Raw genomic sequence first — 131,173 nt, 5'->3', positions numbered from 1 at the left:
CTGGGGATCAAACCTGGCACCTTCCTTCCTGCCCCCAGTGTACCCTCAACACATGAACTGCCCAACCGGAATCACTGGGGAGTGAACAGGAGCAGGAGCCCTGCCTGATCTCTAGTTCTGGGAACATTAAAGGCAATTTTAGGGGGTAAAGATGAGTTAAGTCAGTACAAAGTGGGGAATGAACCTTGGGCTTGTTGTCTGCGAGGCACAGAACAGACATGGGAAATCACCAAGACTGACCACTCCTACCTCTGTAACATCGCTGCTCTCCGCCCCTGCCTCAGCACATTTACTGCTCAAACCCTCATCCATGCCTTTGTTACCTCCAGTCTCGACTATTCCAATGCTCTCTTGGCCGGCTTCCCATTTTCCACCCACCATAAGCTTCAGCTCATCCAAAACTCTGCTGCCTGTATCCTAACTTGCACCCCCCGTTCTCCCATCACCCCTGTGCTCTCTGTCCTACATTGGCTCTTGGTCCAGCAACGCCTCGATTTAAAATTCTTATCCTTGTTTTCAATTCCTTCCATGGCCTCACCCCTCCCTATCTCTAGAACCTCCTCCAGCCCTACAACCCTCCGAGATCTCTGCGCTCCTCCAATTATTGCCTCTTGTACATCCCCGATTTAAATCACTCCACCATTGGCGGCCGTGCCTTCAGCCGCCTAGGCCCTAAGCTCTGGAATTCCCTCCCTAAACCTCTCCACCTCTCTCTCCTCCTTTAAGACGCTCCTTAAAACCTATCCCTTTGGCCAAGCTTTTGGTCACCTGTCCTAATATCTCCTTATGTGGCTCGGTGTCAAATTTTGTTTGAAAATTGCTCCTGTGAAGCTCCTTGGGACGTTTTACTACGTTAAAAGCGCTATATAAATGCAAGTTGTTGTTTGTTAATTGGGCTGATCTATTTTGTTACACATTCACATGAATAGATATGTCACGATGCGGGGAATGATGGGAAGGGGTATTTTGGGCCTCAGACGCTCACTTGCTGCCCTCGCGGTTTCCCAGAGTGATGTGAACACATTGTTTCCTGACACCATCGAATCTGTTCAAAGCTCACTTCAAGTAGTGTTAGTCAGGAAGCTATTTTGGATCTAGGTGGAATTTGAATTTTGAATCTTGTGAACAGCATAAATGGGTTCAAGAGACAAGTTGTGTTTCTAGAGCAGGAACGAATTGAAGGATATTGTGAGAGGGTGGGACATGGGACAATATCAATAAAATAACTATAGTGTGTTGGGACTCATGGTTTTCTGCTATTCCTGAAAGTTCTTATGTTCTAGAGGTGAAAGCACAACATTTTAACATTGAATCTTGTGCTTTTGTATAAGGAAACCTGCTGATGGGTTACTTGTAACTAAGTAATTTGGACTAATAAGGTGCCCTGTTTCTGGACGGGGGTGGGGGTGGGGGTGGGGGGTGGGAGAGGGGAGCAGACAGATGTTGCTAAATTCCATAAACCTTCAACACCACTTTCTACGTTGGGACTCCCGGGGCCAGGACCTGCCGTTTGCCGGAGATTGTGCAGAAAACATTGCTTCCCATGTTGCCTAAAAGCAAAACTCAGCCAAAAGTTATACATTTTTTCCCTTGGAGAATTCTCGGTCCATCAAACCCTAACCAAATATAACGGCACTGGGAGGACAGCAAAGGACTTGCTACCTACTGTTTAAAAGGTCAAAGGTGCCTAGGAGGCTTGCTGAAACTCCTGACTCCCTTTGTCAGATATTTTATTGAATTAGTCGGACGTTCGAGGTCCCTTTTTATGCTGTTAGATTCTTAATCCCTTGATACTCCTTTGCTTGAGTTAAAAAATCCAAAACAATAAATCCCGGCCCTCCGAGCTGCTTGTTTACAACATTGTTTCATCGAAATGTCTCAGGACACATTCCAATGGCATCCCTCTAGGTGTCTGCACATTGCATGCAGATACTCAATCAGCCCTCGATTGTTTTATTATAAGCTCTTGTGCTGCTTGACAGTTGCAGCTGTGTTGCTATCTATAGGCCCATTATTATTAGACTGCCTATCTGTCTGTTGGTCCTTCTCAGTGCAATGGAATCCGGCAAGGATGAAAAGGCCCAGTGACTTTAGCATCATTCAGGGTTAGTTAGAGATCTCGTCTGCTTTGCTATTTTCATTTCACAGGATTTTTTTAACACGTATTAATGGACAAGCAAAACTGTTTATTGTTTCCCTTTTTACATTGGAAAGTCCAAGGTCGATAGTGCAGGACACGACCAAAGTGGAAAAGAATTGGAGAAAAGACAATTTAAATCCAGAATTAGTGAGAGACACCAAACTTGTGTTTTCCGATTTTAAGGGGGACACTCTCATTTTTTAATATACGGACTCATCACTTCACTGCATATATTTCGTATCAAACAAGATAAATGACAACTGTAGGCTTCTGGTATCATTAGTAGCCCCCAAATCCCAGCAGACTCGGCCACATCTTGTGCTTTTACTCTGTGACAAAGTCTTCACCTTTATAAAACTCTCTGCAGGTTGGAAGTTGTGATTTTACCGGCTGCAGTTTATAGGAGGATTGGACTGAGGGAAGTGAGGCATTCTAGAGTTTCTGTGGTCCTGAAAAAGTTTGGAAGTTTGAGAGAGGCGTCCCGGAAAAGTCAGAACTTTCAACAGAGGGAAAAGATTGAAGCGGGGAAACCGAAAAATAAAAGTAAAGAAATATGTAATGGTATTTTGCGTGAGAAATACCAGGAATGGCCCTTATCCTGGACTGTTCCTTTAAGCTGTCAGCAAAGCCATAAAGCAAAGCCGAACAAGGTGATTAGCAATATCACAGTCAGTGTGACAGATAGTGACTCAGATCTGACTCCATCCACTTACTGCAATGTGACAGAGGGCAGGAACTCTCCATTAGTAGAGATATGGTGAAGGAGGCTCTCACTCTGCCACCAGATATTTATTCAGGGTTGTGGCGTGGGGATAAATGTGGATGAATGCTTTCTTTACATTTTCAGTTACTAACACTTGCTCATATGCAATCGCAAATCTGTAACATGTTAAAAGTCACTGCCTGGACAACAGTAATGTAATTTTAACTCAGTTTAATTTGTCTATGTCCCTTTGTAACTTCCTGCTCCCATCTGCACAACTTACTGTCCCTTCTAATTTAGTGTCATCTCCAAACTTGGATATACAATTCTATTCCTTCATCCAAGTTATTAACAAATACGGTGAAAAGCTGAGTCCCCAGGACAGATCCCTGGGTAACATGTCACATTCCACCAATCAGAGACCTAACTTTATTGTCACTCTCTGCCTCCCACTTCCCAGTCCATGCACTCTCATTTTTACCAATAATTTTTTATGTGGAAATGCCTTCTGGAAGGTCCATATAGACAACATCCATCGACACTCCCTTATCGACCTCATTAGTGATCTCTTCAAAAAAATTCAACTTGATTAATCAGATATAACTTATCTTTAACAAATCCATGATGGCGCTCTCAGATCACATGATTTGTTGTTTTTATTTTGTTTAAAATTTTATTTTGGACATTTAGAAATTTAGTCACTGAATAAATATGTTCTGAGCTCTTCATTTGGTTCAATTTTTTTATTGGTCAGTTCTTCTGACTGGTCATTCAGGATTGGTCATTGGTTTCTCATTGGCAATTTTCTAATCGCATTCCATGATTTTGATTTGTGTGTTTCTGATCCCCTGTTCTCATTTGTTGCTTTTGTTAATTGAATCAATCGACAAAGTGTGACAGGGAAAGTGTGACAGGGAATGCATTATATTTATATTATATTTATTATAAATTGATACATATTCATTTATATATATATATACACACACATAAGAACATAAGAAATAGGAGCAGGAGTAGGCCATTCGGCCCCTCGAGCCTGCTCCGCCATTCAATCAGATCATGGCTGATCTTCAACCTTAACTCCACTTTGTTGATGACATGATTTTGATGAGATTTTTCCTTCAGTTACCGGGAGCCAATGAGATTGCTAGAAATCACCAGTAATGTCTCTAATTCGGTCCCAGTGACACCACCAGCTCCAGGAATTTCCTTCACTCAGCAGCAGCTCGAGTCTCACAGCTCCCAACCTCACAGCCAGGATCACCTCGACCCACCTCAGACCCCGGCCTTTTGTTATAAGAACCCGTCTCCAACCTCACTTCACTTTGTGCCTCTCCGGCTCCCATTGCATTCCCTGGCCAAATGCTCTGCCCCTCTCCCATCCCACTGTTCCCCCCCCTCCCGGTGCCCCTCTCCCGGGTCCCCTCTCCCCTCTCCCCTCTCCCCGCGCCCCTCTTCCAGTTCCCCGTTCCCCTCTCCCTGTTCCCCTCTCCCTGCGTCCTTTCCCCAGTTCCCCTCTCCCTGTTCCCCTCTCCCTGCGCCCCTCCCCCAGTTCCCTGTTCCCCTCTCCCTGCGCCCCTCCCCCAGTTCCCTGTTCCCCTCTCCCTGCGCCCCTCCCCCAGTTCCCTGTTCCCCTCTCCCTGCGCCCCTTCTCAAGTTCCCTGTTCCCCTCTCCCTGTTCCCTGCGCCCCTCCCCCAGTTCCCTGTTCCCCTCTCCCTGCGCCCCTCCCCCAGTTCCCTGTTCCCCTCTCCCCGCGCCCCTCCCCCAGTTCCCTGTTCCCCTCTCCCTGCGCCCCTCCCCCAGTTCCCTGTTCCCCTCTCCCTGCGCCCCTCCCCCAGTTCCCTGTTCCCCTCTCCCTGCGCCCCTCCCCCAGTTCCGTTCCCCTCTCCCTGTTTCCCTCTCCCTGCGCCCCTCCCCCAGTTCCCTGTTCCCCTCTCCCTGTTCCCTGCGCCCCCTCCCCCAGTTCCCTGTTCCCCTCTCCCTGCGCCCCTCCCCCAGTTCCCTGTTCCCCTCTCCCTGCGCACCTTCCCAAGTTCCCTGTTCCCCTCTCCCTGTTCCCTGCGCCCCTCCCCCAGTTCCCTGTTCCCCTCTCCCCGCGCCCCTCCCCCAGTTCCCTGTTCCCCTCTCCCTGCGCCCCTCCCCCAGTTCCCTGTTCCCCTCTCCCTGCGCCCCTCCCCCAGTTCCGTTCCCCTCTCCCTGCGCCCCTCCCCCAGTTCCCTGTTCCCCTCTCCCCGCGCCCCTCCCCCAGTTCCCTGTTCCCCTCTCCCTGCGCCCCTCCCCCAGTTCCGTTCCCCTCTCCCTGCGCCCCTCCCCCAGTTCCGTTCCCCTCTCCCTGCGCCCCTCCCCCAGTTCCCTGTTCCCCTCTCCCTGCGCCCCTCCCCCAGTTCCCTGTTCCCCTCTCCCTGTTTCCTGCGCCCCTCCCCCAGTTCCCTGTTCCCCTCTCCCTGTTCCCTGCGCCCCTCCCCCAGTTCCCTGTTCCCCTCTCCCTGCGCCCCTCCCCCAGTTCCCTGTTCCCCTCTCCCTGCGCCCCTCCCCCAGTTCCCTGTTCCCCTCTCCCTGCGCACCTTCCCAAGTTCCCTGTTCCCCTCTCCCTGTTTCCCTCTCCCTGTTTCCCTCTCCCCGTGCACCTCTCCCAGTTCCCTGTTCCCCTCTCTCCGCACCCCACTCCCCAGGCCCCGTTCCCCCTCCCTGCGCCCCTCTCCCCACACCCTTCTCTCTGTGCCCCCTCCCCTCCCCTCTCACTGCTCCCCCTCCCCTCCCCTCTCACTGCTCCCCTGTCCCCGTGCCCCAGATTACTGTGGAGATCTACCAGTTTTTACTAATCATTCTTCAAAAGAAATGAACATAAGATGAACCTACAGATTGAAATAATTTAAAGAATATTTGAAGTATAATTGCAAATGTATTTGCCAGTTGAAAATGACCAAATGGAATCTTCCTCGGGGTTATCGAGGAACATGGAAAAAGGAGCAGGATCTGAAACACTGATGGTTTCCTGTTGGTTTTAAGTGGGCCGCCAGTGGTGTTGTAATCGGGGACCTCGGCTGCAGCATCTCGTGGTCTGATTGGGGTTCTCTCATTGTTTCGTGCACCAGTGTCTGTGCCTTGACCTCCAGGGAGAATTGGATCAGCCCCCAGGGGGGAATAGCTCGCTGCATCCCAGCGAGGAGTTACTGCTGTCAGGTGAGAACATCACACAACTGGGCAAAAGCTTTAATAAATTGGTGTCATTGTTCCTTCAGCAATGTGAAGATAGATCTGCACTGAGATCTCCCATATCTTTGAGCTTCTGTTCCCTCTGTGCCGAGTGGAACATGAGACAACCCATTGACCCATTATATGTGGACAGTCTGACTGACAACCCCGCACCAGGAGGACACGTAATGAGAAGGAGTAACAATTCCTCCAACACAAGAACCCCACTGGATATCAGCCCAGTATTCAGAGACCGGAACTCTGGTCTCCGCTCGAGGAACATAGGAACAGGAGGAGGCCATTCAGCCCCTCGTGCCTGCTCCGCCATTTGATAAGATCATGGCTGATCTGTGATCTAACTCCATATACCTGCCTTTGGCCCATATCCCTTAATACCTTTGGTTGCCAAAAAGCTATCTACCTCAGATCTATCTCTGGCACTGTCGCTCGAATTGATAAACTTCTGCTTCAGAGGCGGGAATTCTACCACTGAACCAAAGCTCACTCCATATCTTTACTGCATCCAGTCCGTGTTGAGGAATGTGTGGGCTGAGGAAAGAGTGAAGTTCGACAGAGGGGCCTCACTCTGAAATAACTCTCCACACTGAGGAGAATTCCGAGGGCAATCGCAGAACCAAACTTAAACCTGAAAGGGCGGCGGAAGCAGATTCAATAATAACTTTCAAAAGGGAATTGGAGAAATACTTGAAAAGGAAAAAAATTGCAGGGCTCTGGGGAAAGAGCAGGGGATTGGGACTAACTGGATTGCTCTTCTGAGGAGCTGGTACAGACACGATGGGCCGAACGGCTCCTCCTGTGAGGTTCGACGACGGGCCGGGTGGCCCCCCCCGGGAGGTTCGACGACGGGCCGAGCCCCCCCCCCCCCCCCGGGAGGTTCGACGATGGGCCGAGCCCCCCCCCCCCCCCCCGGGAGGTTCGACGACGGGCCGAGCCCCCCCCCCCCCCCCGGGAGGTTCGACGATGGGCCGAGCCCCCCCCCCCCCCGGGAGGTTTGACGACGGGCCGAGCCCCCCCCGGGAGGTTTGACGACGGGCCGAGCCCCCCCCCGGGAGGTTTGACGACGGGCCGAGCCCCCCCCCCCCCCCCCCCCGGGAGGTTTGACGACGGGCCGAGCCCCCCCCCCCGGGAGGTTCGACGATGGGCCGAGCCCCCCCCCCCCCCCCCCCCGGGAGGTTCGACGACGGGCCGAGCCCCCCCCCCCCCCCCCCCGGGAGGTTCGACGATTCCAGTTTGGGTTTAATGGGATTTCTGGAGTTGACGATTCGGCTATTTGGTTCCACCTGGTGTCGGCTTCGGTGAACTGCGAGCGCTGCTGAGCAGAATCAGCGACAAAAGGGGCAGCAGGTCAATCGGCTTCTGCAAACCGATAGGTTGAAGGTTTCCATGTGACCTTTTTTTCTGGTTCTGATGAAAGGTCAGGAGAGGGGCATGACCTTCATCGTCACTGGGTCAAAATCCTGGAACTCCCTTCCTAACAGCACTGTGGGCGAACCTTCACCACACGGACTGCAGCGGTTCAAGAAGGCGGCTCACCACCACCTTCTCAAGGTCAATTAGGGATGGGCAATAAATGCCGGCCTCGCCAGCGACGCCCACATCCCATGAACAAATTTTTAAAAAGCACTGCCAGGGGTCAGGTGATGTAGTTTGCCTGGAGCTGCAGACAGGCTGCCCCGGGGTATCAGTGGGTCAGGATCAGCGGCCCTGCTCAGCTTGATATTTCTCTGCTGATCCTCCTGATCCTCATTGCACGGGAGGGTAGGAAGGTCAAAGGGGACCCACTGGTACTTTATACCCAGTCAGCAACATTAACTGTCAAAAAAACTTTAAATATCCTTCAAAACACAAATATACTTTTAAATTACTTTAAGAGACTTTAAAAAAATCTTCAAAAACTTATACTTCAAAAAACCTGAAGGTAAAACTCTGGGTCACTCCTCGTCATAAGAAATAGGATCAGGAGTAGGCCATTCGGCCCCTCGAGCCTGCTCCACCATTCAATCCGATCATGGCTGATCTTTGACCTCAACTCCACTTTCCCACCCGATCCCCATATCCCTTGATTCCCCTGGAGTCCAAAAATCGATCGATCTCAGTCTCGAATAAGCTCAATGACTGACCATCCACAGCCCTCTGGGATAGAGAATTCCAAAGATTTACAACCTCCTCATCTCAGTCTTAAATGGCCGATCCCTTATCCTGAGACTATGACCCGTAGTTCTAGACTCTCCAGCCAGGGGAAACAGCCTCTCAGCATCTTGGTCACTGTGGGTCAATCTGGGCCACTCTGGATCCCTGTGGATCCCGATCAGTCACTCTGGATCCCTATCAGTCACTCTGGGTGATTCTGAGTCATTCTGGGTCACTCTGGGTCTCTGTGGATCACTCTGGGTCCCTGTGGGTCACTCTGGGTCCCTGTGGGTCACTCTGGGTCCATGTGGATCACTCTGGGTCCATGTGGGTCACTCTGGGTCCCTGTGGGTCACTCTGGGTCCATGTGGATCACTCTGGGTCCTTCTGGATCCCTATCAGTCACACTGGGTGATTCTGGGTCACTCTGGGTCCCTGTGGGTCACTCTGGGTCCCTGTGGATCACTCTGGGTCCCTGTGGATCACTCTGGGTCCCTGTGGATCACTCTGGGTCCCTGTGGGTCACTCTGGGTCCTTCTGGATCCCTATCAGTCACTCTGGGTGATTCTGGGTCACTGTGGGTCACTCTGGGTGATTCTGAGTCACTCTGGATCACTAGGTCCCTGTGGGTCACTCTCGATCCCTTGTGGTGCAGATTCTCTGGCCCCCGCGCCCCTTTTCCAGAAGCATTCTCTATCGCTGCTGGCCATTGGGTTGTATGGGAGGAAAATTGGGCCATGCAGCAAACCTGCCCACTCGCTCCCATTGGCAGGCGGTGAGGTGGAGATGACAGGAAGTACCACCTGAGATTGGGCACCGGGCTTCACCGTTCCATTTCCCTTCACAGAACATCCCGGGTACAACTGAAAATGGGGCTAGAACGGAGGGAAATTGAGCCCAATTACTCTCGGAGTAAAGAACGTCTGTCCGACTGTCATTTAAAACTTTGAACCTGTTCCTTTGATATTTGTCCCCAGTTCTATTTGCCTGAATCAACTTTATCAATTTACTTCAAACATCTCAGATTCTTTTCCATTAATCCAAATTCATCTCTAATATATTAAAAATCTTACACATCCTGTCTGACCACTTGGCTTCCTGTCGTCACATTTTTGTCATACGCTTTTGTGTCAACTTTTCCCGTTATGAATCCCTATCCCCGTCCCTCTGATTAGTGAACCTGGCTCCAGGGCTCACAGAATTCCCAAAATACTTTTAGAATTTTTTTTCAACCACTGTTTTTTCCTTCAGTAACTGAAATTTTTAATTGTCCAAAATAAGCGTTAAATCAAAATAGGAAAAATTACAATAACACAAATAAATTTATTAATTGAATTGCTTTTTATATTTTTAATGCCTTCAAGCCTCTCCCAACAGCCGGGACTTGGAGTTGATATTTTTGCCTAGTGTTATGCTGAGAGCTGGTATTAGATCGTGCAGCTTACCTAGTTTCACAGGATGCACTCAGTCAGCGACTGAGGAATATTTTTGTCCTTTGGTTTCCCGCAGTTTCTGATCAAAAAAGCCAAATTCCAAAAGCCTTACTGAGGAAAAATTCATACTGAGGCAGTGTGTGTGTGTCTGTGTGTGTCTGTGTGTGTGTGTCTGTGTCTGTGTGTGTGTGTGTGTGTCTGTGTGTGTGTGTCTGTGTGTGTGTCTGTGTGTGTGTGTGTGTGTGTGTGTCTGTGTGTGTGTCTGTGTGTGTGTGTGTCTGTGTCTGTGTGAGAATGAATGTGAGTATGTGTGAGTGAGTGTGAATGAGGATGTGTGAGCGTGAATGAGTGTGAGCGTGAATGAGTGAGGGTGTGTGTGTAAATGAGTGTGAGTGTGAATGAGTGAGTGTGTGTGAATGAGTGAGGGTGTGTGTGTAAATGAGTGTGAGTGTGAATGAGTGTGAGTGTGTGTGTGAATGAGTGAGGGTGTGTGTGTAAATGAGTGTGAGTGTGAATGAGTGTGAGTGTGTGTGTGAATGAGTGAGGGTGTGTGTGTAAATGAGTGTGAGCGTATAGTGTAAAATGGGCATCTGACCCAAAACTGCCCCGTTGCCCCTCGGAGGGGGGGGTTAGGTTGAGATTGGGGTTTCTATCCAATGATGTACTTTACACCCTATTCTATGACCCCTAACCTTAGCCATTAATGTGAGACCTTGTTAAAAACTTTGTGAAAAGTTAAGCATGTAACTTGCCAAGACTCTCCTCACTAGTTATATATTTGACAACCTTTATTGTTCTCAGAAGCCTTACATTCATCGCTGATCTTGGTTTTATTGCCATTTTTCACTTGTTTCTGTTTGTCTTTCTAATTCCCAGCTTCCTGTTTACCAGATTCCTTGCATGTACTTAAAGCATTCAGCCTATCCCTAATGCCACTCTCTGCATCTATTAATTAACCATTGGCCTCCATTGCCCCTTAACAGTTCTGATTAGGCCAGAATAAATTTAGTTTGCAGCTTACCCAAGGCTGCCTTAATTACTTCCAATTTCTACAGATTCTACGTGAGAAGGTGAAATGGAGTCAATGCTTTTACTGCAAGTGGCCCATTTGAGAAGTGGCTGTGATGTCCTTGATCAGACTGAGTGCCTGTGCAGCTTTGGTTGACGGTCATTCTTTATACACGGTGGTTGTAGCCTGGGCTCCGTTATTCTGCAGGAGCAGATGTCTTGGCCACTGTGGCAAAGAACAGATCAGGGGGGCAGAGCTCCCTTCACCCCTGCAGCACGAGGCACGGTGTTCTCCATGGTTCAGGCTCGACAGGCTGCTGGTGCCATCAGGGCACCGTGAACATATCGTCCTCACAGGTTTCGGTCTCTTAAAACTCAATCGTTGGCAATTGGCCTGGAACAGAAAACAAAGGCAGTCCCAATGATGGATGTGTGACCTCGCTGTGCTCAGATTGGCTGCTGCATTTCCAAACAGAAACAACAGTGACTACACCTCAAAAGTAATTTGTTGGTTGTGAAGCAATTTGGAATGTCCTGAAGATGTAGCAGGTGCTAAATAAATGTAAGTCTTTCTTTAGTACATGCGTGACACAGACACACACACACACATAGACACAGACACACATACATAGACACACAGACACACACACACACAGACACATAGACACACAGAGACACACACACAAACACAGACAGACACACATAGACACAGACACACACACACGCATAGACATACAGACACACACACACACATAGACACACACGCATAGACACAGACACACACGCATAGACAGACAGACACACAAACATACACAGACACACAGATACACAAACATACGTAGACACATACAGATAGACACACACACACACACATACACACCATCATTCAGACACAGACACACAGACAAAAATATACAGGCACACACACATACACAGACACACAGACAAATGGGTACGGTAGCATAGTGGTTATGTTACTGGACTAGTAATCCAGAGGCCTGGACTAAAAAAATCCAGAGTCACGAGTTCAAATCCCGCCATGGCAGTTGGCGAATTTAAATTCAATTAATTAAATAAAAATCTGGAATTAAAAATACTAGTATCAGTGATGATGCCCATGAAACTACCGGATTGACGTAAAAACCCATCTGGTTCAATAATGTCCTTTAGGGAAGGAAACCTGCCGCCCTTACCCGGTCTGGCCGATATGTGACTCCAGACCCACAGCAATGTGGTTGATTCTTAATCACCCTCTGAAATGGCCTAGCAAGCCACTCAGTTGTAAAATCTCGCTACGAAAAGTCATAATAAGAATAAAACCGGACGGACCACCCGGCATCGGACCACTAGGCACCGGACACGACAACGGCAAAACACCAAGCCCAGTCGACCCTGCAAGGTCCTCCTTACTAACATCTGGGGACTTGTGCCAAAATTGGGAGAGCTGTCCCACAGACTAGTCAAGCAACAGCCTGACATAGCCATACTCACAGAATCATATCTTTCAGCAAACTTCCATCACCATCCCTGGGTATGTCCTGTCCCACCGGCAGGACAGACCCACCAGAGGTGGTGGTACAGTGATATACAGTCAGGAGGGAGTGGCCCTGGGAGTCCTCAACATTGACTCTGGACCCCATGAAATCTCATGGCATCAGGGCAAACATGGGCAAGGAAACCTCCTGCTGATTACCACCTACCGTCCTCCCTCAGCTGATGAATCAGTCCTCCTCCATGTTGAGCACCACTTGGAGGAAGCACTGAGGGCAGCAAGGGCACAAAATGTACTCTGGGTGGGGGACTTCAATGTCCATCACCAAGAGTGGCTCGGTAGCACCACTACTGACCGAGCTGGCCGAGTCCTGAAGGACATAGCTGCCAGACTGGGCCTGCGGCAGGTGGTGAGCGAACCAACACGAGGGAAAAACCTACTTGACCTCGTCCTCACCAACCTACCTGTCGCAAATGCATCTGTCCATGACAGTATTGGTAGGAGTGACCACCGCACAGTCCTCGTGGAGATGAAGTCCCATCTTCGCACTGAGGACACCATCCAACGTGTTGTGTGGCACTACCACCGTGCTAAATGGGATAGATTCAGAACAGATCTAGCAGCTCAAAACTGGGCATCCATGAGGCGCTGTGGGCCATCAGCAGCAGCAGAATTGTATTCCAGCACAATCTGTAACCTCATGGCCCGGCATATTCCTCACTCTACCATTACCAACAAGCCAGGGGATCAACCCTGGTTCAATGAGGAGTATAGAAGAGCATGCCAGGAGCAGCACCAGGCGTACCTAAAAATGAGGTGCCAACCTGGTGAAGCGACAACTCAGGACTACATGCATGCTAAACAGTGGAAGCAACATACTATAGACAGAGCTAAGCGATTCCACAACCAACGGATCAGATCAAAGCTCTGCATGCAGTCCTGCCACATCCAGTCATGAATGGTGGTGGACAATTAAACAACTAACGGGAGGAGGAGGCTCTGCAAACATCCCCATCCTCAATGATGGCGGAGTCCAGCACGTGAGTGCAAAAGACAAGGCTGAAGCGTTTGCAACCATCTTCAGCCAGAAGTGCCGAGTGGATGATCCATCTCAGCCTCCTCCCGATATCCCCACCATCACGGAAGCCAGTCTTCGGCCAATTTGATTCACTCCACGTGATATCAAGAAGCGGCTGAATGCACTGGATACAGCAAAGGCTATGGGCCCCGACAACATCCCGGCTGTAGTGCTGAAGACTTGTGCTCCAGAACTAGCTGCGCCTCTAGCCTAGCTGTTCCAGTACAGCTACAACACTGGCATCTACCCGACAATGTGGAAAATTGCCCAGGTATGTCCTGTCCACAAAAAGCAGGACAAATCCAATCCGGCCAATTACCGCCCTATCAGTCTCCTCTCAATCATCAGCAAAGTGATGGAAGGTGTCGTCGACAGTGCTATCAAGCGGCACTTACCAATAACCTGCTCACCGATGCTCAGTTTGGGTTCCGCCAGGACCACTCGGCTCCAGACCTCATTACAGCCTTGGTCCAAACATGGACAAAAGAGCTGAATTCCAGAGGTGAGGTGAGAGTGACTGCCCTTGACATCAAGGCAGCATTTGACCGAGTGTGGCACCAAGGAGCCCTCGTAAAATTGAAGTCAATGGGAATCAGGGGGAAAACTCTCCAGTGGCTGGAGTCATACCTAGCACAAAGGAAGATGGTAGTGGTTGTTGGAGGCCAATCATCTCAGCCCCAGGGCATTGCTGCAGGAGTTCCTCAGGGCAGTGTCCTAGGCCCAACCATCTTCAGCTGCTTCATCAATGACCTTCCCTCCATCATAAGGTCAGAAATGGGGATGTTCGCTGATGACTGCACAGTGTTCAGTTCCATTCGCAACCCCTCAAATAATGAAGCAGTCCGAGCCCGCATGCAGCAAGACCTGGACAACATCCAGGCTTGGGCTCATAAGTGGCAAGTAACATTCGCGCCAGATAAGTGCCAGGCAATGACCATCTCCAACAAGAGAGAGTCTAACCACCTCCCCTTGACATTCAACGGCATTACCATCGCCGAAACCCCCACCATCAACATCCTGGGGGTCACCATTGACCAGAAACTTAACTGGACCAGCCATATAAATACTGTGGCTACAAGAGCAGGTCAGAGGCTGGGTATTCTGCGGCGAGTGACTCACCTCCTGACTCCCCAAAGCCTTTCCACCATCTACAAGGCACAAGTCAGGAGTGTGATGGAATACTCTCCACTTGCCTGGATGAGTGCAGCTCCAACAACACTCAAGAAGCTCGACACCATCCAAGATAAAGCAGCCCGCTTGATTGGCACCCCATCCACCACCCTAAACATTCACTCCCTTCACCACCGGCGCACTGTGGCTGCAGTGTGTACCATCCACAGGATGCACTGCAGCAACTCGCCAAGGCTTCTTCGACAGCACCTCCCAAACCCGCGACCTCTACCACCTAGAAGGACAAGAGCAGCAGGCACATGGGAACAACACCACCTGCACGTTCCCCTCCAAGTCACACACCATCCCGACTTGGAAATATATCGCCGTTCCTTCATTGTCGCTGGGTCAAAATCCTGGAACTCCCTTCCTAACAGCACTGTGGGAGAACCGTCACCACACGGACTGCAGCGGTTCAAGAAGGCGGCTCACCACCACCTTCTCGAGGGCAATTAGGGATGGACAATAAAAGCCGGCCTCGCCAGTGACGCCCACATCCCGTGAACGAATTTAAAAAAAACACAAATGAATATTCTGAATTTCTATACATTTTTGAAAAAAAAGTGAACTGGCATTGAAGGGTTTATCGTTTCCCTTTGTTTTTTTCCCAGGGTCCATTGCCCTCTTTGGGAAGGGGTTGTGGGGGAACGAGGCACGTACCCAGCTCTGTACTGTTCTGTTCTGTTCCCCCTCCTTATAGAGAGACCGTCTTCCACTTGCCTCATCATCAGAGCAGTGCAGCCCAGAGCTTGAACCCGGCTGAGTGGAAATCAAACCCAGATCTGAGGCTTCAGCCAGAGCTCCAGATCAGACACAGAACCAATAGGAACACCAATCAGAACGATTACAGGTTTCTCTTACCTTAGAGTGAAGCTTTCCATCTTTACATTTATCCCTGTAGAACTCGCACAAAGAATTGCCATCGTCATCCGAGAAGACCACAGTGTTTTGCTTTAAGTTGCAAGGACTCGGACATCGTTTATAAGACAGGCACGAAGTTCCAAGATTATCTACTTCACACACATAGATATCATCCATCTGTTTCATGCATCCATCTTCTCCGACCCTCTGGTCAGTACAGCTGTCACTGCAGGATCCTCTCATCCGACAGGGGAAAGTTGAACTGCTGCGCCAGGAGGTATCTTCCCTGGGGAAGGGGCCAGGAGGGTTTAACACACATTCATTCCCTTGCTTTTGGAATCTCTGAAGAAAACATTTATTTCTTAAATGTCTTTTCCCCGAGCATGGAGATTCCTTCATTCTGCATAGAGAAGCTGAATTAAGCCATGAAGTGTCTTCCCTGGGGAATGGAGCTTGGCCACAGAGTTTCACTCCACAGCATTTACATATTTTTGGCCCTTTGTGATGAAGACATGATTTCACAACTGTAGTCTTATTGGAAGCTCCTTTACCACATCGCCTCTCGATACACGTGCTGGGAACACATCCACGCTCTTGATCAATGTCACACCTCGTAGACCTCTGCAGATAACATTTCCCTCTTAATTTCCAGACATATTACCCAACAGAACACCAATAGGGATATTATGGGTTTCACTTACCTGACAGTGGGACTTGCTGACTTCCCTTTTAGTGTTTTTCATGCAGGAATTACACAAATCATCTTCATCTGAGGAGAATGCTCCAGAGCAAAGAGCAGATGTTTTATAAGACAGGCACGATGTTCCGATGTCATCTCTTTCACGGATGTAGATGTCATCTCCCTGCCTGTTATCTCGATATTTACTTTCTCCTCTCCTCTCGTTCTTACAGTTATTCTGCTCTTTATTGCTGCCTTTTGAAAAGCTCAAACCAAAGAAATTGCAGCCTCCTTTTATCTTGTGAGGAGACCTTGAGCAAGTGAAGATTTCACTAGGGGATTCAACAAGGGCGCCGGGCTTCATTCTAGAACTTTCTTGAGATTGTAGCTCTTGTTGGTGCAAACATGATTTTGCAACTGCATCATGATGGTGAACTCCACTGCACCCTCGATAATTACACAGAGGGAATGGTCTCGAAAGGGCTCCAGTATCTTGGTCATCGATATCATACATGGTGGACCTCTGCACATAGCATTTCTTTCTCAATTGCTTCCTGTCCATTTTACTCTTCCCTGAGACTGGAGTCTGAGCGTAGGGTGGGAAAGCATCCGGGAACAGTGCATGCCGTGGAATGCTGCCACATTTACAGCAGCTGTAACAATCTGAAGTGCAGTGTGTCACCCATTCGCAGTCATCCTTTTGATAAGGTGGACACTTTAACTCATGGTTTCTCTCACTTACTAGCTCAGCTGGACACACTGTCATGTTGCGGGGTTGATGGGGCTCTGCGCACTGCCATTGTTCATCGGGAGTTGACAAATGTAAATCGTCCCTTTGATCATTGGGGTACAAAGCTGCTTCTTCACAAAATGGTATGGCTTTACATACATAAACATATGGATCAGGCCTTTTATAAAAGACAGATGAAGAGGAGGTCATCTCATGATGCTTATCTTCTGAAATACAGAATTAACATGAGTTGAAAACAATTAGAATTGTAGAATCATCGAATGGTTACAGCACAGATAGAGGCCATTCAGCCCATCGAGCCCGTGCCGGCTCTTTGTATGAACAATCCAGTTAGGCCTATTCCCCCACTCTTTCCCCGTAGCCCTGCAGATTTTTTCCCTTTAATAATTTATCCAATTTCTTTTTGAAAACCACGCTTGAATCTGCTTCCACTGCCCTTTCAGGCAGCGCATTCCAGATCATAACTACTCGCTGCGGAAAGAAGTTTTTCCTCTTGTCGCCTTTGGTTCTTTTGCCAATCACCTTAAATCTGTTCCCTCTGGTTCTCGACCCTTCCGCCAATGGGAACAGTTCCTCTTTATTTACTTTATCTAAGCCAGTCATGATTTTAAACACTTCTATCAAATCTCCTCTCAACCTTCTCTGCTCTAAGGAGAACAACCCCAGCTTCTCCAGTCTCTCCACATAACTAAAGTCCCTCATCCATGCAATCATTCTAGTAAATCTTTTCTGCACCCTCTCTAAGGCCTTCACATCTTTCCTAAAGTGCGGTTCCCAGAATTGGACACAATACTCCAGTTGTGGCCGAATCAGTGTTTTATAAAGGTTCAACATAACTTCCTTGCTTTTGTACTCTATGCCTCTATTTATAAAGCCCAGGATCCCGTATACTTTTGTAACCACTTTCTCAACCTGACCTGCCACCTTCAAAGATTGTATCTGGATTTTAATTTGGTAAAGTGGATGCAGCTTTGCTGTGTGAACAGATGATCTATCGTAACTGAATGATGTAACCGAGTAACTTAACCGAGGTACGTAATCGAGCAACATAACCGGGCATAAACAGGGGGGGGGGGGGGGCGTAACCGAGCGACGTAACTGGGCGTAACGGGGGGGGGCGTAACCGGGCGACGTAACCGGGCGTAACGGGGGGGGGGGCGCGTAACCGGGCGACGTAACCGGGCGTAACGGGGGGGGCGTAACCGGGCGACGTAACTGGGCGTAACGGGGGGGGGCGTAACCGAGCGACGTAACTGGGCGTAACGGGGGGGGGCGCTTAACCGGGCGACGTAACCGGGCGTAACGGGGGGGGCGTAACCGGGCGACGTAACCGGGCGTAACGGGGGCGGGGGGGGAGGGGAAGAGAGGGGGGGCATAACCAAGTGACGTAACCGGGGTGGGGGGGGGAAGAGAGGGGGGGCGTAACCAAGTGACGTAACCGGGAGTAACCGGGGTGGGGGGGAGCGTAACCGAGTGACGTAACCAAGGGGCGTAATCGAAGGACATAACCCGGGGCGGGGGGGGCGTAACTGAGTAACGTACACTTTACTTTCCTTTGAAGATTCTTGCAAGACTAAGACTGCATTTGGCCAAAGGAGTAATCGCCATGGAGATTAGAGAATGAACCTTGTGTGAAGTGAGGTATAGAGACAAACAACAAATGATTCTGTGCATTAGGAATTCAAGTCATGATGCATGGGCTAATTATCTTTGCACAAGAGCAAACTTCAAACCTGATATGTTCAAGATTATAAAGGGAATTGACAAAGTTGATCTGACCAGATTGTTCAGTGTGAATGGGTCAATACAATGAAGCAAGGAAACAAAGTGTAAAAAGGCAAGTCAGGTGGAACTTTCACACAAAGGGTAATAGAATCGTGGAAAAAGTGATTTAACCTTGAACCTACCATATTTATCTTAAGGAGTAATGTCTTCGGGCTGAGTGTTGTTGACGTGCGGAATCGATTGGCAACTAATGTGAACAAATTCAACGGTAACACTAAAGAATTGGTTCGATCCCTGATCCAGCAGAATATTAGGAGGGCAGTGAAGAATTCTGGTTAGATTGTGTCCTGAAATCAGGCCCTGATAACAGGCCAACTTGGATAGACTTGCGGGCTTTTTCTCATTCTTGTCTTTATGCTCCTATTGACCAAGAAATAAGTCACCAAGTGATATCGGACTATTTCACTCTCAAGCACCACTCCTGCAGCACACGAGAATCCGAACCGTACTTCATACAATTGTGGAAAAGACAGAATTGTACTTTCCTGTAGGGTAAACTCCTCATGGGTGCCAAGTTCCGCACCCATGAGGACGGCCTCAACCGGGATCTTGGGTTCATGTCACGCTACACGTTACCCCACCAGCGAACAAATGTTATCTGTTTTTAATATAATGGGTCATTTGCTGGCTCTCTCTGCCTTCCGGATGTTTCTGCCTCTCTCTGTGTTTTTTTTCTCTGTTTTTTTTCCCTGTTTGTTTTTTTGTTGAATGTGTATTCGGGGGTTCTGCAGGTGACACCTCTCTGACTGAACACGGTGATTGCCTTGGCAACGGGCAGTTGCAGGGGCAGTCTGTAAACACCATGTATTGTTCAATATGTATAAATGCGTAGGCTTCAAGGAGATCTTGAAACATTTGCCTGAGGAAGGAGAAAATCTCCGAAAGCTTGTGAATTTAAAATAAAATTGCTGGACTATAACTTGGTGTTGTAAAATTGTTTACAATTATATTTTTCCCCATATTCTCCTCAGACCACAAAGGCTAATTACTGGCCTATCAGTCTCCTCCCTATTACCAATAACATGCTCACCAATAACATGCTCACCAATAACCTGCTCACCAATAACCTGCTCACCAATAACCTGCTCACAAATAACCTGCTCACCGATGCTCAGTTGGGGTTTCCCAGGACCACTCAACTCCAGATGCAGACATGGACACAAGAGTTAATACGAGGGGAGAGGTGAGAGTGACTATCCTCAACATTGAGGCAACATTGACCACAGGTGACACCAAGGCACCCACACAAAACTGAAGTCAAGGGGGTCAAAGGGGAAACCTTCCGGTGACTGGAGTCATACCTGATGCAAAGGAAGATGGTTGCAGTCGCTGGAGGTCAATCATCTCAGCCCCAGGGCATCGCTGCAGGAGTTCCTCAGAGAAGCATCCTTGACCCAACTATCTTCATCAATGACATTCCCTCCATCATAAGGTCAGGAGTGGGGCTGTTCACTGACGATCACAGTGCTCAGCTCCATTCGGAACTCCTCCGATAATGAAGCAGCCCATTCCTGCCTACAGCAGACCCTGGACAACATCGAGGCTTGGGCTGACAAGTGGCAGGTAACAGTCATGCCATACAAGTGCCAGGCAATGACCATCTCCAACAAGAAAAGGTTCAGTCATCATCCCTTGATCTTCAACGGCGTTACCATCATTGAATTCCCCCACCATCAACGTCCTAGGGGTCACCATTGACCAGAAACTTAACTGGACCAGCCACATAAATACCATGGCTACAAGAGCAGGTCAGAGGCTGGGTATTCTGCAGCGAGTGACTCACCTCCTGACTCCCCAAAGCCTTTCCACCATCTACAAGGCACAAGTCAGGAGTGTGACGGAATACTCTCCACTTGCCTGGATGAGTGCAGCTCCAACAACACTCAAGAAGCTCGACACCATCCAGGACAAAGCAGCCCGCTTGATTGGCACCCCATCCACCACCCTAAACATTCACTCCCTTCACCACCGGCACACTGTGGCTGCAGTGTGTACCATCCACAGGATGCACTACAGCAACTTGCCAAGGCTTCTTCGACAGCACCTCCCAAACCCGCGACCTCTACCACCTAGAAGGACAAGGGCAGCAGGCACATGGGAACAACACCACCTGCACGTTCCCCTCCAAGTCACGCACCATCCCGACTTGGAAATATATCGCCGTTCCTTCATCGTCGATGGGTCAAAACCCTGGAACTCCCTTCCTAACAGCACTGTGGGAGAACCATCACCACACGGACTGCAGCGGTTCAAGAAGGCGGCTCACCACCACCTTCTCAAGGGCAATTATGGATGGGCAATAAATGCCGGCCTCGCCAGCGACGCCCACATCCCGAGAACAGATATAAAAAACATCAACTGTCACCAAGCGTGCAGGAGGTGAGTGACATCCCACTCTCCCATTCAATGATTGGATGGTGTGTGAGAGTGGCCTCTCCTCTAATGCTCCCTCGATGTACAGAAATATGTGACTTCCTTGGTGCTTTCCAGTGGTACTGCTCAATTCAGGAATTGGCCAGTGCAAGGGGTAGGATCGACCAGTCACCGGATCACTGTGTGTGCGTTGATTTTTCTGCACTATTCCCTTACAATGCAGTAACTCCACGATCAAGTATCACAATTGATTACATGGCAGGAATTTCTAGGGCCTGATAACTTAGCAGGAGTGAAGTGGGAGGGCTACACATTTTCAGCCCATCTGTCCTTTCTTATAAAACAATGGCACGGTCTCGATGGGCTGAATGGCCTCCTTCCATGCTGTAACCTTTCTATAATTCTGTGATAATAGCTAAGCTCAAAATGGAGGCTGTTCTCTCTTCACTAAGTTTTGAAACAGAAAGCAGGAGACTGTTAGTTTGCAGGAAGGGACAAATGCCTTTTTCCCAGAATCATCAAAATACAGTTACTTGGCAGAGCTCTTGGTGAACTGAGTCGACAAGCTTCACATCACTAGAGAGCCAGTTGCAAAGTTCAGGTATCCGCTGCTAACCTGTACCATAGGATTGGCATTCTCAGTTACACACCTTGCTCTCAACGTTTCTGGCCCAGCCCCTTCCAGTCCAGTGCAGGCATCTGACAATATTCTGCCCACAGATGAATGAAATAACTTACTGATGAATCGGTCAAGATCAGCAGCGATTTCATCTCCATTTCTACTGACGAGCAAGAGGAGTGTGATGTGTACCATCTGCTCGTCACAGTCACTGCGTTGCTGCACTTCCCAGAGGAGCTGATGGTAATGGTGAGCTTTCTGCTCCTCCTCTGTGACTCACCTTCTGCTTCTTCCCCAGGCTCACTAACTACCTCCAAACATTCGTGAGATGGACAAGGGCTGCTGGCCCAGGCCAATAATCTCAGTAAAGTGACTAATTCCAGCTCTGTAACATCCTCAGACACAGTTTCTATCACCAGACACTGTCTGAATGCTGGAGGAGGGAGCAAGACATAAGGGGCCACATTTCCTGATCTCTAACCGTTTTGGGGTGGTTGGCAGAGTAAAATGGAACGTTGATACCTGTTACCTGGAGGGTCGAGTGGGCTCAGCTAACCCCTCCGCCTATTTGCCCCAACGTCTGCCCCAAAGTGCCGGAGTGAGCACCAGTGAAGTGTCCCAGGGTGATACAGCTTGGAGGAGGACATTTTGTTTGCTGTATCTGGAGCTTGGCCTCACTTTGCCTGTTTCCTTGGTCCGTTTGGTATTTTGAAGGCACATGGGTTTCCCAATGGGGACCCCTCTATTCCTACATGATGAAGAGGAGGAGGAGGAGGAGATGAAAGAAGCCAGATTGGAGGGTCTTAGAGTGAGACATCACAGAAGATGTTTGTTTCCTACACTGACATATTCACTCACCAGGGTCAACAGATCATGAAGCTCAGGAAGCACAAAGGACATCAGAAATCTGGAACTCTCTCCCCCAAAAAGGGGTCAATTGAAAATTTCAAAACTGAGATTGATAGATTTTTGTTAGGTAAGTTTATTACGGGATATGGAACCAAGACGGATAGATGGAATTAAGATACAGATCAGCCAAGATCTAACTGAATGGCAGAACAGGTTTGAGGAGCTGAATGGCCTCCTCCTGTTCCTATGTATTACTTAGACGTTTGGCCATTGCTATCTCCCCCACCCAAAAGCTATCGGGCTGAAGGGTTACAGCCCACTTCTACAACGTGCATTTATACACCGCCTTTGACATAGGAAAAGGCCCCACAGCACCTCACAGGAGCGATTATCAAACAAAAACTGACATCGAGCCAAAGAAGGAGATATTAGGACAGGTGACCAAACGCTTGGTCAAAGAGGTAGATTTTAAGGAACGTCTTAAAGGAGGAGAGAGAGGTAGAGAGGCGAAGAGGTTTAGAGAGGGAATTCCAGAGCTTTGACGGCTAAAGGCATGGCCGCCAATGGTGGAGCGAAGGGTGTGGGGGATGCACAAGAGTCCAGAATTGGAGGAACACAGAGATCTCAGCAGGTTGCAGGGCTGGAGGAGAATACAGAGATAGGGAGTGGCGAAGCGATGGAGGGATTTGAACATGATGAGAATTTTAAAATTGAGGCATTCCTGGACTGGGAGCGAATGTAGGTCAGCGAGCACGGGGGTGATGGGTGAACGGGACTTTGTGCAAATTAGGATTCGGGCAGCAGAGTTTTGGATGAACTCAAGTTTATGGAGGGTGGAAGGTTGGAGGCGGCCAGGAGAGCAGTGGAATGGTTGAGTCTAGAGGTAACAAAACCATGGATGAGGATTTCAGCAGCAGATGAACTGAGGCAGGGGTGGAGAAGGGCGATGTTATAATCATAGAATCATAGAAAGGTGACAGCACAGAAGGAGGCCATTCGGACCGTAATAAGACCATAAGAGACAGGAGCAGGAGTAGGCCATTCGGCCCCTCGAGCCTGCTCCGCCATTTAATGAGATCATGGCTGATCTGATTTTTACCTCAACTCCACTTTCCCGCCCTTTCCCCATATCCTTTGACTCCCTTGCTGATCAAAAATTTGTCTAACTCAGCCTTGAATGTATTCAATGACTCAGCCTCCACAGCTTTTTGGGGTAAAGAATTCCAAAGATTCACAACCCTCTGGGAGAAGAAATTCCTCCTCATTTCCGTCTTAAACGGGGCGACCCCTTATTCTGAGACTATGCCCCCTAGTTTTAGATTCCCCCATGAGGGGTAACATCCTCTCAGCATCTACCCTATCGAGTCCCCTCAGAATCTTATATGTTTCAATAAGATCTCCTCTCATTCTTCTAAACTCCAATGAGTATAGACCCAACCTGTTCAATCTTTCCTCATAAGACAACCCTTCCATACCCGGAATCAACCGAGTGAACCTTCTCTGAACTGCCTCCAATGCAAGTATGTCCTTCCTTAAATAAGGGCACCAGAACTGTACACAGTACTCCAGGTGTGGTCTCACCAGCACCCTGTACAGTTGTAGCATGACTTCCCTGCTTTTATACTCCATCCCCCTTGAAATAAAGGCCAATATTCCATTTGCCTTCAAGATTACCTGCTGCACCTGTATGTTGACTTTTTGTATTTCATGTACGAGGACACCCAGATCCCTCTGTACCGCAGCATTCTGTAGTATTTCTCCATTCAAATAATATTTCGCTTTTTTATTTTTCCTCCCCAAGTGGATGACTTCACATTTTCCCACATTATATTCCATCTGCCAAATTTTTGCCCATTCACTTAACCTGTCAATATCCCTTTGCAGACACTTTGTGTCCTCATCACAACTTGCTTTTCCACCTATCTTTGTATCATCAGCAAATTTGGCCACAAGACACTCTGTTCCTTCATCCAAGTCACTGATATATATTGTAAATAGTTGAGGCCCCAGCACTGAGCCCTGCGGCACCCCACTAGTTACAGATTGCCATTTTGAAAATGGCCCTTTTATCCCGACTCTTTGTTTTCTGTTAGTTAGCCAATCCTCTATCCATGCCAGTATATTACCCCCAACACCATGAGCTCTTATCTTGTGCAGTAACCTTTTATGTGGCACCTTATCGAATGCCTTTTGGAAATCCAAATATACTGCATCCATTGGTTCCCCTTTATCCACCCTGCCCGTTACTTCCTCAAAGAACTCTAATAAACTTGTCAGACACGATTTCACCATTGAGTCCATGCCAGCTCTATGCAAGAGCAATCCAGCTAATCCCACTCCCCCACCCTTTCCCCGTAGCCCTGCAATCTTTTTCCTTTCAAGTACTTACCCATTTCCCTTTTGAAGGCCATGATTGAATCTGCCTCCACCACCCCCTCAGGCAGTGCATTCCAGATCCTAACCACTCGCTGTGTAAAAAAGCTTTTCCTCATGTCACCTTTGGTTCTTTTGCCAATCACCTTAAATCTATGTCCTCTGGTTCTTGAACCTTCCGCCAATGGGAACAGTTTCTCTCTATCTACTCTGTCTAGACCCTTCATGATTTTGAATACCTCGATCAAATCTCCTCGCAACCGTCTCTGTTCCAAGGAGAACAATCCCAGCTTCTCCAGTCTATCCACGTAACTAAAGTCCCTCATCCCTGGAACCATTCCAGTAAATCTCTTCTGCACCCTCTCTAAGGCCTTCACATCTTACTGAAGTGCGGTGCCCAGAACTGGACACAATACTCCAGTTGTGGCCGAACCAGTGTTTTATAAAACTATCATGACTTCCATGCTTTTGTACTCTATTTATAAAGCCCAGGATCCCATATGCTTTTTTAACCGCTTTCTCAACTTGCCCTGCCACCTTCAACGATTTGTGCACATATACCCCCAGGTCTCTCTGTTCCTGTACCCCTTTTAGAGTTGTGCCCTCTTGTTTGTATTGCTTCTCCTCGTTCTTCCTACCTAAATGTATCACTTCGCCTTTTTCTGCGTTAAATTTCATCTGCCACATGTCCACCCATTCCACCAGCTTGTCTATATCCTCTTGAAGTCTATCACTATCCTCCTCACTGTTCACTACCCTTCCAAGTTTTGTATCATCTGCAAATTTTGAAATTGTGCCCTGTACACCCAAGTCCAAGTCATTAATATATATCAACAAAAGCAGTGGTCCTAGTACCGACCCCTGGGGAACACCACTGTACACTCCCTCCAGTCTGAAAAACAACCATTCACCACTACTCTCTGTTTCCTGTCCCTTAGCCATAGTTCTGTATCCATGTTGCTTCTGCCCCCTTTATTCCATGGGCCGCAATCTTGATGATAAGCCTACTGTGCGGCACTTTATCAAACGCCTTTGAAAGTCTGTCGACACTACATCAACTGCATTGCCCTCATCTACCCTCTCTTCTGCCTCATCAAAAAACTCTATCATGTTAGTAAAACACGATTTGCCTTTAACAAATCCGTGCTGGCTTTCCCTAATCAATCCACCCTCGTCCAAGTGACTGTTAATTCTGTCCCGGATTATCATTTCTAAAAGTTTCCCCACCACCGAGGTTAAACTGACTGGCCTATAGTTGCTGGGTTTATCCTTACACCCTTTTTTGAACAAGGGTGTAACATTTGCAATTCTCCAGTCCTCTGGCACCACCCCCCGTATCTAAGGATGTTTGGAAGATTATGGCCAGTACCTCTGCAATTTCCACCCTTACTTCCCTCAGCAACCTCGGATGCATCCCATCCGGACCGGGTGATTTATTTACTTTAAGTACAGCTAGCCTTTCAAGTACCTCCTCTTTTTCAATTTTTAGCCCATCCAGTATCTCAACTATATCTTCCTTTACTGAGACTGTGGCAGCATCTTCTTCCTTGGTAAAGACAGATGCAAAGTACTCATTTAGAACCTCAGCCATGCCCTCTGCCTCCATGAGTAGATCTACTTCGTGGTCCCTAATCGGCCCCACCCCTCCTCTTACTACCCGTTTACTGTTTACATGCCCATGGAAGACTTTTGGATTCCCTTTTATGTTGGCCGCCAGTCTATTCTCACACTCTCTCTTTGCCCCTCTTATTTCCTTTTTCACTTCCCCTCTGAGGAGGAAGTAGGCAGTGATGGAGAGGCTATGTGGTTGGAAGCTCAGCTCAGGGTCAAATAGGACGCCAAGGTTGCGAATAGCCTGGTTTAGCCGGAGGCAGTGGCCAGAGGGATGGAGGGGTGGAGTCCGTGGCAGGAACTGAAGACAATGGCTTCGGTCTTCCCAATATTTAACTGGAGCAAATTGCTGCTCATCCAATGGTGGACGTTGGACAAGCAGTGTGACAACAGAAACAGTGATGGGGTCGAGGGAGGTGTTGGTGAAAAGATGGCGCTGGGTATTATCAGTATACCTGTGGACACTGACTCCATGCGTTTACAGATGTCACCAAGGGGCAGCATTTAGATGAAGAAGAGGCAGGAGCCGTGGGTAGATCTCCACCTATTCATATTGTGGTTTATGCGCAATGAAAATCTAGCCTTTCTTTCAATCATCAAAAACTCAGATTCTACATTTCTTGAGCCTGACCAATAGTCACTACTGGGGATTCCTTTAATCCTTCATCTATTGACCTCCTTGGCCTCACTATCTTTTCTGATCTGAAATTCACCTCTCCCACTCCCCCAGTACTAAAGCTGCCTTTAATCTCTCTCTCAAGAACCTTCTTTTCTTTCTCTATCACTGTGGTCAAAGCTCTTGTCAACTTTTCTCCTTAGTTTCTTCTAAGCTACAAACACATTCTTCCTCCTCCATCAAGATTCATGGCAGTCTCCACTCATTCATTCTTTCCCATGATCACCCCCTCTCACCTGCCCCCTGCTTCACACCTGCCCCTCCTCACCCCCTCACCCCCTCACCTTGCTCCCCCTCATCTCCTCCTCATTGATCATCAGTGGGAAATGTTTAAAGAAACATTTAATGTGATATAGAACCAGTTTATACCCCTGAGGGGCAAGAACTCTACTTGCCAAAAAAAACAGCCATGGACAACTAAAGAGGTAAGGGACAGTATAAGACATAAGGAAAGGGCATACAAAAAGGCAAAAAATGGCACAGATCCTGGCGAATGGGAAAGATACAAAGATCAACAAAGGGTCACAAAACAGATAGTAAGAGCTACAAAAAGAGAGTATGAAAAGAAACTTGCAAGGGATATCAAAACCAATACGAAGAACTTTTATAGTTACATTAGGAAAAAGAGGGTGGTCAGGAGCAGTGTTGGCCCCTTAAAAACTGAAAGTGGGGATATTGTCATTGACAATGGGGAAGTGGCGGACATGTTGAATAATTACTTTGCGTCAATATTTACAGTAGAAAAAGAGGATAGCATGCCGGAAATCCCAAGAAAACTAATATTGAATCGGGGACAGGGACTCAATAAAATTAACCTAAGTAAAACAACAGTAATGAAGAAAATAATAGCACTAAAGAGTGACAAATCCCCAGGACCAGATGGTTTCCATCCCAGGGTTTTAAAGGAAGTAGGTGAGCACATTGCAGATGCCTTAACTATAATCTTTCAAAGTTCTCTAGAATCATAGAATCATAGAAGTTTACAACATGGAAACAGGCCCTTCGGCCCAACATGTCCATGTTGCCCAGTTTATACCACTAAGCTAGTCCCAATTGCCTGCACTTGGCCAATATCCCTCTATACCCATCTTACCCATGTAACTGTCCAAATGCTTTTTAAAAGACAAAATTGTACCCGCCTCTACTACTGCCTCTGGCAGCTCGTTCCAGACACTCACCACCCTTTGAGTGAAAAAATTGCCCCTCTGGACCCTTTTGTATCTCTCCCCTCTCACCTTAAATCTATGTCCCCTCGTTATAGACTCCCCTACCTTTGGGAAAAGATTTTGACTATCTACCTTATCTATGCCCCTCATTATTTTATAGACTTCTATAAGATCACCCCTTAACCTCCTACTCTCCAGGGAAAAAAGTCCCAGTCTGTCTAACCTCTCCCTATAAGTCAAACCATCAAGTCCCGGTAGCATCCTAGTAAATCTTTTCTGCACTCTTTCTAGTTTAATAATATCCTTTCTATAATAGGGTGACCAGAACTGTACACAATATTCCAAGTGTGGCCTTACTAATGTCTTGTACAACTTCAACAAGACATCCCAACTCCTGTATTCAATGTTCTGACCAATGAAACCAAGCATGCCGAATGCCTTCTTCACCACCCTATCCACCTGTGACTCCACTTTCAAGGAGCTATGAACCTGTACTCCTAGATCTCTTTGTTCTATAATTCTCCCCAATGCCCTACCATTAACGGAGTAGGTCCTGGCCCGATTCGATCTACCAAAATGCATCACCTCACATTTATCTAAATTAAACTCCATCTGCCATTCATCGGCCCACTGGCCCAATTTATCAAGATCCCGTTGCAATCCAAGATAACCTTCTTCACTGTCCACAATGCCACCAATCTTGGTGTCATTTACAAACTTACTAACCATGCCTCCTAAATTCTCATCCAAATCATTAATATAAATAACAAATAACAGCGGACCCAGCACCGATTCCTGAGGCACAGGCCTACAGTTTGAAAAACAACCCTCTACAACCACCCTCTGTCTTCAAGCCAATTTTGTATCCAATTGGCTACCTCACCTTGGATCCCGTGAGTTTTAACCTCATGTAACAACCTACCATGCGGTACCTTGTCAAAGGTTTTGCTGAAGTCCATGTAGACCACGTCTACTGCACAGCCCTCATCTATCTTCTTGGTTACCCCTTCAAAAAACTCAATCAAATTCGTGAGACATGATTTTCCTCTCACAAAACCATGCTGACTGTTCCTAATCAGTCCCTGCCTCTCCAAATGCCTGTAGATCTTGTCTCTCAGAATACCCTCTAACAACTTACCCACTACAGATGTCAGGCTCACCGGTCTGTAGTTCCCAGGCTTTTCCCTGCCGCCCTTCTTAAACAAAGGCACAACATTTGCTACCCTCCAATCTTCAGGCACCTCACCTGTAGCGGTGGATGATTCAAATATCTCTGCTAGGGGACCCGCAATTTCCTCCCTAACCTCCCATAACGTCCTGGGATACATTTCATCAGGTCCCGGAGATTTATCTACCTTGATGCGCGTTAAGACTTCCAGCACCTCCCTCTCTGTAATATGTACACTCCTCAAGACATCACTATTTATTTCCCCAAGTTCCCTAACATCCATGCCTTTCTCAACTGTAAATACCGATGTGAAATATTCATTCAAGATCTCACCCATCTCTTGTGGTTCCGCACATAGATGATCTTGTTGATCCTTAAGAGGCCCTACTCTCTCCCTAGTTACTCTTTTGCCCTTTATGTACTTGTAGAAGCTCTTTGGATTCTCCTTTGCCTTATCGGCCAAAGCAATCTCATGTCCCCTTTTTGCCCTCCTGATTTCTCTCTTAACTCTACTCCGGCAATCTCTATACTCTTCAAGGGATCCACTTGATCCCAGCTGCCTATGCATGTCATATGCCTCCTTCTTCTTTTTGACTAGGGCCTCAATCTCCCGAGTCATCCAAGGTTCCTTACTTCTACCAGCATTGCCCTTCACTTTATAAGGAATGTGCTTACCCTGAACCCTGGTTAACACACTTTTGAAAGCCTCCCACTTACCAGACGTCCCTTTGCCTGCCAACAGACTCTCCCAATCAACTTCTGAAAGTTCCTGTCTAATACCATCAAAATTGGCCTTTCCCCAATTTAGAATTTTAACTTTTGGGCCAGACCTATCATTCTCCATAGCTATCTTAAAACTAATGGAATTATGACCACTGGTCCCAAAGTGATCCCTCACTAACACTTCTGTCACCTGCCCTTCCTTATTTCCCAAGAGGAGGTCAAGTTTTGCCCCCTCTCTGGTTGGGCCATCCACATACTGAATGAGAAATTCCTCCTGAATACACTAGATTCAGGAACTGTCCCTCTGGATTGGAAAATTGCACATGTCACTCTGCTTTTTAAGAAAGGAGAGAGAGGGAAACCAGGGAATTATAGACCAGTTAGCCTAACATCTGTTGTGGGGAAAATGCTGGAGTCTAAAATTAAGGATAGGGTGACTGAACACCTCGAGAATTTTCAGTTAATCAGAGAGAGCCAGCATGGATTTGTGAAAGGTAGGTCGTGCCTGACAAACCTGATTGAATTTTTTGAAGAGGTGACTAAAGTAGTGGACAGGGGAATGTCAATGGATGTTATTTATATGGACTTCCAGAACGCATTTGATAAAGTCCCACATAAGAGACTGTTAGCTAAGATAGAAGCCCATGGAATCGAGGGAAAAGTATGGACTTGGTTAGGAAGTTGGCTGAGCGAAAGGCGACAGAGTGTAGGGATAATGGGTAGGTACTCACATTGGCAGGATGTGACTGGTGGAGTCCTGCAGGGATCTGTCTTGGGGCCTCAATTATTCACAATATTTATCAACGACTTAGATGAAGGCATAGAAAGTCTCATATCTAAGTTTGCCGATGACACAAAGATTGGTGGCATTGTAAGCAGTGTAGATGAAAACATAAAATTACAAAGTGATATTGATAGATTAGGTGAATGGGCAAAACTGTGGCAAATGGAATTCAATGTAGGCAAATGTGAGGTCATCCACTTTGGACCAAAAAAGGATAGAACAGGTTCTTTCTAAACGGTAAAAAGTTAAAAACAGTGGATGTCCAAAGGGACTTAGGGGTTCAGGTGCATAGATCATTGAAGTGTCATGAACAGGTACAGAAAATAATCAGTAAGGCTAATGGAATGCTGGCCTTTATATCTAGAGGACGAGTGTACAAGGGGGCAGAAGTTATGCTGCAGCTATACAAAACCCTGGTTAGACCGCACCTGGAGTACTGTGAGCAGTTCTGGGCACCGCACCTTCGGAAGGACATATTGGCCTTGGAGGGAGTGCAGCGTAGGTTTACTAGAATGATACCCGGACTTCAAGGGTTAAGTTACGAGGAGAGATTACACAAATTGGGGTTGTATTCTCTGGAGTTTCGAAGGTTAAGGGGTGATCTGATCGAAGTTCATAAGATATTAAGGGGAACAGATAGGGTGGATAGAGAGAAACTATTTCCGCTGGTTGGGGATTCTGGGAGTAGGGGGCACAGTCTAAAAATTAGAGCCAGACCTTTCAGGAGTGAGATTAGAAAACATTTCTACACACAAAGGGTGGTAGAAGTTTGGAACTCTCTTCCGCAAACGACAATTGATACTAGCTCAATTGCTAAATTTAAATCTGAGGTAGATAGCTTTTTGGCAACCAAAGGTATTAAGGGATATGGGCCAAAGGCAGGTATATGGAGTTAGATCACAGATCAGCCATGATCTTATCAAATGGCGGAGCAGGCACGAGGGGCTGAATGGCCTACTCCTGTTCCTATGTTCCTATCTGCCCCCCCCGACCTGCCACCCCACCTGCCCTCCTCACACCCCCATCTAACCCCCTCAACTGGCTACCCTTCACCTGCCCGCTCCACCTGGCCCCCCTCACCTGACTGCCCCCCTCACCTGGCCCCTCTCACCTGGCTACGCTCAACCCTCACCTGGCACCCGACCTGGCCCCCCTCACCTGGCTACCCCTCAATTGTTCCCCACACCTACTCCCCCCGCTACCCCTCAATTGTTCCCCACACCTACTCCCCCCTCACCTGCCCCGCTCACCTACTCCCCACACCTACTCCCCACACCTACTCCCACCTCAACTGCCCCCTCACACCTACTCCCCCCTCATCTGCCCCCCTCACCTTCTCCCCCCTCACCTGCCCCCCTCACCTACTCCCCCCTCACCTGCCCCCCTCACCTGCCCCCCTCACCTACTCCCACCTCACCTGCCCCCTCACACCTACTCCCCCCTCATCTGCCCCCCTCACCTTCTCCCCCCTCACCTGCCCCCCTCACCTACTCCTCACCTGCCCCCCCCCACACCTACTCCCCCCTCATCTGCCCCCCTCACCTACTCCCCCCTCACCTGCCCCCCACACCTACTCCCCCCTCACCTGCCCCCCTCACCTACTCACCCCTCACCTGCCCCCCACAGTTACTCCCCCCTCACCTACTCCCCCCTCACCTGCCCACCCACACCTGCCCCCCTCACTGCCCCCCTCACCTGCCCACCCACACCTGCCCACCCACACCTGCCCCCCTCACCTACTCCCCCCTCACCTGCCCCCCACACCTACTCCCCCCTCACCTGCCCCCCACACCTACTCCCCCCTCACCTGGCCCCCTCACCGACTCACCCCTCACCTGCCCCCCACAGTTACTCCCCCCTCACCTACTCCCCCCTCACCTGCCCACCCACACCTGCCCCCCTCACTGCCCCCCTCACCTGCCCACCCACACCTGCCCACCCACACCTGCCCCCCTCACCTACTCCCCCCTCACCTGCCCCCCACACCTACTCCCCCCTCACCTGCCCCCCACACCTACTCCCCCCTCAACTGGCCCCCTCACCTACTCCCTCCTCACCTGCCCCCTCACGTACTCCCCCCTCACCTGCCCCCCTCACGTACTCCCCCCTCACCTGCCCACCTCACCTACTCCCCCCTCACCTGCCCCCTCACCTGCCCACCTCACCTACTCCCCCCTCACCTGCCCTCCCTCACCTACTCCCCCCTCACCTGCCCCCTCACCTGCCCCCCCTCACGTACTCCCCCCTCACCTGCCCCCTCACCTGCCCCCCTCACGTACTCCCCCCTCACCTGCCCTCCCTCACCTACTCCCCCCTCACCTGCCCCCTCACCTGCCCCCCCTCACGTACTCCCCCCTCACCTGCCCCCCTCACCTACTCCCCCCACACCTACTCCCCCCTCCCTCCCTCACCTACTCCCCCCTCACCTGCCCCCTCACCTGCCCCCCTCACCTACTCCTCACCTGCCCCCCCACACCTACTCCCCCCTCATCTGCCCCCCTCACCTACTCCCCCCTCACCTGCCCCCCACACCTACTCCCCCCTCACCTGCCCCCCTCACCTACTCACCCCTCACCTGCCCCCCACAGTTACTCCCCCCTCACCTACTCCCCCCTCACCTGCCCACCCACACCTGCCCACCCACACCTGCCCCCCTCACCTACTCCCCCCTCACCTGCCCCCCACACCTACTACCCCCTCACCTGCCCCCCACACCTACTCCCCCCTCACCTGGCCCCCTCACCTACTCACCCCTCACCTGCCCCCCACACCTACTCCCCCCTCACCTGCCCCCCTCACGTACTCCCCACACCTACTCCCCACACCTACTCCCACCTCAACTGCCCCCTCACACCTACTCCCCCCTCATCTGCCCCCCTCACCTTCTCCCCCCTCACCTGCCCCCCTCACCTACTCCCCCCTCACCTGCCCCCCTCACCTGCCCCCCTCACCTACTCCCACCTCACCTGCCCCCTCACACGTACTCCCCCCTCATCTGCCCCCCTCACCTTCTCCCCCCTCACCTGCCCCCCTCACCTACTCCTCACCTGCCCCCCCCCACACCTACTCCCCCCTCATCTGCCCCCCTCACCTACTCCCCCCTCACCTGCCCCCCACACCTACTCCCCCCTCACCTGCCCCCCTCACCTACTCACCCCTCACCTGCCCCCCACAGTTACTCCCCCCTCACCTACTCCCCCCTCACCTGCCCACCCACACCTGCCCCCCTCACTGCCCCCCTCACCTGCCCACCCACACCTGCCCACCCACACCTGCCCCCCTCACCTACTCCCCCCTCACCTGCCCCCCACACCTACTCCCCCCTCACCTGCCCCCCACACCTACTCCCCCCTCACCTGGCCCCCTCACCGACTCACCCCTCACCTGCCCCCCACAGTTACTCCCCCCTCACCTACTCCCCCCTCACCTGCCCACCCACACCTGCCCCCCTCACTGCCCCCCTCACCTGCCCACCCACACCTGCCCACCCACACCTGCCCCCCTCACTTACTCCCCCCTCACCTGCCCCCCACACCTACTCCCCCCTCACCTGCCCCCCACACCTACTCCCCCCTCACCTGGCCCCCTCACCTACTCCCTCCTCACCTGGCCCCTCACGTACTCCCCCCTCACCTGCCCCCCTCACGTACTCCCCCCTCACCTGCCCACCTCACCTACTCCCCCCTCACCTGCCCCCTCACCTGCCCACCTCACCTACTCCCCCCTCACCTGCCCTCCCTCACCTACTCCCCCCTCACCTGCCCCCTCACCTGCCCCCCCTCACGTACTCCCCCCTCACCTGCCCCCTCACCTGCCCCCCTCACGTACTCCCCCCTCACCTGCCCTCCCTCACCTACTCCCCCCTCACCTGCCCCCTCACCTGCCCCCCCTCACGTACTCCCCCCTCACCTGCCCCCCTCACCTACTCCCCCCACACCTACTCCCCCCTCCCTCCCTCACCTACTCCCCCCTCACCTGCCCCCTCACCTGCCCCCCTCACCTACTCCTCACCTGCCCCCCCCACACCTACTCCCCCCTCATCTGCCCCCCTCACCTACTCCCCCCTCACCTGCCCCCCACACCTACTCCCCCCTCACCTGCCCCCCTCACCGACTCACCCCTCACCTGCCCCCCACAGTTACTCCCCCCTCACCTACTCCCCCCTCACCTGCCCACCCACACCTGCCCACCCACACCTGCCCCCCTCACCTACTCCCCCCTCACCTGCCCCCCACACCTACTCCCCCCTCACCTGCCCCCCACACCTACTCCCCCCTCACCTGGCCCCCTCACCTACTCACCCCTCACCTGCCCCCCACACCTACTCCCCCCTCACCTGCCCCCCTCACGTACTCCCCCCTCACCTGCCCCCCTCACGTACTCCCCCCTCACCTGCCCACCTCACCTACTCCCCCCTCACCTGCCCCCTCACCTGCCCACCTCACCTACTCCCCCCTCACCTGCCCCCCTCACGTACTCCCCCCTCACCTGCCCACCTCACCTACTCCCCCCTCACCTGCCCTCCCTCACCTACTCCCCCCTCACCTGCCCCCTCACCTGCCCCCCCTCACGTACTCCCCCCTCACCTGCCCCCTCACCTGCCCCCCTCACGTACTCCCCCCTCACCTGCCCTCCCTCACCTACTCCCCCCTCACCTGCCCCCTCACCTGCCCCCCCTCACGTACTCCCCCCTCACCTACTCCCCCCTCACCTACTCCCCCCTCCCTCCCTCACCTACTCCCCCCTCACCTGCCCCCTCACCTGCCCCCCTCACCTACTCCTCACCTGCCCCCCCCACACCTACTCCCCCCTCATCTGCCCCCCTCACCTACTCCCCCCTCACCTGCCCCCCACACCTACTCCCCCCTCACCTGCCCCCCTCACCTACTCACCCCTCACCTGCCCCCCACAGTTACTCCCCCCTCACCTACTCCCCCCTCACCTGCCCACCCACACCTGCCCCCCTCACCTACTCCCCCCTCACCTGCCCCCCACACCTACTCCCCCCTCACCTGCCCCCCACACCTACTCCCCCCTCACCTGCCCCCCTCACGTACTCCCCCCTCACCTGCCCCCCTCACGTACTCCCCCCTCACCTGCCCACCTCACCTACTCCCCCCTCACCTGCCCCCTCACCTGCCCACCTCACCTACTCCCCCCTCACCTGCCCCCCTCACGTACTCCCCCCTCACCTGCCCACCTCACCTACTCCCCCCTCACCTGCCCTCCCTCACCTACTCCCCCCTCACCTGCCCCCTCACCTGCCCCCCCTCACGTACTCCCCCCTCACCTGCCCCCTCACCTGCCCCCCTCACGTACTCCCCCCTCACCTGCCCTCCCTCACCTACTCCCCCCTCACCTGCCCCCTCACCTGCCCCCCCTCACGTACTCCCCCCTCACCTGCCCACCTCACCTACTCCCCCCTCACCTGCCCACCTCACCTACTCCCCCCTCACCTGCCCCCCTCACGTACTCCCCCCTCACCTGCCCCCCTCACGTACTCCCCCCTCACCTGCCCACCTCACCTACTCCCCCCTCACCTGCCCCCCTCACCTACTCCCCCCTCACCTGCCCTCCCTCACCTACTCCCCCCACACCTGCCCCCTCACCTGCCCCCCTCACGTACTCCCCCCTCACCTACTCCCCTCACCTGCCCCCCTCACCTGGCATGTTGAGCCACGGGCTGCCTCGCCCCGCTCGGTCCCCTCCGCCTCGCCGCCCGCGGACCTTTTCTCGGCGGTGAATCAAACCCGCGCCCGGTCACCTCACCGCACGTCACAAGGTCGCGGGACCTGAGCTCAAATAAACGGCAGGTCATCGGCCCGGGTAAAGGGGACGGAGTGAGTCCCAGACACTGAACCCCAAATAACTGAGTCCCAGACACTGAACCCCAAATAACTGAGTCCCAGACACTGAACCCCAAATAACTGAGTCCCAGACACTGAACCCCAAATAACTGAGTCCCAGACACTGAACCCCAAATAACTGAACCCCAGACACTGAAACACAAATAACTGAATCCCAAATAACTGAACCACAGACACTGAATCCCAAATAACTGACTCCCAGACACAGAACCCCAAATAAGTGAACCCCAAATAACTGAATCCCAGACACTGGACCCCAAATAAGTGAACCCCAAATAACTGAATCCCAGACACTGAACTCCAAATAACTGAACCCCAAATAACTGAATCCCAGACACTGAACTCCAAATAACTGAATCCCAGACACTGAACCCCAAATAACTGAATCCCAGAGACTGAACCCCCAAATAACTGAATCCCAGACACTGAACCCCAAATAACTGAATCCCAGAGACTGAACCCCAAATAACTGAAACCGAGAGACTGAACCCCAAATAACTGAAATTCAAACACTGAACACCAAATAACTCAATCCCAGACAATGAACCCCAAATAAGTGAACCCCAAATCACTGAATCCAACACACTGAACCCCAAATAACTGAATCCCAGACAATGAACCCCAAATAACTGAATCCCAGTCACTGAACCCCAAATAACTGAACCCCAGACACTGAATCTCAAATATCTGAATCCCAGAGACTGAACCCCAAATAACTGAATCCCAGAAACAGAATTCCAAATAACTGAACCCCAAATAACTGAACCCCAGACACTGAACCCTAAATAACTGAATCCCAGACACTGAACCCCAAATAACTGAATCCCAGACACTGAACCCCAAATAACTGAACCCCAAATAACTGAATCCCAGACACTGAACCTCAAATAATTGACTCCCAGTTACTGAATTCAAATAACTGACCCCCAGGACCAGGACAAGCCCCTCACCAGGGCTTCCTGGGTTTATTTCAGTGTTTGATGGATCTGGGCCCATGTAGATCTCAATTAAGTGTTGCTAGGGGTGAGGCGCGTCAGGAATCTTCAGTTGATACAACCCTGGTCCTCCACCTCCCAAACAACTTTGCAGCCAATTGATTTCTTCTGAAATGCAGCCACATTCGGCAGAGCAAGGTCCCACACAGAGCAAACGAATGCATGGAGCAGCAATCTCATGAATAATTGATAGAGATTGAATTGCTATGATTAGTCAAGAACGGCAGAATTGGATCACAAGCTCCAGGTTCAGATCTCCGTTGGTGTTGAATTAATTGTTAATCAGCAAAACAATATTTGAGATTCTGCATCTGGACCATGGAGGGGAGACATAGAATCATGGAAAGGTTACGGCATGGAAGGAGGCTATTCGGCCCATCGAGTCCGCACCCGCGCAATGCAAGAGCAATCCAGCTAGTCCCACTCCCCCACCCTTTCCCATAGCCCTGCAAATTTTATCTTTCAAGTACTTATCCAGTTCCCTTTTGAAGGCCATGATTGAATCTGCCTCCACCACCCCCTTGGGCAGTGCATTCCAGATCCTCACCACTCGCTGTGTAAAAAAGTTTTTCCTCATGTCGCCTTTGGTTCTTTTGCCAATCACCTTAATTCTATGTCCTCTGGTTCTCGACCCTTCCGCCAATGGGCACAGTATCTCTCTGTCCACTCTGTCCAGACCCATCATGATTTTGAATACCTCTATCAAATCTCCTCGCAACCTTCTCTGTTCCAAGGAGAACAACCCCAGCTTCTCCAGTCTATCCACGTAACTAAAGTCCCTCATCCCTGGAATCATTCTAGTAAATCTCTTCTGCACCCTCTCTAAGGTCTTCACACCTTCCTAAAGTGCGGTGCCCAGAATTGGACACAATACTCCAGTTGTGGCCGAACCAGTGTTTTATAAAGGTTCATCATGACTTCCATATTTTTGTACTCTATGCCTCTATTTATAAAGCCCAGGATCCGATATGCTTTTTAAACTGCTTTCTCAACCTGCCCTGCCACCTTCAACGATTTGTGCACGTATAACCCCAGATCTCTCATTTCCTGCACCCCTTTTAGAATTGTGCCATTTAGTTTATATTGCCACTGCTCGTTCTAACCGCCGAAATGTATCACTGCGCATTTTTCTGCGTTAAATTTCATTTGCCGCGTGTCTGCCCATTCCACCAGCCTGTCTATATCCTTTTGAAGTCTATCACTATCCTCCTCACTGTTCACTACCCTTCCAAGTTTTGTGTCATCTGAAAAGTTTGAAATTGTGCCCTGTACACCCAAGTCCAAGTCATTAATATATATCAAGAAAAGCAGTGGTCCCAGTACTGACCCCTGGGGAACATCACTGTACACCGCCCTCCAGTCCGAAAAACAACCGTTCACCACGACTCTCTGTTTCCTCTCACTTAGCCAATTTTGTATCCGTGTTGCTACTGCCCCCTTTATTGCATGGCCCGCAATCTTGATGATAAGCCTACCGTACGGCACTTTATACACCACATCAACTGCATTGCCCTCATCAACCCTCACTGTTACCTCATCAAAAAGCTCTATCAGGTTAGTTAAACATGATTTGCCTTCAACAAATCCGTGCTGGCTTTCCCTAATCAATCCACCCATGTCCAAGTGACTGTTAATTCTGTTCCTGAATATCGTTTCTAAAAGTTTCCGCACCACTAGTGCTCCAGAACTAGCCGCACCTCCAGCCAAACTGGCATCTACCCGACAATGTGGAAAATTGCCCAGGTAAGTCCTGTCCACAAAAGCAGGACAAATCCAATCCTGCAGGACAAATCCCCATCAGTCCACACTCAATTATCAACAAAGTGATGGAAGGTGTCATCGACAGTGCTATTAAGCGGCACTTACTCACCAATAACCTGCTCACCGATGCTCAGTTTGGGTTCCACCAGGACCATTTGGCTCCAGACCTCATTACAGCCTTGGTTCAAACATGGACAAAAGAGCTGAATTCCAGAGGTGAGGTGAGAGTAACTGCCCTTGACATCAAGGCAGCATTTGACCGAGTGTGGCACCAAGGAGCCCGAGTAAAATAGAAGTCAATGGGAATCAGGGGAAAACTCTCCAGTGGCTGGAGTCATACCTAGCACAAAGGAAGATGGTAGTGGTTGTTGGAGGCCAATCATCTCAGCCCCAGAACATTGCTGCAGGAGTTCCTCAGGGCAGTGTCCTAGGCCCAACCATCTTCAGCTGCTTCATCAATGACCTTCCCTCCATCATAAGGTCAGAAATGGGGATGTTCGCTGATGATTGCACAGTGTTCAGTTCCATTTGCAACCCCTCAGATAATGAAGCAGTCCGAGCCCGCATGCAGCAAGACCTGGACAACATCCAGACTTGGGTTGATAAGTGGTAAATAACAATCGCGCCAGACAAATGCCAGGCAATGACCATAGAATCATAGGATCATAGAAGTTTACAACATGGAAACAGGCCCTTCGGCCCAACATGTCCATGTCGCCAGTTTATACCACTAAGCTAGTCCCAATTGCCTGCACTTGGCCCATATCCCTCTGTACCCATCTTACCCATGTAACTGTCCAAATGCTTTTTAAAGGACAAAATTGTACCCGCCTCTACTACTGCCTCTGGCAGCTCGTTCCAGACACTCACCACCCTTTGAGTGAAAAAATTGCCCCTCTGGACCCTTTTGTATCTCTCCCCTCTCACCTTAAATCTATGCCCCCTCGTTATAGACTCCCCTTCCTTTCGGAAAAGATTTTGACTATCAACCTTATCTATGCCCCTCATTATTTTATAGACTTCTATAAGATCACCCCTAAACCTCCTACTCTCCAGGGAAAAAAGTCTCAGTCCATCCAACCTCTCCCTACAAGTCAAACCATCAAGTCCCGGTAGCATCCTAGTAAATCTTTTCTGCACTCTTTCTAGTTTAATAATATCCTTTCTATAATAGGGTGACCAGAACTGTACACAGTATTCCAAGTGTGGCCTTACTAATGTCTTGTACAACTTCAATAAGACATCCCAACTCCTGTATTCAATGTGCTCACCAATGAAACCAAGCACGCTGAATGCCTTCTTCACCACCCTATCCACCTGTGACTCCACTTTCAAGGAGCTATGAACCTGTACTCCTAGATCTCTTTGTTCCATAACTCTCCCCAACGCCCTACCATTAACGGAGTAGGTCCTGGCCCGATTCGATCTACCAAAATGCATCACCTCACATTTATCTAAATTAAACTCCATCTGCCATTCATCGACCCACTGGCCCATAGAATCATAGAAGTTACAACATGGAAACAGGCCCTTCGGCCCAACATGTCCATGTCGCCCAGTTTATACCACGAAGCTAGTCCCAATTTCCTGCACTTGGCCCATATCCCTCTGTACCCATCTTACCCATGTAACTGTCCAAATGCTTTTTAAAAGAAAAATGGTACCCGCCTCTACTACTGCCTCTGGCAGCTCGTTCCAGACACTCACCACCCTTTGAGTGAAAAAATTGCCCCTCTGGACCCTTTTGTATCTCTCCCCTCTCACCTTAAATCAATGCCCCCTCGTTATAGACTCCCCTACCTTTGGGAAAAGATTTTGACTATCTACCTTATCTATGCCCCTCATTATTTTATAGACTTCTATAAGATCACCCCTTAACCTCCTACTCTCCAGGGAAAAAAGTCCCAGTCTGTCTAACCTCTCCCTATAAGTCAAACCATCAAGTCCCGGTAGCATCCTAGTAAATCTTTTCTGCACTCTTTCTAGTTTAATAATATCCTTTCTATAATAGTGTGACCAGAACTGTACACAGTATTCCAAGTGTGGCCTCACCAATGCCCTGTACAACTTCAACAAGACATCCCAACTCCTGGATTCAATGTTCTGACCAATGAAACCAAGCATGCCGAATGCCTTCTTCACCACCCTATCCACCTGTGACTCCACTTTCAAGGAGCTATGAACCTGTACTCCTAGATCTCTTTGTTCTATAACTCTCCCCAACGCCCTACCATTAACGGAGTAGGTCCTGGCCCGATTCGATCTACCAAAATGCATCACCTCACATTTATCTAAATTAAACTCCATCTGCCATTCATCGGCCCACTGGCCCAATTTATCAAGATCCCATTGCAATCCTAGATAACCTTCTTCACTGTCCACAATGCCACCAATCTTGGTGTCATCTGCAAACTTACTAACCATGCCTCCTAAATTCTCATCCAATTCATTAATATAAGTAACAAATAACAGCGGACCCAGCACCGATCCCTGAGGCACACCGCTGGACACAGGCATCCAGTTTGAAAAACAACCCTCTACAACCACCCTCTGTCTTCTGTCGTCAAGCCAATTTTGTATCCAATTGGCTACCTCACCTTGGATCCCATGAGATTTAACCTTATGTAACAACCTACCATGCGGTACCTTGTCAAATGCTTTGCTGAAGTCCATGTAGACCACGTCTCCTGCACAGCCCTCATCTATCTTCTTGGTTACTGCATCGGTTCCCATCCCCCTGCCGTATTAGTTTAAACCCTCCCCAACAGTACTAGCAAACACTCCCCCTAGGACATTGGTTCCAGTCCTGCCCAGATGCAGACCGTCCAATTTGTACTGGTCCCACCTCCCCTAGAACCGGTTCCAATGTCCCTCCCTCTTGCACCATCTCTCAAGCCACGTATTCATCCTAGCTATCCTGTCATTCCTACTCTGACCAGCCCGTAGCACTGGTAGCAATCCTGAGATTACTACCCTTGAGGTCCTACTCTTTAGTTTAACTCCTAACTCCCTAAATTCAGCTTGTAGGACCTCATCCTGTTTTTTACCTATATCGTTGGTGCCTATATGCACCACGACAACTGGCTGTTCACTCTCCCCCTCCAGAATGTCCTGCAGCCGCTCCGAGACATCCTTGACCCTTGCACCAGGGAGGCAACATACCATCCTGGAGTCTCGGTTGCGTCCGCAGAAACGCCTGTCTATTCCCCTTACAATCGAGTCCCCTATCACTATAGCTCTGCCACTCTTTTTCCTGCCCTCCTGTGCAGCAGAGCCAGCCACGGTGCCATGAACCTGACCACTGCCACCTTCCCCTGGTGAGCCATCTCCCCCAACAGTATCCAAAACGGTATACCTGTTTTGGAGGGAGATGACCGCAGGGGACCCCTGCACTGCCTTCCTACTCTTCCTCTGTCTGTTGGTCACCCATTCACTATCTCTCTCAGTAACTTTTATCTGCGGTGTGACCAACTCACTGAACTTGCTATCCACGACTTTCTCAGCATCGCGGATGCTCCAATGTGAGTCCATCCGCAGCTCCAGAGCCGTCAAGCGGTCAAACAATAGCTGCAGCTGGACACACTTCCCGCAGGTGAAGGAATCAGGGATACAGGAAGGAGCCCTGAATTCCCACATCCCACAAGAGGCCCAATTTATCAAGAACCCGTTGCAATCCGAGATAACCTTCTTCACTGTCCACAATGCCACCTATCTTGGTGTCATCTGCAAACTTACTAACCATGCCTCCTAAATTCTCATCCAAATCATTAATATAAATAACAAATAACAGCGGACCCAGCACCGATCCCTGAGGCACACCGCTGGACACAGGCATCCAGTTTGAAAAACAACCCTCTACAACCACCCTCTGTCTTCTGTCGTCAAGCCAATTTTGTATCCAATTGGCTACCTCACCTTGGATCCCGTGAGATTTAACCTTATGTAACAACCTACCATGCGGTACCTTGTCAAAGGCTTTGCTAAAGTCCATGTAGACCACGTCTACTGCACAGCCCTCATCTATCTTCTTGGTTACCCCTTCAAAAAACTCAATCAAATTCGTGAGACATGATTTTCCTCTCACAAAACCATGCTGACTGTTCCTAATCAGTCCCTGCCTCTCCAAATGCCTGTAGATCTTGTCTCTCAGAATACCCTCTAACAACTTACCCACTACAGATGTCAGGCTCACCGGTCTGTAGTTCCCAGGCTTTTCCCTGCCGCCCTTCTTAAACAAAGGCACAACATTTGCTACCCTCCAATCTTCAGGCACCTCACCTGTAGCGGTGGATGATTCAAATATCTCTGCTAGGGGACCCGCAATTTCCTCCCTAACCTCCCATAACGTCCTGGGATACATTTCATCAGGTCCCGGAGATTTATCTACCTTGATGCGCATTAAGACTTCCAGCACCTCCCTCTCTATAATATGTACACTCCTCAAGACATCACAATTTATTTCCCCAAGTTCCCTAACATCCATGCCTTTCTCAACCGTAAATACCGATGTGAAATATTCATTCAGGATCTCACCCATCTCTTGTGGTTCCGCACATAGATGATCTTGTTGATCCTTAAGAGGCCCTACTCTCTCCCTAGTTACTCTTTTGCCCTTTATGTATTTGTAGAAGCTCTTTGGATTCTCCTTTGCCTTATCTGCCAAAGCAATCTCATGTCCCCTTTTTGCCCTCCTGATTTCTCTCTTAACTCTACTCCGGCAATCTCTATACTCTTCAAGGGATCCACTTGATCCCAGCTGCCTATGCATGTCATATGCCTCCTTCTTCTTTTTGACTAGGGCCTCAATCTCCCGAGTCATCCAAGGTTCCCTACTTCTACCAGCCTTGCCCTTCACTTTATAAGGAATGTGCTTACCCTGAACCCTGATTAACACACTTTTGAAAGCCTCCCACTTACCAGACGTCCCTTTGCCTGCCAACAGACTCTCCCAATCAACTTCTGAAAGTTCCTGTCTAATACCATCAAAATTGGCCTTTCCCCAATTTAGAATTTTAACTTTTGGGCCGGACCTATCATTCTCCATAGCTATCTTAAAACTAATGGAATTATGACCACTGGTCCCAAAGTGATCCCTCACTAACACTTCTGTCACCTGCCCTTCCTTATTTCCCAAGAGGAGGTCAAGTTTTGCCCCCTCTCTCGTCGGGCCATCCACAGACTGAATGAGAAATTCCTCCTGAATACACTCAACAAATTTCTCTCCATCCAAGCCCCTAATGCTATGGCTGTCCCAGTCAATGTTGGGAAAGTTAAAGTCCCCTACTATTACCACCCTATTTTTCTTGCAGCTGTCTGTAATCTCCTTACATATTTGCTCCTCAATTTCCCGTTTACTATTTGGGGGTCTGTAGTACAATCCTATCAAAGTGATCTCTCCCTTCTTATTTTTCAGTTCTACCCATATAGACTCAGTGGGCGAACCCTCGGATATATCCCCTCTCACTACTGCCGTGATGTTCTCCCTAATCAAGAACGCAACTCCCCCTCCTCTCTTACCTCCTGCTCTATCTTTCCTATAGCATCTGTACCCTGGAACATTGAGCTGCCAGTCCTGCCCCTCCCTTAGCCATGTTTCAGTAATAGCTATAACATCCCAGTCCCATGTACCCATCCATGCCCTGAGTTCATCTGCCTTGCCCATCAGACTTCTTGCATTGAAATAAATGCAGTTTAATCTGGACTTCCCTTGGTCTTTGCCCTGCTTTCTCAGACCATCTGTCTGGTCATGTTTTGTACACTCTCCCTTACTGCCTTTTGTTTCTGTCACCACTTTATTTCCCACTGACTTCCTGTATCGGTTCCCATCCCCCTGCCACATTAGTTTAAACCCTCCCCAACAGCACTAGCAAACACTCCCCCTAGGACATTGATTCCAGTCCTGCCCAGATGCAGACCATCCAATTTGTATTGGTCCCACCTCCCCCAGAATCGGTTCCAATGTCCCAGGAATTTGAATCCCTCCCTCTTGCACCATCTCTCAAGCCACGTATTCATCCTAGCTATCCTGTCATTCCTACTCTGACTAGCCCGTGGCACTGGTAGCAATCCTGAGATTACTACCTTTGAGGTCCTACTTTTTAGTTTAACTCCTAACTCCCTAAATTCAGCTTGTAGGACCTCATCCCATTTTTTACCTATATCGTTGGTACCTATATGCACCACGACAACTGGCTGTTCACCCTCCCCCTCCAGAATGTCCTGCAGCCGCTCCGAGACATCCCTGACCCTTGCACCAGGGAGGCAACATACCATCCTGGAGTCTCGGTTGCGTCCTCAGAAACGCCTGTCTATTCCCCTTACAATCGAGTCCCCTATTACTATAGCTCTGCTACTCTTTTTCCTGCCCTCCTGTGCAGCAGAGCCAGCCACGGTGCCATGAACCTGGCCGCTGTCACCTTCCCCTGGTGAGCCATCTCCCCCAACAGCATCCAAAACGGTATACCTGTTTTAGAGGGGGATGGCCACAGGGGACCCCTGCACTACCTGCCTGCACCTCTTACTCTGCCTGGTGGTCACCCATTCACTTCCTGCCTGTATACCCTTTACCTGCGGTGTGACCAACTCGCTAAACATGCTATCCACGAGTTTCTCAGCATCGCGGATGCTCCACAGTGAGTCCACCCGCAGCTCCAGCTCCTAGATACGATCGGTCAGTAGCTGCAGGTGGACACACTTCCCGCACACATGGTCGGCAGGGACACTGGTAGTGTCCATGACTTCCCACATCTTGCAGGAGGGGCATATCACGGGTGCGAGGTCTGCTGCCATGACTTGCCTTAGCTTAGTTACCCCTTTTAAATTACGTTGAAATTAGAAAATATTAACTATACTAGGGACCTCGGTTCACTAAAAAAAACACTACCTGCTATAAAACCTGCAGACCTTCCCTTTCTTATTACTTTACTTACAGTAAAATGGTAGAAATACTCACCTGAACCTACTCACCAATCAGCTGCCTCCCCTGTGCCGCGTCACTTTCTGACTGGTGACGTCACCCCGAACTGCCGCTGGTCTCAGAGTCTCGGTCTCAGAGTAAGCCTCGCCTTTTATCCTCCGATCCAATCCCGCTCCGGTCCCTGGTCTAGTAAACCTACGCTGCACTCCCTCCAAGGCCAATATGTCCTTCCGAAGGTGCGGTGCCCAGAACTGCTCACAGTACTCCAGGTGTGGTCTAACCAGGGTTTTGTATAGCTGCAGCATAACCTCTGCCCCCTTGTACTCTAGTCCTCTAGATATAAAGGCCAGAATTCCATTAGCCTTACTGATTATTTTCTGCACCTGTTCATGACACTTCAATTATCTATGTACCTGAACCCCTAAATCCCTTTGGACATCCACTGTTTTTAACTTTTTACCATTTAGAAAGTACCCTGTTCTATCCTTTTTTGATCCAAAGTGGATGACCTCACATTTGCCTACATTGAATTCCATTTGCCACAGTTTTGCCCATTCACCTAATCTATCAATATCGCTATGTAATTTTATGTTTTCATCTACACTGCTTACAATGCCACCAATCTTTGTGTCATCGGCAAACTTAAATATGAGACTTTCTATGCCTTCATCTAAGTCTTTAATAAATATTGTGAATAATTGAGCCCCCAAGACAGATCCCTGTGGGACTCCACTAGTCACATCGTGCTAATGTGAGTACATTAGCACGATGTGACTAGTCAACTTCCTAACCAAGTCCGTACTTTTCCCTCGATTCCATGGGTTTCTATCTTAGCTAACAGTCTCTTATGTGGGACCTTATCAAATGCCTTCTGGAAATCCATATAAATAACATCCATTGACATTCCCCTGTCCACTACTTTAGTCACCTCTTCAAAAAATTCAATCAGGTTTGTCAGGCACGACCTACCTTTCACAAATCCATGCTGGCTCGCTCTGATTAACTGAAATTTCTCGAGGTGTTCAGTCACCCTATCCTTAATTTTAGACTCCAGCATTTTCCCCAAAACAGATGTTAGGCTAACTGGTCTATAATTCCCTGGTTTCCCTCTCTCTCCTTTCTTAAAAAGCAGAGTGACATGTGCAATTTTCCAATCTAGTGGGACGGTTCCTGAATCTAGAGAACTTTGAAAGATTATAGTTCGGGCATCTACAATGTGCTCACCTACTTCCTTTAATCCCTGGGATGGAAACCATCTGGTCCTGGGGATTTGTCACTCGTTAGTGCTATTATTTTCTTCATTATTGTTGTTTTACTTAGGTTAATTTTATTGAGTCCCTGTCTCCGATTCAATATTAGTTTTCTTGGGATTTTTGGCATGCTATCCTCTTTTTCTACTGTAAATACTGACGTAAAGTAATTATTCAACATGTCCGCCATTTCCCCATTGGCAATGACAGTATCCCCACTTTCAGTTTTTAAGGGGCCAACACTGCTCCTGACCACCCTCTTTTTCCTAATATAACTATAAAAGTTCTTCGTATTGGTTTTGATATCCCTTGCAAGTTTCTTTTCATACTCTCTTTTTGTAGCTCTTACTATCTGTTTTGTGACCCTTTGTTGATCTTTGTATCTTTCCCATTCGCCAGGATCTGTGCCATTTTTTGCCTTTTTGTATGCCCATTCCTTACGTCTTATACTGTCCCTTACCTCTGTAACTGTTCAATTACAGTTTTGCCTGCCAATCTTTAATTCCAAATTTACCCGGGCCAGATCTGTTCTCATCCCATTGAAATTGGCCCTCCTCCAATTGAGTATTTTTACTTTCGAGTGGTCCGTGTCCTTTTCCATAGCTATTCTGAACCTTATGATACAATGATCGCTGCTCCCTAAATGCTCCCCCACTGCATTTAGGGAGCAGCGATCATTGGGAGTGCATTTTTTTAACCTTTTTTGGTGCAAATTTTTACAAGAAACACAAAATGTTAGTGTGCAGTTACAGCAAGCAATTAGGAAGGCGAATCGTATGTTGGCCTTTATTGCAGGGGGGTTGGAGTACAAGAGTAAGGAAGTTTAACTACAATTGTACAGGGCTTTGGTGAGACCTCACCTGGAGTACTGTGTACAGTTTTGGTCTCCTTACCTAAGGAAGGATATACTTGCCTTAATGGCGGTGCAACGAAGGTTCATTAGATTAATTCCTGGGATGAGAGGGTTGTCCTGTGAGGAGAGATTGAGTAGAATGGGCCTATACTCTCTGGAGTTTAGAAGAATGAGAGGTGATTTCGTTGAAACATATAAGATTCTGAGGAGTCTTGACAGTGTAGATGCTGAGAGGCTGTTTCCCCTGGCTGGAGAGTCCAGAACTAGGGGGCATAGTTTCAGGTTAAGGGGTCGGCCATTTAAGACTGAGATGAGGAGGAATTTCTTCACTCAGAGGATTGTGAATCTTTGGAATTCTCTGCCCCAGAGGGCTTTGGATGCTCAGTCGTTGAATATATTCCGGGCTGAGATGGATAATTTTTGGATCCTAGGGGAATCAAGGGATATGGGGATCGGGCGGGAAAATGGAGTTGAGGTTGAAGATCAGCGATGAGCTTATTGAATGGCGGAGCAGGCTTGAGGGGCCGTGTGGCCTACTCCTGCTCCTATTTAGTATGTTCTTATGTTCTAATATATAATAGATGGAGTTACTGCTGACACATTGCCTCCAGCTCCTTCTGTCATCTGATGGGGTCATAAATGAGGCAAGTGAGGTATTCACACCAGATCGACTGAGAGTCAGGAAATTAAAAAGCAGAACCACCAAGGTAATGATCTCTGGATTATTACCTGAGCCACAAGCAAATTGGCACAGGGTAAATCAGATCAGAGAGATGAATGCGTGGCTCAAGGATTGGTGTGGGAGAAGTGGGTTTAGATTCGTGGGGCACTGGCCCCAGTACTGGGGAAAGAGGGAGCTGTTCCGTTGGGACGGACTCCACCTGAACCATGCTGGGACCAGAGTTCCAGCGAATCGAATAACTAGGGAGGTAGATAGGGCTTTAAACTAAATAAGGGAGGGGGGAGGGGGAGGGTCCTGGTGGAGAGAAATCTAGAATGCTAAAGAGAAAAGACAAGGAAGCAGTGCAGGAAAGTGATTGGAGTCAGGAAAACCAGATTGTGTCAGGAAGGGACAGAGCGTACAAACAAAAGACAACAAATAGGGTCTGGGTAAGAAAAAATGGTAATAAGACAAATAGGGCCATAGTACAAAAAAATGTTAAGATGTCTAAAAATGTTAAAAAGACAGATCTATAAAGACACTGTATCTGAATGCACGAAGCATTCGTAATAAGGTAGATGAATTAACAGCGCAAATAGATGTAAACGGATACGATATAATTACGGAGACATGGCTGCAGGGTGACCAAGGCTGGGAGCTGAATATCCAAGGGTATTCGATATTTAGGAAGGACAGGCAAAAAGGAAAAGGAGGTGGGGTGGTATTGTTAGTAAAGGATGAAATCAGAGCAATAGTGAGAAAGGATATTGGCTCAAAAAATCAAGATGTAGAATCAGTCTGGATGGAGTTAAGAAGCAGCAAGGGGCAGAAAACACTGGTGGGAGTTGTCTATAGGCCTCCAAACAGTAATGGTAATGTAGGGGATGGCATCAAACAGGAAATTAGAGATGCATGTAACAAGGGTACTACAGTAATCATAGGTGACTTTAATCTATATATAGACTGGCCAAACCAAATTAGCAATAATACTGTGGAGGATGAATTTCTGGAGTGTGTATGAGATGGTTTTTTAGACAAGTACACTAAGGAGCCAACCGGGGAACAGAATATCCTAGATTAGGTATTGTGCAATGAGGAGGGGTCCTATAAGGAAGAGTGACCATAACATGATAGAATTCTTCATTAAGATGGAAAGTGAAGTAGTCCAATCCAAAACTAGGGTCCTAAATCTAAACAAAGGAAACTGTGAAGGTATGAGGAGTGAGTTGGCTATGATAGATTGGGAAGCTTCATTAAAAGGCATGACGGTGGATAGGCAACGGCTAACATTTAAGGAACGAATGCATGAATTGCAACAATTATACATTCCTTTCTTGTGCAAAAACATAAAAGGGAAAGCGGCCCAACCATGGCTAACAAAAGAAATTAAGGATAGTATTAGATCCAAACAGGAGTCATATAAAGTTGCCAGAAAAAGTAGCAAGCCTGAGGATTGGGAGCAGTTTAGAATTCAGCAAAAAAGGACCTAGAGATTGATTAAGAGGGGAAAAATAGAGTATGAGAGTAAACTTGCAAGGAACATAAAAGCGGACTGTAAAAGCTTCTACAAGTATGTAAAAAGAGAAAGATTAATGAAGACAAATGTAGGTCCCTTACAGTCAGAAAGAGGAGAAATTATAATGGGGAACAAGGAAATGGCAGAGCAATTAAACAAATACTTTGGTTCTGTCTTCATTGAAGAGGACACAAATAACTTCCCAGAAATGCTCGGGAACCAAGGGACTAGTGAGAAGGAGGAATTAAAGGAAATTAGTATTCGTCAAAAAATAGTGCTGGAGAAATTGATGGGACTGAAAGCCGATAAATCCCCAGGACCTGATAATCTGCATCCCAGAGTACTAAAAGAGGTAGCCATGGAAATAGTGGATGCATTGGTTGTCATCTTCTAAAATTCTATAGATTATGGAACAGTTCCTGCAGATTGGAGGGTGGCAAATGTAACCCCATTATTTACAAAAGGAGGTGGAGAAAAAACAGGGAACTACAGACCAGTTAGCCCTACATCGGTAGTAGGGAAAATGCTAGAGTCTATTATAAAGGATGTGAAAACAGGACACTTAGAAAATATCAACGGGATTAGACAAAGTCAACATGGATTTATGAAAGGGAAATCATGTTTGACAAACCTACTGGAGTTTTTTGAGGATGTAACTGGTAGAATAGATAAGGGAGAACCAGTGGATGTGGTTTATTTGGATTTTCAGAAGGCCTTTGATAAAATTCCACATAAGAGGTTAGTGTGCAAAATTAAAGCACATGGGATTGGGAGGAATATACTGGCATGGATTGAAAATTGGTTAACAGACAGGAAACAGAGGGTAGGAATAAATGGGTCTTTTTCGGGGTGGCAGGCAGTGACTAGTGGGGTACCGCAGGGATCAGTGCTTGGGCCCCAGCTATTCACAATATATATCAATGATTTGGATGAGGGAACTAAATGTAATATTTCCAGGTTTGCTGATGACACAAAACTAGGTGGGATTGTGAGGAGGATGCAAAGAGGCTTCAAGACGATTTAGACAAGTTGAATGAGTGGGCAAATACATGGCAGGTGCAGTATAATGTGGATAAATGTGAAGTTATCCACTTTGGAAGGAAAAACAGAAAGGCAGAGTATTATTTAAATGGTGATAGATTGGGAAATGTTGATGTACAAAGGGACCTGGGTGTCCTTGTACACCAGTCACTGAAAGCAAACATGCAGGTACAGTAAGCAGTTAGGAAGGCAAATGGTATGTTGGCCTTCATTGCAAGAGGATTTGAGTACAGGAGCAGGGATGTCTTACTGCAGTTATACAGGGTCTTAGTGAGACCACACCTGGAGTATTGTGTGCAGTTTTGGTCTCCTTACCTAAGAAAGGATATACTTGCCATAGAGGGAGTGCAGCGAAGGTTCACCAGACTGATCCCTGGGAAGGCAGGATTGTCATATGAGGAGAGATTGGGTCGACTCGGCCTGTATTCACTAGAGTTTAGAAGAATGAGAGAGGATCCCATTGAAACGTATAAAATTCTGACAGGGCTAGACAGACTGGATGCAGCAAGGATGTTTCCCCTGGCTGGGGGGTCTAGAACGAGGGGTCACAGTCTCAGGATACGGGGTAGGACATTTAGAACTGAGATGAGGAGAAATTTCTTCACTCAGAGGGTGGTGAACCTGTGGAATTCTCTACCCCAGAAGGCTGTGGAGGCCAAGTCACTGAATCTTTTTAAGAAGGAGCGATATAGAGGATCAGCCATGATCATATTGAATGGTGGAGCAGGCTCGAAGGGCTGAATGGCTCACTCCTGCTCCTATTTTCTATGTTTTTATGTTTCCATGTCTTATGGCAAATTGTGGTACCTGGGAAGTAGATCACGCAACAGGTGAGGAGTGTAGAAATTCAGGTGGTACCATGTCCAGAAAATCAGCTCAATTATACCCCCTGCCAGCTGTCAGAATCCTGTAAAGTACCTCCCCTTCCCTGATGATATGGACAATTCCTGGAGAGCGGAAAATCAGTGCCAGAAAATATAGGACATTGACAGGAATCAAAAATAGAAATGTTATCCAAAAGAAAAATTGCTCTCTGTTGAATGATTTATTTAATATAATATTAACGGCTGACTCTGTCTGCTGGGATAATGCCCAGTGCACTGAGTGACCTTGTGAGGATGAAATAAGATGCACAGCAGATCCATCAGTATCTGAAATTTTATGATTTGAGTGTAAATCCAAAGTTAAAACCTTCTCCACACCTTCAACACCCAAAATATTACAACCTTTTTTTCAGATTTCCAGCATCTGTGGATTTTTTCTTGTTATCGAAAATAATGAAACAACGTTGGCCACAAAATATCACGATTATGATTCCCTTAAAACTCTAACCTCCTCTTCCTGCTCTTCCCAAAGGAGCTTGGGCCAGTTAGAAGTGGAAGAGAGCAGGACACCATCGCACACAAAAATAATGCAATTAAATCCCTCGGACTGTCTGCGGGGAAAGTCTGGACACTGTCTGGAAGAGAATCAGCAAAAAAATACAGGCAATATAATTGAACATGATTTTTAAAGTTGCAACACAGCTCATAACATAGAAGCATTGAAATGGCCCATCAATCCCCCTGAGATATCTCTCTGCCTTTCTCAGGTACCCACCCACCATCCCTGGAACAGATATCAGGCAATGGGCTATTATGGGGGCGCAGTTCTGTGGGAGCACTGGTGCTACATTATTGTAAAGAGAGAGAATATTTGCATTTAAATAGCATCATCTCGACCTCGGTGAAAGCATTTCACACAATCAATTGTTTTTGAAGGGCGGTGACTTGTGTGGACTGACATTCTACACCTGGGACATCCCATAAACAGAAGCGATGAGCGACAGTTCATCATTTCCGCTGGAACCAGTTGAGGGAGCAAGATTAAATCGTGCCGTGGGCTGATCTGAAGTGTGGCCCCACCAACAGTGGAATAAACCCTCGGTCCAACCGGAGTAACAGTCTCCCTCGGTCCAACCCGAGTAACAGTCACTCTCACTCTAACCCGAGTAACAGTCTCTCTCACTCTAACCCGAGTAACAGTCTCCCTCGGTCCAACCCGAGTAACAGTCACTCTCACTCTAACCCAAGTAACAGTCTCTCTCACTCTAACCCGAGTAACAGTCTCCCTCGGTCCAACCCGAGTAACAGTCTCCCTCGGTTCAACCCGAGTAACAGTCTCTCTCACTCTAACCCGAGTAACAGTCTCCCTCGGTACAACCCGAGTAACAGTCTCCCTCGGTTCAACCCGAGTAACAGTCTCTCTCACTCTAACCCGAGTAACAGTCTCCCTCGGTACAACCCGAGTAACAGTCTCTCTCACTCTAACCCGAGTAACAGTCTCCCTCGGTCCAACCCGAGTAACAGTCTCCCTCGGTTCAACCCGAGTAACAGTCTCCCTCGGTCCAACCCGAGTAACAGTCTCTCTCACTCTAACCTGAGTAACAGTCTCCCTCCGCTCAACCCGAGTAATAGTCTCCCTCGGTTCAACCCGATTAACAGTCTCTCTCACTCTAACCCGAGTAACAGTCTCTCTCACTCTAACCCGAGTAACAGTCTCTCTCACTCTAACCCGAGTAACAGTCTCTCTCACACTAAACCGAGTAACAGTCTCTCTCACTGTAACCCGAGTAACAGTCTCTCTCACTCTAACCCGAGTAACAGTCTCTCTCACTGTAACCCGAGTAACAGTCTCTCTCACTCTAACCCGAGTAACAGTCTCCCTCGGTCCAACCCGAGTAACAGTCTCTCTCACTCTAACCCGAGTAACAGTCTCCCTCACTCTAACCCGAGTAACAGTCTCTCTCACTCTAACCCGAGTAACAGTCTCCCTCGGTCCAACCCGAGTAACAGTCTCTCTCACTCTAACCCGAGTAACAGTCTCTCTCACTCTAACCCGAGTAACAGTCTCTCTCACTCTAACCCGAGTAACAGTCTCCCTCGGTCCAACCCGAGTAACAGTCTCTCTCACTCTAACCCGAGTAACAGTCTCTCTCACTGTAACCCGAGTAACAGTCTCTCTCACTCTAACCCGAGTAACAGTCTCCCTTGGTCCAACCCGAGTAACAGTCTCTCTCACTCTAACCCGAGTAACAGTCTCTCTCACACTAAACCGAGTAACAGTCTCTCTCACTGTAACCCGAGTAACAGTCTCTCTCACTCTAACCCGAGTAACAGCCTCTCTCACTGTAACCCGAGTAACAGTCTCTCTCGGTCTAACCCGAGTAACAGTCTCTCTCACTGTAACCCGAGTAACAGTCTCTCTCACTCTAACCCGAGTAACAGTCTCTCTCACTCTAACCCGAGTAACAGCCTCTCTCACTGTAACCCGAGTAACAGTCTCTCTCGGTCTAAACCGAGTAACAGTCTCCCTCACTCTAATCCGAGTAACAGTCTCCCTCACTCTAATCCGAGTAACAGTCTCTCTCACTCTAAACCGAGTAACAGTCTCTCTCAATCTGACCCAAGTAACAGTCTCCCTCGGCCCAACCCGAGTAACAGTCTCCCTCACTCTAACCCGAGTAACAGTCTCCCTCACTCTAACCCGAGTAACAGTCTCCCTCGGCCCAACCCGAGTAACAGTCTCCCTCACTCTAACCCGAGTAACAGTCTCCCTCACTTTAACCCGAGTAACAGTCTCTCTCAGTCTAACCCGAGTAACAGTCTCTCTCACTCTAACCTGAGTAACAGTCTCTCTCACTCTAACCCGAGTAACAGTCTCCCTCACTCTAACCCGAGTAACAGTCTCTCTCACTCTAACCCGAGTAACAGTCTCCCTCGGTTCAACCTGAGTAACAGTCTCTCTCACTCTAACCCGAGTAACAGTCTCTCTCACTTTAACCCGAGTAACAGTCTCTCTCACTGTAACCCGAGTAACAGTCTCTCTCACTCTAACCCGAGTAACAGTCTCTCTCACTCTAAACCGAGTAACAGTCTCTCTCACTGTAACCCGAGTAACAGTCTCTCTCGGTCTAACCCGAGTAACAGTCTCTCTCACTGTAACCCGAGTAACAGTCTCTCTCACTCTAAACCGAGTAACAGTCTCTCTCACTCTAAACCGAGTAACAGTCTCTCTCACTGTAACCCGAGTAACAGTCTCTCTCACTCTAACCCGAGTAACAGTCTCCCTCGGTCCAACCCGAGTAACAGTCTCTCTCACTCTAACCCGAGTAACAGTCTCTCTCGGTCTAACCCGAGTAACAGTCTCTCTCACTCTAACTCGAGTAACAGTCTCTCTCACTCTAAACCGAGTAACAGTCTCTCTCACTCTAACCCGAGTAACAGTCTCCCTCACTCTAATCCGAGTAACAGTCTCTCTCACTCTAAACCGAGTAACAGTCTCCCTCGGCCCAACCCGAGTAACAGTCTCCCTCACTCTAACCCGAGTAACAGTCTCCCTCACTTTAACCCGAGTAACAGTCTCTCTCAATCTGACCCGAGTAACAGTCTCCCTCGGCCCAACCTGAGTAACAGTCTCTCTCACTCTAACCCGAGTAACAGTCTCCCTCACTAGAACCCGAGTAACAGTCTCTCTCAGTCTAACCCGAGTAACAGTCTCTCTCACTCTAACCTGAGTAACAGTCTCTCTCACTCTAACCCGAGTAACAGTCTCTCTCACTCTAACCCGAGTAACAGTCTCTCTCACTCTAACCCGAGTAACAGTCTCTCTCACTCTAACCTGAGTAACAGTCTCTCTCACTCTAACCCGAGTAATGGCCTAGGTTTTGTGTGGTGCTCAAACCTGCAGGCTACTGACACCATGGTGAGTTGCTACTAACCGAGTTAACCAGTTGTTTACTTGTGGTAATCTGTCCAAGGGGTGGGGTTAAGGCTCCAGGGTCCTTGTGGCCTTGGACATCGAGCAGAGTCTGGCCTGGTCAGTACTTGGACCAGACTCTGCCCAGGGACACCAGGTGGGGCTGAAGCTCTGGACCGGTTAGCTCAGTTGGTTAAAACTACTGGTTGGTGCACCGGGCTGTTCACCAGAAGGTTGTGATTGGAGGCCACCCAGGGACGTAAGCTTTGAAATTCGTGGTGGTGGATTTGAGTCCCAGGCTGGCCTCACATTTCTTTCTGGAAATTTCCATTGAATGACTTTGATGTCCGCTGCCCATGGATTTGAAATTCTCTTCCCATGTTTGGGAAATGGACCGAGTCAAAGTGAGGAGCAGAGATGTGTGGGAACCTGGGTTAAATTGGTGCAGAGTCCCGATGGGGAGCGGGAGGCAGCATTGTGTTCATGCGCTGGTTCATCCGTTCTACAACCTGGGTTTTAATCCAGTTGAAGGTGAAAGAATGAAGCTTCCTCCAGTGACTGTTGGATGCCCTGTGTTTAAACTGCTCCCTCAAGGGCAGGAGACGACAGCACAAAACTATTGGACTTTGGTACCAATTAATATCACATCGGCAGGGAGAGCACAGGTTAGTGAATGTGGGAAATGGAGCTGCCAGGGGGTGAAAGCTGAATGAAGGCTCATTGTTGGGGCCGGGTGGAATGTTCCAGTGCTCAGCACGAATATTTCGTATTTATGGGGTTCCCGTAGAATGAACTCTGCTCAGCAAAGTTATACCACAAACAGGCTGAATCTGACTTCAGCATCACATAGTCTGTTCATCAGTAACGTCGATGGTGTTTAATGTACTGGGAGACGGTAATGAAACATGTCACTTAACCGAGTGCTGGCGATATCATCGAGTAAATCTTTCAAAGAAACAGCTTCACTCCAGCACAGCTCCACTTTCTAACAGTCACTCTCAGGAAATTCCCGGTTTGAAACTTTCAGGATCTTGTTTTTATTTAAGTTCATGGCTTTGATTTGTAAATCCTGCATTTTTTCAACTCCCCCCCCCCCACACATGCACACGCAGACGCACATGCGTAGATACATGCACACGCACATGCAGACACACACATGCAGATACACGCACACAGACACACACGCAGATACACATGCTCACGCAGACACACACAGTAGATACATGCATACGCACAAACAGACTTACATGCAGATACACACACACGCATACACACACACAGATACACGCACAGACACACACACGCAGATACACACACATGCAGACACAGACACGCAGACACACACACACGCAGACCGACACAGACAGACACACAGACACAGACACGCAGACACACACACACACGCAGACTGACACAGACAGACACACAGACACAGACACGCAGACACACACACACACACAGACCGACACAGACAGACACACAGACACGCAGACACACACACGCAGACTGACACAGACAGACACACACACAGACACACACACAAGTACACACATGCAGACACACGCACAGACACATGTGGAGACACATGCAGACACATACACACGCAGACCCACACATGCAGACAAATTCACACAGACACACAGGCAGACACACACGCAGACACAAGCACACAAAGACACACACATACACACAGATATACACACATATACACACACAGACACTCAGACAGATACACACCCACAAACAGACACACTCACACACACAGACACAGACATACATACACAGTTAATGAACTTTGTCAGCTATCCAACCAGTAATTGTCTCCCTCCCACTCGCTCTGTGAGACACTGTTTCTTGTGAGCTTGGCTCACGACTGGAGACCAACACAGAGGAACTAAACCTCCAATTAAACTGACGCTAACGGTGGGTCAAAAATAGAGATCTGGATTTCTTTCCTTATTCTGATTACTGTGAATATTAACTATTTATGTTCCATGATGTTGCTGAGCATGTGACACCAATTAGGAGGGGGTAAAGAAATTGGATAGAATAAAAATAGATAAGAGGAGGTAATTAAAAGATCGGCAGCGCTCAAAGTAGAAAAGTCACCTGGTCCGGATGGGATGCATCCTCAGTTACTGAGGGGAGTAAGGGTGGAAATTGCGGAGCCTCTGGCCACAATCTTCCAATCCTCCTTAGATATGGGAACGGTGCCAGAGGACTGGAGGATTACAAATGTTACACCCCTGTTCAAAAAAGGGGAGGGAAAAACCCAGCAATTACAGGCCAGTCAGCCTAACGTCAGTGGTGGGGAAACTTTTAAAGACAATAATCCAGGACAAAATTAATTGGCACTTGGAAAAACAGATTAATAAATGACAGCCAGCATGGATTTGTTAAAGGAAAATCATGTTTGACTAACTTTGAGTTCTTTGAAGAAGTAACAGTGAGGGTTGATGTGGGTGGTGCGTTGATATTGTGTATATGGACTTTGAAAAGGCAAAGTGCCACATAATAGACCTGATAGCAAAATTAAAGCCCATGGGATTAAAGGGACAGTGGCAGTGTAGATACAAAATTGACTAAGGGACAGAAAGCAGAGAGTAGTAGTGAACGAAAAATCGCATAGACCTCCTCAGGAGACCAACACTGGTCGCAACCAACAGAGTACCCTTTGTCGTCCAGTACTTCCCCGGAGCGGAGAAACTACGCCATGTTCTCCGCAGCCTTCAACATGTCATCAATGACGACGAACACCTCGCTATGGCCATCCCCACACCTCCACTACTCGCCTTTAAACAGCCACCCAACCTCAAACAGACCATCGTTTGCAGCAAATTACCCAGCTTTCAGGAGAACAGCGTCCACGACACCACACAACCCTGCCACGGCAAGACATGCCAGATCATCGACACAGATACCACCATCACACGAGAGGACACCACCCACCAGGTACATGGTTCATACTCCTGTGACTCGGCCAACGTTGTCTACCTCATACGTTGCAGGAAAGGATGCCCCAGAGCATGGTACATTGGCGAGACCATGCAGACGCTGCGACAACGGATGAACGGACACTGCGCAACAATCGCCAGACAGGAGGGTTCCCTCCCAGTCGGGGAACACTTCAGCAGTCATGGGCATTCAGCCACCGACCTTCGGGTAAACATACTCCAAGGCGGCCTTCGAGACACACGACAACGCAAAATCGTCGAGCAGAAATTGATAGCCAAGTTCCGCACCCATGAGGACGGCCTCAACCGGGATCTTGGGTTCATGTCACGCTACACGTTACCCCACCAGCGAACAAATGTTATCTGTTTTTAATACAACGGGTCATTTGCTGTCTTTTCGATGTTTCTGCCTCTCTCACTATTTATAAAGCCCAGGATCCCGAATGCTTTTTTAAAAAAATATCTAATTATCCAAAACATGATACAAAAAAAGGAACACAGCAAAAACAGCCCTAGTTACATGTGAACTGCACAACGTTGTCTATGCAATATGATACAAACAATGCCACATCTAGTACATAGAGACAGGGAACAGTCTAAGGATGAGGCTCACTGGGCACCTCAGTGCTATTACAATGAAGGATGTATACAAACCTACCACCTGACATTTCATGGAGCATGGTCTTGAGACCCTGGAGATCATAGTATTGGAGACCAACATGAACTGGACAACCTCACAAAGAAAAAGGAGATATAAGCACTGCCCCAGTCAAGAGCAGCCCAGGCTCCACCTCACTATCCAGTCCTTTAATTATTTGATGCACCTCAAGTTTACACTGCTCTAAAGAAATCAAGGGATACAATTCCAACACCAATAATAAAACACTCAATATACAAGCAAACAACCACTATTTGGGGCCAAAATTTAGTAAAATCCAGGAACAAGCCCAGTGCCCTAACCTCCGTCAGGGATCAAAGGACCACCGGTTAAGCAGCTACCAAGAAAAGATCAGCAAGAAAAATAAGACAGGTGGTAAGGAAAAGCGTAGGCCAACCAAAAGTGGCAGGTATAAGTGACAAGAAGCTCAAGGGTTGAGTGAGAATACGAACACAAGAGGGTGTAACTACCCTCCTGCCCGCAATACCTTGACCCTAACCCTCATACCCTAACCCTAATGCTGTACAACTCTAACTCTCACCCCAACCCCAAGCCTAATGCAGTTACCCTAACCCTACCCCTCATCCTGACCCTAATGCAATGCAGTGTAGCACTAAGCCTAACCCCAATGCAGTGTTACCCTAACTCCAAACCCTAACCGTAACAATAACCCTTACCCTAAACCCAGCCCTAACACCAGTGCAGTGTCCCTAACCCCTAATCCCAACAACCTAACAAAATGTTACCCTAACCACAATCCTAACACACGAATCCTAAGCCTAATGCCCTAACCCTTGACCAGACTTCAACCCCCTAACTCTGATCCACACCCTTGAACACTAACCCTAACCGTAACCCTAATCCTAATCCACCAACCCTAATCTCCTAACCCAAAGACAGTACAACCCTAATCCCTAATGCAATGTAGTGCAACCCTAACCCTTAAATCAGTCATGTTACCCTAATGCAATGCAGCGTACCCTTAACTCCAACTCTTAACACAATGCAGTAACCCTAACCTCCACCCCCTAACCCCAATCCTAATGTAGTAACCCTAACCTCCACCCCCTAACCCCAATCCTAATGTAGTAACCCTAACCTCCACCCCCTAACCCCAATCCTAATGTAGTAACCCTAACCTCCACCCCCTAACCCCAATCCTAATGTAGTAAGCCTAACCCTAATGCAGTGTCAATTATTTCATCCATTATCGATGTTGGGTGATGGGCCTGTAGTTGCTTGAGTCAGACTCATTGCATTCTTAAATATAAGCACGATCTATGCATGCTTCTAGTCCTGTAAAACCTTCCAGAGTATAGTATATTTAGAATATACTAGGATCTATCTTTCTTACGTCCAAAGTGCATGGCCTCACACTTCATCAGTTCTAGACCAGTTTAGTTCTAGGCCAGTTTAGTTCTAGATGAAGTGAAGTGTATTAGGATTGAAGGCTGCCAGAGCTGGGTTACAGAACCCGAAGTATAGCCAAAGTGAGAGTGAAAGATCAGGGAGTTGCAGTAATGTGGCCGTGCTGTGAATCTGCGATGAAGGTATCTCAGGCTGGGAATGGGATCGACTCTCGGGACTGACGTTTCCTCAAATGAAGTAAGAAGCAGCATTTTACGGATTATTTATTGATGCCCAGTATTTATACAGGGTCAGCAGTGGTTTGAATCAAAAGCTCACATAGAAAGAAACCCCATTAGAGACCAGCTGGCAGACAGACTCTCATCACAAATATAGATACACACTTGTTCACAAACTGGCAAGATTCAAAGAAAAACTCTTTGAACAGACTTTGTACATTTTTTCTTGTAGCAATAAACCTTTCTAAGAAATTGGAGCTGATGAAACGTTGATTTAACTGTGCAGTGCGATGGTTGGTTTAATTGGTGGAATGGAATGCGGAGGGACCAGTGAGAGACCAAAACATAGGAACAGGAGTAGGCCATTCAGCCCCTCATCGCCACAGCTGATTAAACTCACAGAGGCATTGTGGGAACAGAAATAACATCAGAAAACTCTGGAAACAGCGACATCCCATCCGTAGCAGGATGTCAGCGCAGAAAGTAGGCTGACACTCGAGTGCAGTACTGAGGGAACGCTGCACGGTCGTAGGGTCAGTATTGAGGGAGTGATACACGGTTGGAGGGTCAGTACTGAGGGAGTGATACACGGTTGGAGGATCAGTACTGAGGGAGTGATGCACGGTTGGAGGGTCAGTACTGAGGGAGCGCTGCACGGTTGGAGAGTCAGTACTGAGGGAGTGATACACGGTTGGAGGATCAGTACTGAGGGAATGCTGCACTGTCGAAGGGTCAGTACTGAGGGAGCGCTGCACTGTCGGAGGGTCAGTACTGAGGGAGTGCCGCACTGTCGGAGGATCAGTACTGAGGGAGCACTGCACTGTCGGAGGGTCAGTACTGAGGGAATGCCGCACTGTCGAAGGTGCAGTCTTTTGCACAAAATGTAAAACCAAGTTCCTACGTGCCTGTTCAGGTGATTTTAAAATTCCATAGAGTTATTTGACGAGTTCTCACAGTAAACAAGCCCTCCTGAAACAAGAAAACAAAACGTGATGTCAGTCAATGATTCATCTCGATGTAATTGTTTCGACCTTTCCTGGCACAAGAACAGAACATTCTGGAGGGGGAGGGTGAACAGCCAGTGGTCATGGTCCATATTGGCACCAACGACATAGGTAGAAAGAGGGATGAGGTCCTGCAGGCAGAGTTTAAGGAATTAGGAAAGAGATTAAGAAGCAGGACCGCAAAAGTAGTAATCTCCGGATTACTCCCAGTGCTACGCACTAGTGAGTATAAAAATAGGAGGAAAGAGCAGATGAATACGTGACTGGAGAGATGGTGCAGGAGGGAGGGATTTAGATTCCTGGAGCATTGGGACCAGTTCTGGGGGAGGTGGGACCTGCATATGCCGGACGGGTTGCACCTCAACAGAGCCAGGACCAATGTCCTCGCGGGGAAGTTCACTAGTGCTGTGTGGGAGGGTTTAAACTAATTTGGCAGAGGGTTGGACACCAGGATGTAGCATTGGAAAGGAGAAACAAGGGGCACAAAGGGTCAGGAGAGAAAGATAGCACTAGAGCAAGAAATAGTACGGTATTATGTGGGATCAGACTAAGAGAGAATACAAGAATGTCGAAGACGGGTTTGCAGTGCATGTGTGTAAATGCATGAAGAGTGGAAAACAAGGTTAGTGAGCTGCAGGCGCAAAGAACCTCATGGGAATACGACATTGTGGTAATAACGGAGACCTGGCTCAAAAAAGGGCAGGATTGGATACTAAATATTCCTGGATACAAGCTGTTCAGGAAAGAAAGGGAAAGAAAGAAAGGAGGGAGGGGATGGCAGTATTGATTAAGGAGAATATTGCAGTGCTGGAGAGAAAGGATGTCCTGGAGGGGTCAAGGATAGAATCTATTTGGTTAGAGTTAAGAAACAATAGAGGTGCCATTACACCACTGGGTGTATTCTATAGGCCACCAACTAATGGGAAGGATATAGAGGAGCAAATTTGCAGGGAAATTACAGAGAGGTGTAAAAGCCAGAGAGTAGTGATAACTGGGGATTTCAACTATCCTAATATAGACTGGGATAGTAATGATAATATAAGGGGCAAAAAAGGGGAGGAATTTTTGAAATGTGTTCAGGATAATTTTCTCGACCTGTACATTTCCGGCCCAACAAGGAAGGAGGTATTGCTGGACTTGGTTCCAGGGAATGAGGCGGGCCAAATGGAGCAAGTGTCCATAAGACCATAAGAGATAGGAGCAGGAGTAGGTCATTCGGCCCCTCGAGCCTGCTCCATCATTTAATGAGATCACGGCTGATCTGATTTTTACCTCAACTCCACTTTCCCTCCCTTTCCCCATATCCTTTGACTCCCTTGTTCATCAAAAATGTGTCTAACTCAGCCTTGAATGTATTCAATGACTCAGCCTCCACAGCTTTTTGGGGTAAACAATTCCAAAGATTCACGACCCTCTGGAAGAAGAAATTCCTCCTCATTTCCGTCTTAAACAGGCGACCCCTTATTCTGAGACTATGCCCCCTAGTTTTAGATTCCCCCATGAGGGGTAACATCCTCTCAGCATCTCCCCTATCGAGTCCCCTCAGAATCTTGTATGTTTCAATAAGATCTCCTCTCATTCTTCTAAACTCCAATGAGTATAGACCCAACCTGTTCAATCTTTCCTCATAAGACAACCCTTCCATACCCGGAATCAACCGAGTGAACCTTCTCTGAACTGCCTCCAATGCAAGTATGTCCTTCCTTAAATAAGGGCACCAGAACTGTCCGCAGTACTCCAGGTGTGGTCTCACCAGCACCCTGTACAGTTGTAGCATGACTTCCCTGCTTTTATACTCCATCCCCCTAGAAATAAAGGCCAATATTCCATTTGCCTTCCGGATTACCTGCTGCACCTGTATGTTGAATTTTGTGTTTCATGTATGAGGACACCCAGATCCCTCTGTACCGCAGCATTTTGTAGTATTTCTCCATTCAAATAATATTTTGCTTTTTTCTTTTTCCTCCCAAAGTGGTGACTTCACATTTTCCCACATTATATTCCATCTGCCAAATTTTTGCCCATTCACTTAACCTGACAATATCCCTTTGCAGACACTTTGGGGTCGATATTAGGAGGGAGGTGGGTTGCCAGCGGGGGGTCGACTGGGTGCGTGGGTAACTCGCCCAGTGAAATCGGGGTTCTCCGCACGCGATCGCAGCTTAATTGGAGCCACTTACCTTGGCTTCCGGGTTTCGCGCTGGAAAGCTGCGCAGCGGGCAGACTGCACACCCGCATCATAGGCTGTCAGCTGGAGGAGCCCTATTTAAAGGGGCAGTCCTCCACTGACTGATGCTGCAGAAAATATGCAAAATTACAGCATGGAGCAGCCCAGAGGAAAGGCTGCTCCCAGGTTTAATGATGCCTCACTCCAGGTCCTACTGGATGGGGTGAGGAGGAGGGGGAGGACAGAGATCTTCCCCCCGGTGGGCGGGAGGAAGCGGCCTGCCTCTGCCACCACGAAGGCCTGGCTCGAGGTGGCAGAGGAGGTCACCAGCACCACCAACATATCACGCACCTGCATACAGTGCAGGAGGCGCTTCAATGACCTCAGTAGGTCAGCCAAAGTGAGTACACTTACTCATTCCCCTACACTCCGTCTGCTACATCACCGCCCCCACCCCACATCTCCTTCTGCACTGCCAACACTACTCTGTCACATCACCCCTCACACCCACTCAAACCTCATCCTCATCTTACCTGCACTTACTCACCTCGCCAGTACTCACCCCGCCACTACCACTCAACCCAATCCTCATACAATCTCATGGCTCTATCTCATACTCACCCTCTCGTGCATCTCTTTCACGGTCAGCCTCACTCAACCTGCCACTACCTGTGCTGCAGCCACAGGGCATGCATCACATATGTGCAGTAGGAAGCGTAAGGCAAACGTGTCGTGAGCATGAAGGGGATGCACAAGGGTGTTTGAGGGTTTGTCATGGTTTTTACTTATATTTAGTTTCTGAGCAACTCACATTACATATTATATTGGCACCACTACTGCCACGTCTTTGCAAATCTTGTCTGGTTTGTGCAATAATGCCCTTTCCTGAGGATCACAATGAAGACCCACAACTGATGCCACCCATTGTGTCACTGCAGAGTGGGTGTAGGTGTATTTGCAGGGCTCTTTTGTGCAGACGACTGAGAGACGTCGGCGATGTCCCCGGTGGCACCCTGGAATGATGCGGAGGAGAAGTTGTTGAGGGCAGTGGTGACTTTGACAGCGACAGGTAAGAAGATGGTGCTCGGGCCAGCCGGGAGCAGCTCGGCATGAAGGAGGCTGTAGATGTCCACAACTGCATGTCGAGTGACTCTGAGCCTCAGAGAGGTCCAGGAAGCTGAGCCTCGGTCTGTGGACCCTGTGGCGAGGGTAGTGCCTTCTGCGACGCATCTCTCTCTGTGGTTGCCCTCCCTCATGCTGTGCAGGTGGATGTGTCACAGCACTGTGTTGTGGGGCTCCACGTGTCAGAGGTGGACGGCGTGGCCGGCGAGGGTGGTGATGCTGTTCGTCCTCCGAGGAGGTCATGACTGCAGTTATGGTGGCCTCCATCCGGAAGATGTACGTTTGAGGGGGTCCGCAAAGTAGGTAAATGTGTCTGGACACCAGGGTAAGTGTGCAAGTTTATGCATTTGATTGTTAGGAGGGTGGTGGAGGCCAAACTTTGTCCAAAGTGACAGAGTGGCCTCCTGCAATGAGTGAGGGTCTCCCCCCAATACCTGTCAAATGGACCTTTGCAGCTGCCACGGGCTGATAGCTGCAACACGTCCATTTCAACTGGGAGTGTTTCCCCCAGTACGGGAAACAGTCTCAGTTGAGTTGAAAATCCCACCCCTCCTAAAATATCATGTCAATCAGGTCTGCTAATGACCTGAAGTATCTACTTAATTAGTTTAAGTGGTATCCTGCATGCGGGGGCTGCACACACATGTCAGCGCGTCACTGGGGAACCCGGAAGTGGGCGGGTTGGAGCCGGCTCCGGACCCGCCCCGGGAATCCCTGATTTTCGGAGCCCCCCCGTCACGAACCCGCCGGCTCGGAGGTCCGAAAATCGAGCCCTTTGTGTCCTCATCGCAACTTGCTTTTCCACCTATCTTTGTATCATCAGCAAATTTGGCCACAAGACACTCTGTTCCTTCATCCAAGTCATTGATATATATTGTAAATAGTTGAGGCCCCAGCACTGAGCCCTGCGGCACCCCACTAGTTACAGATTGCCATTTTGAAAATGACCCTTTTATCCCGACTCTTTGTTTTCTGTTAGTTAGCCAATCCTCTATCCATGCCAGTATATTACCCCCAACACCATGAGCTCTTATCTTGTGCAGTAATCTTTTATGTGGCACCTTATCAAATGCCTTTTGGAAATCCAAATATACTGCATCCATTGGTTCCCCTTTATCCACCCTGCCCGTTACTTCCTCAAAGAACTCTAATAAATTTGTCAGACATGATTTCCCCTTCATAAAACCATGTTGACTCTCCTTGATTGTATTATGAGTCTCCAAAATGAGTTTTCCAATCCGCTGGAATCTTTCCAGAATCTCGTGAATTCTGGAAGATTACAACCAATGCATCCACTATCTCTGTAGCCACTTCCTTTAAGACCCTCGGATGCAAGTCATCAGGTCCAGGAGACTTGTCAGCCTTTAGACCCATTAGTTTACCTAGTACTTTTTCTCTAGTGATAGTGATTGTTTTTAGTTCCTCCCTCCCCTTTGCCCTTTGATTTTCTACTATTATTGGTATTTTATTAGTGTCTTCAACTGTGAAGACAGATACAAAATATCTGTTCAATTCCTCTGCATTTCCTTGTTTTCCATTATTATTTCCCCAGTCTCATCCTCTAAGGGACCAATGTTTACTTTAGCTACCCTCTTCCTTTTTATATACTTGTAGAAGCTTTTACTGTCAGTTGTTATATTTCTTGCTAGTTTACTCTCATAATTTATTTTCTCCCTCATTATTATTCTTTTAGTCATCCTTTGCTGGTTTTTAAAGTTTTCCCAATCTTCGGGCTTACCAGTAATCTTTGCCATGTTGTATGCTTTTTCTTCTAACCTGATACCATTCTTGACTTCCTTAGTTAGCCATGGTTGGTTCACCCTTTTTGTGGAGTCTTTCCTCCTCACAGGGATATATTTTTGTTGCGAGTCATAAAATATCTTTTTAAATGTTTGCCACTGCTTATCCACCATCATACCATCTAATCTATTTACCCAGTCCACTTTAGCCAATTCCACCCTCATTCCTTTATAATTGCCCTTATTTAAGTTTAATACAGTAGTTTCAGACCCAAGATCCTCGCTCTCAAACTGGATGTGAAGTTCTATCATATAAACATCCATGGTTCTTGTTACCGCTCCACACCTCTCCAATGGTTTGGCTGAGAAGTTTACAGCACAGAAGGAGGCCATTCGACCCATTGTGTCTGTGCCAGCAATCCAAATCTAATCCCACTGCCCCGTTCTCTCCCCATAGCCCTGTATCAATCCCAAACTAATCCCACTGCCCTACTCTCTCCCCAAAGCCATGTATCAATCCCAAACTAATCCTACTGCCCCACTCTCTCCCCATAGCCCTGTATCAATCCCAAACTAATTCCACTGCCCTGCTGTCTCCCCATTCCTGCAATGTATACGAGATGGTTTTCTAGATTAGTATATTGAGGAACCAACTGGGGAACAGGCTATTTTAGATCTAGTATTGTGCAATGAGAAAGGGTTAATTAATAATCTTGTTGTAAAGGAGCCCTTAGGGAAGAGTGACCATAATATGATAGAATTCTTCATTAAGTTTGAAAGTGACGTAGTTCAATCTGAATCTCGGGTCTTAAATCTAAACAAAGGAAATTACGAAGGTATGAGGCGCAAGTCGGCTGTGATTGATTGGGGAAGTACATTAAAAGGTTTGACGGTAGACAGGCAATGGCTAGCATTTAAAGAATTAATACATTATTTGCAACAAATATATATTCCTTTAAGGCACAAAAACCCAACAGGAAAAGTGGTCCAACCAATGCTAACAAGAGAAATTAAAGATAGTATTAAATCAAAGGAAGAGGCATAAAAAGTTGCCAGAAAAAATAGTAAGCCTGAGGATTGGGAGCATTTTAGAATTCAGCAAAGGAGGACCAAGAAATTGATAAAGAGGGAAAATAGAATATGAGAGTAAACTAGCGAGAAACATAAAAATGGACTGTAAAAGCTTCTATAGGTATGTAAAAAGGAAAAGACTGGCGAAGGCAAATGTGGGTCCCTTACAGACAGAGACATCTTACTGCAATTATACAGGGCTTTGGTGAGACCGCACCTGGAGTATTGTGTACAATTTTGGTCTCCTTATCTAAGAAAGGATACACTTGCCATAGAGTGAGTGCAACGAAAGTTCACCAGACTGATTCCTGGGATGGCGGGATTGTCGTATGAGGAGAAATTTAGTAGACAAGGCATGTATTCTCTAGAATTTAGAAGAATGAGAGGTGATCTCATTGAAACATACAAAATTCTTGCAGGGCTCGATAAGGTAGATGCAAGGAGGCTGTTTCACCATTAAGGGATATGGGGATAGTGCAGGAAAATGGCATTGAGGTAGAACATAAGAACATAAGAAATAGGAGCAGGAGTAGGCCATCCGGCCCCTCGAGTCTGCTCCGCCATTCAACAAGATCATGACTGATCTTTTACCTCATCGCCATTTTCCTGCACCATCCCCATATCCCATGGTGCATTTAATATCTAGAAATCTATCGATCTCTGTTTTGAATGTACTCAATGACTGAGCCTCCACTGCCTTCTGTGGTAGAGAATTCCACAGGTTCACCACCCTCTGAATGAAGAAATTTCTCCTCATCTCGGTTCCAAATGGCATACCCCGTATCCGGAGACTGTGACCCCTGGTTCTGGACTCCCCAGCCATCGGGAACATCCTCCCTGCATCTAGTCTGTCTAGTCCTGTTAGAATTTTATATGTTTCGATGAGATCACATCTCATTCTTCTAAACTCGAGTGAATATAGGCCTAGTCGACCCAATCTCTCCTCATACGTCAGTCCTGCCATCCTAGGAATCAGTCTGGTAAACTTTCGTTGCACTCCCTCCATGGCAAAGACATCCTTCCTCAGATAAGGAGACCGAAACTGCATACCATACTCCAGATGTGGTCTCACCAAGTACGACTGCAGTAAGACATCCCTGTTCCTGTACCCAAATCCTCTTGCAATGAAGGTCAACATACCATTCGCCTTCCTAACTGCTTGCTGCACCTGAATGCTCGCTTTCAGCGACTGGTGTACAAGGACACCCAGGTCTCGTTGCACCTCCCCTTTTCCCAATCTATCACCATTCAGATAATAATCTGCCTTTCTGTTTTTACAACCAAACTGGATAACCTCACATTTATCCACATTATGCTGCATCTGCCCACTCACCCAACTTGTCTAAATCACATTGGAGCCTCTTTGCATCCTCCTCACAGCTCACATTCCACCCCAGTTTTGTGTCGTCTGCAAACTTGGAAATGTTACATTTAGTTCCCTCATCCAAATCATTGATATATATTGTGACTAGCTGGGGCCCAAGCACTGATCCCTGAGGTACCCCACTAGTCACTGCCTGCCACCCGGAAAAAGACCCGTTTATTCCCACTCTCTGTTTCCTGTCTGTCAACCAATTCTCAATCCATGCCAGCATATTCCCCCCAATCCCATGTGCTTTAATTTTGCACACTAACCTCTTGTGTGGGACCTTATCAAAGGCCTTCTGAAAATCCAAGCACACCACATCCACTGGTTCTCCCCTATCTATTCTACTAGTTACATCCTCAAAAAACTCCAGTAGATTTGTTAAGCATGATTTCCCTTTCATATTAAAACTAATCCCAATGTCCCGCTCTCTCCTCATAGCCCTGTATCCATCACAAACTAATCCCACTGCCTCACTCTGTTCCCATAGCCCTGTATCAATCCTAAACTAATCCCAGTGCCCTGCTCTCTCCCCATTGCCCTGTGGTTTCCTCTGCTCCAAATATTTATCTAATTTTCCCTTAAAAGATGCAAGTTTGTGCCTCGCCCACTCCCTGTGGCGATGCATTCCATGCTCCAAAAACTCTCTGGGTAAACAAATTTCTCTTCACCCTCTCAGTGACCAGTTTAAGTTGATGATCCCTGGTCACTGACTCCCCAACAAGAGGAAATATTCTTCCCATATTCACCCGATCAAAACTCTTCAGAATTTAAAAAACTTCCATTAATTCTCCTCTTATCTTTCTTTGCTCCAGTGGAAACAGTCCCAGTATCTCAATTCTCTCTTCAAATCTCTAGTTTCCATCCCTGGCATCATCCTGGTGAATCTATACTGTATGTTCTCTATGATTTTATTGTCCTTTCTATAGTGAAACTGCACACAGCACTCTATAACTAAGGCCTAACCGATGCTGTGTACAAAGTTATCATTACTTCTTTAGTAAAAAACACTTCCCAAAAGAGGGAAGTAGCAGCGGCTACAATTCCCACAGGACACATTCATACAAATATCCTGTAGTCAGTTACAGAGGACATTAGACAAGAGTGGAATCTGAAGTGGAGAAGGACTGTGAAATCTCAGTAACTGGAGTAAAACCTTGTCTGCAAATTAGGATTCGAATATCTGGCCAACAAGCACAAGCAGGTGACAATCTTGCCTCTGTTAGTTGGGTCCTCAGTATTCCACCCTTTGTTTATAGAGAGGATCGTAGTGTTAACCTTTCAGGTCAATGATATTTTTCCAGAACTGTTCTGATGAAAGATCATCGACCTGAAACTTTAACTCTGTTTTTCTCTCCACAGATGCTGCCTGACCTGCTGAGTGTTTGCAGCATTTTCTGTTTTTATTTTAGATTTCCAGTGTCTGCAGTATTTTGCTTTTTGAAGATGTCCTTTTCTCTACCATTAGATGGTGAACTGGTCTGTACCCAGGTCCTTCCTGTTGAGAAAGGGGTGGGGAGGGGACGGAATGATGGCTTCAGCTAACTTATTACAGCACAAGCACAGGTGGGGTTGTTGGACAATAGAACCTATAATAGAAAGATACTTGCAGGGTATGTAAACCCTGCCAGCCACCCTGCACTCGCATAATCCCATAAATGGCCAGGAGATGATTGGCCAGTTAATGTATTTTGGCGAATTCTGGCCAGACATTGGGAGAATTCGATGTTCTTCTTTCAGTCATGCTGTTAGATCGTTAAACTCCACCTGGAAGGTCAGGTGCACCTCACTTTATTGTTTCAGCTTCAGGACGGCACTTCTGACAATGCTGTACACCTGTGCACAGATCTATCATGTGTGGCATGATGATGAGAGGTGAAGGTGCCTTATCCCATGAAATGTCCAAGAAGATTAGCAGAAGCCCTTGTGATGGACTGTGTGAGTTGAGAGAGTGATTTGAGTAAAGAAGGAGCTTCAATGTTTGAAGAGGTTGCCCTTTGCACAATCATAGAATCATAGAATCATAGAAGTTTACAACATGGAAACAGGCCCTTCGGCCCAACATGTCCATGTCGCCCAGTTTATACCACTAAGCTAGTCCCAATTGCCTGCACTTGGCCCATATCCCTCTATACCCATCTTACCCATGTAACTGTCCAAATGCTTTTTAAAAGACAAAATTGTCCCCGCCTCTACTACTGCCTCTGGCAGCTCGTTCCAGACACTCACCACCCTTTGAGTGAAAAAATTGCCCCTCTGAACCCTTTTGTATCTCTCCCCTCTCACCTTAAATCTATGCCCCCTCGTTATAGACTCCCCTACCTTTGGGAAAATATTTTGACTATCTACCTTATCTATGCCCCTCATTATTTTATAGACTTCTATAAGATCACCCCTAAACCTCCTACTCTCCAGGGAAAAAAGTCTCAGTCTATCCAACCTCTCCATATAAGTCAAACCATCAAGTCCCGGTAGCATCCTAGTAAATCTTTTCTGCACTCTTTCTAGTTTAATAATATCCTTTCTATAATAGGGTGACCAGAACTGTACACAGTATTCCAAGTGTGGCCTTACTAATGTCCTGTACAACTTCAACAAGACATCCCAACTCCTGTATTCAATGTTCTGACCAATGAAACCAAGCATGCTGAATGCCTTCTTCACCACCCTATCCACCTGTGACTCCACTTTCAAGGAGCTATGAACCTGTACTCCTAGATCTCTTTGTTCTATAACTCTCCCCAACGCCCTACCATTAACGGAGTAGGTCCTGGCCCGATTCGATCTACCAAAATGCATCACCTCACATTTATCTAAATTAAACTCCATCTGCCATTCATCGACCCACTGGCCCAATTTATCAATGATGTGGAGATGCCGGTGATGGACTGGGGTTAACAATTGTAAACAATTTTACAACACCAAGTTATAGTCCAACGATTTTATTTTTAATCCCACAAGCTTTCGGGGGCTTTCCCCTACCTCACCAAGATCCCGTTGCAATCCTAGATAACCTTCTTCACTGTCCACAATGCCACCAATCTTGGTGTCATCTGCAAACTTACTAACCATGCCTCCTAAATTCTCATCCAAATCATTAATATAAATAACAAATAACAGCGGACCCAGTACCGATCCCTGAGGCACACCGCTAGTCACAGGCCTCCAGTTTGAAAAACAACCCTCTACAACCACCCTCTGTCTTCTGTCGTCAAGCCAATTTTGTATCCAATTGGCTACCTCACCTTGGATCCCGTGAGATTTAACCTCATGTAACAACCTACCATGCGGTACCTTGTCAAAGGCTTTGCTAAAGTCCATGTAGACCACGTCTACTGCACAGCCCTCATCTATCTTCTTGGTTACCCCTTCAAAAAACTCAGTCAAATTCGTGAGACATGATTTTCCTCTCACAAAACCATGCTGACTGTTCGTAATCAGTCCCTGCCTCTCCAAATGCCTGTAGATCCTGTCTCTCAGAATACCCTCTAACAACTTACCCACTACAGATGTCTGTAGTTCCCAGGCTTTTCCCTGCCGCCCTTCTTAAACAAAGGCACAACAATTGCTACCCTCCAATCTTCAGGCACCTCACCTGTAGCTGTCGATGATTCAAATATCTCTGCTAGGGGACCCGCAATTTCCTCCCTAACCTCCCATAACGTCCTGGGATACATTTCATCAGGTCCCGGAGATTTATCTACCTTGATGCGCGTTAAGACTTCCAGCACCTCCCTCTCTGTAATATGTACACTCCTCAAGACATCACTATTTATTTCCCCAAGTTCCCTAACATCCATGCCTTTCTCAACCGTAAATACCGATGTGAAATATTCATTCAGGATCTCACCCATCTCTTGTGGTTCCGCACATAGATGATCTTGTTGATCCTTAAGAGGCCCTACTCTCTCCCTAGTTACTCTTTTGCCCTTTATGTACTTGTAGAAGCTCTTTGGATTCTCCTTTGCCTTATCTGCCAAAGCAATCTCATGTCCCCTTTTTGCCCTCCTGATTTCTCTCTTAACTCTACTCCGGCAATCTCTATACTCTTCAAGGGATCCACTTGATCCCAGCTGCCAATGCATGTCATATGCCTCCTTCTTCTTTTTGACTTGGGCCTCAATCTCCCGAGTCATTCAAGGTTCCCTACTTCTACCAGCCTTGCCCTTCACTTTATAAGGAATGTGCTTACCCTGAACCCTGGTTAACACACTTTTGAAAGCCTCCCACTTACCAGACGTCCCTTTGCCTGCCAACAGACTCTCCCAATCAACTTCTGAAAGTTCCTGTCTAATACCATCAAAATTGGCCTTTCCCCAATTTAGAATTTTAACTTTTGGGCCAGACCTATCATTCTCCATAGCTATCTTAAAACTAATGGAATTATGATCACTGGTCCCAAAGTGATCCCTCACTAACACTTCTGTCACCTGCCCTTCCTTATTTCCCAAGAGGAGGTCAAGTTTTGCCCCCTCTCTCGTCGGGCCATCCACAGACTGAATGAGAAATTCCTCCTGAATACACTCAACAAATTTCTCTTCATCCAAGCCCCTAATGCTATGGCTGTCCCAGTCAATGTTGGGAAAGTTAAAGTCCCCTACTATTACCACCCTATTTTTCTTGCAGCTGTCTGTAATCTCCTTACATATTTGCTCCTCAATTTCCCGTTTACTATCTGGGGGTCTGTAGTACAATCCTATCAAAGTGATCTCTCCCTTCTTATTTTTCAGTTCTACCCATATAGACTCAGTGGGCGAACCCTCGGATATATCCCCTCTCACTACTGCCGTGATGTTCTCCCTAATCAAGAACGCAACTCCCCCTCCTCTCTTACCTCCTGCTCTATCTTTCCTATAGCATCTGTACCCTGGAACATTGAGCTGCCAGTCCTGCCCCTCCCTTAGCCATGTTTCAGTAATAGCTATAACATCCCAGTCCCATGTACCCATCCATGCCCTGAGTTCATCTGCCTTGCCCATCAGACTTCTTGCATTGAAATAAATGCAGTTTAATCTAGACTTCCCTTGGTCTTTGCCCTGCTTTCTCAGACCATCTGTCCGGTCAAGTTTTGTACACTCTCCCTTACTGCCTTTTGTTTCTGTCACCACTTTACTTCCCACTGACTTCCTGCATCGGTTCCCATCCCCCTGCCACATTAGTTTAAACCCTCCCCAACAGCACTAGCAAACACTCCCCCTAGGACATTGGTTCCAGTCCTGCCCAGATGCAGACCGTTCAATTTGTACTGGTCCCACCTCCCCCAGAACCGGTTCCAATGGCCCAAGAATTTGAATCCCTCCCTCTTGCACCATCTCTCAAGCCACGTATTCATCCTAGCTATCCTGTCATTCCTACTCTGACTAGCCCGTGGCACTGGTAGCAATCCTGAGATTACTACCTTTGAGGTCCTACTTTTTAGTTTAACGCCTAACTCCCTAAAAGTGAGTTCCCCTGACATCCAGACGGTGAGAGAGAGAGTGTGAGGGGCAAATGGTGAGCAAAGCTGTCTGGATGGTAGAGGACATAAATTGCACCAGAGCCTGACTTAACATCTATATTCCAGGTTGTTAAAGAACCATTGTTGTCTCAGTCAATCACGGTGCCTAAAATAACTGTGCCCCCACCATCTACATTGGCATCTCAGTCAGTTACTGTAACTGGTGCCACACAATGTTCAAATTTCATCATGTGCCAGAAGGACCCCCATGGATACATCGTAAAATCTGGGGGGTTTCCATCTGCTGATACTCCCGGCTTTGATGGGAGGTGAAGTTGCCCTTTAACTGTTTCCGGCCTTTGAAAGGCTGCATCAGAATTCAATTCCCCCCTCACCCCCGAGTGATAGTAACCCAATGAGGGGAAGTTTCTGGCCTCAAGCTCCCTGTGTGTCTAATGAGGGTTCTGGGGGAAAATGTTGGTGGGGGATTCACTGTGGACCCTTCCTGCCACAAACCCACCAATGGGAGGAGAGTCCAAACCTTGGAGGCGTCTGAGAGGCGATTTCATCGACATGTATAAGATAGAAAAGGGTATGGAAAGGGTTAACTGGAAAAGTAGGACAAGGAACAGAGAAATTTAAGACCAACGTCTGGAAATTCTTCTTCACACAAACCGCGATCAACACATGGAATCAGCTCCCAGTTGGAGAACTGCAGGTGAAATCCTGGAATCATTTGAGAAACCGTAGATGTGAAATACTAACCGCAGTTAAATCCCATCTGTCAGCTCAGTATCGACAATCAATTCACTGAACAGAGGAGGTACAACAGGACAAACAGCCTTCATCACCGTATTCATCTCCGAATCATGTACCTGGGAATTTAATATTATGGGAAGTGATTTAACTATTGAGATTCTATATAGCACGATTTGGCTCACACTTTACCTCAGAATCCTGTTCAATCGGAAGGAATGGCCTATATTGGAATTCTCTATAATGAGATCAGTTTACTTGAGTGGGTTTCTGTGTTTGGACCAGAGTGTGCTTATTTTAGAAATCTATTGATAAACTTTGAATGGAGCGTACAGTTCCTCTTATTCAGTTACAGTAAGTTCCAGCTTGTCTGTAATGAATTTGGTCCCAGTGCTTGTTCCCTCAGAGGTCCTTGCATCTCCTAGAAAATGGCTCCATTCATTTCCCTTTCTGTGAGTGATTGGTGTGAGAGACTCCAGCAATTACCCACTCGCCAGGCAATAAGTAGAAAGAAACTGTTTCATGCATTCCTTCTCGGAGTGAATTGTGCCAAGTGATTAATCTTAAAAAATGTTTTCATAATTAATGTTAACTTTAACTGCTACCTTTCCAGATGTTTCAGTGTACATAAATGCCGCTTGTGTTTTCAGTATTTCCACCCGAGTAGATTGAAAGAATCTGTCTCAGCCCCTTCTGACCAGCAATGGGGCTCTATCATTTTCAGAGTTTTAAGGACCTGTGTTTTCAAGAGTTTCAGAGTTTTGGAATTTTTTTAAAAGTCCACGCAGCCTGCCGGCATCATCAGGTAAGAAAATACAATCACCCTGTTCTTTAAATCTTCTTTTAGACCCACATGGGTCATAGAAACATAGAAACACAGAAAATAGGAGCAAAAGTAGGCCATTCGGCACTTTGGGCCTGCGACGCCATTCAAAATGATCATGGCTGATCGTCGAACTCAGTACCCTGTTCCAGCTTTTCCTCCATATCCCTTGATCCCTTTAGAATTAAGAAATATATCTATCTCCTTCTTGAATACATCTAATGACTTGGCCTCCACTGCCTTCTGTGGTAGAGAATTCCACAGGTTCACCACCCTCTGAGTGAAGAAATTTCTCCTCATCTCGGTTCTAAATGGCATACCCCGTATCCTGAGACTGTGACCCCTGGTTCTGGACTCTCCAGCCATCGGGAACATCCTTCCTGCATCCAGTCTGTCTAGTCCTGTTAGAATTTTATATGTTTCGATGCGATCACATCTCATTCTTCTAAACTCTAGTGAATATAGGCCTAGTCGACCCAATCTCTCCTCATACGTCAGTCCTCCCATCCCAGGAATCAGTCTGGTAAACCTTTGTTGCACTCCCTCCATGGCAAAGACATCCTTGCTCAGATAAGGAGACCAAAACTGCACACAATACTCCAGATGTGGTCTCACCAAGGCCCTGTATAACTTCAGTAAGACACCCCTGTTCCTGTACTCAAATCCTCTTGCAATGAAGGCCAACATACCATTCGCCTTCCTAACTGCTTGCTGCACCTGAATGCTCGCTTTCAGCGACTGGTGTACAAGGACACCCAGATCTTGTTGCACCTCCCCTTTTCCCAATCTATCTCCATTCAAATAATAATCTGCCTTTCTGTTTTTACAACCAAAGTGGATAACCTCACATTTATCCACATTATACTGCATCTGCCATGTTCTTGCCCACTCACCCAACTTGTCTAAATCACATTGGAGCCTCTTTGCATCCTCCTCACAGCTCACATTCCACCCCAGCTTTGTGTCGTCTGCAAACTTGGAAATGTTACATTCAGTTCCCTTATCCAAATCATTGATATATATTGTGAATAGCTGGGGCCCAAGCACTGATCCCTGCGGTACCCCACTAGTCACTGCCTGCCACCCGGAAAAAGACCCGTTTATTCCTACTCTCTGTTTCCTGTCTGTCAACCAATTCTCAATCCATGCCAGTATATTCCCCCCAATCCCATGTGCTTTAATTTTGCACACTAACCTCTTGTATGGGACCTTTTCAAAAGCCTTCTGAAAATCCAAGTACACCACATCCACTGGTTCTCCCCTATCTATTCCACCAGTTACCTCCTCAAAAAACTCCAGTAGGTTTGTTAAGCATCGTTTCCCTTTCATAAACCCGTTCTGACTTTGTCCAATCCAATACCCTCCGTGTGTTCTGTTATCACATCTTTTACAATAGACTCTAGCATTTTCCCCACTACTGATGTTAGGCGAACTGGTCTGTAATTCCGTTTTTTCTCTCCCTCCTTTTTTAAATAGTGGGGTTACATTTGCCACCCTCCAATCTGTAGGAACTGTTCGAGTCTATCGAATTTTGGAAGATGATCACCAATGCATCCACTATTTCCAGGGCCACTTCCTTTAGTACTCTGGGATGTAGATTATCAGGCCCTGGGGATTTGTCAGCCTTTAGCCCCATTAATTTCCCTAGCACTATTTTGTTACTCATACTGATTTCCTTCAGTTCCTCCCTCTCACTAGACCCTTGGTTCCCCAACATTTCCGGGAGGTTATTTGTGTCCTCCGTTGTGAAGACAGAACCAAAGTATGTGTTTAATTGTTCTGCCATTTCTTTGTTCCCCATTATAATTTCCACCCTTTCTGACTGTAAGGGACCTTCATTTGTCTTCACTAATCATTTTCTCTTGACATATTTATAGAAGCTTTTACAGTCAGTTTTTATGTTCTCTGCTAGTTTACTCTCATACTCTATTTTTCCCCTCTTAATCAATCTCTTTGTTCTCCTTTGCTGAATTCTAAACTGCTCCCAATCCTCAGGCTTGCCGCTTTTTCTGGCAAATTTATATGTCTCCTCTTTGAACATAAGAACATAAGAAATAGGAGCAGGAGTAGGCCAATCGGCCCCTCGAGTCTGCTCCGCCATTTAATAAGATCATGGCTGATCTGATCCTAACCTCAAATCTAAATTCATGTCCAATTTCCTGCCCGCTCCCCGTAACCCCTAATTCCCTTCACTTCTAGGAAACTGTCTATTTCTGCTTTAAATTTATTCAATGATGTAGCTTCCACAGTTTCCTGGGGCAGCAAATTCCACAGACCTACTACCCTCTGAGTGAAGAAGTTTCCCCTCATCTCAATTTTGAAGGAGCAGCCCCTATTCTAAGATTATGCCCCCTAGTTCAAGTTTCACCCATCCTTGGGAACATCCTTACCGCATCCACCCGATCAAGCCCCTTCACAATCTTATATGTTTCAATAAGATCGCCTCTCATTCTTCTGAACTCCAATGAGTAGAGTCCCAATCTACTCAACCTCTCCTCATATGTCCGCCCCCTCATCCCCGAGATTAACCGAGTGAACCTTCTTTGTACTGCCTCGAGAGCAAGTATGTCTTTTCTTAAGTATGGAGACCAAAACTGTATGCAGTATTCCAGGTGCGGTCTCACTAATACCTTATATAACTGCAGCAATACCTCCCTGTTTTTATATTCTATCCCCCTAGCGATAAACGCCAACATTCCGTTGGCCTTCTTGATCACCTGCTGCACCTGCATACTAACTTTTTGATTTTCTTGCACTAGGACCCCCAGATCCCTTTGTACTGCAGTACTTTCCAGTCTCTTGCCATCAAGAAAATAACTTGCTCTCTGGTTTTTCCTGCCAAAGTGCATAACCTCACATTTTCCAATATTGTATTTCAACTGCCAAATCTCCGCCCACTCACCCAGCCTGTCTATATCCCCCTGCAGGTTTTTTATGTCCTCCTCACTCTCTACTTTCCCTCCCATCTTTGTATCACCTGCAAACTTCGATATGTTGCACTCGGTCCCCTCCTCCAAATCGTTAATATAGATCGTAAAGAGTTGGGGACCCAGCACCGACCCCTGCGGAACATCACTGGCCACTGGTTGCCAGTCCGAGAATGAACCATTTATCCCAACTCTCTGCTTCCTGTTAGATAACCAATCCTCCACCCATGCCAGAATATTACCCCCAATCCAGTGATTCTTTATCTTGAGCAATAATCTGTGATGTGGCACCTTGTCGAATGCCTTCTGCAAGTCGAAATAAACTACGTCCACTGGTTCCCCTTTATCCACTCTGTACGTTATGTCCTCAAAGAACTCAAGCAAATTTGTCAGACATGACTTCCCCTTCGTAAAGCCATGCTGACTTTGTCCTATTAAATTATGTTTGTGCAAATGTTCTGCTACTGTCTCCTTAATAATAGACTCCAAAATGTTACCCACCACAGATGTTAAGCTAACTGGTCTATAATTTCCAGCCTTCTGTCTACTACCCTTTTTAAATAAGGGTGTTACATTAGCAGTTTTCCAATCTGCCGGGACCATTGCCGAGTCCAGAGAATTTTGGAAAATTATCACCAAAGCATCCACAATCCCTACTGCCACTTCCCTCAAGACCCTCGGATGTAAGCCATCAGGTCCAGGGGATTTATCCGCCTTGAGTCCCATTAATTTACTGAGTACCAATTCCTTAGTGATTTTAATCGTATTTAGCTCCTCCCCCCCTAGAGCCCCCTGTTTGTCCAGTGTTGGGATATTCTTAGTGTCCTCTACCGTAAAGACTGAAACAAAATATTTGTTCAGCATTTTTGCCATCTCCATGTTTCCCACCATTAATTTCCCGGTCTCATCCTCTAAGGGACCTACGTTTGCCTTAGCCACCCTTTTTCTTTTTATATAACAATAGAAACTCTTGCTATCTGTTTTTATATTTTTTGCTAATTTATTTTCATAATCTATCTTCCCTTTCTTAATCAATCCTTTCGTTACTTTTTGCTGTCTTTTGAAGACTTCCCAATCTTCTATCCTCCCACTAAGTTTGGCTACCATATATGTCCTTGTTTTTAGTCGGATACTATCCTTAATTTCTTTACTTAGCCACGGATGGCTGTCATTTCTTTTACACTCTTTTTTCCTCAGTGGAATATATTTGTTTTGAAAGTTGTAAAATAACTCCTTAAATGAACACCACTGCTCATGTACTGTCTCACCCTTTAATCTATTTTCCCAGTCCACTTTAATCAATTCCGCTCTCATACCATCATAGTCTCCTTTATTCAAGCTCAGTACGCTTGTTTGAGAACCAACCTTCTCACCCTCTAATTGGATATGGAATGTAACCATGTTATGGTCACTCATTCCAAGGGGATCCTTAACTAGGACATTATTAATTAATCCTGGCTCATTACACAGGACCAGGTCCAAGGTTGCTTGCCCCCTTGTAGGATCAGTTACATACTGCTCAAGAAATCCATCCCTAATACACTCAATAAACTCTTCCTCAAGGCTGCCCTGCCCAATTTGATTTGTCCAGTTAATATGATAGTTAAAATCCCCCATAATTATAGCTGTTCCCTTATTACATGCCCCGACTATTTCCTGATTAATACTTCTTCCAGCAGAGTTGCAACTATTAGGAGGCCTATATACTATGCCCACTAGTGTTTTTTTCCCCTTATTATTCCTTATCTCTACCCAAACTGTTTCATTATCCTGATCCTTTGTCCCAATATCATTTCTCTGTATTACAGTGATTCCTTCCTTTATTAACATAGCCACTCCACCTCCCCTTCCTTCCTGCCTGTCCTTCCTGATTGTTAAATACCCTGGCATATTTAATTCCCAGTCGTTGTCACCCTGCAGCCATGTTTCTGTAATGGCCACAAGATCATACCCATACGTAGTTATTTGTGCCGTTAACTCGTCCATTTTATTACGAATGCTACGTGCATTCAGATAAAGAACTTTCAAATATGTTTTGTGACACTTAGTTCCTGCTTTTTCCTTCTTGTCTCGATGTTTGTCCTGGATCTCCTTCATCTCCTCTGTGTACTTGCTGAAGGTGCTGCCGAACTGGGACCAGGCCTTAGAGGGGATGGTGATGGAGTTCCTGTAAGAGGGCTTCACCTCACTCACTCGCATGAACACGCCGTACTTGTTGGAGCCCACGTCGAAGAAGAAGCGCTTTCTGTCCACGGTGATGGACGTGCCCTCGGGCAACTCAGACTGGCCGCACGGCTCGTCGTCCACGCCGTAATCGTCGATCAGCTTCGCCAGCGCGTCCCTGAACTCGATGAGCCCTTGGGCTCATTTAGATCTAATATTATCTGTAATTTCTTTTGTAAGCCACAGTTGAGCCACCTTTCCTGTTCTATTGAAAATGCTGGAGTCTATTATAAAAAATGTGATAACAGAACACTTGAAGGGCATTAACGGGATTGGACAAAGTCAGCATGGGTTTATGAAAGGGAAATCATGCTCAACAAATCTACTGGAGTTTTTTGAGGATGTCACTGGTAGAATAGATAGGGGAGAACCAGTGGATGTGGTGTATTTGGATTTTCAGAAGGCTTTTGATAAGGTCCCACACAAGAGGTTAGTGTGCAAAATTAAAGCACATGGGATTGGGGGGAATATACTGGCATGGATTGAGAATTGGTTGACAGACAGGAAACAGAGAGTAGGAATAAACGGGTCTTTTTCTGGGTGGCAGGCAGTGACTAGTGGGGTACCGCAGGGATCAGTGCTTGGGCCCCAGCTATTCACAATATATATCAATGATTTGGATAAGGGAACTAAATGTAACATTTCCAAGTTTGCAGATGACACAAAGCTGGGGTGGAATGTGAGCTGTGAGGAGGATGCAAAGAGGCTCCAATGTGATTTAGACAAGTTGGGTGAGTGGGCAAGAACATGGCAGATGCAGTATAATGTGGATAAATGTGAGGTTATCCACTTTGGTTGTTAAAACAGAAAGGCAGATTATTATCTGAATGGTGATAGATTGGGAAAAGGGGAGGTGCAACGAGACCTGGGTGTCCTTGTACACCAGTCGCTGAAAGCGAGCATTCAGGTGCAGCAAGCAGTTAGGAAGGCGAATGGTATGTTGGCCTTCATTGCAAGAGGATTTGAGTACAGGAGCAGGGATGTCTTACTGCAGTTATACAGGGCCTTGGTGAGACCACATCTGGAATATTGTTTGCAGTTTTGGTCTCCTTATCTGAGGAAGGATGTCTTTGCCATGGAGGGAGTGCAGCGAAGGTTTACCAGACTGATTCCTGGGATGGCAGGAACATAGGAACATAGCAACATAGGAACAGGAGTAGGCCATTCAGCCCCTCGTGCCTGCTTCGCCATTTGATAAGATCATGGCTGATCTGTGATCTAACTCCATATACCCGTCTTTGGCCCATATCCCTTAATACCTTTGGTTGCCAAAAAGCTATCTATCTCAGATTTAAATTTAGCAACTGAGCTAGTATCAATTGCTATTTGCGGAAGAGAGTTCCAAACTTCTACCACCCTTTGTGTGTAGAAATGTTTTCTAATCTCACTCCTAAAAGGTCTGGCTCTAATTTTTAGACTGTGCCCCCTAATCCTAGAATCCCCAACCAGCGGAAATAGTTTCTCTCTATCCACCCTATCTGTTCCCCTTAATATCTTATAAACTTTGATCAGATCACCCCTTAACCTTCGAAACTCCAGAGAATACAACCCCAATTTGTGTCATCTTTCCTTGTAACTTAACCCTTGAAGTCCGGGTATCATTCTAGTAAACCTACGCTGCACTCCCTCCAAGGCCAATATGTCCTTCCGAAGGTGCGGTGCCCAGAACTGCTCACAGTACTCCAGGTGCGGTCTAACCAGGACTGACGTATGAGGAGAGATTGGGTCGACTAGGCCTATAGTCACTAGAGTTTAGAAGAATGAGAGGTGATCTCATCGAAACATATAAAATTCTAACAGGACTAGTCAGATTAGATGCAGGGAAGATGCTCCCAATGGCTGGGGAGTCCAGAACCAGGGGTCGCAGTCTCAGGATACGGGGTATGCCATTTAGAACCGAGATGAGGAGAAATTTGTTCTCTCAGAGGGTGGTGAACCTGTGGAATTCTCTACCACAGAAGGCAGTGGAGGCCAAGTCATTAGATGTATTCAAGAAGGTGATAGATATATTTCTTAATGCTAAAGTGATCAAGGGATATGGGGAAAAAGCTGGAACAGGATACTGAGTTAGACGATCAGCCATGATCATTTTGAATGGCGGAGCAGGCCTGAAGGGCCAAATGGCCTACTCTTGCTCCTATTTTCTATGTTTCTATGTTTCTGTCCAATCTCTTCTCGTAGCTGCAACTTTCAAGCCCTGGCAACATTCTTGTAAATCTTCTCTGCACTCTCTCCAGAGCAATTACGTCCTTCCTGTAATGTGATGACCAGAACTGTGCACAATACTCCAGCTGTGGCCTTACCAGTGTTTTATTCAGTTCCATCATTGTAACTGCTTTTGTATTCTATACCTCGGCTAATAACGGAGAGCATTCCGTATGCCTTCTTCACAACCTTATCTACCTGTACTGCCACCTTCAGGGACCTGTGCACATGCACTCCAAGGTCTCTCACTTCCTCTACCCCTCTCAATATATTCCCGTTTACTGCGTATTCCTTTTACTGTTTGCCCTCCCTAAGTGCATTACCTCACACTTCTCCGGGTTGAACTCCATTTGCCACTTTTCCGCCCACTCCACCAACCCATTGATATCTTCTTGGAGTCTACAGCTATCCTCTTCACCATCAACTACACGGCCAATTTTTGTGTTGTCTGCAAATTTGCCAATCTGCCCCCTACATTCAAGTCCAAATCATTAATATATGCCACAAACAGCAAGGGACCCAACACTGAGCCCTGTGGCACACCACTGGAAACGGATTTCCATTCGCAAAGACATCCATCGACTTTTACCCTTTGTTTCCTGTTACTGAGCCAATTTTGGATCCAATTCGCCACATTTCCCTGTATCCCATAGGCCTTTACCTTTCTGACCAGTCTGCCATGTGGGACCTTGTCAAATGCCTTACTAAAATCCATGTAGACAACATCCACTGCACTACCCTCATCAATCCTCCTTGTCACTTCCTCAAAGAATTTAATCAGATTTGTAAGGTATGACCTTCCCTGAACAAATCCATGCTGACTATCCCTGATTAAACCATGCCTTTCCAAGTGACAGTTTATCCTATCTCTCAGTATTGATTCTAATAGTTTGCCCACCACCGAGGTAAGGCTGACCGGCCTATAATTGTTCGGCCTTTCCCACGTACACTTTTTAAACAATGGTACTACGTTTGCAGTCTTCCAGTCCTCCGGTACCTCCCCTGTATCCAGTGAGGATTGGAAAATGATCCTCAGAGCATCCGCTATTTCCTCCCTGGCTTCCCTCAATAGCCTGGGAAACAGTCCATCCGGCCCTGGTGACTTATCAACTTTCAAGGATTCCAGTCCCTCTTGTACTTCCTCTCTCGTTATGTTTACCTTATCCAATATTTCACACGTCTCCTCTTTAACTACTACGTCCGGATCATCCCTTTCCTTTGTGAATACGGAGTCAAAATATTCATTTAAAACCCTACCCACATCCTCTGCTTCTACACACAAGTTACCCTTATCATCCCTGATAGGTCCCACCTTTTCCTTAGCCATCCTCTTGTTCTTAATGTACTGATAAAACATCTTTGGGTTTTCTTTAATCTTACTAGCTAATATTTTATCATGCCCTCTCTTTGCTTTCCTTATTTCCTTTTTTATGTCATCCCTGTACTTTCTATACTCCTCTAGGCTTTCTGCAGTATTTAGTTTTCTGGGACAGTCATAAGCTTTCTTTTTCTGCTTTATCTTGCCCCGTATACTTCTAGACAACCAGGGGGCTCTAAATTTGGCAGTGCCACCCTTTTTCTTTGAGGGGACATGTCCACATTGTACCTGTAGAATTTCACTTTTTAGTGCCTCCCACTGGCTTGCCACTGATTTCTCCTCAAGTAGTTGTGTCCAGTCCACTTCTGCCAAATCATCTCTTAGTTCTGTAAAATTTGCCTTCCCCCAATTTAAAACATTTACTCCTGATTTAACTCTGTCCTTTTCCATAATAATGCTAAAACTAACTGAATTATGGTCACTATCCCCAGTATGTTCACCCACTGTCACTTCACCCACTTGCCCATCTTCATTTCCCAGGACTAAATCTAGAATTGCATCCCCTCTTGTTGGGCTTGTCACGTACTGTCTAAAAAAGTTCTCCTGGACGCTGATCAAGAATTTTGCGCCCTCTGTGCCCCTCACACTGTTTGAATCCCAGTTGATGTTAGGGTAGTTGACGTCCCCTACTATTATTGCCCTCTTATTTTTGCACTCAGAAATTTGCCTAAATATTTGTTCTTCTATCTCCCTTTCGCTATTCGGGGGTCTATAGTACACTCCTAGTAGTGTGACTGCCCCTTTTTTATTTCTTAGCTCAACCCATATGGCCTCGATTGATGATCCATTTAGCAGATCATCCCTTCTCACAACTGTAATTGATTCTTTAACCAATAATGCTACCCCCCCCTCCTTTTTTATCACCCACTCTATCCTGCCTGAAAACTCTATATCCAGGGATATTGAGCTGACAATTATCCCCCTCTTTAAGCCAGATTTCCGTTATTGCAATGATATCATGCTGCCATGTGTCTATCTGTGCCCTTAGCTCATCTGCTTTGTTTGTAATACTCCTTGCATTGAGGTATATACCCTTTAACCCCGTCAAATTCCTGTGTTGAACACTATTTAACCTTTGCTTCTTTTGCCTTTCTGAGTCACTAACTACGTCACTAACTGCTTTTCTACTTCCCGTTTCCTGGTCTGAATTTGTCCTATCTGTACCTGCCCTTTGGTTCCATCCCCCTGCCATACTAGTTTAAACCCTCCCCAACACAACTAGCAAATGTCCCCACGAGGATATTGGTCCCAGTTCTGCTTGGGTGAAACCCGTCCAGCTTGTACAGGTCCCGCCTTTCCCAGAATCGGTCCCAATGCCTCAGGAATTTAAACCCCTCCCTCCTACACCATCTCTCAAGCCATGCATTCATCTGGTCTATTCTCCTATTTCTGCTCTTGCTAGCACATGGCACTGGGAGTAATCCTGAGATTACTACCTTAGAGATCCTGCTTTTTAATTTATTTCCTAACTCCCTATATTCTGCTTGCAGGACCTCATCCCTTTTTTTACTGATGTCGTTGGTACCGATATGGACCATGACCTCTGGCTGTTCACCCTCCCCCTCCGGAATGTCCTGAATGTACCCTCTGTTTCATTGTATTTACACTTGCTGAATGGATTCTGCAGTTTCTGTTCCTGTCCCTCGTTTCTCCTTTGCCCCAAACTGATATTTTTCAGTTCGGAATGTGCTGCCCTTGGAAACTCCTTTTCCGATTGACATTTTTCTGTTTTTCTCTTTAGCCTCTGCCTTGCACTCACATCTGACCCTTTCATCCTGCTATTTATCCCTCCAGCTCTTCATTGTTTTATTTCTTTACCCTCTTGCCAGGTTTGATCTTTTATAGTCTGTAGAAGTTATTCCCTCACCCACAAACTCAGTTACATCTTCTGATGACTCATTCGAGATCGCCTGCCTGTCTCCAACAAAATGTCCAAAAGACCGATTTTGGCCTTTTTTAAAGATTTGTATCTTATGATTAAAGTTTAAATGTCATCTTTTCAAAAGTTCATTTTGTTCAAGTTAGGGGAAGAGAGAGGCTCTCACTCTCCAGAAAGAGCAGGGGAGTGGGATTAATTGGATAGCTCCTTTAAAGAGCCGGCACAGGCACGATGGGCCGAATGGCCTCCTTCTGTGCTGTAAGATTCTATGATTCGATATCATCTTCTCAGTGTTGCTGTGTACCTGGATGTGCTCTTTCCGTATTGTTTATCCACTGTACTTGTCTCAGACACGATACAAACACAGGCTGGTTCTTTGATCCCCACAATCACCAGCTCCAATCTTAAATATTGGGGTAGAATTGGTCCTTGTTGTGCCTGTTTTTGGTTGGAAAATGGATGCAAAAAGGACCAATTTCAGGGTGCAACGTCCCGTGCCCAATCAGCGGCTGCATTATTTGGGCTGCCATATTGGTGTAGGCGTTCTCACCTAAATCAGGCGGTAGGATCCTTATATGGAGCAAGCAACAGCAATCAACCTGAAATAGTGACCTGAGAAAGGGGGATCTTGGGAATTCAGGACCATAGTATGGTTTAGAGGGCACAACTCTAAAAGGGGTACAGGAACGGAGAGATCAGGGGGTATATGTGCACAAATCGTTGAAGTTAGCAGGGCAGGTTGAGAAAGCGGTTAAAAAAGCATTCGGGATCCTGGGCTTCATAAATAGAGGCATAATAGTACAAATGTATGGAAGTAATGATGAACCTTTATAAAACACTGGTTCAGCCACAACTGGAGTATTGTGTCCAGTTCTGGGCACCACACTTTAGGAAAGATGTGAAGACCTTAGAGAGGGTGCAGAAGAGATTTACTAGAATGATTCCAGGGATGAGGGACTTTAGTTACGTGGATAGACTGGAGAAGCTGGGTTGTTCTCCTTGGAGCAGAGATGGTTGCGAGGAGATTTGATTGAGGTATTCAAAATCATGAAGGGTCTAGACAGAGTAGATAGAGAGAAACTGTGCCCATTGGCAGAAGGGTCAAGGACCAGAGGACAAAGATTTAAGGTGATTGGCAAAAGAACCAAAGGTGACATGAGGAAAAACTTTTTTACACAATGAGTGGTTAAGATCTGGAATGCACTGCCCGAGGGGGTGGTGGAGGCAGATTCAATCATGGCCTTCAAAAGTGAACTAGATAAGTACTTGAAAGAAAATAATTTGCAGGGCTAAAGGAAAGGGCAGGGGAGTGGGACTAGCTGGATTGCTGTTAGAATCATAGAATCATAGAATCATAGAAGTTACAACATGGAAACAGGCCCTTCGGCCCAACATGTCCATGTCGCCCAGTTTATACCACTAAGCTAGTCCCAATTGCCTGCACTTGGCCCATATCCCTCTATACCCATCTTACCCATGTAACTGTCCAAATGCTTTTTAAAAGACAAAATTGTACCCGCCTCTACTACTGCCTCTGGCAGCTCGTTCCAGACACTCACCACCCTTTGAGTGAAAAAATTGCCCCTCTGGATCCTTTTGTATCTCTCCCCTCTCACCTTAAATCTATGCCCCCTCGTTATAGACTCCCCTACCTTTGGGAAAAGATTTTGACTATCGACCTTATCTATGCCCCTCATTATTTTATAGACTTCTATAAGATCACCCCTAAACCTCCTACTCTCCAGGGAAAAAAGTCTCAGTCTATCCAACCTCTCCCTATAAGTCAAACCATCAAGTCCCGGTAGCATCCTAGTAAATCTTTTCTGCACTCTTTCTAGTTTAATAATATCCTTTCTATAATAGGGTGACCAGAACTGTACACAGTATTCCAAGTGTGGCCTTACTAATGTCTTGTACAACTTCAACAAATCATCCCAACTCCTGTATTCAATGTTCTGACCAATGAAACCAAGCATGCTGAATGCCTTCTTCACCACCCTATCCACCTGTGACTCCACTTTCAAGGAGCTATGAACCTGTACTCCTAGATCTCTTTGTTCTATAACTCTCCCCAACGCCCTACCATTAACGGAGTAGGTCCTGGCCCGATTCGATCTACCAAAATGCATCACCTCACATTTATCTAAATTAAACTCCATCTGCCATTCATCGGCCCACTGGCCCAATTTATCAAGATCCCGTTGCAATCCTAGATAACCTTCTTCACTGTCCACAATGCCACCAATCTTGGTGTCATCTGCAAACTTACTAACCATGCCTCCTAAATTCTCATCCAAATCATTAATATAAATAACAAATAACAGCGAACCCAGCACCGATCCCTGAGGCACACCGCTGGTCACAGGCATCCAGTTTGAAAAACAACCCTCTACAACCACCCTCTGTCTTCTGTCGTCAAGCCAATTTTGTATCCAATTGGCTACCTCACCTTGGATCCCATGAGATTTAACCTTATGTAACAACGTTGCAGAGATCCAACGCGGACTCGATGGACCGAATGGCCTCCTTCCGTGCTGTAACCTTTCTATGATTCTATGATTCTATGAATTCACTAGCAGGCCTGAACGGGAGAAAGGAGGGTCACAAGTCAAGGGTTTGAAATTCGAGAAGACAACTTTGAAGAGCTGAGGAAGCGATTGACTGCAATAATGTGGGAGAAGTTGTTAGTTGGTGAATCTATAGTTGAATTTATTCAAGATGATAATTAGTAGATGACAAAACCACATATTTCCAAGAAAAGTAAGAATAGTACTTCCAGGGTTACTAAGAGAGTGCGAAGAGAGGTTAGAAGAAACATCTTTACACGGAGGATTGTTGGAGCAGGGAACGATTTGCCACAGGGAGTGGATGAGGCAGAGACCATTCCATCTTTTAATGGAAAAGTGGAGAAATATTTGAAGCAGAAGAAGATACGGAGCTGTGGGGAGAGAGCGGGGCAGTGGGATTATTTTAGGATTGATATAGGGCTATGGAGAGAGAGCAGGGCAGTGGGATTAGTTTAGGATTGACACAGGGCTATGGGGAGAGAGCGGGGCAGTGGGATTAGTTTAGGACTGATACAGGGCTATGGGGAGAGAGCGGGGCATTGGGATTAGTTTAGGATTGATACAGGGCTATGGGGAGAGAGCGGGGCAGTGGGATTAGTTTAGGACTGATACAGGGCTATGGGGAGAGAGCGGGGCAGTGGGATTAGTTTGGGGATTGATACAGGGCTATGGGGAGAGAGCGGGGCAGTGGGATTAGTTTGGGATTGATACAGGGCGATGGGGAGAGAGCGGGGCAGTGGGATTAGTTTGGGATTGATACAGGGCTATGGGGAGAGAGTGGGGCAGTGGGATTAGTTTAGGATTGATACAGGGCTATGGGGAGAGAGTGGGGCAGTGGGATTAGTTTAGGATTGATACAGGGCTATGGGGAGAGAGTGGGGCAGTGGGATTAGTTTGGGATTGATACAGGGCTATGGGGAGAGAGTGGGGCAGTGGGATTAGTTTAGGATTGATACAGGGCTATGGGGAGAGAGCGGGGCAGTGGGATTAGTTTGGGATTGATACAGGGCGATGGGGAGAGAGCGGGGCAGTGGGATTAGTTTGGGATTGATACAGGGCTATGGGGAGAGAGTGGGGCAGTGGGATTAGTTTAGGATTGATACAGGGCTATGGGGAGAGAGTGGGGCAGTGGGATTAGTTTAGGATTGATACAGGGCTATAGGGAGAGAGTGGGGCAGTGGGATTAGTTTGGGATTGATACAGGGCTATGGGGAGAGAGTGGGGCAGTGGGATTAGTTTAGGATTGATACAGGGCTATGGGGAGAGAGTGGGGCAGTGGGATTAGTTTGGGATTGATACAGGGCTATGGGGAGAGAGTGGGGCAGTGGGATTAGTTTGGGATTGCTCTGGCATAGATTTGGCACAGATCTGATTTGCCGAATGACCTCCTTCTGTGCTGTCAACTCTGCTATGTTCTACTAAAAGAAATAGGCAAGGAAATTTATATTCACAAGTTATAATCTTCCAAACCTCACTAGTTGTGCAATTATTCAAAAAGAGAGGTGAGGACTATCCAACTGTACATAGACCAGTTAATGTAATGTTAGTCATGGGAAAGTTGATAGAATCCATTACCAGTGACAAAATAAGTGAACACTTGGAAAAGTAAAAGCTGATTGGAGAACCAGCATGGTTTTGTGAAAGGTCGGTCATGTCTAACTAACCCAAGTGAGTTCTTTGAGGGAGTTACTAAAGAGTGATCAGTGGATGTCATATACATTTACTGTGATACAGTTCCACACAAGACATCACTATTCCAGATCGAGATGCCCAGATTGGAACTCAAGAACCTCATGTCACGGATGGGAAGTTGGGTGGATGTAGAAGGTAAAGAGTTGGGATAAAAGGGACCATCTCTTTTGGTGGAAAGTGACACGTGGTTTCACCCAGGGAGTACTGCTGGCCGTCAACTTTCAACCCATAGGACTAATGTTCTGATTGTGGCTTGGAGCGTGCATCAGGAAATTGTGCAGTCATGTGAAATGTTACGACTCTGTATCTCACTCAACATCTGGAACACAGGAACAGGAGGAGGTCATTTAACCCACCGAGCCTGCTTCACCATTAAATTTAATGGACGTAAAATGGGCCGTGTGATCTCCTGATATACGTTCCCAGAGCGTGCGGCTCCACTCCAGGAGCATGAATCAGAGCCAATATATACTTGATCTGGACTTGGGAATAATGAAGGGAGTTAACAGGTCGATGGTCCTGGTGCCACACGCTAGTGAGTATAGCAGTTGGAGGATAGAGCAGATGAACGCGTGACTGGAGGGAGGGCTATAGATTCCTGGGGCATTGGGATCGGTTCTGGAGGAGGTGGGACCTGTACATGCCGGACGGGTTGCACCTCAACAGAGCAAGGACCAATGTCCTCACGGGGAGGTTCACTAGTGCTGTGTGGGAGGGTTTAAACTAATTTGGCAGGGGGATGGGCACCAGGATGTAGCATTAGAAAGGAGAAAAAAGGGGCACAAAGGATTGGGAGAGAAAGATAGCACTAGAGGAATTAATAGTGCAGTATTAGATGGGATCAGACTAAAAGAGAATACAAGAAAGTTTAAGACTGGTTTGCAGTGCATGTGTGTAAACGCACAAAGTGTAGTAAATAAGGTCGGTGAGCTGCAGGCACAAATAGCCACATGGGAATATGATGTTGTGGCGATAACGGAGCCCTGGCTCAAAAAGGGCAGGATTGGGTACTTAATATTCCTGGATACAAGGTGTTCAGGAAAGATAGGGAAGGAAAGAAAGGAGGGAGGGGGGTCAGTATTGATGAATGAGAATATTGCAGTACTGGAGAGAGAGGATGTCCTGGAGGGGTCAAGGACAGAATCTATTTGGTTAGAGAGAAATAAAAGAGGTGCCATTACACGACTGGGTGTATTCTATAGGCCACCAACTAGTGGAATGTGTTCAGGATAACTTTCTTGACCAGTACGTTTCCGGCCCAATGAGGAAGGAGGCATTGCTGAACTTGGTTCTGGAGAATGAGGCGGGCCAAGTGGAGCAAGTGTCAGTGGGGGAACATTTAGGGAACAGCGATCATTGTATCATAAGCTTTAGATTAGCTATGGAAAAGGACACGGACCACTCTAAAGTAAAAATACTCAATTGGAGGAGGGCCAATTTCAATGGGATGAGAACAGATCTGGCCCGGGTAAATTGGAATCAAAGATTGGCAGGCAAAACTGTAATTGAATAGTGGGCGGCCTTTAAAGAGGAGATGGTTTCCGTACAGTCTAGGTACATTCCCACGAGGCAAACAGGTAGGGCAACTAAAGCCAGAGTTCCCTGGATGACAAAAGAGATAGAGAGTAAGATGGCGTATGACAGGTTGATAATACAAGTGAGAACCAGGCAGAATATAGAAAGTTCAGAAGAGAAGTGAAAAAGGAAATAAGAGGGGCAAAGAGAGAGTATGAGAATAGACTGGCGGCCAACATAAAAGGGACTCCAAAAGTCTTCTACAGGCATGTAAACAGTAAACGAGTAGTAAGAGGAGGGGTGGGGCCGATTAGGGACCATAAAGGAGATCTACACATGGAGGTAGAGGGGATGGCCGAGGTACTAAATGAGTACTTTGCATCAGTCTTTACTAAAGAAGACGATGCTGCCAGAGTCTTGGTAAAGGAAGATCTAGTTGAGATACTGGATGGGCTAAAAATTGATAAAGAAGAGGTACTGGAAAGGCTGGCTGTACTTAAAGTAGATAAGTCACCCGGTCCGGATGGGATGCATCCTAGGTTGCTGAGGGAAGTAAGGGTGGAAATTGCGGAGGTACTGGCCATAATCTTCCAAACATCCTTAGATATGGGGATGGTGCCAGAGGACTGGAGAATTGCAAATGTTACACCCTTGTTCAAAAAAGAGTGTAACGATAAACCCAGCAACTACAGGCCAGTCAGTTTAATCTCAGTGGTGGGGAAACTTTTAAAAACAATAATCTGGAACAGAATTAGCAGTCACTTGGACGAGTGTGGATTGATTAGGGAAAGTCAGCACGGATTTGTTAATGGTAAATTGTGTTTAACTAACCTGATAGAGTTTTTTGATGAGGTAACAGAGAGGGTTGATGAGGGCAATGCAGTTGATGTGGTGTATATGGACATTCAAAAGGCGTTTGATAAAGTGCCGCATGGTAGGCTTATCATCAAGATTGAAGCCCATGGAATAAAGGGGGCAGTAACAACATGGATACAGAATTGGCTAAGTGACAGGAAACAGAGAGTAGTGGTGAACGGTTGTTTTTCAGACTGGAGGGAGGTGTACAGTGGTGTTCCCCAGGGGTCGGTACTAGGACCACAGCTTTTCTTGATATATATTAATGACTTGGAATTGGGTGTAGAGGGCACAGTTTCAAAATTTGCAGATCACACAAAACTTGGAAGGGTAGTGAGGAGGATAGTGATAGACTTCAAGAGGATTTGGACAGGCCGGTGACATGGGCGGACACGTGGCAAATGAAATTTAACACAGAAAATTGCAAAGTGATACATTTCGGGAGGAAGAACAAGGAGAGGCAATATAACCAGACTGATTACTGGGATGGCAGGACTGACGTATGAGGAGAGATTGGGTCGACTAGGCCTATATTCACTAGAGTTTAGAAGAATGAGAGGTGATCTCATCGAAACATATAAAATTCTAACAAGACTAGACAGACTAGATGCAGGGAGGATGTTCCCGATGGCTGGGCAGTCCAGAACCAGGGGTCACAGTCTCAGGGTACGGGGTAGGCTATTTAGAACATAAGAACATAAGACATAGGAGCAGGAGTAGGCCAATTGGCCCCTCGAGCCTGCTCCGCCATTCAATAAGATCATGGCTGATCTGATCCTAACCTCAAATCTAAATTCATGTCCAATTTCCTGCCCGCTCCCCGTAACCCCTAATTCCCTTTACTTCTAGGAAACTGTCGATTTCCGTTTTAAATTTATTTAATGATGTAGCTTCCACAGCTTCCTGGGGCAGCAAATTCCACAGACCTACTACCCTCTGAGTGAAGAAGTTTCTCCTCATCTCAGTTTTGAAAGAGCAGCCCCTAGAACTGAGATGAGGAGAAATTTCTTCTCTCAGAGGGTGGTGAACCTGTGGAATTCTCTCCCACAGAAGGCAGTGGAGGCCAAGTCATTAAATATATTCAAGAAGGAGATAGATATATTTCTTAATACTAAAGGGATCAAGGGATATGGGGAAAAAGTGGGAACAGGGTACTGAGTTAGACGATCAGCCATGATCATTTCGAATGGCGGAGCAGGCCCGAAGGGCCGAATGGCCTACTCTTGCTCCTATTTTCTATGATTCTATGAAATCATAGAATCATAGACAATTTACGGCACAGAAGGAGGCCATTCGGCTCATCGTATCCGCACCAGCCAAAAATGAGCCACCCAGCCTAATCCCTCTTTCCAGCACTTGGTCCGTAGCCTTGTAGGTTACGGCTCTTCAGGTGCACATCCAGGTACTTTTTAAATGAGTTGAGGGTTTCTGCCTCTCCCACCCTCTCAGGCAGTGAGTTCCAGACCCCCACCACCCTCTGGGTGAAAAGATTTTTCCTCAGTTCCCCTCTAATCCTTCCACCAATTACTTTAAATCTATGCCCCCTGGTTATTGACCTCTCTGCTGAGGGAAATAGGTCCTTCCTATCCATTCTAACTAGGCCCCTCATAATTTTGTACACCTCAATTAAATGACCCCTCAACCTCCTCTGTTCCAAAGAGAACAACCCCAGTCTATCCAATCTTTCCTCATAGCTAAAATTCTCCAGTCCTGGCACATCCTCGTAAATCTCCTCTGCACCCTCTCTCGTGCAATTACATCCTTCCTGAAATGTGGTGACCAGAACTGTACAGAGTACTCTAGCTGTGGCCGAACCAGTGTTTTATACAGTTCCAGCATAATCTCCCTGCTCTTATGTTCTATGCCTCGACTAATAAAGGAAAGTATTCCATATGCCTTCTTAACCACCTTATCTACCTGTCCTGCCACCTTCATGGATCTGTGGAAGTGCACTCCGAGATCCCTCACTTCCTCTACACCTCTCAGTATCCTCCCATTTATTGTGTATTCCCTTGCCTTGTTTGCCCTCTCCAAATGCATTACCTCACACTTCTCCAGATTGAATTCCATTTGCCACTTTTCTGCCCAACTGACCAGTCCATTGATATCATCCTGCAGTCTACAGCTTTCCTCCTCACTATCAACCATACGGACAATTTTTGTATCATCTGCAAACTTCTTAATCATGCCACCCACATTTAAGTCCAAATTATTAATATATATCACAAAAAGCAAGGGACCTAGTACTGAGCCCTGTGGAACCCCACTGGAAACAGCCTTCCAGTCACAAAAACACACGTCAACCATTATCCGTTGCTTCCTGCCACTGAGCCAATTTTGGATCCAATTTGCCACTCTCCCTTGGATCCCATGGGCTTGTATTTTTTTGGCCAGTCTGCCATGTGGGACCTTGTCAAAAGCCTTGCTAAAATCCATGTAGACTACATCAAATGCACTACCCTCATCGACCCTCCTTGTTACCTCCTCAAAAAATTCAATCAAGTTAGGCAGACACAACCTTCCCTTAACAAATCCATGCTGACTGTCCTTGATTAGTCCGTGCCTTTCTAAGTGATGGTTTATCCTGTCCCTCACAATTGATTCCAATAATTTGCCCACCACCGAGGTTAGACTGACTGGCCTGTGATTACTCGATCTATCCCTCAATCCCTTTTTAAATAATGATACAATGTTAGCAGTCCTCCAATCCTCCGGCACCACGCCTGTATCCAGTGAGGATTGGAAAATGATGGTCAGAGCCTCTGCTATTTCCTCCCAGGCTTCTTTTAAGAGCCTAGGATACATTTCATCCGGCCCTGGTGATTTATCTACTTTCAAAGATGCTAATCCCCTTAATACTTCCTCTCTCACTAACTTTATCCCAACCAATTTTTCACACTCCTCCTCCTTAACTACAATGTCTGTATCGTCCCTCTCTTTTGTGAAGACAGACGCAAAGTATTCATTAAGAACCATACCCACATCTTCCATCTCCACACATAGGTTACCTTTTTGGTCTCTGATAGGCCCTACTCTTTCCTTAGTTCTTCTCTTGCTCTTAATGTATTTATAAAACATCTTTGGGTTTTCCTTGATTTTACTTGCCAATATTATTTTATGCCCTCTTTTTGCTTTCCTAATTTCCCTTTTAATCTCACCCCTGCACTTTGTATACTCCTCTAGGCTTTCTATAATATTGAGCTCTCGGTGTCTGACATCAGCTTTCCTTTTCTGCCTTATTTTACCCTATATGCTCCTTGACTTACAGGGGGCTCTCAATTTGGCAGTCCAACCGTTTTTCTTTGTGGGAACATGTTTACTCCGCACCCCTAGAATCTTCCCCTTGAATGCCTCCCGCTGCTTGATTTACCTTCAAGTAGCTAGAGGGCACAATTCTTAAAGGGGTACAGGAACAGAGAGATCTGGGGGTATATGTACACAAATCATTGAAGGTGGCAGGGCAGGTTGAGAAAGCGGTTAAAAAAGCATACGGGATCGTGGGCTTTATAAATAGAGGCATAGAGTACAAAAGTATGGAAGTCATGATGAACCTTTATAAAACACTGGTTCAGTCACAACTGGAGTTTTGTATCTAGTTCTGGGCATCGCACTTTAGGAAAGATGTGAAGGCCTTAGAGAGGGTGCAGAAGAGATTTAGTGGATTGATTCCGGGGATGAAGGACTTTAGTTACGTGGATAGACTGGAGAAGCTGGGGTTGTTCTCCTTGGAACAGAGATAGTTGCGAGGAGATTTGATAGAGGTATTCAAAATCATGAAGGGTCTAGACAGAGTAGATAGAGAGAAACTGTTCCCATTGGCGGAAGGATCAAGAACCAGAGGACATAGATTTAAGGTGATTGGCAAAAGAACCAAAGGTGACATGAGGAAAAACTTTTTTTTACATAGCGAGTGGTTAGGATCTGGAATGCACTGCCCGAGGGGGTGGTGGAGGCAGATTCAATCATGGCCTTCAAAAGGGAACTGGATAAGTACGTGAAAGGAAAATATTTGCAGGGCTACAGGGAAAGGGCGGGGGAGTGAGACTAGCTGGATTGCTCTTGCATAGAGCTGGCACAGACTCAATGGGCCGAATGGCCTCCTTCTGTGCTGTAACCTTTCTATGATTCTATGGGGAACAAGTCTTGTCTCTAGTAAGGGATTCCAGGACAAAAGGACAGAATCTTAGAATTCGGACTAAGCCAGTTAAAGTGAATCTCACAGAAAAGGTTTGAGGATGTGGGATGTGTTGCTTCAAAACAGTATAGATGCTGAATCAATTAAAATGATTAAGATGCAGTAAGGGTTTAAAGAGATGTGGAGAAATGGTGTGGAATTAGGATTAAAGAGGTAAAGAGCTGGCCTAGCCAACAAAGTGAGAGGGCAGGCTCCATGGGCCTGATACCTCCCCCTGTTCTGCTCCACCAGACCTTGAGTGAGATACACAGAATGGTAACTTTTCACACAGGATATTCTTTAATCTTCTAAAAAATCTTAACACTATTCTTTGATTATAAAGGAGGGTTTTATTGTAATAAATGAAGAAATTGCAGGTTTTAACTCAAAGTGCAAGGTTCTTGTGGTTGTTTAATGCGACAGAATGCGGTGTGTGTATAAAAATAAATAGCAATCAAACTGTAATTAATGGATAAGGAGGCTGAAGATACAGAGAGGTCAGAGCGAGCTACATCCCAGATGACTCACCCACGATTGATTGCCTGTCAGCTTTAGGATGTTTGCGGAAATAAGTGTTTGTTGAGACTCTGAGGTCTGAGTCACATTGAAAGGTTCTGTAGTTCACCATCAGCCACTCATCTCATCGAAATTACAGCAACCAGGAGCCCAGTCACTTCCGTCATTCAATAAAGAGCTTTAATTAAACAGGCTAAAGCTCACAGTTTCTTCCATATTGTGGCATCTGCTATGAATGAACTGGCATTTCATGTATTAATTCTCCAGCCCACACACAATTCAAAGGTGTTAGTAATCTTGTTGATGATATCAGAGACAATTCATTGATATGTCCTGAAGGATTGTCTTGAATTGAAATGATTTGCCGATTCTCAAATGGCCCAGTGCAGTCTAACCCATCTTGTTTATTCATGATGCGCTGGAATTTATTTCATTGGGAGCCTCACCATCACGAACCTCTTTTAAAGAGAAACTGTCTCTGTCACAAGCTCTTAAAAATAAAATGAATGGGGTGGGATGGTGCAGAGGTTACAATGCTGCCCCTTCACCTCTGGGATTGATGTTTGAATCCAACTAAGACAGATGGGGTGAAAGTTTCCTGGCTGCCTGCAGTGGTCCTTTACTAAAATGAGTTTGGGCACCTTCAGGTGCTGATGGGCACGAGTCCAAACGTATTAAATTCCATGATCGGTTGTTCAGGGGAGGATACCTCCACTTTCCACACACCACATCACGGAAATGGGCAAGGATCCAAACATCAGAGTCACTGCCCTCCGAATTCTGTAATCCCAGAATTTTTCCTCTTTTTCGAGGCGTGCTGAGTGTGCACAGGCCTCGTGCCATCCCCTGATTTTATGCAATTTTATTGAAATCTCCTCCTCCTCCCGTGTGTTCTGGCCCCTTCACCCCTGTGGCACTGTTTGCCCAAGTGAAACAGTCGATTCCAGGCTGCCCTGCTGTTCCCTGGAGAACTGGGATTCTTGAAGCTCTGGCTCAGCCTGGGCATCCCATTGGATCTTCCAATGGCTGCTGAGGATTTGGAGGAGCAAGAAGAGGCAAATCACTTGCCACTGATGCCTGATGCCTAGCCAGACCCAGCCCAGGATCCAGATATTCAGACCCAGGCACCTTTACTTGGCCAGGTCTACGGAGATCTTCCTTCTCTGCCTCTACTTGACGAAGAAAGCTGTCACCAAGTTATGCCATCTGCTGGAGCCTGGCCTGCAGACAAGATCTAACGAGGAGACTGACCTGCAGACAGACCTGCAGACAAGATCTAACGAGGAGACTGACCTGCAGACAGACCTGCAGACAAGATCTAACGAGGAGACTGACCTGCAGACAGACCTGCAGACAAGATCTAACGAGGAGACTGACCTGCAGACAGACCTGCAGACAAGATCTAACGAGGAGACTGACCTGCAGACAGACCTGCAGACAAGATCTAACTTGGAGACTGATCTACCAGTTGCTGTGAAGATCACAAAAGCATTGGATTGGTGTCTGACTGAATCCCTGCCCCCTTCGGTTTCCTGATGACAGAGGCCTTGTTTATCAGGGGAAACACTAGCACACATTTTCTCATGGACAGTGTCAGTATTATCAGGTTTCCGCCCTGTCACGGAAATCAAACGGCCATAACCAAAGTCACAAACAACATCCTCTCATGGTGACTGTGACCATGGTGCATTATCCCACCTCATCCTTTTCTGCCTCTTTGGATCCATCAATAGAATGGATCACACCATCGTCCTACAATGCCTCTCCTCCATTATCCAGCATGGTGGCATGGCCCTCATTCAGTTCCACTCTTACCTATCCAATCATAGCTAGCACATCTCCAGCAATGGCTTCTCTTCTCATTCCTCACCATTATCTCTGGATCCCCAAAGATCTGTCCAAGACTGGATACTGGACAAACTGTCTGATACACAGAGGCAGTGGAGGGGCCGAGATAGGTGGTGGAGAGATAGGTGTCATCGGTGTACATGTGGAACCACACGCCATGCCTGTGGATGATGCAAGTGGCAACGTGTAGATGAAGAAGAGGAGGGGCCTTGAATAGATCCTTGGTTGGGGGGGGCTTCAGAGGTTGCCGTGCGGGGGTGGGAAGAAAACCCATTGCTGAAGATTCTCAGGCCACAAGGGATAATGACCCACAGTCACAGGAGATGTCATTTGTGACTTTGATTGGTGCGATGTCAGGGATGTGAACCTGATTGGAGAAATTTAAACAGTGAGTTGCAGGAAAGATGGGCATGGAGGACCAAAGTTATCATCTTCGGTCCTCACCACAAATTCTAACAACATCCCGGCTGTAGTGCTGAAGGCTTGTGCTCCAGAGCTAGCCACGCCTCTAGCCAAGCTGTTCCAGTACAGCTACAACACTGGCATCTACCCGACAATGTGGAAAATTGCCCAGGTATGTCCCGTCCACAAAAAGCAGGACAAATCCAATCCGGCCAATTACCGCCCCATCAGTCTACTCTCAATCATCAGCAAAGTGATGGAAGGTGTCGTCGACAGTGCTATCAAGCGGCACTGATATAACCTGCTCACTGATGCTCAGTTTGGGTTCCGCCAGGGCCACTCGGCTCCAGACCTCATTACAGCCTTGGTCCAAACATGGACAAAAGAGCTGAATTCCAGAGGTGAGGTGGGAGTGACTGCCCTTGACATCAAGGCAGCATTTGACCGAGTGTGGCACCAAGGAGCCCTAGTAAAATTGAAGTCAATGGGAATCAGGGGGAAAACTCTCCAGTGACTGGAGTCATATCTGCACAAAGGAAGATGGTAGTGGTTGTTGGTGGCCAATCATCTCAGCCCCAGGACATTGCTGCAGGAGTTCCTCAGGGCAGTGTCCTAGGCCCAACCATCTTCAGCTGCTTCATCAATGACCTTCCCTCCATCATAAGGTCAGAAATGGGGATGTTCGCTGATGATTGCACAGTGTTCAGTTCCATTCGCAACCCCTCAGATAATGAAGCAGTCCGTGCCCACATGCAGCAAGGCCTGGACAACATTCAGGCTTGGGCTGATAAGTGGCAAGTAACATTTGCGCCAGACATGTGCCAGGCAATGACCATCTCCAACAAGAGAGGGTCTAACCACCTCCCCTTGACATTCAACGGCATTACCATCACCGAATCCCCCACTATCAACATCCTGGGGGTCACCATTGAACAGAAACTTAACTGGACCAGCCACATAAATACTGTGGCTACAAGAGCAGGTCAGAGGCTGGGTATTCTGCAGCGAGTGACTCACCTCCTGACTCCCCAAAGCCTTTCCACCATCTACAAGGCACAAGTCAGGAGTGTGATGGAATACTCTGCACTTGCCTGGATGAGTGCAGCTCCAACAACACTCAAGAAGCTCGACACCATCCAGGACAAAGCAGCCCACTTGATTGGCACCCCATCCACCACCCTAAACATTCACTCCCTTCACCACTGGCGCACCATGGCTGCAGTGTGTACCATCCACAGGATGCACTGCAGCAACTCGCCAAGGCTTCTTCGACAGCACCTCCCAAACCGCGACCTCTACCACCTAGAAGGTCAAGGGCAGCAGGCACATGGGAACAACACCATCTGCATGTTCCCCTCCAAGTCACACACCATCCCAACTTGGATCTATATCGTCGTTCCTTCATCGTCGCTGGGTCAAAACCCTGGAACTCCCTACCTAACTGCAATGTGGGAGAACCTTCACCACACGGACTGCAGCGGTTCAAGAAGGCGGCTCACCACCACCTTCTCAAGGGCAATTAGGGATGGGCAATAAATGCTAGCCTTGCCAGCGACGCCCACATCCCATGAACGAATAAGAAAAAATTCTGTACCCTCACCACTAATTCCATCCACCCCCCTGGCCACTGTCTCAGGCTGACCCAGATTGTTCTCAACTTTTCCGTCCTGTTTGACCCAAAGCTGAGCTTCTGACCACATAGCCACTCCATCAGCAAGACCACCTACTTCCACCTCCGTAACATCGCCCATCTCCACCCCTGCCTTAGCTCATCTGCTGCTGAAACCCTCAACCATGCCATTGTCACCTCCAGACTCGACTATTCCAATGCTCTCCTGGCCGGCCTCCCACCTTGCACCCTCCGTAAACTTCAGCTCATCCAAAGCTCTGCTTCCCTTATCCTAAGTGTGCCCACCTTTGTTTGCAGTCTCACTCTTCAATCTTGGAAGCTAGGACCCAATGTAAATGTTGATCTCGTGTCCCCTCAGGCAGATAGTATGCAAAGCTTGCAGATAACATTTACCTATTCCACAACACTCCTTCACACACTAGAAGCTGCAGGGCACAATCGCAGTACAGCATAATAATGTCTTTCAGTTCAACTTTCAGTGTGGAAAGAGTACTGCCCAAAAACCACCATGCAAGCTAATTTGCACAGGATGGCCTATAACACAGACATACGCTGGGGGGCTCAGGAATTACCAGTCCTGATTCCCTTGCAGGTATATATGAGCATCGAGGATTCCTCCCCCAAGTTTAGGGCTCGTACCATCCTACTCTTAGGTCTTGTCCCCTTCACAGGCTCATTCCCGCACAGGCACACAAACCTCACCAACAACACCCTGCAATGCAAGTTCAATTTCAAACTGTGTCCTGGAGCCAATATTTTAACATCACTTCCTTTTCTGTCATTGTTCATTAGTATACAAAGGGGAGGAAGTTATGCTTCAGTTGTTCAGAGAAGGAGCCGGTGATGGAGGAGGCAGAGGTGCTGGTAATGGCGGAGGAGCTGGTAATGGCGGAGGAGCTGGTAATGGCGGAGGAGCTGGTAATGAAGCCAGTGGTGGAGGAGGTGATGGTGGAGGAGGTGATGATGGAGGTGATAGTGGAGGTTACATGGAGTTACATCGAAACTACAGCACAGAAACAGGCCATTCAGCCCAAATGGTCTGTGCCGGTGTTTATGCTCCACACGAGCCTCCTCCCTCCCTACTTCATCTAACCCTATCAACATATCCTTCTATTCCTTTCTCCCTCATGTGCATCTATGCTATTTGCCTCAACTACTCCTTGTGGGAGCGAGTTCCACATTCTCACCACTCCCTGGGTAAAGCAGTTTCTCCTGAATTCCCTATTGGATTTATTAGCAACTATTTTATATTTATGACCTCTAGTTTTGGACTCACCACAAGTGGAAACGTTTTCTCTACCTTAAAAAACCCTTTCATAATTTTAAAGACCTCTATGACGTCACCCCTTAGCCTTCTCTTTTCTAGAGAAAAGAGCCTCAGCATGTTTAGTCTTTCCTGATAATTATATCCTCTCAGTTCTAGTATCATCTTTGTGAATCTTTTTTGCACCTTCTCCAGTGCCTCTATATCCTTTTTATAATATGGGGACCAGAATTATTCACAGTACTCCAAGTGTGGTCTAACCAAGGTTCTATACAAGTTTAACATAACTTCTCTGCTTTTCAATTCTATCCCTCTAAAATGAACCCTAGTGCTTGATTTGCCTTTTTTATGGCCTTATTAACTTGTGTCGCTACTTTTAGTGATTTGGGTATCTGTACCCCCAGATCCCTCTGCTCCTCTACCCCATTTAGACTCTTATTATCCAAACAGTATGTGGCCTCCTTATTCTTCCTACCAAAATGCACCACCTCACACTTATCTATATTGAAATTCATTTGCCAATCACATGCCCATTCTGCAAGTTTATTAATGTCCTCGTGCATTTTGACGCATTCTTCCTTTGTATTAACTACACCCCCCAATTTGGTCTCGTCCACAAATATTGAAATTGTACTTCCGATTCCTGAGTCCAAATCAATGATGTAAATGGTGAACAACAGTGGTCCCAGCACCGATCCCTGTGGAACACCACTTCCCACCTTTAGCCAGTCTGTGTAGCTACCCTTAACCCCTACTCTCTGTTTTCTGTTTTGTACATAGCTTTCTATCCATTCTGCTACCTGTCCCCTGACTCCACATGCTCTGACCTTAGTCATGAGTTTGCAGTGCAGTACGTTACCGAAGTCCTTTTGAAAATCCAAATGTTACATCTTATGCATTACCCTTGTCTACTCTTTCTGTTACTTCTTCAAGCATGACTTTCCCTTCTGAAATCCGTGCTAACTATTCTTTATTATATTTTTGTTTTCTAGATGTTTTTCTATTACACCTTTCAGTAAAGATTCCATTACTTTTCCTAGACTTGTGATCCCTATATTTAAAAAGGGAGATAGAACATTAGCTGTCTGCCAGGCCTCTGGCACTAGTCCCTTTTCTGGTAAATTTTTCTATATATGTAATCATGCCTCTGCTATCTCTTCCCTAACTCATTTTAATATGTGTGCATGGAATCCGGTTTTATCCTCTCTAAGTTTGATTAGTTTATCAATTATCTCCCCCCTTTCTATCTTAAATGTTTTTATATCTTTTTTGATCTCTTCTTCCAATGTCACGCCCACCTTGTTAGTTTCCCCGGTAAATACTGAGGCAAAGGAACTATTCAATATTTCAGCCATTTCACTGTCATTACCTGAGAGTTTATCTCCTGCATCCCATAGTGGCCCTATCACTATCCCGATTTTTCTTTTGTTATTTAGATTTCTGGGGGGGAAGGGAGTCAGATTTCTGGGGGGGAGGGGAGTCAGATTTCTGGGGGGGAGGGGAGTCAGATTTCTGGGGGGAGGGGAGTCAGATTTCTGGGGGGAGGGGAGTCAGATTTCTGGGGGGAGGGGAGTCAGATTTCTGGGGGGGAGGGATAAGATTTCTGGGGGGGAGGGGAGTCAGATTTCTGGGGGGAGGGGAGTCAAATTTCTGGGGGGGAGGGATAAGATTTCTGGGGGGGAGGGGTAAGATTTCTGGGGGGGAGGGGAGTCAGATTTCTGGGGGGAGGGGTAAGATTTCTAGGGGGGAGGGGAGTCAGATTTCTGGGGGGAGGGGTAAGATTTCTAGGGGGGAGGGGAGTCAGATTTCTGGGGGGGAGGGGTAAGATTTCTGGGGGGGAGGGGAGTCAGATTTCTGGGGGGGAGGGGTAAGATTTCTAGGGGGGAGGGGAGTCAGATTTCTGGGGGGAGGGGTAAGATTTCTGGGGGGGAGGGGTAAGATTTCTGCAGCTCATTTAGGCACCTGAGGAGGTCACCCAAAGTAAGCAGGAGCCTCATCAATTTATGCAAATCAGGGGAGTGAGGAAACGGCAGGTCATCAGACAGAAGATTCCCTCCAAGGTAAGTGTAAAACTTTCCTTTATGGGGCCAGGAAGAGTTTGTGAGTTCCAGAGGGCCCCACAAGGACTATTCGGGGTTTCCCCTACCTCGTACTTCTCCCCCCTTCTCCCCCTCCCTTCCCCCTTCCCTTCCGAAACCCCCTCTTCATGACATACCTGCTCAGTGGTGAGTCTGTTAGAGCTTCGGGGTTCTTACTTATAAGTTACTCCTCAAAATAACTGGGTTCACAGCATTGATTGTGGACATTCACAGATTTATTAAGTGTACAGTAATAACTATTATTGATAATAATTAAATATACACTTAACAGCAACACTTACGACCAAACCTTGCAAATTTTAGCCGGGAAAACATTAGAGTTCTGATCTCAATGTACTTTGGGACCAAACCTTCGAGTTCCAAAGTCTTTGTCCCAACATCCACTCTTTTTATACCCTTTTCACAACTGGTATGAGACAATTGACATGTTCCATAGCATCACCGAAGCCCCTTCCCATGTCCTATATCAATACCTTTCCCTAACTTTGGGATAGTTTCACACTGATTGATCTGTGAATCCGAGTGATTAATGATCAAAGGCTCCTACGGGAGATGTTATCATTGGACCATATTCCTTACGCAGATGTGGCCTTGGAGGAGTTAACAGTCCTGAGAATATATTTCTATCCCAGGATTGAATCAATTAGAACTATAACTTCTCGAACTGATGGTAAAGGACATAACCTCATCGGCCTGGAATGACACTTAACCACGGTAAAGATGTCCCGCACTTCCTGCCTCCCTGTGAAGCTGAGTAGGACCAGTCATTCTCTCACTCTCAAGGCCTGAGTGAGCAAAGGAAGTTTGTTTGCCTGTTGCTGAATCTCTTATCAACATAAAGTTCTCCGACTCTCTCTGCCTGGTATTTCCTCTAATTAAGTTTTATTACCTAAACTGACACGTTGCTTTACACCGCATCTTATGTTAAACACACATTTATCCAAAATAAAGCAAGCCTGTTTTATGATTTCACTTTTATTCTTTTAACATAAACTTACTTAACTGGAAAAACCTAAAAGTTAATATTACTACAATATAAAGAGGCTCCTTGTAACAGAAAACAGCAAAGAACATTACACTATCCCTGTTAGTGTCTCAATATATTTTTCTGACTACTAATTCCTCAAAAAACTAGTTGGCACTAATCTTAAGCTGGGAGCTCTCCCTCTCTCTCTCTCTGTGCCTGACCTGGTAAAGGTGAGGAGTCAGTCTGTCTACGTCTGTGATCACCATCTGACCGTACTATGTAAGCGTGTGTTGCCCCAGACGTAAAATGCCAGATACAGCCTCTGTGCAGACAGAGCTGGTGAATCACACCGTGAGTTGCGATGGGGCCATTCGATCAGCCAGCTTCAAAATAGAGAGTGGGAGCTGGAAGGTAAAAGATAGCAGGAGGGTAAATTGCGGTTTAAAGTTAGGACAGGTAGCATTGATTATATTCGTTAGAAAACACTAAAATTAAAGTGAAAATTAAATATTAGTACAAGGAATGGAAAGAGAGAGAGAGCAGGATGAGAGGACACTTAACATCAGACTTTGTGCAGATTTTTATTTAAGCTGTGTTCAAGTATGTGTATCAAGTTAATATTATAATAGTGAACCAATCACTGGTGATTTAGTGAATCACGACTATGGCACGCGGGGAGTGAAATTTGATCTTTGGTAAACGGGCGATAGCAAATCATCAGTTTGTTCAACCCGCACCCCCCCATTCTACATCCCCACCCCCCCATTCTACATCCCCACCCCCCCATTCTACATCCCCACCCCCCCATTCTACATCCCCACAATCTATACCCACCCCCCCATTCTACATCCCCACAAACTATACCCACCCCCCCATTCTACATCCCCACAATCTACCCCCCATTCTACATCCCCACAATCTATACCCACCCCCCCATTCTACATCCCCACCCCCCCATTCTACATCCCCACCCCCCCCATTCTACATCCCCACCCCCCCATTCTACATCCCCACCCCCCCATTCTACATCCCCACCCCCCCATTCTACATCCCCACAATCTATACCCACCCCCCCATTCTACATCCCCACAATCTATACCCCCCCCCATTCTACATCCCCACCCCCCCATTCTACATCCCCACCCCCCCATTCTACATCCCCACCCCCCCATTCTACATCCCCACAATCTATACCCCCCCCCATTCTACATCCCCACAATCTATACCCACCCCCCCATTCTACATCCCCACAATCTATACCCCCCCCCATTCTACATCCCCACAATCTATACCCACCCCCCATTCTACATCCCCACAATCTATACCCACCCCCCCATTCTACATCCCCACAATCTATACCCACCCCCCCATTCTACATCCCCACAATCTATACCCACCCCCCCATTCTACATCCCCACCCCCCCATTCTACATCCCCACCCCCCCATTCTACATCCCCACCCCCCCATTCTACATCCCCACAATCTACCCCCCATTCTACATCCCCACAATCTACCCCCCATTCTACATCCCCACAATCTACCCCCCATTCTACATCCCCACAATCTACCCCCCCATTCTACATCCCCACAATCTACGCCCACCCCCGCCCCCCATTCTACATCCCCACAATCTATGCCCACCCCCCACCGGCCCCCATTCCTTTTCCATTGACTATTTTCTTCAATGTCACAGTAGGTGAGTTGAAAACTTGCAAACTAATTGCCCCAGTGAGGCCAGGATTTCCTTCCAATGGTCAGTAGTCCAAGGGTTACATTGTTAGAGGGGGTTCTAGGTTTGGTCCATTCTAAGAGCCCTACCCTCCTGTCACTGTGAAAACAGGAACAGGTCATTGGGACCCTGCGGACGGGCTTTTTGATGCTTCTTAGGCACAACTTGCCTTTGATGTGAAATTATGTGGAAAGGATCCATTTTGTCAAACTCACCCCTGCACTCCCACCCCAACAGATGAGAATTGCTGATTCGCTGCCTCCTGTAACTAACTAGAATTAGTAACTAGTGACACTAACTAATATTATTTCTCAACGGTCAGACTAATACTGGTTTTGCTCGGTTTTTTTTGGAAAACAAATTATTTGTTGGAGCAAACATTAACCTGTTTGAGTGACACGACCGAACCCAGAGCAGTTTGTCAATCAAACCGCTCACGCAGAACCTCTTAGACTCGTCTACAGGAAGCACTGGGACTGTTAATTAATTGTTTAAACACAGTGATCTGCTGACCCCTGATAGGCAGGGCAGCTCACAATCGAAAGCGTAGTCATCCAATTCATTCACAAATAGCTTCATAAATACTCTGCACTGTGTGTATCATTCCCACCAATCCTTGTCAGCCATTTAAGTGATACTGGATGGGTTCTGATATATCATATTTGAATGAGGAGTGAAACTGACTAACAGTGCAACACTTTCTTGAAGGGTTTAATTAACCCGTCTTATTCTAATCGGGAAGTCTGTCTGAAGCCTTTGAAGAGACAGTCAGGCCAGAAAGCTTCTGCGAGGAATGGAAGAGAGATGGTACATAAGAAAGTTACTTTGAACATAGTTTGATACATCAGTCACAGGCTGCTTATTGTGTTCAATTTTTTTTTCAAAAAATATATTTTATTCATAAAATTTGCAGCAAAACATACAATACAGTTGTCATATCACATTCCAAACGTACACAATACAGATTATACAATTTGCAGGTTACATCAAGTACAGTTCAATGAACACATTGTACATAATTACAGTTCATGACACTCTAGGGTGCCTCATTGCATTACACTCAATACAGATTATTGATTACAGATTCATTACAGGTACATTACTTCAATTTGAATTTTACATTCTGCCCGAGGGGGTTTTTCCTTGATTGCAGCCCCTCGGTCTACAATGGCGGGAAGGCTCTATACGGTTGCCTTTCCCCACAGAGCCTTTGCAGCGGCCGCACTCAGCCTCAGTGCGTCCCTCAGCACGTAGTCCTGGACCTTGGAATGTGCCAGTCTGCAACACTCGGTCAAGGACAGCTCCTTGCACTGGAAGACCAGCAAGTTTCGGGCAGACCAAAGGGCGTCTTTCACCGAGTTGATGGTCTTCCAGCAGCAGTTGATGTCCGTCTCAGTGTGCGTCCCTGGAAACAGCCCGTAGAGCACAGAGTCCTGTGTTACGGAACTGCTCGGGAAGAACCTGGACAGATACCACTGCATCTCTCTCCAGACCTTCTTTGCAAAGGCACATTCCAGAAGGAGATGGGTGATGGTCTTGTCTCCAGTGCAGCCTCCTCGGGGACAGCGCACGGTGGCGCAGAGACTCCTGGAGTGCATGAAGTATCTGATAGGAAGGGCCCTTCTCACCACCAGCCAAGCTAGGTCTTGGTGCTTGTTTGACAGCTCTGGTGATGAGGCGTTCTGCCAAATGACTTTGACAGTCTGCTCGGGGAACCAACCGACAGGATCCACCATCTCCTTTTCCCGCAGGGTCTCGAGGACGTTACGTGCGGACCACTTGCTGATCGCCTTGTGGTCAAAGGTGTTTTTCTGCACAAACTTTTCCACGAAGGACAGGTGGGGCGGAACGGTCCAACTGGACAGAGCGTTCCGTCGCAATGTGGCCAGGCCCATCCTTCTCAACACCGGGGACAGGTAGAACCTCAGCACGTAGTGACACTTTGTGTTTGTGAATCGAGGGTCTACACACAGCTTGATGCAGCCGCACACAAAGGTGGCCATCAGGATGAGGGCCACGTTGGGCATGCCGTTCCCCCCTTTCTCTGGCGATTTGTACATCGTGTCCCTGCAGACACGGTCCATTTTTGATCTCCAGATGAAGTAGAAGATGGCTCGGGTGACTGTCGCAGCGCAGGAGCGAGGTATGGGCCAGACCTGCGCCATGTACAGCAACAGCGAGAGCACCTCAGTCCTGATGACCAGGTTCTTGACCATGATCGAGAGGAATCGTTGGTCCCACAGTCCCAGTTTCTGCTTCACCTTGGCAATGCACTCCTCCCAGTTTTTGGTGCACGCCCCGGCCCCCCCGAACCAGATCCCCAGCACCTTCAGGTAATCCAACCTGATGGTGAAGGGGATAAAGGATTGATCAGTCCTGTTCCCAATTACCCCAGGACATTCCTAATCATTACAGCCACTGTGAGGGGAGATATGTGTTACTGGGATTTACTTGTTCTTTTACTGTTTAATACATTTGTTTGATAGTTAAATCCTGAGTTAAAGTCTAGTGTAGGACTAATCTTCCACCTTCTGAATACCATAAGGGTCGTGTGAGGCCTTGGGGATAAACTCAGGAGCTGAAATCAACAGAAGAAGGTTCTCTTTTCATTCCCTGGGCGTGCTACATTACTGAGATACAGCACCACGTATCCACGTATAGCACCACATATAGTACTGAATATAACACATGTAACACTATATTTAACACCCCATATAGGCACTGTATATTGTACTGGATATAGCTACACAAATAACACTGTATATAGCAGCTATACAGTATTGAAAATAGCACTGTATATATTACTGCACATACCACCATGTGTACCACTGTATATAGCACCACCATACCTCACACTGATGTGGAGATGCCGGTGATGGACTGGGGTGGACAAATGTAAGGAATCTTACAACACCAGGTTATAGTCCAACAGTTTTATTTGAAAATCACAAGCTTTCGGAGCTTACCTCCTTCGTCAGGTGAGCTTACCTCCTTCCTCACCTGACGAAGGAGGTAACATAAGAACATAAGAAATAGGAGCAGGAGTAGGCCAATCGGCCCCTCGAGCCTGCTCTGCCATTCAATAAGATCATGGCTGATCTGATCCTAACCTCAAATCTAAATTCATGTCCAATTTCCTGCCCGCTCCCCGTAACCCCTAATTCCCTTTACTTCTAGGAAACTGTCTATTTCTGTTTTAAATTTATTTAATGATGTAGCTTCCACAGCTTCCTGGGGCAGCAAATTCCACAGGTAAGCTCCGAAAGCTTGTGATTTTCAAATAAAACTGTTGGACAATAACCTGGTGTTGTAAGATTCCTTACATTTATACCTCACACTGTAATTAGCATTGAATTTTCACTGTACACAAGGCTACATATAGCTGGGTACCTCGGAGTGAATTTGAACTCTATACAATATTCTACATCACAATAACATCAGAAACTATGAAGAATATATTGAGGCAGTTGGAGAGAGTAATTGGATCTCAGAGTTTTGTTAACATTGACCTAGACCCCAATGTTGCTGTAAGATTCTATCTGTGATTTGATCACAACCATTCCATTCAATTACTCACAACCAGCTATTAGTTGATCTTCTTTCTGAAACAGTTCCAAATTCATTCAGTTAAATTCTATTTGACCAATTGAGCAGGAGTCAGTGTGTAAAAAATATCAAGATGTTTATTTTATACCTGACCTGTAGGGACACTGGACTAACATTGATGTGAAGACAGATCCCCAATACTGGACTAACATTGATGTGAAGACAGATCCCCAACACTGGACTAACAGCGATGTGAAGACAAATCCCCAACACTGGACTAACAGTGATGTGAAGACAAATCCCCAACACTGGACTAACATTGATGTGAAGACAGATCCCCAACACTGGACTAACAGCGATGTGAAGACAAATCCCCAACACTGGACTAACAGTGATGTGAAGACAAATCCCCAACACTGGACTAACATTGATGTGAAGACAGATCCCCAACACTGGACTAACAGCGATGTGAAGACAGATTCCCAACACTGGACTAACAGCGATGTGAAGACAGATCCCCAACACTGGACTAACAGTGATGTGAAGACAGATCCCCAACACTGGACTAACAGCGATGTGAAGACAAATCCCCAACACTGGACTAACAGCGATGTGAAGACAGATCCCCAACACTGGACTAACAGTGATGTGAAGACAGATCCCCAACACTGGACTAACATTGATGTGAAGACAAATCCCCAACACTGGACTAACAGCGATGTGAAGACAGATCCCCAACACTGGACTAACAGCGATGTGAAGACAGATCCCCAACACTGGACTAACATTGATGTGAAGACAGATCCCCAACACTGGACTAACAGCGATGTGAAGACAGATCCCCAACACTGGACTAACATTGATGTGAAGACAGATCCCCAACACTGGACTAACAGCGATGTGAAGACAGATCCCCAACACTGGACTAACATTGATGTGAAGACAGATCCCCAACACTGGACTAACATTGATGTGAAGACAGATCCCCAACACTGGACTAACAGCGATGTGAAGACAGATCCCCAACACTGGACTAACAGCGATGTGAAGACAGATCCCCAATACTGGACTAACATTGATGTGAAGACAGATCCCCAACACTGGACTAACAGCGATGTGAAGACAGATCCCCAACACTGGACTAACAGCGATGTGAAGACAGATCCCCAATACTGGACTAACAGCGATGTGAAGACAGATCCCCAATACTGGACTAACATTGATGTGAAGACAGATCCCCAACACTGGACTAACAGCGATGTGAAGACAGATCCCCAATACTGGACTAACAGCGATGTGAAGACAGATCCCCAATACTGGACTAACAGCGATGTGAAGACAGATCCCCAATACTGGACTAACATTGATGTGAAGACAGATCCCCAACACTGGACTAACATTGATGTGAAGACAGATCCCCAACACTGGACTAACATTGATGTGAAGACAGATCCCCAACACTGGACTAACATTGATGTGAAGACAGATCCCCAACACTGGACTAACAGCGATGTGAAGACAGATCCCCAACACTGGACTAACATTGATGTGAAGACAGATCCCCAACACTGGACTAACAGCGATGTGAAGACAGATCCCCAACACTGGACTAACAGCGATGTGAAGACAGATCCCCAACACTGGACTAACAGCGATGTGAAGACAGATCCCCAACACTGGACTAACATTGATGTGAAGACAGATCCCCAATACTGGACTAACATTGATGTGAAGACAGATCCCCAATACTGGACTAACATTGATGTGAAGACAGATCCCCAATACTGGACTAACAGCGATGTGAAGACAAATCACCAACACTGGACTAACAGCGATGTGAAGACAGATCCCCAATACTGGACTAACATTGATGTGAAGACAGATCCCCAATACTGGACTAACATTGATGTGAAGACAGATCCCCAATACTGGACTAACATTGATGTGAAGACAGATCCCCAACACTGGACTAACAGCGATGTGAAGACAAATCCCCAACACTGGACTAACATTGATGTGAAGACAAATCCCCAACACTGGACTAACAGTGATGTGAAGACAAATCCCCAACACTGGACTAACATTGATGTGAAGACAGATCCCCAACACTGGACTAACAGCGATGTGAAGACAGATCCCCAACACTGGACTAACAGTGATGTGAAGACAGATCCCCAACACTGGACTAACAGCGATGTGAAGACAGATCCCCAATACTGGACTAACATTGATGTGAAGACAGATCCCCAATACTGGACTAACATTGATGTGAAGACAGATCCCCAACACTGGACTAACATTGATGTGAAGACAGATCCCCAACACTGGACTAACAGCGATGTGAAGACAGATCCCCAACACTGGACTAACATTGATGTGAAGACAGATCCCCAACACTGGACTAACATTGATGTGAAGACAGATCCCCAACACTGGACTAACAGCGATGTGAAGACAGATCCCCAACACTGGACTAACAGCGATGTGAAGACAGATCCCCAACACTGGACTAACAGGGGTGTGAAGACAGATCCCCAACACTGGACTAACATTGATGTGAAGACAGATCCCCAATACTGGACTAACATTGATGTGAAGACAGATCCCCAATACTGGACTAACATTGATGTGAAGACAGATCCCCAATACTGGACTAACAGCGATGTGAAGACAAATCCCCAACACTGGACTAACAGCGATGTGAAGACAGATCCCCAACACTGGACTAACAGCGATGTGAAGACAGATCCCCAATACTGGACTAACATTGATGTGAAGACAGATCCCCAATACTGGACTAACATTGATGTGAAGACAGATCCCCAACACTGGACTAACAGCGATGTGAAGACAAATCCCCAACACTGGACTAACAGTGATGTGAAGACAAATCCCCAACACTGGACTAACATTGATGTGAAGACAGATCCCCAACACTGGACTAACAGCGATGTGAAGACAAATCCCCAACACTGGACTAACAGTGATGTGAAGACAAATCCCCAACACTGGACTAACATTGATGTGAAGACAGATCCCCAACACTGGACTAACAGCGATGTGAAGACAGATTCCCAACACTGGACTAACAGCGATGTGAAGACAGATCCCCAACACTGGACTAACAGTGATGTGAAGACAGATCCCCAACACTGGACTAACAGCGATGTGAAGACAAATCCCCAACACTGGACTAACAGCGATGTGAAGACAGATCCCCAACACTGGACTAACAGTGATGTGAAGACAGATCCCCAACACTGGACTAACATTGATGTGAAGACAAATCCCCAACACTGGACTAACAGCGATGTGAAGACAGATCCCCAACACTGGACTAACAGCGATGTGAAGACAGATCCCCAACACTGGACTAACATTGATGTGAAGACAGATCCCCAACACTGGACTAACAGCGATGTGAAGACAGATCCCCAACACTGGACTAACATTGATGTGAAGACAGATCCCCAACACTGGACTAACAGCGATGTGAAGACAGATCCCCAACACTGGACTAACATTGATGTGAAGACAGATCCCCAACACTGGACTAACATTGATGTGAAGACAGATCCCCAACACTGGACTAACAGCGATGTGAAGACAGATCCCCAACACTGGACTAACAGCGATGTGAAGACAGATCCCCAATACTGGACTAACATTGATGTGAAGACAGATCCCCAACACTGGACTAACAGCGATGTGAAGACAGATCCCCAACACTGGACTAACAGCGATGTGAAGACAGATCCCCAATACTGGACTAACAGCGATGTGAAGACAGATCCCCAATACTGGACTAACATTGATGTGAAGACAGATCCCCAACACTGGACTAACAGCGATGTGAAGACAGATCCCCAATACTGGACTAACATTGATGTGAAGACAGATCCCCAACACTGGACTAACATTGATGTGAAGACAGATCCCCAACACTGGACTAACATTGATGTGAAGACAGATCCCCAACACTGGACTAACATTGATGTGAAGACAGATCCCCAACACTGGACTAACAGCGATGTGAAGACAGATCCCCAACACTGGACTAACAGCGATGTGAAGACAGATCCCCAATACTGGACTAACAGCGATGTGAAGACAGATCCCCAATACTGGACTAACATTGATGTGAAGACAGATCCCCAACACTGGACTAACATTGATGTGAAGACAGATCCCCAACACTGGACTAACAGCGATGTGAAGACAGATCCCCAACACTGGACTAACATTGATGTGAAGACAGATCCCCAACACTGGACTAACATTGATGTGAAGACAGATCCCCAACACTGGACTAACAGCGATGTGAAGACAGATCCCCAACACTGGACTAACAGCGATGTGAAGACAGATCCCCAACACTGGACTAACAGCGATGTGAAGACAGATCCCCAACACTGGACTAACATTGATGTGAAGACAGATCCCCAATACTGGACTAACATTGATGTGAAGACAGATCCCCAATACTGGACTAACATTGATGTGAAGACAGATCCCCAACACTGGACTAACAGTGATGTGAAGACAGATCCCCAACACTGGACTAACAGCGATGTGAAGACAAATCCCCAACACTGGACTAACAGCGATGTGAAGACAGATCCCCAACACTGGACTAACAGTGATGTGAAGACAGATCCCCAACACTGGACTAACATTGATGTGAAGACAAATCCCCAACACTGGACTAACAGCGATGTGAAGACAGATCCCCAACACTGGACTAACAGCGATGTGAAGACAGATCCCCAACACTGGACTAACATTGATGTGAAGACAGATCCCCAACACTGGACTAACAGCGATGTGAAGACAGATCCCCAACACTGGACTAACATTGATGTGAAGACAGATCCCCAACACTGGACTAACAGCGATGTGAAGACAGATCCCCAACACTGGACTAACATTGATGTGAAGACAGATCCCCAACACTGGACTAACATTGATGTGAAGACAGATCCCCAACACTGGACTAACAGCGATGTGAAGACAGATCCCCAACACTGGACTAACAGCGATGTGAAGACAGATCCCCAATACTGGACTAACATTGATGTGAAGACAGATCCCCAACACTGGACTAACAGCGATGTGAAGACAGATCCCCAACACTGGACTAACAGCGATGTGAAGACAGATCCCCAATACTGGACTAACATTGATGTGAAGACAGATCCCCAACACTGGACTAACAGCGATGTGAAGACAGATCCCCAATACTGGACTAACATTGATGTGAAGACAGATCCCCAACACTGGACTAACATTGATGTGAAGACAGATCCCCAACACTGGACTAACATTGATGTGAAGACAGATCCCCAACACTGGACTAACATTGATGTGAAGACAGATCCCCAACACTGGACTAACAGCGATGTGAAGACAGATCCCCAACACTGGACTAACAGCGATGTGAAGACAGATCCCCAATACTGGACTAACAGCGATGTGAAGACAGATCCCCAATACTGGACTAACATTGATGTGAAGACAGATCCCCAACACTGGACTAACATTGATGTGAAGACAGATCCCCAACACTGGACTAACAGCGATGTGAAGACAGATCCCCAACACTGGACTAACATTGATGTGAAGACAGATCCCCAACACTGGACTAACATTGATGTGAAGACAGATCCCCAACACTGGACTAACAGCGATGTGAAGACAGATCCCCAACACTGGACTAACAGCGATGTGAAGACAGATCCCCAACACTGGACTAACAGCGATGTGAAGACAGATCCCCAACACTGGACTAACATTGATGTGAAGACAGATCCCCAATACTGGACTAACATTGATGTGAAGACAGATCCCCAATACTGGACTAACAGCGATGTGAAGACAAATCCCCAACACTGGACTAACAGCGATGTGAAGACAGATCCCCAACACTGGACTAACAGCGATGTGAAGACAGATCCCCAATACTGGACTAACATTGATGTGAAGACAGATCCCCAATACTGGACTAACATTGATGTGAAGACAGATCCCCAACACTGGACTAACAGCGATGTGAAGACAAATCCCCAACACTGGACTAACAGTGATGTGAAGACAAATCCCCAACACTGGACTAACATTGATGTGAAGACAGATCCCCAACACTGGACTAACAGCGATGTGAAGACAAATCCCCAACACTGGACTAACAGTGATGTGAAGACAAATCCCCAACACTGGACTAACATTGATGTGAAGACAGATCCCCAACACTGGACTAACAGCGATGTGAAGACAGATTCCCAACACTGGACTAACAGCGATGTGAAGACAGATCCCCAACACTGGACTAACAGTGATGTGAAGACAGATCCCCAACACTGGACTAACAGCGATGTGAAGACAAATCCCCAACACTGGACTAACAGCGATGTGAAGACAGATCCCCAACACTGGACTAACAGTGATGTGAAGACAGATCCCCAACACTGGACTAACATTGATGTGAAGACAAATCCCCAACACTGGACTAACAGCGATGTGAAGACAGATCCCCAACACTGGACTAACAGCGATGTGAACACAGATCCTTAACACTGGACTAACATTGATGTGAAGACAGATCCCCAACACTGGACTAACAGCGATGTGAAGACAGATCCCCAACACTGGACTAACATTGATGTGAAGACAGATCCCCAACACTGGACTAACAGCGATGTGAAGACAGATCCCCAACACTGGACTAACATTGATGTGAAGACAGATCCCCAACACTGGACTAACATTGATGTGAAGACAGATCCCCAACACTGGACTAACAGCGATGTGAAGACAGATCCCCAACACTGGACTAACAGCGATGTGAAGACAGATCCCCAATACTGGACTAACATTGATGTGAAGACAGATCCCCAACACTGGACTAACAGCGATGTGAAGACAGATCCCCAACACTGGACTAACAGCGATGTGAAGACAGATCCCCAATACTGGACTAACAGCGATGTGAAGACAGATCCCCAATACTGGACTAACATTGATGTGAAGACAGATCCCCAACACTGGACTAACAGCGATGTGAAGACAGATCCCCAATACTGGACTAACAGCGATGTGAAGACAGATCCCCAATACTGGACTAACAGCGATGTGAAGACAGATCCCCAATACTGGACTAACATTGATGTGAAGACAGATCCCCAACACTGGACTAACATTGATGTGAAGACAGATCCCCAACACTGGACTAACATTGATGTGAAGACAGATCCCCAACACTGGACTAACATTGATGTGAAGACAGATCCCCAACACTGGACTAACAGCGATGTGAAGACAGATCCCCAACACTGGACTAACATTGATGTGAAGACAGATCCCCAACACTGGACTAACAGCGATGTGAAGACAGATCCCCAACACTGGACTAACAGCGATGTGAAGACAGATCCCCAACACTGGACTAACAGCGATGTGAAGACAGATCCCCAACACTGGACTAACATTGATGTGAAGACAGATCCCCAATACTGGACTAACATTGATGTGAAGACAGATCCCCAATACTGGACTAACATTGATGTGAAGACAGATCCCCAACACTGGACTAACAGCGATGTGAAGACAAATCCCCAACACTGGACTAACATTGATGTGAAGACAAATCCCCAACACTGGACTAACAGTGATGTGAAGACAAATCCCCAACACTGGACTAACATTGATGTGAAGACAGATCCCCAACACTGGACTAACAGCGATGTGAAGACAGATCCCCAACACTGGACTAACAGTGATGTGAAGACAGATCCCCAACACTGGACTAACAGCGATGTGAAGACAGATCCCCAATACTGGACTAACATTGATGTGAAGACAGATCCCCAATACTGGACTAACATTGATGTGAAGACAGATCCCCAACACTGGACTAACATTGATGTGAAGACAGATCCCCAACACTGGACTAACAGCGATGTGAAGACAGATCCCCAACACTGGACTAACAGCGATGTGAAGACAGATCCCCAACACTGGACTAACAGCGATGTGAAGACAGATCCCCAACACTGGACTAACAGCGATGTGAAGACAGATCCCCAACACTGGACTAACATTGATGTGAAGACAGATCCCCAATACTGGACTAACATTGATGTGAAGACAGATCCCCAATACTGGACTAACATTGATGTGAAGACAGATCCCCAATACTGGACTAACAGCGATGTGAAGACAAATCCCCAACACTAGACTAACAGCGATGTGAAGACAGATCCCCAACACTGGACTAACAGCGATGTGAAGACAGATCCCCAATACTGGACTAACATTGATGTGAAGACAGATCCCCAATACTGGACTAACATTGATGTGAAGACAGATCCCCAATACTGGACTAACATTGATGTGAAGACAGATCCCCAACACTGGACTAACAGCGATGTGAAGACAGATCCCCAACACTGGACTAACATTGATGTGAAGACAGATCCCCAACACTGGACTAACAGCGATGTGAAGACAGATCCCCAACACTGGACTAACATTGATGTGAAGACAGATCCCCAACACTGGACTAACAGCGATGTGAAGACAGATCCCCAATACTGGACTAACAGCGATGTGAAGACAGATCCCCAACACTGGACTAACATTGATGTGAAGACAGATCCCCAACACTGGACTAACAGTGATGTGAAGACAGATCCCCAACACTGGACTAACAGTGATGTGAAGACAGATCCCCAATACTGGACTAACATTGATGTGAAGACAGATCCCCAACACTGGACTAACAGCGATGTGAAGACAGATCCCCAACACTGGACTAACATTGATGTGAAGACAGATCCCCAACACTGGACTAACAGCGATGTGAAGACAGATCCCCAACACTGGACTAACAGCGATGTGAAGACAGATCCCCAACACTGGACTAACATTGATGTGAAGACAGATCCCCAATACTGGACTAACAGCGATGTGAAGACAAATCCCCAACACTGGACTAACAGCGATGTGAAGACAGATCCCCAACACTGGACTAACAGCGATGTGAAGACAGATCCCCAACACTGGACTAACATTGATGTGAAGACAAATCCCCAACACTGGACTAACAGCGATGTGAAGACAGATCCCCAACACTGGACTAACAGTGATGTGAAGACAGATCCCCAACACTGGACTAACATTGATGTGAAGACAGATCCCCAACACTGGACTAACAGCGATGTGAAGACAGATCCCCAATATTGGACTAACATTGATGTGAAGACAGATCCCCAATACTGGACTAACATTGATGTGAAGACAGATCCCCAACACTGGACTAACATTGATGTGAAGACAGATCCCCAATACTGGACTAACATTGATGTGAAGACAGATCCCCAACACTGGACTAACAGTGATGTGAAGACAGATCCCCAATACTGGACTAACATTGATGTGAAGACAGATCCCCAATACTGGACTAACATTGATGTGAAGACAGATCCCCAATACTGGACTAACAGCGATGTGAAGACAGATCCCCAACACTGGACTAACAGCGATGTGAAGACAGATCCCCAATACTGGACTAACAGCGATGTGAAGACAGATCCCCAATACTGGACTAACAGTGATGTGAAGACAGATCCCCAATACTGGACTAACAGCGATGTGAAGACAGATCCCCAACACTGGACTAACATTGATGTGAAGACAGATCCCCAACACTGGACTAACAGCGATGTGAAGACAGATCCCCAACACTGGACTAACATTGATGTGAAGACAGATCCCCAACACTGGACTAACAGCGATGTGAAGACAGATCCCCAACACTGGACTAACAGCGATGTGAAGACAGATCCCCAACACTGGACTAACAGCGATGTGAAGACAGATCTCCAACACTGGACTAACAGCGATGTGAAGACAGATCCCCAACACTGGACTAACATTGATGTGAAGACAAATCCCCAACACTGGACTAACAGCGATGTGAAGACAGATCCCCAACACTGGACTAACAGTGATGTGAAGACAGATCCCCAATACTGGACTAACATTGATGTGAAGACAGATCCCCAACACTGGACTAACAGTGATGTGAAGACAGATCCCCAATACTGGACTAACATTGATGTGAAGACAGATCCCCAATACTGGACTAACATTGATGTGAAGACAGATCCCCAACACTGGACTAACAGCGATGTGAAGACAAATCCCCAACACTGGACTAACATTGATGTGAAGACAGATCCCCAATACTGGACTAACATTGATGTGAAGACAAATCCCCAACACTGGACTAACATTGATGTGAAGACAGATCCCCAATACTGGACTAACAGCGATGTGAAGACAAATCCCCAACACTGGACTAACATTGATGTGAAGACAGATCCCCAACACTGGACTAACAGCGATGTATCCTAAAATCATAGTAGATGCAGCACAGGAGGCCATTCAGGCTATTGTGCCTGTGCTGGCTCTTTGAAAGATTTATCCAATTAGTCCCACTCTCCTGCTCTTTCCCCACAGCCCTGTAAATCTTTTCCCTTCCAGTATTTATCCAATTCCCTTTTGAAAGTTATTATTGAATCTGCTTCCACCGCCCTTTCAGGCAGCGCATTCCAGATCATCACAACTCGCTGGGTAAAGAAATGTTTCCTCATGTTGCCTCTGGCTCTTTTGTCGATCACCCTAAATCTGTGTCCTCTGGTTACCGACCCTTCTGCCACTGGAAATAGTTTCTCCTTATTTACTCTATCAAAACCATTCATGATTTTGAACACCTCAATTAAATCCCCCCCCCCCTAACCTTCTCTGTTCTAAGGAGAACAACCCCAGCTTCTCCAGTCTCTCCACATAAGTGAAGTCCCTCATCCCTGGCAGCATTCGAGTAAATCTCTTCTGTACCCTCCCTAAGGCCTTGACATTGCCCAGAATTGAACACAATACTCCAACTGAGGCCTACCCAGGTTTAGCATTACTTCCTTGCTTTTGTACTCTATGCCTCTATTAATAAAGCCCAGGATCCATATGCTTTTTTAGCAGCCTTCTCAACTTTTCCTGCCACCTTCAAAGATTTGTGTATGTGCACCCCCTTGTCTCTCTGTTCCTGCACCCCCTTTAAAATTGTACCATTTAGTTTATATTGCCTCTCCTCATTCTTCCTACCAAAATGTATCACTTCACACTTCTCTGTGTTAAATTTCATCAACCATGTGCCTGCCCATTTCACCAGTCTGTCTATGTCCTCCTGAAGTCTGTTTATTACATTTCTGAGTTTCATGTCATTTGCAAACTTTGAAATTGTACCCTGTATACCCAAGTCCAGGTCATTAATATACATCAAAAAGAGCTGTGGTCCTAATACTGACCCCTGGGGAACACCACTGTATACTTCCCTCGAGTCTGAAAAACAACCATTCACCACTACTCTCTGCTTTCTGTCCCCTAGCCAATTTTGTATCCACGCTGCCACTGACCCTTTAATCACATGGGGTTTAATTTTGCTAACAAGTCTATTATGTGATACTTTATTAAATGCCTTTTGAAAGTCCAAATACACAACATTAACCGCACTACCCTCATCAACCTTCTCTGTGAAGACAGATTCCCAACACTGGGCTAACAGCGATGTGAAGAGAGATTCCCCGACACAGGCCCTTCCATTCCTTTTACACAAATGGAAACCTGCTTGAGAAAGATTTTCATTCAGCTGACCAGAAATCGCAAGGTGCAGGATTTGATACCATAATGATATCCTTTCAAACATCTAACATTCACGTCAAGCATTTTGAGGTCAGTTACAGCATGGAGCAGATGCAAAGTGAAACTCCCCCTGCTTTTCACCCATGATGTGTTTTAAACCCAGATTTCTGAAGACCACATACGACTGCACGAGAGGCCGAGCCCCATTCTCACAGCAGCCAACCTGTGGCCATCTCTGAGTAACAGATTACTGCAATGCCGATTAGCATCCATAGGGAGCAATTTCTTTTTTATTTGTTCATGGGATGTGGGCGTCGCTGGCGAGGCCGGCATTTATTGCCCATCCCTAATTGCCCTTGAGAAGGTGGTGGTGAGCCGCCTTCTTGAACCCCTGCAGTCCGTGTGGTGAAGGTTCTCCCACAGTGCTGTTAGGAAGGGAGTTCCAGGGTTTTGACCCAGCGACGATGAAGGAACAGCGATATATTTCCAAGTCGGGATGGTGTGTGACTTGGAGGGGAACGTGCAGGTGGTGTTGTTCCCATGTGCCTGCTGCTCTTGTCCTTCTAGGTAGTAGAGGTTGCGGGTTTAGGAGGTGCTGTCGAAGAAGCCTTGGCGAGTTGCTGCAGTGCATCCTGTGGATGGTACACACTGCAGCCACTGTGCACCGGTGGTGAAGGGAGTGAATGTTTAGGGTGGTGGATGGGGTGCCAATCAAGCGGGCTGCTTTATCTAGGATGGTGTCGAGCTTCTTGAGTGTTGTTGGAGCTGCACTCATCCAAGCAAGTGGAGAGTGTTCCATCACACTCCTGACTTGTGCCTTGTAGATGGTGGAAAGGCTTTGGGGAGTCAGGAGGTGAGTCACTCACCGCAGAATACCCAGCCTCTGACCTGCTCTCGTAGCCACAGTATTTATGTGGCTGGTCCAGTTAAGTTTCTGGTCAATGGTGACCCCCAGGATGTTGATTGTGGGGGATTCGGTGATGGTAATGCCGTTGAATGTCAAGGGGAGGTGGTTAGACTCTTGTTGGAGATGGTCATTGCATGTTTCCCATAGAGCCCTTAGAATGGGGCAGAGTAACTGTGGGGGGAGGGGGGGACCCTCCAACTCTGCTGTGGCCCCAACCCAAATTCTTAGGTCGAGGCCTTTGGTCACACAAGGCAGGATTCTCCCTACCGAGAGAGCCCCCCCCAGGCTGGAGGGGAACGAGGCAGCCCTGCAGGGGGGACACAAGAGGTGGCGAGGGATCTCAGTGGGGCAGAAGACCCCTCAGGAAGGGGCAGACCTTAGGGGGACAGGAGACCCCTCAGGAAGGGAGGAGCTGCAATATCCTAGCACTGGGCAGAGACTGAGGCCTACAAAGGTCAGGTGCTGGTTGTAGGATTGTGTGTAATATAACAGGAGGAATAGCTCAACCATAAAGGAGTGGGTATTAATATCTTTGTATTATGAGAATGTATTCTGTGTGATAGAGGCTAACATGTGGCTTAGGTGGTTAGGATCCTGCAGGGAATGCTCAGCAAGCAGGATGTGTTGGGATAATGCAATTTAAAAAGTATCAAAGAGTTTGTGTAATTCTAGCTAGTTTAGAGCCAACATGTACAGTATATGTTTCAGCCGTTATTATTCTGTTAAGGTGTGATGTTTATAACCCTGAAAAATTGTAGCTTTTTTACATAAATGACACCCACAATCCATTGAGAATGGAGCGACACCACCCACTGGTGTAGTAGCATATTACATGTAAAGATCACATGACAATAATCTCAGAATTGATAGGTTTAGAGCAAGTCATCTGACATTGTTCATCTCAGTGTATAAATAAACTACCTTCACCTAATTCTTTGGTATTCCCTGCTGAGAGCTCACCTGCATTGGTTATGAGTTTGCAGACTCTGATGGATAGCCTACTGGTAAGTATATAGACGTATAACTGTCGATATTAATAAAAGGTGATTTATCTCTGGCGTCCTAACCTATATAATTTAGATTAACAGGCTCTGTTAATCTAGCACTGGAGGGCGCAGGTGACCACTAGTCCATCTCCCTCCATCTGGAGCCAGTTTATACGCTAATCCAGGCCAACTGTCGCCTACCGCCAGTTAGTCCCGGGAGTGGTTATAAGAGGGGCAGGTGGGAGGGAAATGGGGCGGGAAGCTGGACCCTGTCCCTGGCAACATTTACCTGCAACAAGTGGGGAACCAGCAGATGTCTGGGAACATTAATTCCCAGGAAATTTCCCCTAGTGATTCCAGTCAGGGTCCCAACACTGCTGCTCTAGGGAGGCACAGGACAGGGGAGTGAAGAAGATGTAGTGGCGAGGGACACTGGTCAGAGACCGTTCCATCACAGGCAGATCCAGTCCTAATGACTATTGGAGATATTATACCAGACCTCAGTGAGACTTTGTACCTTCCTTTTGTTAATCATTTTTTCCTTCATTCAATTTGTTTAAGTGATGCAGAAAGTAGAACTCATCTCCTCTAATGAGCCCTGTTACATCCCGTCAGGCACCGAGGAGCAATGTATTTATTCATTTGTGTGGAACAGTTGTGGTGTTTTTTAACTCTGATTATTTAACATTGTGCCCTGAAGGAACAAAATGTTGAAGGAAAAGATTTGGTGCAGTTTGTGACGCAATGCAAGTAGCACGGAGACACAAAAATCACACTGCGGACACAGGGCATGAATCTATTGTTCATGATGCAGAGGAGGAACAGGATGAAACTGACAGCATAGATAGATAGATGAAAACAGGAATGTGTGGCCTGAGTGTAGGGCCCACTGGGTCATGTTGAAAAACTGAGTGCCACTTAACTATTCGAGTTTAATTAGTGGCAGTTGTTAAGTGACTAACAAGGGACGCTGGAAGGAGATGGCAGAGGGGGAGGGGGAGGGAGAGGAGGGGAGATGCAGAGGCAGTCAGCAACAACTTGGATCAAAGTTCGCAAATCAGATTCAACAACTTGCATTGATATAGAGCCTTTGACATATAGGGTATGGTAGCATAGTGGTTATGTTACTGGACCAGTAATCTGGGTGCTGTGAGTTCAAATCTCTACTATAGAAGCTGGGGAATTTAAATTCAGTTAATGAAATAAAAAGCTAATGTCAGTAATAGTAACCATAAAACTACTGGATTGTTATAAAAACCCATCTGCTTTACTAATGCCCTGTAAGGAAAGAACCCTAGTTTGGCCTATATGTGAGTCCAGACCCTCAGCAATATGGCTGATTCTTAACTGCCCTCTGAAATGGCCTAGTAAACCACTCTCATCAAAAAAGCAGCTCGCCACCACCACTGTCTCAAGGGCAATTAGGGATGGTCAATAAATGCCGGCCTTGCCAGCAACACCCACATTTTTTTTTATTCGTTCATGGGATGTGGGCGTCGTTGGTGAGGCCGGCATTTATTGCCCATCCCTAATTGCCCTTGAGAAGGTGGTGGTGAGCCGCCTTATTGCACTGCTGCAGTCCGTGTGGTGAAGGTTCTCCCACAGTGCTGTTAGGAAGGGAGTTCCAGGATTTTGACCCAGCGACGATGAAGGAACGGCGATATATTTCCAAGTCGGGATAGTGTGTGACTTGGAGGGGAACGTGCAGGTGGTGTTGTTCCCATGTGCCTGCTGCTCTTGTCCTTCTAGGTGGTAGAGGTCGCAGGTTTGGGGGGTGCTGTCGAAGAAGCCTTGGCGAGTTGCTGCAGTGCATCCTGTGGATGGTACACACTGCAGCCACAGTGCGGTGGTGAAGGGAGTGAATGTTTAGGGTGGTGGATGGGGTGCCAATCAAGTGGGCTGCTTTGTCCTGGATGGTGTTGAGCGTCATGAGTGTTGTTGGAGCTGCACTCATCCAGGAAAGTGGAGAGTATTCCATCACACTCCTGACTTGTGCCTTGTAGATGGTGGAAAGGCTTTGGGGAGTCAGGAGGTGAGTCACTCGCTGCAGAATACCCAGCCTCTGACCTGCTCTTATAGCCACAGTATTTATATGGCTGGTCCAGTTCAGTTTCTGGTCAATGGTGACCCCCAGGATGTTGATGGTGGGGGATTCAACGATGGTAATGCCATTGAATGTCATGGGGAGGTGGTTAGACCCTCTCTTGTTGGAGATGATGTGGAGATGCCGGTGATGGACTGGGGTTAACAATTGTAAACAATTTTACAACACCAAGTTATAGTCCAACGATTTTATTTTTAATCCCACAAGCTTTCGGGGGCTTTCCCCTTCCTCAGGCGGTGTGGAAGTGACAATTTCGAATCCTTCGCATTTTAAGATCACATAACAAAGCCTGGTGATTACTGCCCGTTGCCAAGGCAATCACAGTGAGCAGACAGAAAGGTGTCATCTAAAAGGCCACTGAATATACAACCCCCCAAAAAAAGGGGAAAAAAAGAAAGAAAAAAAAAGGAAAAAAAAAAGAGAGAATGAATACACAGGGTCTGCTCAGACGAGGAGGAACGCGATGGACACCTACAGACGCTGAAAGACGCCCTAGTAAGAGCGGGATATGATGCTCGACTCATCGATCGACAGTTCCGACGGGCCACAGCGAAAAATCGCGTAGACCTCCTCAGAAGACTAACACGGGACGCAACCAACCGAGTACCCTTCGTCGTCCAGTACTTCCCCGGAGCGGAGAAACTACGTCATGTTCTCCGCAGCTTCAACATGTCATCAATGATGACGAACACCTCGCTATGGCCATCCCCACACCTCCACTACTCGCCTTTAAACAGCCACCCAACCTCAAACAAACCATCGTTCGCAGCAAATTACCCAGCCTTCAGGAGAACAGCGTCCACGACACCACACAACCCTGCCACGGTAACCTCTGCAAGACATGCCAGATCATCGACACAGATACCACCATCACACGAGAGAACACCACCCACCAGGTGCACGGTTCATACTCCTGTGACTCGGCCAACGTTGTCTACCTCATACGTTGCAGGAAAGGATGCCCCAGAGCATGGTACATTGGCGAGACCATGCAGACACTGCGACAACGGATGAACGGACACCGCGCAACAATCGCCAAACAGGAGGGTTCTCTCCCTGTCGGGGAACACTTCAGCAGTCATGGACATTCAGCCACCGACCTTCAGGTAAACATACTCCAAGGCGGCCTTCGAGACACACGACAACGCAAAATCGTCGAGCAGAAATTAATAGCCAAGTTCCGCACCCATGAGGACGGCCTCAACCGGGATCTTGGGTTCATGTCACACTACACGTAACCCCACCAGCGTACAAATGTTATCTGTTTTTAATATAACGGGTCATTGACTGTCTTCGTTCTGTCTCTCTCTTTTTTTTCCCTTTTTTTTTCTTTCTTTTTTTTCCCTTTTTTTGGGGGGTTGTATATTCAGTGGCCTTTTAGATGACACCTTTCTGTCTGCTCACTGTGATTGCCTTGGCAACGGGCAGTAATCACCAGGCTTTGTTATGTGATCTTAAAATGCGAAGGATTCGAAATTGTCACTTCCACACCGCCTGAGGAAGGGGAAAGCCCCCGAAAGCTTGTGGGATTAAAAATAAAATCGTTGGACTATAACTTGGTGTTGTAAAATTGTTTACAATTGTTGGAGATGGTCATTGCCTGGCACTTGTCTGGCGCGAATGTCACTTGCCACTTATCAGCCCAAGCCTGGATGTTGTCCAGGTCTTGCTGCATGCGGGCTCGGACTGCTTCATTATCTGAGGGGTTGCGAATGGAACTGAACACTGTGCAATCATCAGCGAACATCCCCATTTCTGACCTTATGATGGAGGGAAGGTCATTGATGAAGCAGCTGAAGATGGTTGGGCCTAGGACACTGCCCTGAGGAACTCCTGCAGCAATGCCCTGGGGCTGAGATGATTGGCCTCCAACAACCACTACCATCTTCCTTTGTGTTAGGTATGACTCCAGCCACTGGAGAGTTTTCCCCCTGATTCCCATTGACTCAATTTTACTAGGGCTCCTTGGTGCCACACTCGGTCAAATGCAGCCTTGATGTCAAGGACAGTCACTCTCACCTCACCTCTGGAATTCAGCTCTTTTGTCCATGTTTGGACCAAGGCTGCAATGAGGTCTGGAGCCGAGTGGTCCTGGTGGAACCCAAACTGAGCATCGGTGAGCAGGTTATTGGTGAGTAAGTGCCGCTTGATAGCACTGTCGACGACACCTTCCATCACTTTGCTGATGATTGAGAGTAGACTGATGGGGCGGTAATTGGCCGGATTGGATTTGTCCTGCTTTTTGTGAACAGGACATACCTGGGCAATTTTCCACATTGTCAGGTAGATGCCAGTGTTGTAGCTGTACTAGAATAGCTTGGCTAGAGGCGCAGCTAGTTCTGGAGCACAAGTCTTCAGCACTACAGCCGGGATGTTGTCAGGACCCATAGCCTTTGCTGTATCCAGTGCACTCAGCCGTTTCTTGATATCACGTGGAGTGAATCGAATTGGCTGAAGACTGGCTTCTGTGATGGTGGGGATATCGGGAGGAGGCCAAGATGGATCATCCACTCGGCACTTCTGGCTGAAGATGGTTGCAAACGCTTCAGCCTTGTCTGTTGCACTCACGTGCTGGACTCCGCCATCATTGAGAATGGGGATGTTTGCAGAGCCTCCTCCTCTTGTTAGTTGTTTAATTGTCCACCACCATTCACGACTGGATGTGGCAGGACTTTGATCTGATCCGTTGGTTGTGGAATCGCTTAGCTCTGTCTATAATATGTTGCTTCCGCTGTTTAGCATGCATGTAGTCCTGAGTGTGTAGCTTCACCAGGTTGGCACCTCATTTTTAGGTTCGCCTGGTGCTGCTCCTGGCATGCTCTTCTACACTCCTCATTGAACCAGGGTTGATCCCCTGGCTTGTTGGTAATGGTAGAGTGAGGAATATGCCGGGCCATGAGGTTACAGATTGTGCTGGAATACAATTCTGCTGCTGCTGATGGCTCACAGCGCCTCATGGAGGCCCAGTTTTGAGCTGCTAGATCTGTTCTGAATCT

The 131,173-nt window shown here is 47.1% G+C and overlaps 1 protein-coding gene across 1 annotated transcript; it reads right to left on the bottom strand.

The window, feature by feature from the left end:
* Positions 1-9,496: 9,496 nt before the first annotated feature.
* LOC137335503 (uncharacterized) lies at positions 9,497-99,843 on the bottom strand. Its single transcript, XM_068000843.1, has 5 exons — positions 99,710-99,843; positions 81,991-82,337; positions 15,934-16,868; positions 15,233-15,853; positions 9,497-11,025 (listed from the first exon to the last, which is right to left on the bottom strand). Exons 1-5 carry the CDS (start codon positions 99,841-99,843, stop codon positions 10,792-10,794), a joined length of 2,271 nt encoding a protein of 756 aa, XP_067856944.1. The 3' UTR covers positions 9,497-10,791.
* Between the last annotated feature and the right edge of the window lie 31,330 nt (positions 99,844-131,173).

Source organism: Heptranchias perlo, chromosome 19, assembly GCF_035084215.1.
Source record: "Heptranchias perlo isolate sHepPer1 chromosome 19, sHepPer1.hap1, whole genome shotgun sequence".
NCBI lineage: Eukaryota > Metazoa > Chordata > Chondrichthyes > Hexanchiformes > Hexanchidae > Heptranchias > Heptranchias perlo.
This window is presented reverse-complemented; position numbering and strand designations above follow the sequence as displayed.

Excerpts from the sequence above, each read along its gene's own strand:
- LOC137335503 (XM_068000843.1), bottom strand. The coding sequence starts at position 99,843 with ATGGCACGAGGCCTGTGCACACTCAGCACGCCTCGAAAAAGAGGAAAA. Across the intron at positions 82,338-99,709 it reads GTGGTGTGTGGAAAGTGGAG|GGACGCGCTGGCGAAGCTGA; the intron begins GTATCCTCCCCT and ends CATCGAGTTCAG. Across the intron at positions 16,869-81,990 it reads TCTGAATGCACGTAGCATTC|AAGATAAGCATCATGAGATG; the intron begins GTAATAAAATGG and ends TCTGTATTTCAG.